Source organism: Myiozetetes cayanensis, unplaced genomic scaffold, assembly GCF_022539395.1.
Source record: "Myiozetetes cayanensis isolate MyiCay16 unplaced genomic scaffold, myiCay2020 scf50, whole genome shotgun sequence".
Classification (NCBI taxonomy): domain Eukaryota; kingdom Metazoa; phylum Chordata; class Aves; order Passeriformes; family Tyrannidae; genus Myiozetetes; species Myiozetetes cayanensis.
The window spans coordinates 8,868-150,316 of record NW_026087743.1 but is presented as its reverse complement, the minus strand read 5'-3'; the positions used below and the strand labels follow the sequence as shown (position 1 = coordinate 150,316).

At 50.3% G+C, this 141,449-nt stretch overlaps 2 protein-coding genes across 2 annotated transcripts in view; one reads left to right on the top strand and one right to left on the bottom strand.

Annotated features, from left to right (window-relative positions):
* Nucleotides 1–53,285: 53,285 nt before the first annotated feature.
* On the top strand, nt 53,286–129,906 carry RUNX1 (RUNX family transcription factor 1). Its single transcript, XM_050334209.1, has 6 exons — nt 53,286–53,885; nt 58,866–59,022; nt 76,716–76,820; nt 97,018–97,209; nt 125,864–126,025; nt 128,550–129,906. The coding sequence occupies exons 1-6, from the start codon at nt 53,616–53,618 to the stop codon at nt 129,041–129,043; spliced, it is 1,380 nt and encodes a 459-aa protein (XP_050190166.1). The 5' UTR covers nt 53,286–53,615; the 3' UTR covers nt 129,044–129,906.
* An 11,172-nt stretch (nt 129,907–141,078) lies between these two features.
* LOC126649853 (sporozoite surface protein 2-like) overlaps nt 141,079–141,449 on the bottom strand; it is a 4,268-nt gene continuing 3,897 nt past the window's right edge. Inside the window, exon 4 of the mRNA XM_050334208.1 lies at nt 141,079–141,449. This exon is cut by the window's right edge and continues 867 nt beyond it. The gene's annotated coding sequence lies outside the window, so the exon portion shown is untranslated.

Genomic DNA, 141,449 nt, shown 5'->3' with positions numbered 1-141,449 from the left:
GGGTTGGAAATGACTGGAGATCAACCACAACTGCTCTGCTGTCACCAAACTCTCCCAGCTGAGGCTGAAAATCCCATCTCCTGTAGGGCCCAGGGTATGGAGGGTGGCCTTGGGGCATCGTGTGGTTGTCCCTCCTTCAGCCCAGGGGCTTTCTGGCACCTTTCACTGTGGGTTTTTGGGGGACAGCAAGGAAAAGAATCAGCTCTCAGGGCGCCCCATGGCTGCTGCTGCACAGGAGGACTGAGCCAACGACCTGGCTCACCCCTGGCAGCCTCACTAAGCCTGGTTTTCACGAGCAGGAGGAAACAGTGCCAGGGGTGCGGGTGAATTCACGCAGGGTTGACCACTCGTGCCCTGGGGCCGAGCGTGGTCACCTCCTGCCCTCTGGTGAGCAGCAAGAGGGTTGGCCAGGGTCATCCCCAGGGCTTGGAGGGGCTCTCCAAGCCACCAGGCGCTGTGGGATGCCCCGTGGGATGTCCCATCCCCGCAGTGGGTCAGCAGCTCCTGCCAGCAGCCGGGCACAGTGGGTGGATGGCAGGGAGCTGTGCCCAGGGACAGGACCTGCAGGGGAGCCCCAGTCCAGAAAACCCCAGAGCAGGGAGTGGCAGCAGGAGCAGCTGGACTTTGCTCAGAGGGGGACTTGCCCACAGAGGCTGTGGATCCCTGGAAGTGTCCAAAACCAGGTTGGCTGGAGCTCTGGACAACCTGGGCTGGTGGAAATTGTCCCTGCCCATGGCAGGAGGTGGAACTACCTGAGATTCAAGGTCCCTCCCAACCCAAACCTCACTGAGATTCTCTGATTCTGACTTGCTGGGGTTCAGGAAACTGTCACAAAGCCTTTTATTTTGGAATTCCAGCTTTAATTATGACCCTGTCCCTAAAGGATTGTTAAAGTGAGTGCAGCCACTTGGGGTATTTCAAGATGAATTTTCAGTTCCTGTGTTCCAGAGTAGGACATCTCTCCTGGCTTGGCTGTTCCTCCCTGAAACTCTGCCCATGCTTTCAGGAGGAAAGTGGGATTTTTCCTCTGCAATGGCTTTTCCAAGGCACTCAGATTATTTAGGGCAGGAACGTTGTCCAAAGCAAAGCCAGGGAGGATTTCCTGAGCGCTTCAGGACATTCTTTCCACACATGTCAAATCAAAAATAATAATAATAATAAAAAAAAAGAGTTTTGATTTCTTCTCAGGTATATTAACATACCAAATTAGGGCCTGTGTTATTTCCATGTCTATCTATGTCCCATAAATAGGATATTCCTGGAGTTCAGCATCCACCAGTTCCACTTCCAAGCTGGCTAATGGCAGATCCGTGTCCCTGGAACTGAAGAGGCCACATTTTCGTGTCTCTCCCTGCCCTGGGTGATGTCAGGCAGCAGAACTCTTCCACGGGGTGGGTTTTTCAGTTGGTTTTTTTTTTTTGGGGGTTTTTTCCTTTCATTTTTCAAGAAAAAAAAAAAAAAAAGAAAGGGATGAGTCATGTCTTACAGGCAGCCCTTTCCCTTCTCGTTCACTCATCATCAAAGTGCAAAATCACGGCTCAGCTATGTGCAACTGTAAATTGGTCTGGCATCGTTGTGTCTGCGTCCACCGAGCTTCCCACTCGTGGGAGTCTCCCGTTACCCCCTCTCCTCTCTGACTCACTTCCATGTGTCCCAGTGATTTCACTCCCAGCTGTCTCCCCCCACCCCTCTCCAGGAGGGATAAAAGGGGCCATATGGATATATATTCCCTGAATTAGATGTTTATCTCACTGGGCACAACCCAGGATCCACCTCTGCCCACTGACACCTCACCCTTCCCCGTGTCAAAAAGCAGCAGCTGCTTTTGCAGGCAGGGGGAAAATAATCAGGACAGGCTTTTCCAAAGGAGTTTGTGAAGCACCAGCCCCGCGGTTCCCCTCGGGGGAAGGGTCAGATCTAAAGCCCTAAGCGATTGCTTTGGAAGTTTTAGGGGAAGAGGTGATGTTTGTTGGTTCTCCTGGGGGCTGTAATCACCGCAAATGAAGCCTCAGGAAAAAGAAGGTCAGAAAAACAAATGTCTGCAGGTCGCTGCAATAGTGCTCGGGAGGTCAGGGTTTAGAGCTGCTGACAAAGGAACTGCAGGTATGACAGATAATAAGCGTTCAAATTTACGGCAGTCCTGCTCCTCTGGAAGTTTGCTCTGGATCTAACTGCCAGGAGACTTGAAATCCACCCCACCCCCTCAAAAAACAAAATGCACAGGGAGTAGGTGATGGCTGCTCTGGGAGACCTGTAAAGCAACAAGATGTGTGGGATGAGGTTCATCTCCACCAAACTCAGATCTCTTCCCTGGTTAATGGGGGCAGAGAGGAGCAGAGAGGCACCTCCATATAGGGTTTGTTCCCATCCCAGGATAAGTCTCTAAGATAAGTAGGTTGAATCACCCCCTGGCACTGCCTTTCTAACCTCCAGTGACTATAAAGGGAGCATAGTTTAGACTGGCTTAGACAAGACAAAGCTAAAATTAGTTGAGACTTATCCCACCCACCCTGAGCTCTGCACCCAGACAAACTGTTGTGGGCAATCTGAGGCTTAGCTTAGTTTGGTTTCCACGCTCACTCATCCCTGGGCTACCAACTTGCTCTCCTGGAGAGAGGCTCCAACCCCACAGGGGTCACAGAAGACTTCCCTAGGTTTGAATCAAGCCTGTGGTGCTCCTTGAGAAGTTCCACATTGTTCTTCCAGCTGGGAGAGCTAAGAAATGCAGGAAAACAGGGGGTTGAGCAGGATGATCATAAGGATTTCTACCAGCACCTTCCCCTGGCTTTTAAAAGAGGGAAAGTTTGGCAAGGCCACACACCCCTTGTAGATCAGTCCACCTTGGTGCTGTCTAATCTCATCCACCCCTCCTGCAGGCGAAATGCACGGGATTCCAGAGGCTGACAGCTCCTCCTTCCTTCTAGGAAAGCACTCAATTATCTCAATCACTTCATAATTGACTCACTTCCACTACTCCAAGCAGATAGAGCGAAGCCCTGAGTGCAGCTGGGCAGCGAGAACTTGTCAGTGAGTGTTCTTCCAGGAATCCTATCTCTGTCATGCTGCTTGGTTCCCTGAATTTTGTCCCCTCATCCCTTTGGATTTTTTTTTTGCCCCCCCTCTTCCCCCTTTTGGATTGGTGCCCTTTGGAATTGCAGGCCTGCTCTCAGCCTCCAGCCTCACTCAGTTTGGCCAGTTTTGTTCACAAACTAAAAGGTGACACTGGAAATATATCCTTGTTTTAACCTTTGACTGGTGGCAGTTCTTGGAACTTTGACACAGTAAAAGGAAGAGACACATAAACTGTAATTTCTTCTTTTGTGGAATGATTGGGGTAGATATTTGAGGAATCTTTAGTTTGCTATAAAATTCAGTTTGAAACTACCAAATTTTCTCCAGTATTGGAGGTTTGAGCGATGCTGACCTGGAAACTGCTTAGTTTTGGGTTCTTGCTCTTATCCTGTAGCACCTTTAACCTCTTTCCTCCCATCCCAGATCCTCCTTTATAGGATCCCAGAAAGGTTTGGGTCGAGAGGGACCTTAAAGATCATCCAGTTCCAGTAGCCCAGGTTGCTCCAAGCCCCGTCCAACCTGACCTTGGACACTTCCAGGGATCCAGGGGCAGCCACAGCTTCTCTGGGCAACCTGTGCCAGGGCCTGCCCACCCTCCCAGGGAAGGATTTCCTCCTAAAAAAGTCATTTAAGGAATGAATTTACACCACATTGTGACTAAGGGATGAGTTTAGAGCACAGTTTGAAAGTGATACAAACCCCCTCGCCCCGATGGTCACCCTGAGTATCCACAAGGATAAATTAATCCCAAAATCACTTGTGTGCTGTCACTGCAGGTTCTTGATTATAGTTCTTACACAAAACCTGAGACATGTTTAAAGCAAGACACCTGCAGGGGTTTGTAAAGAAAATTAGAGAGTTATCAATGACTTTTTGGGGGCTTTCCAGTTCACCCTTTCCCTCTGTGATATGATCCCCTAAACCAGGCCCAAACTGCATTTCCCAGCTCATTAGCAGGGTGGTCACAGTGGATATATTAATAGCCCACTGGCTACCAGGGGGACTGACCAACCAACTGTGCCTGTCCACAGAAAACAAGATTATTTGTGTGCCCAGACACTTCTTTTGAAGGCAAGGAAGAGATCTGAGCCATCTGGATTTCCCCCAGCCCCTCTCAGTGAGTAGCACAGGGCAAATCTTACAAAGCTTCTGGATTTCATACCCAAAGCAGTCTGTGTTGGAAAATTATTCGAGACCCCAGCTGATTTCAATTTTCCTTCTGTTTATTTATGCATTTGTGTTCTTTTCAGAAAATCACAAAGGCCCCCCCAGTGCTTAATGAGAGGAGATAAAGTTTTCTTAGTGCTTTTTGGGAACGAGCAAAAGGCTCTGGGATGCACCATCCTCTGCTGTAGGAAATCAATGGAATTTACTCAGCTTTTACCCAGATACAGCAGAACAAGGTTTTGGCTGAAGTTCCAGTCTCCTTCCAGGTCAAGATGAAGGGTTTTGCTGTGTATTTATGAGTTAAATCCCCCTCCCTTCGCTGCTACCTCTGTCCTTACATGATACCCAAGCTGCTGGAGAGAGGTGAAATGCTCAGACTGGCTGCTTCCTGAATTAAACACTGGCAGGAGAAGGTTTGCAGGGAAGGATTCCTGGCCCTGGCAGCTGCTGGACATGCTGATTTATTAGCCAGCCTTCCCACTTGGCCAGTCCTACCGGGAGGGTGTGTTGGGACAGTGGCACTCGTGGGATGGAGGGATTGAGTTTCTTGGTCGCCCTCCTGGACATCTCAGGGTTTTAGTGCCTGTTTATGGATTGGGAGAAGACTCTGAGGGAGGTTCTGGTGGTGGATAAGTGGGGAATGGCATGTAGGCAGCTCTTTTGGGAAGGGATTTGTCCTCATGGTGCTTCACCCACTGAGGGTCACTCGTGGTGGTGCAAAGATGGGACACCCTCCCTCCTTTGGGATCCATGTGGGAAGGACAGCAGGCACAGCCTGGAGGGGGGTTCTGCTGGGAGCAGGGGCTGCTCTTGGAGCCAGGTGTTTGTTGGCTGTGATCCTGGTTGGTTACAAACCCTTTGCACAGCTTTGTTTCCCTGAGCACGGCAAGAATCCAGCTGTGCTGGTTCGTTGGGTGGTGACTCCAAACCTCGCTCAGCCCAAAGCTCCTGTGGGTTTTTCCTTTGCTACCACTCCATCTCCCACATCCCCCCCCCCTCTTCTGGCTTTGGGATCCTCTTATTTCAGCCTCTTATCGACTTCCATCCTCCCTTTCATCCTGAACCAAAGGTTATTCCCAAGCCTTTCTGGGAACAAAGCTCTGGAAGGAAACTTTGCTTGTGGATTCCTCATCCCTGGAGGGGTTCAAGGCCTCACATGTCACCTGGGGGGATGGGGCTCTGAGCAACCTGGGCTAGTGGAAGGTGTCCCTGCCCATGGTAGGATGGGACTGGGTGGTCTTTAAGGACCTTTCCAACCCAAACCATTCCATGATTCCCTGATTGTTGACTGCTGAGTTGCAGTGCCCTGCACAGCCCCACAGTGGCTTCTCCCTGCTCCCTCCTGGATGAAATCAGCTCTGGCCAGGGGAGCCACATGGATTGACCTGGGGTTAAATGTCATTCCAAAGGGCTGGGAATGCACCTCAAACCCTTCCAGGCTGGAGCAGGTTCATGTCCAGGCTGCCCTGAGCCCAGGGCGAGGGTCAGGAGCTGTCTGAACACAGGTTACATGGAAGTTCTCCTCACTTATGCCAAAAAGCGAGTGCTTTTACAAACAACTGAAGAGGATTTCTGGAGCAGCAGCACCTCTTTTGTTCTCCCTAAACACGGAGTGATTTGCTGGCAGTTCCCTCAGGCCGGAAGAGCTGGAGACGGCAGGGTTGGATTTGCATTTTTGTTCGAGTGCCTGCACATGGACTGCACACTCTGTTCCCTGTGAGGCACTCACTCCTTGTCCAAAAAAGCTTTGCTTTCCACATCCAAGCACTAAAGCAGGAACCTCACAGGCTGACCTGGGTTGGGAGAACAAAAAAAAAAAAAAAAAATGAATGAGAGACACACGTTTGTTATTATTAAATTATGTTATGCAAACAAACCCTAAACCTTTCATGAACTGGTTGGGTTTTCCCTCTTTTTTTATTGCTTTCTCTTGAGATTCCCGCCAATCAGATGGAAATTTGGTCTTGGTTCAGCACCAGAAAGCTGTCCCAGTGATCCATTATTCTCCCACTCATCCATCTGAAAGTGGATGTCCCACTCAGCATAGAATCCCAGAATAGAATCCCAGAATGGTTTGGGTTGGAAGGGACCTCAAAAATCATCTTGTTCCAACCCCCTGCCATGGCAGGGACACTTTCCACTGCACCAGGTGGCTCTGAAGTGCAGTTTGTACCAAGCAGCATTTACTGGTGGCAGCAAGAAATGACCAGAAAAAAGACCTTCAGCTGGAGCTCCTGCAAGAGGCTCTTCCATGGGATCTGCTCTGATTTCAGACCAGCAAAACCCTACCAAGCTGGAAAGTGAAAATACAAAGCGTGGGGGGGAAGATTCCAGGTTTACAAGAGAGATGGAGAGGGAATTCTCTCAAGGCATGGAGTGACAGGACAAAGGGGAATGGCAGGGTTAGATGGGATATTGGGAAGGAATTGCTGGCTGGGAGGGTGGGCAGGCCCTGGCACAGGTTGCCCAAAGAAGCTGTGGCTGCCCCTGGATCCCTGGAAGTGTCCAAGGCCAGGTTGGAGCCACCTGTGCTGGTGGAAGGTGTCCCTGCCCATGGCAGGGGGTGACACTGGATGAGTTTTAAGATCCCTTCAACCCAAACCATTCCATGATTCTTTGATTAAATAAGAAAAAAATTCTAGCAAGAAGTCATGGGCAACCAGCAGCAGTGGCTGCAGAAGGTGCTGGAGTGGAGCACTCCTTTTTTGGGTTGGTTTGGAGTGATTTTGAGGGGAGCATCCAGCAGAAAGTTCCAGCTGACTGCCAGAGCAGCACAGTCTCACACAAACCAAGTCCCCAACCCCTTTTTAGATTCACTTCCTTCTAAGAAAGGCAGTGGGGATTCCCTCCTCCAGTGTGGGAGTTTCCAAAGGCAATCCCCCACCCCTCAGTCCCCATCCCCTGCTGATGCACCCTCCAGGCTGCAGGTCAGGACTCGGTGGTTTTTTTGGCTCCCAACCTGAGCTCCCACATCCGAAAATAAACCTTCATATCGATCTGTACCCAGAGCACATTCCTGCAACATCAAATCAGCACCTTCCAGCCCCACAGCCTGACAAAGCCCAGCATTTACAGCTCCCCAGCGGAGCTGGGAGAGGGATTGGGACTCAGGGGTGCTGGGTGTGCTCATTTTCCTGGAGGACGACCTCAAAACTCACCAGCTCAACCACAGCAACTCCAACCTGCAGCTTTTCCCCCTCCCCTCTCTCTATTCCCAGGAGAAGTCTCAGATGAGGGTTGGTTTTAGTGCTGCTGGTTTGGGTGGCTGTGGGGGTTTTTTTACTTTCCTTTGGGGTGATATCACAGCAGGACAACCTCGGGGACAGCAAAGGGGGCCCCCCACGGCCTTTTCTACCCGAAATGTGAGGTTCAGTGCTCTCTGCCAGCTGGGTGCTGACACTGTTTTGACACACACACTGCTGGTTATAAAACAACTGCTGTAGAAGTACCCATTTCCTTCCCTGCCAATCCAAGGAGTTTAATTCTGTGCATTTATCTTAACCTCCACCGGGAATACACAAAATTTAAGGCGCTTTTAAATTTAAACCCCCTGTTTAAACGTGCTGCTCCACAACATCCAGATGAGTAATAACCAAACTGCATCCTGAATCCTCCCTGCCCTGGGCTGCATCCCATGTGAGCCTTGTTAGGAGCGTTTAAGTCAGTCAGTCAGTCAGTCAGGAGAGAAAATAAAACGGAATCAGTGGCAACAACCACACTTGGGACAATTATTCACATTAATAATGGTGTCAGCGCCTGCTGATGAGCAGAAGTGTTGTCTGTGCTCAATTAGAGCATAAGCCCAGGCCAGCCAGGGGTCCTGGGTGGTGCTGTTGGCTCCAGAGCACAGATCACTGAACAGTTTGGGTGAAAAGGGACCTTAAAGATCATCTCAGTTTCACCCCCTGCCATGGGCAGGGACACCTTCCACCAGCCCAGGGTGCTCCAAGCCCCGTCCAACCTGGCCTTGGACCCTTCCAGGGATTCAGGGGCAGCCACAACATGTGAATGTGCTGTCCTGGGATCTGCTCCCTCTCCCAGACCATCTCCAGGCTGGGACAAGGAGGGGCAGCAAACAGTGGGAGGGGGATATTTTAGTGTGGGTGTTGGGGTCAGCGGTTTGGGAGATCCCAGAACCCCCCCTTTGGTATCCTCTGTGATTCCAGCTCTGCTCAGGAGAGGGGATTGCACCTGGCTGGGGCTTCACAGGGCACGTGGCCACATTCCAAAAGTGTCACCTCTGGACAAGGGTGCCAGGCCCAGGAGGCTCCAGGCTGTGCAGCCACAAGTCCAGGAGCACCGACTGTGCCAGCCCTGCTCCTCACCCAGCTCCCCACAGCGTGTCCAGAGGGCAGACGGTGTCTGGTCTGAATAAATCCTCTGGAAAGGCTGAGTTTCCTGCCTCCTTCTCCCCCTTCCCAGCACATCTGTGCCGGAAGAGCCTTAATTTAAGCCCCGTGTCTCTGGCACAAACAAACGGGAGCTCCGAGCCCTCGGAGAGAGAGAGAGCGGAGCTTTCCTCAGTGCCTTCAGAATTCCTGCTCCTCCTCGTGGTCTCGGGTCTGCCTTGAAACTGTTTTGGTTTTTATGGCCTCTGAGGTGAACTGCTGCCTGTGTGCAGCTTCTTTGCCCTGGCATTTTGGGGTTTGTTTATGGACTCAGCAGCAGAAAGGATCCCTCCACGAGCTCTGCAGGGCTTGGGAGGGGGTTTATCTCGATGTGCAGGACGTGGAGCGCAGCACTGGCGCCTCAGGAAGGGCTCAGTCCTGCAAAAGCACATGTTCTAGCACGTGTTTAACTTTCAGCACGTTGTTATGCCTCCCAGAAGTCGATGGGACAGCTCACTTTGAGAAAGTCAGGCTCGTTCTCAGGCTGGAGTCAAAGCTCAGCCCCTAATTATTTTCTTCCCTTGCCTGCCTAAGTCACACCCCTGAAAACACCCTCGAAAGGATCGAGTTCTGCTACTGTTGAATAGCACATATTCACAGATAGTCTGGTTTTAATCAATCAGTGGGTAACTGTGAGCAGATAAGATCCCCCTTCCTCTAATTTCCCGCGTGTGAAGGGGAGATAATGACACTTGCCCTGCTTGCAGAACACTGAGGATTCACAGCACGAGAGAGAAGTCGTGGCTGTGGCTCTGAATAAATCACCATGAACACATTCTCACACCAGGGAATGCAGAAAAAGGGGCTGGGAAGGTATTTTTTGGGGTTTTATGCAGTTGCCAACTCTCAGCTTTGGGCGTGAGAAGTCTGGAGAAAGAGAGAGAGAGAGAGAGAGAGAGAGAGCCCAAAATTTCACAGTGGATCTTTTAGGACAAGAGCTGCAGGCTCAGGGGAACAGGTTCTCATTCCCCTACACACATTCAGGTGTATAAATAAACATTTAGGCTTGGTGTAAAAGAGCCACAGAATCATGGAATGGTTTGGGTTGGGAGGGACCTTAAAGATCCTCCGGTTCGAATCGTGGGCAAGGACATCTTGCACCAAAATTAGGAAGGTGGGCCATGGAAATATCCCGACAAAATTCACCTTTACCCGTTTCTAATGACACCCACATTGTATTTTTTAGCCTTCAGGCTCTGTTTAATCCTGAATTTTCTGATGGGCTCACTTTTCACCGCTTATTTTTGTGACTTCACTCATCAGCATGTGGATAATCCTGGATTTCCAGCCCTAATGTTGCCTCTTAAACCTCCAAGTCCAGGTTTTCTGCATTTTCCACATCTTCGTGTTTTCTCCTCAGCAGAGATTTTGTCTGCCATGTAAAACAAGGAGATTATTCCATCCAAATCTTTGGAAAAATCCTGTTCTTTGGCACAACCATGTGTTGTCTGATACTCTATTTTATTTTATTTTATTTTTTAAGTTTTAAATTTCTGGAAGGGAAACCCTTCCTTATGAGGAGACTTAAGTTTCCATCAATCACGAGACAAACTGTTCCCTCTGGAATATCAAGGGTAAGCTTGGAAGACAACACAAACCAGGAATAAAACTCCAGATTGCTTCATTTCACATCTCAGCCCTGCTTCTTTGGAGGGGTGATTGCTTCCAGAAAACACCTTGTTTTTTCGACTTTCTTGGCCTTTTTTGAGTTCAGTGTGTGCAGAGTTTAGTGGCCAAGACTTTTGGATGTGCAGCAGATGAGAGAAGGAGCATCTGTGGGAGGATAAATGTGCAGGTGTGTGTTCCAGGGCACAGGAAAGTTTGTGTTGCAGGGCTGGGAAGGCAAAGCCCCCTGGAAATGCTGCAAGGTTGGTTTTTCCTCTCAGCTGGTTGGGTTTGGCCAAGAGAGGCTCTTTGGGATTCTCCCAGAAAGTTGTTTTGCAGCTCTGGGGGATGGATTTGGGAAGTTTCCTGTCGGTTCTCCTGGTTTGGGTGGTTTGGGGCAGCACCAAGCTGGGGGTGCAGTGACACTCCTGAAGGTCAGGGCCATCCACAGGGGCCTGGACAAGCTCCAGGATTGTCCCTTGGGAATCTCCTGAGGTTTAACAGGGCCGAGTGCTGGTGCTGCACCTGGATTGGGGCATCCCTATTCCCAATCCAGGCTGGGCATGAGCAGATGGAGCAGCCCTGGGAGAAGGCCCTGGGGGTGCTGGTGGGGCAGAGGCTGGACATGACCCAGCCCAGAACCCCCCGTGCCCTGGGCTGATCCCCCAGCGTGGGCAGCAGGGCAGGGGGGATTGTGCCCCTCTGAGACCCCCCTGCAGAGCTGCTCCAGCCCTGGGAACAGCACAGGGAGCACAGGGAGCTGCTGGAGAGAGCCCAGAGGAGGCACCAAGAGGATCCCAGGGCTGGAGCAGCTCTGCTGGGAGGAAAGGCTGGCACAGCTGGGATTGTTCAGCTGGACAAGAGAAGCTTTGGGGGGACCTGAGTGTGGCCTTGCAGGGCCTGAAGGGGCTCCAGGAAAGATGGAGAGAGACTATTTCCAAGGGCTAGAGGGACAGGACAAGGGGAATGGCCTCAAAGTGACAAAAAGCAGGGTTAGATGGGATATTGGGAAGGAATTGCTGGCTGGGAGGGTGGGCAGGCCCTGGCACAGGGTGCCCAGAGAAGCTGTGGCTGCCTCTGGATTACTGGGAGTGTCCAAGGCCAGGTTGGACAGGGCTTGGAGCAACCTAGACAAGTGGAAAGTGTCCCTGCCCGTGGCAGGGGTGGCACTGGATGGGCTTTCAGTTCCCTTTGCTCCCAACCCACTCTGTGACCCCCTGACAGAACAATCTCTGTGGTAAATCACCCCAGAACGGGCATTGTGGCATAGGAGAATTCCAGCTGTCCTTACTTTTTCCTTTATCATGGGACATTTCACTCTGGCTCAGAAAACACCTTTGCTTCTGTGCAGCTCTTGGGATCACTCCAAACCCTCAGACATGGGGAGGGTCTCATTTCCTTTGGGCCACCAATCCCTAAACCTTTGCTTTGTAAGAAAACAGCCTCTCCTTGTTCAGCAGAAATGAAATCTCAATTTACCTCCCCTTGGATCAATCTGAAGGCAACCACGTGGCCCTTGTGGATCTGCCTTTGCCTGCTCCCCCTTGGAGAGCAGGGAATTGCTGTCAGGAGAGCCAGGAATGGATTTTGGTAGCCCAGCCTGGCAGGGTTGGGGTGTGGAGCAGAGAGGGGTTCGAGCCACGAGAGAGCTCTCCTTGCTCTCAGAAGACCTGGCACAAGGCCCTGTCTGCTCTTTAATTACATTGCAACAGCTGGTTTTTATATATTTGTGTTTCCTTATTCAAACGTGGCTTAGGGAAAAAAAAGAAAAAAAAAAAGGGGAGAAAAAAAAAGAAAGAGGAAAAAAAAGGGGGGAAAAAAAAAAAGGGCGAAGGATGAGCTCGGTTTTAACCAAGAAACACAAAGCTCTGCAACACAAGAAGCTGTGGTGGATGAGCCAAGATCTTTCCAAGAAAAATTATTTGCTTCCCAGACCCACATCGGTGTCGATGCCACTGTGGGTGAGGTGGAAAGAAAACAGAGCACGTTGGGATGGGATTCAGAGCCAAGGTTCTCATCCGTATTGGCTTGCAGAGAATGGAACATTGTGAGTTGTCCATCACTCCTCCTGACAGGGAGGTGACAGCCCCAGCTGATGGTCCCCACAGGGAGCAGCTTTCCAGGTTGTTCCAGGGAACTTTCTGGAAGCAGCAGCTCCCAGGCCTTGGCTGTGCTGGGTGTCAGGGGTTGATTTGCAGTTGCCTCCCCACACATGCACACACCTTCCCCCATGGCTCTCCAGGCACCTCCTGTTCCCACCTCAGCCTTAAAAACCCTTCCCCAGCATCTGCTTCCAGCTCGGGAAAGGGGAGAGATGGTTGGGAACATCCTCTCTGCTCACAGGGACTCTCCCAGCCACCAGAGGGGCATTTCCCCTCCAGGCTGATGCCAACCCAGCCACCAAGAGGTGTGAAGACCCCTCCAGGAGGCTCCTTCAGGATCAGTGCTTAGGAGAGGAAACTTCTCCCAGTTACTCTGAGCTGAGGGGAAACTTCCCCAGCAGTGACCTGATGTCACTTCGTGCCAGCAAGGCTCAAACTTACAGAGCTCCTGCACAATCCAAGGAGCAGAGGCACAATTCCTGACTCCTGAAAAGGAAAACCGAGGTTTTCCCTCCCTGGGCAAGCTCAGAGTCGAAGCTGAGGAGCAGGATTGCTCTTTACACCTTCTCTGGTGCACGAGAAGTAGTTTTGTTGTGTGCATCACATCTGTTTTGTCCCTTCTTTGCTACCCAAAGTCATAAAATAGTTTTGTGGAGTTGACACCAAAGGATCCTCTCTTCTCCTGCAGTGGTCAGTAGGGTATGGGCTTAGCACAGGGATTTTCAGGGCTGGAAATTTGCTTATAAACTGCAGTGCTCAGTAGAGAGCAACAGCTCTTCACTTGCACGGCTTCATCAATCATGTTCTTTGTGAACACGTCTAAACTTCTTTGAATTAACATCTAATTTGGCCTCTACAGCCTCCTGTGACGCAAGTTCCATGATTTAATTAAAAAAAAAGTGTGAGAAAGACCTTCCTTAGCTTGTTATAAAAAAAAAAAACACCTCAGCTGATCCTGTTTTGCTCTTGTGCAGGTAGGAACAGTGAATAATTGCCACCTTCCCTTTCTTGGGTGTATTTCTGATTTTATAGACCTCTTTCCTGCTTTTACCACAGACACAAACACGTGCAGAGTCACCCAGGGGAGGGGGGAAAATGGAATGCAGAACCATCTGGATGGTTCTGGATGCCTTCTGGTTGAAGCAGGAGGGGTTGGCCCCGACTATCCGTGTGCATGTGTGGGTGGGTGTGTAAAGGGAAACTGTAAAAGCAAGAAGGGTCTGTTGTCTTTGCTGCTTGATGAAGACAGAGCAAGGAAACAATATATTTCAGCTGCAGGGAGGCCAAACAGGAGGACAAAAAGCCCTGGCCTCTGTTCCCAAAAAAACGAGTTTAGGACCAAGACAGCCAAGTCTGGACTAGGTGTTTCCTACTGAGGAATGTGGTGGATATAAGAGTAAAGCCCATTAGAAGTGGCTTCCAGCCCAAAAAGGGGCTCATAAATGCGAGATTGCAGTTGTCTCCTGAAAACAGAGCTGGAACCACGCTCAGAGACGCAGGTGGGAACGAAAAGCATCAGAACTGAGGATGCTTTAGGAGAAAACGTGCCAAAGGGTCCTGCTCAGCTGGGGGAAAACGAGTTCAGGCATTAAAACCAGGCTCATCTCCTGCTGGAGGTGGGTGAGGAGCCTCCTGTCGGGAAGAGAGGAGTATCCAACCCCTCAGGAACGTTTGCCTCTGGTTTTGTTTAAGGGGATGTGCTTAAGCACCGTTAACTTCCAGTTGCTTTGCTTTTGTTTGCACAAGTGAAAGCAACACATGTTTGTTTTATGAACCGCCAGAGAAACGAGCTCTCCACCCACAGGGCAGGGTGGAAAGGCTTCCAGTGCTCCAGTGGGATCAAAAATCCTGCTGACAGAAAGATGGACAACCTCTGAGGGCATCTTGTGCCTCTCTGAGTGCACAAATCCCACCCCAGCCTTCCGAGCCCGGAATGCTGCGGGGTCTCAGCGAGAGGAGGGTGAACCTTGGGGTTTATATGGCAGAGCTGGGGCTGCTCTGCTTCATTTGGGTGTTTCCATATTAATTCCTGTAACAGATCATCCATCCCTGCAAAAAATATCCAGCTACCCCCAGCAGATTTGGATCTGCTGCTCATCCAGACCCGCTCTAATGGATGGCTTTTGCTAACTTAGCACGACACCCAACCTTTGGACTTTCTTGCAGTTCTCGTTCCTTTTGAGCTTATTTGTGGAAACTTATAATTAGATTTTCCTCTTCCTCCTTCTTTCCCTCATCCCCCCCACCTCTCCCCCCAGCTGATAAAGTGCCATAAATCCTGGCCCTCATCCAGGAGTGGAGTCATTTATGAATTTGGCTGGGTTTTTTTTGCACGTTGCACCATATGTAAGACAAACTAACCGAGAGGCACCGTTTCTTATTCCTGGCATGCAGGAGAGTCCCTGAGAGATATCATATGGTCTCCTGGCAGAAGTACAAAGTGGCCCTTTGTTGTTTGATCTGCTGTCTTAAACTTAAATGCAAAATCTGATAATTGGGTCAGGCAGGAGAAGAACCTCGCTAATAAAGCTCTTTTCATTTCCTTTTCCTATATTTCCTCGTTTCATCTTTGCTTTCTCTCTCCCTCGGCTGGGCCGAGGAGGTGGGATCAGCTGTTAGCAGGGGCTGATGGAATTCCATCTTCTCCCCGAAATCCCTGCCGTGTCTGTCATCCCGCATCCTCTCAGCTTCCCTGCCGATGGATTCTCTCGCCCTCCCTCCCCCACCCCGGGGCTCGCCACGAATCTTTGCTCGGCAAAGTCTGGCCTTTTACAAAACCCGGAGCGTTTGTGTGGTAAACATTCCCCGCAGCCACCGCCTCTTCCAAAGCACAAATCAGCCAGGAATCTCTTTTTTTTTCTCATCTAGGAATGTCTTTCATGCTATTTTTAACAGCGCCAGAGGTTTGGGCTCCCCGGGATGCACGAACTACACGGACACTGCAGTTTCCTTGCATCCCAAATATCTCTCATCTGAGACCTGAGCACTCCCTCATCTATTTTTTTTCTTTTTTTTTTTTTTTTTTAAAGCAAAAATCCAACCCTTTTAGTTTTCTGGTAGGAACAGCACAGCAGGAACATTCATTCCATGCTCAGCCTAATGAATGGAATTCCATACTTGATGGCTGAGGGTGCCATTCCAGTGGCTCTTCTTTCCCTCCATGACTTTGCCTAAATTTCAACTAAATACATGAGTTTGGAACAATCAGCACTTTAAAAAAACCTTCCAGACCCATGAAAGTGATCAGATTTACTACGAAAATCCCACTCTTGACTTTCCTCCACGTGTCCCCTCTGGAAGCACAGGCAGTTCTTTAGGGCAGAGAACAGGTTTGATGTTTGGTGAAGAACAAAAGTAGGTGTTCTCCCCTCAGATGTCCTCAAACACAGCTCCTCAGTTATAAACAGGGGGAAAAAAAGCTGTTTTTCCTATATTTCTGTGTCTTTCTTAGGTACAGAGCAGGAGAGATTTTGTGGGTGTACCTGTGCTGGTGTATTTATGGGAGCAGTTGCCCAACTGGAGTCCTTACAAACCAAATGGGCTTTCTGGTTAAGAATTCCTAAATAATCCCTTGCTCAGGACAGAAAATCAGCTGATATAAAAAAGTAAAATAGCCCAGAAATCACAGCAAAACCCTTTAAAAAACACGTACTAAATAAAAGGTATTGGAAGAGGATATTTGTAGCAAAGGTTACATTTTCACTGTGTGTTCCAAGTTCAGCTTTAAATACTTCAATCCTGCATTTTGGGGGGCTGTGGAAGGGACACTCAGGTCATTTCAGCTGGGTAATTCCATGCAATTAAAAACTGCAGCCAGCAAGTGTGGCCTTCACGAGGAGAAAAATCAAATTAAAGAGCTGTGAAACACCCTCAAAATACACAAAGTGGAACTTGGGAAGAAGACTGAGTTTTGCAGGTGTTAAATAACAGGGAGGGCTGATAATCCAAAGGGCTCAGAGTGAGTTTTACTCGTTAACAAAACGCTGTTTGCCCGTGTTTCTTGTTTGGAGGAGATGAAACCTGGGTCATTGTCATGGCTGGCAGAGCTGAGAGGGTTCAGCTCCTGGGCCTTTTGTGGGGTGCCTTAAAACCTTCTGCAGGTTTGAATGTTTGAGCTTGGGGCCAGCTTGGATCCCTGGAAGTGTCCCAGGCCAGGCTGGATGACTTGGAGCACCCTGTGCTGGTGGAAGGTGTCCCTGCCCGTGGCAGGGAGTGGCACTGGATGATCCTTAAAGTCCCTTCCCACCCAAACCACTGTGACTCCAAAGCAATGCATGGCCGAGGGTAGAGATCTTGCAGTGCCCCTGTCATCCTTTTTCAGCCTGAACATTTCCAAATGCTTTATTTAGGGTGAGAAATGAATGACTTCCTGAGGGTAGCAGAGGGGCTGGTGCTGCTTTGCAAACTCCCTCATCCTTATCTTTGACAGTGATGCTGTCTTTTGTCACTGGGGGTTATTTTCCTGCCATCAGCCTCTCCTCAGTCTGGAGGGAACTGCTCGTTTGTAGTGAAGGAAAATCACTGGCCAGCTCTGGCCAGACCCAGCAGACAAACCTGGTGATCCTCAAGCACCAAGGTCAATGCTGCAAACCAGAACAACCCTTTTGGGTCCCTTTTGGGGGCTGCTTTTCCCCAGGGTGACAGTTCAGGAGGGCAATTGTGGCTCCTTCCACCCATCCACAGGTCGGCTGGGCTGCACACACTGCCCCACTGGACACAGGGAGGGGAGGAAAGACAGACAATAACATTTCCTACTGCACAAAGTCTCCCAGGAATTGCATGGCTCCAGTTAGAACCTTCATGTGCTGTTGGGTTTGGGTTTGTATCATCTGTTGTTGTTGTTATTATTATTATTATTATTCCACAGTCACTGGTTCACTATTTAATCCTACCCAGAACTTCCTCTGCCTGGTTCCCTCTTTCAGGCTGGCTGAAGATTTCCCAGGCTTTCCACTTGCCTGCACTTTACCAGATGACTTCAAAACAAAAGTTTTGCTCCAAAGGGCAGGGGCAGCAGCAGTGCTGCTTCAGTTCAAAACCCAAAAGTGAACAAAACTACTCCTGACAGTTAACAAATAGCAAACCCACTCGACTTCGAGGCTATTAAACAAGAGCAGCAAAAACGTTCCCAGCAGTTGCTTAATGCAATTTCCTTGATTAGAGAGAGGCATTTCATTTCCCAACCGCTACAAGGAGAAGCAATATAGCTGTCAATAATCTTGCAGGGAGGGCTGAGGGGCTGCTGGTCAGCTCAGCCCACAGCTTTGCATGGCCATTAACACTTATCCATCACTGCACCCGGCAAAGCCCCGCAGATCCTTCGGGGATTTCAGTGACCTTTTCCTTCCTCACTTCCCGGGATGTTTTTCATTCCTGAATATGCAGCACATCATCACGTTTTCCATCAAGCCTCCAATTTAAGTCATCTCCTGTTATTCTGAGGCTCGGCCACCTTCGGTGTTGAGGAGCTGATTTGTCAGCGGGGTGGGGCCCCCTCAGAAAGCACCAGCAAGACCTACCAGTGCTTGCCCAAAATGCACATTCTGAGCAGGAATAAAGGGATTTGCCTTTTTCCTGACTCGTGCTGCAGGCAGGGACAGGTGGTGGCTGAGCAGGGGATGTTTCCTCAGCTCCTGGAGCAACCTGGATCCAGTTCCAGCTCACTGAAACGATCCTGAGGGCAGAACTGACCCCACCCCAAAAGGGCAGCTTTTATCCCCTACAGTGTTTGCTGGTGGGCAAGGGGGGACCTTCCCTGGCATTTGGTTGTGAACAGGGTGGAAGTTCTGAAGGGCATCTCCCAGTCACCCCCAGCACGCTGGGGTGAGGGGTGTAGAAGACACGTCCTGTCAGGAGTGGCTGGGGGGGTTTATCTGGAGAAGAGGAAGCTCAGGGGGGACCTCATTGCTCTCTGCAACTCCCTGACAGGAGACTGGAGTAAGGTTGGGCTCTCCTGCCACGTCTCAGGTGAAAGGATGAGAGGAAACAGCCTCAAGTTGCACCAGGGCAGGTTCAGAGCAGAGTTAGAAAATAATTTTCCCCTGAAAGAAGGTCAGGCTGGAGCCAGGCCCTGGGATCACCTGGCTGAGGGACATCTCTGCCCTGAAGAGCCAGAGTCCACGAGCCCACAAAACCTGGCACATGTGGAATTGGTCACATTTAAACAAAGCAATGTTTGAAACAAGGATTCAGAGGCAGCTGAAGGTGGCAGGGCTGGGCAGTCTGTGGTCAAAGGTGGCTTCTGGTGTTTCCCTGCTCCCTATGGCCCGAGAATCATGGAATCATGGAAAGGTTTAGGTTGGGAAGGACCTCAAAAGTCATCCTATTCCACCCCTTCCACGGGCAGGGACACCTTCCACCAGCCCAGGGTGCTCCAAGCCCAGTCCAACCTGGCCTTGGACACTTCCAGGGATCCAGAGGCAGCCACAGCTTCTCTGGGAATTCCATCCCAACCCCTTCCCACCCTCCCAGGGAAGGAATTCCTTCCCAATATCCCATCTAACCCTGCCATCTGTCAGTTTGAAGCCCTTCCCCCTTTTCCCATCACTGCAGAAAGGCAGGAGGATTTTAGTTTCCAGAGAAGATGAAATAGTTTGCAAAGTATTTTTCCTTGACCTAAATATGGGTGGTTCACTCTGGGCTCGGTTTAGCATTGGTTTTGTAACTTTTTTATTTCAATTTTTTTATTTAATTAATTAATTAATTAATTAATAGCAGATTAGTGTTAAAACAAAACAACCCCCAAAAAAACCCAAACAAAAAACCAAAAAGCAAAAACCTAAAAACGAACCAAAAAAAAAATACAGAAAGAGTAAAAATATTAATTGAAAAAATAACCTAGTGAAACTTAATTTTCAAAATGCCATTTGGAAAAGGTCAAAGAAATTCAGGGCTTCCAAACAACTTCCCTGTTTTTCTGGACCGAATCTACATGAAAATATTATTCAAGTTGGTGAACTGTAGTTCATCCCACTGAAAGATCAGCTTTCAGTGGAAAAAAAAAAATCCTCAGCTTCACTCAGGATTCTGAAGAAGAAAATCCTGGAATGGTTTGGGTTGGAAGGGACCTTAAAGTTCACCCAGTTCCAACCCCTGCCATGGGCAGGGACACCTCCCACCAGCCCAGGGTGCTCCAGCCTGGCCTTGGACACTGCCAGGGAGTTGATCACAGAGCAGGTGCTGATGAGAGCAACCCTTGGAGATGGAAAAGCAAAATCCCTTAGAGATGAGAAAGTAAATTCCCAGTGCTGGAATGGAAGGAAAATCCCTGCTGTTGTAGCAGCTCAGCCTCCCGTGTGGGCCGGCACATGCAGCCCTTACCTTGCCACACAGGAGCTGCTTTCTAATTTTACTTCAAAAGGAATTGGAGCATCTGTATTTCTACAGTGGGGGAAGAACAGAATCCAGAAGTGCTTCCCTTGATGTGTGTTATTTATTCTCTTACTTAGTGTATCAAGGGCAAAAATTCCCTCTCCTTTCTGATCCTGAGTGTAGATCAAAAGGGAAATTAAAAAAAAAAAAAAAAAAAGAAAAAAAAGAAAAGATCCTCTATTTGTTGTTTGCATTTTCAGCATCCAACCTTTCCACACGTGTTTGCAGCAGCTCAGGAAACTTCTCTGTGTGTGCAAGAGTTTGCAAACAATTCACCAGAGCTCTCACTTCTCTGTGAAATCCATGTTTGTAGTTGCAGGTCTGGCTACAAAATGTTCCTGCAGAGGGACCTGTGGAGATTGGATAGGTTTGGATTAGAGATTAGGAAGGAATTATTCCCTGGGAGAGTGGGGAGAGGCTGGGATGGAATTCCCAGAGAAGCTGTGGCTGCCCCTGGATCCCTGGAAGTGTCCAAGGCCAGGCTGGACGGGGCTTGGAGCACCCTGGGCTGGTGGAAGGTGTCCCTGCCCCTGGCAGGGGTGGCACTGGATGAGCTTTAAGCTCCCTTTCAGCCCAAACCATTCCATGATTCAAGGATAGTTTTTATCCATCCAGTTCCTGGACCTGCAGGTAATTTCCTTGCATGAATAACTCCTCTGAGTGTGTTCTCATATGTAGATTTTCATGATATCAAACCCTATCTTTAATTCATCATCGGTACCACGTTTCATAGGAAACTGCTCAGGGGGTTGGGCTTGTGAAATATTTTCTTTCCTCTTAATCATTTTAAAAGTTCTACAGCTGCAGGGGCTCTTTTTTCTGTTTTTCTTGGTGCCTTGGTATATTCATCTATATAATCATGGAATCATAGAATGGTTTGGGTTGGGAGGGACCTTAAAGATCATCTTGTTCTACCCCTGCCATGGGCAGGGACACCTCCCACTGTTCCAAGTTGCTCCAGCCTGGTCTTGGATCAGGGATCCAGGGGCAGCCACAGCTTCTCTGGGCAACCTGTGCCAGGGCCTGCCCACCCTCCCAACCAGGAATTTCTTCCCAATATCCCACTTAAACCCATTTCCTGGTAGTTTAAGGCCATTTCCCCCTTGTTTTGTCTCTCCAGGCCCTTTGGAAAAGTCTTTCTCCTGCCTTCTTGGAAGCCCCCGTTAGGAACTGGAAGGGGATCTTTGTGTGTGTGTCTATAAATATGAATATATTGAGAAAATATATAAACACATAAACATATAAACCTAAATACACATGTGCAATGAGTGTTTGGTGCAAGTTTGTGCCCACAAACCCAGCTGTGGGCAATGTAATCCATTTTCCATCCGAAACGACCAAACCCAACTTCCACACAGAGTCTTCTGTCACACGAGAGCAATGCTTCCCCAGGAGCCTGAATTCCACATTCCTTGTATTTTCCACACCCTTTCAACCACTGAAAGTGAAAATATGAAATGTTTCAGGCCAGGAGATGTGAGGAGAGATCCTCCCTTCCCGAATCCCAGGGCTGGATGTTCCACACTGCCAGGGCACAGCGACAGTGCATTGGAATTATTGGAATATAAAGCTGGTTGTAAGGGGGAAAACCATTATTTTGGGGGGTAAAAATAGGCATTTTGGGGCTTCTCCAAACACAGGGTATGTGCTTTATTCAGCTCCCTGCCCTTTCACCCCCAAGAAACCTGGATGAGGGAGGAACTATATATATATATATATATATAGTTTAGTTATACATATACACTTTAGTTATATATAATTTTTATATATTTATATTTATACTTATATTTATATTGCTTTGTATATTTTTATTTATGCTTATATATTTTCAATATATTTTTATATATTTAAATATATTTATATATAAAAATAAATATATTATATATATTATATAATATATATAATATATATATAATATAAATGACAGTGAGACTGTCATTTTAGGAAGAGAAAAGAGAAAATTCAAACCCTTTAGAGCAGCACTGTTAAGTGGAACAAGGAAGGAGGAGGGGAAAAGGGAGGGAAATCCTCCTGGAAAGCTCACATGAGTCAATGCCTTTGGATGTCAGAGCAAGGGCTTTGATGTTGGTGGAGGAGATTAAATGTCCACATAAAGGGCTGGACTCGGGTGGTCTGTGCTGTTTCCTCTCACGTGGGACAATTGCTTTTCAAACATTAGGAAGTTCCACCAGAACCTAAAAAAAAAAAAAGAAAAAAGAAAAAAGAAAAGGGGTAAAAACAACATTAGGCAGGGTGGGTTCCTGGGCAGGGGCTGAGCATGGCCCTGGTTTGTGTGTCCCACACAGTCCTGGGGCTTCCCAGGGACGAATTTTCACATTTAAGCACTTTGCTAATTGTCACCAAGAGCCTCCTCCACTGTCTCTGTGAGTCTTGAGATGTGAACCACAACATCATGAACCTTATGAATTTATTATTATTATTATTATTCCTGGGTGCAGGTAGTGAGGACAATCCACCTTTGACCCAGAGTAAATCAAAAGCCTTTCTCCTGCTTAAGTTTCAACAAAATATACAGAAATGCAGGGAATGTTTCGTGCTTGGTGTCATTCCTGGCAGTGGCAGATTAAAACACCTCGTGCTCCCACACACTGAACACGGCCCAAAGACACCCAGGGAAGTAAACAGGAAAATTTTGATTGATAATGGATAATCAAGTCTAAAAATAGGACAGAATGTACCACAAGTGACAAATATCCAACTCTCCCAACTCAAGGTCTGGAGAGGCTTCTGCCAACCAAGTGGAAGTTGGAACTTGCAGCAATTTGGTTAATGTGGGTTTGTGCATTTTCTGCTGCCATCAGCATTTTTGTTCTGCTCTGATTACAGGAGCATTTGCACTTTTTAAAGGCTTGGTTGGGTTTGGTTTTTTTTTTAATTGAATAGTTACAGAATAGTATTTATTTTTATTGCCTCCAATGTTTTTTACTTTGGTTATTTGTTCTGTTTTTACTTCTGCATGAAGTTTCTGCCACGTGCAGCTCTCTGGGAAGATCAGGAATGTTAACATGGGCATGTATTTGGATACAACCAAAAAGAGGAAGTGTTTCCTCTCAGACAGGCCAGGTAACAAAGATCTGGCTGATTTTTGGTGCCAGGACTAAAAAAAAAAATCTTAGTGAAGGTGAAAATGCTTCATTTATGGAGAAGTGACTGCAGTGTGCTCACTGTGGGAATTAATCCTCATTGAGTCACCTCTAAAAGGAAAGTTCTCAAACCTTCCCAAGAGTAACCAGGGAGCCCAGGTCTGGTTGTACTTGCAGGGGGAATATTGGGTATGTTTGATGTATGAACTCCAAAAAGCTTTTCTCTCTCCCTTTTCCAGAATGGATAAGATAATTGTACTCTGTGTGCTTCAAAACACTGACCATAAATCAAAGGATTTAGCCCAGTTTTGTAGGACACAGAGCCAGTCTTAGCTTGCTAAGCTTGAGTTACAACACGTGTTTTTCATTAAAGAATCCAACCCCTGATCTTCAGGAAAAGACAAAAAGAACAACAAACCACACCAAAAATCGTTGTCTATGAGAAAACATCAAACAATAAAATTATCATTAGCTTTCTGGGCCATTACTAAAGGAGAATCCCCACATTAATCTTCCTGTTCTTTGGGGTTAGTAAAGTGACCTTCAAAAAGAGTTGGGGTGAATAAAGCAGCGAGGCATTTGCAGCCTGACATTTAAGAGAATTCTCCACTTTTACTGTAATCAACAGAACATCACACATGCAATGATTTTAAAAGTAAGCCTGGGAGATAAAAAAGCTCTGTTGATCAGGAGGAAAGACCTTGAAAACGTTTAAGAAAATATCCAGACCGTAGCAGGGAACATTAAGGATCATCTTAAGGCAGGGAAGGCACTGAATAAAGGCATATTGGTAAAATATACATTATAAAATCGTATTATGAAGGGAGTCAGGGGCCAGGCTTGGGTGGCAGGAAGGTGGAAGGTTTGGAAAAGCCACCTGGCACTGCCCAAGGGTGGGAATGAATCCCACAGAGCCCAAGGAGGGGGACAGACAGAGCTGGTGCCCCCAGAAGGTCCCAGGGCCCACCAGCACCTCTGAACTCACTGCAAACAACTTCCACTGGGCTGCCCTTCCCACTTAATCCTTTGGTGCTTCTGATTATTTTGAGTCACTAATGGGCACATACAATAAAACACAGTGACTTGTGGTGTTTGAGATATCCCTAATCCAGACCACATTTCCCAAGGACATTCAAGGACAGGGGAATTCTTTGCACATGGCAGACCACATGTCCTTTTTTTTTTTTTTTTAATTTGTCCTTTCATCTGAAGGACTTGGAGCCCAAGCAAGAGTGGATCCTGCTATTATTAATTCTAACTTGGATCACTAAGGCCCCTTCAGCACCCCTGATTCGTTGGCATCCTCAGTTTCTGGGCAGATTTGGTGTTGCCAGGAGGAGTTTGCCTGGATACAACCATAAAATGATTAAGGTTGGAAAAGATCTCCAAGACCATCCAGTCCCATCCCCACGTTGTCCCCAGCCCAGAGCACTGAGTGCCACGGCCAGGCCTGCCTTGGACACCTCCAGGGCTGGGCACTCCAAACCTCCCTGGGCAGCCCCTGCCAAGGCCTGACCACCCTTGCCAGCAACAAATTCCTCCTCCTGGCCAACCTGAGCCTCCCCTGGCACAGCTGGAGGCCGTTCCCTCTCCTCCTGTCACCTGGGAGAAGAGGCCAAACCCAAGAGTGGGGAATTCACCCTAAATTTGTGATGGGACATCCCACATCTGACTTCTTCTCCCTGCAGCCCACCAGGTCATTTCTTCTCCCCAGGGGTTAAAAAGCTCCCTCATTCTACCTCAGATGTGGTTGTGCCCATTCTGGTGCTTCCAAATCCTCCGTGATCAGAAACACTCCACAGAATCCTTTGGGGTGAAAAGAACTGCGTCAAGGAAAAATAATATTGTGTACCCTGCTAAAATAGGGGTCAAAGGATCTTTGTATTTGCAGAGGTATTGAAAATCCCACTGATTTTGGCCTAAGCTTTTTCCCTGGATTGCATGTTTGTAGGGCATAAAGCAACAACAAACTTGCATTCCAGGGGAAAATTTGCATATGGGAAGAAGCAAAGTTGAGCAAAATATGCAAGAATTTACAGCAGGGTTTTGGAGCCAATGTTATTCTAAGCTGAAGTTCCAGAGAAGCACAGTTCAGCACTGTCAGCTTTTTTTAATTTATTCATTAATTTAGGAAAGGAGATGGACATGCACAAATTCGTTCCAGGCTGAGGAAATGAGAGCTCAGACTATGAAAGAATCACTTTTTTTTTTTTCCCCTCAACCTCCATTCAACAAAAATCTGTTGGATCCAAAGTGGAATATGAGTGAAAACCAGATTATTGGCTCATGGAATGTCCTGAGCTGGGAGGGATCCACGGGGATCTCCAGTTCAGCTGCTGGCCCTGCACAGGACACCCCAACAACCCCACCCTGTGCCTGAGAGAATTGTCCTAATTAAGCCAATTAAGCAGGACTTTCCCTGATGAACCTGTGCTGTTTGTGACCAGTGACTGAGCTGATTTTTGGGTGTTTTTTCAATATGTCCCAGAATAATCTCCATAATTTTGCCATTGACTGAAATAAGGCTGACTGAAGGGCTGACTGGCTCAGTCCTTTTCTTCCCCTCCTCCAGCTAAATAAGAATAATTTTCCAAAAACAGAAATTTAACCTTAAATTATTTAATAATAAAACCTAATGCCTTAGTTATTAGACAGAACATGAACTGAATTCAGCCTCAAGATGTACAAACTTGCCTTTATTAATTCTCCCTCCTTGCTGAAAGGGCTGGGTTTGGCTGCACTTTTTTTTTCCCCCATCACAATATTAAAAGCTGGTGTTGAGTGAAGCTGAAAACCTGCATTAAGTGAGAAGCAAATTCCCAATTTTTGCCTCATTCTTCTCCAGGCTTAAAAAAAGGGGCTGGGAATGGTGCTGCTCATAAGCTTTCCAAAACACATCTCCCAGCCTGAAAGCAGCACTAAGAGAGCTCCAGTTCTGCAGAAACAAATCCCACCAGAGAAGCATTTCCTTCCAAAAACCCCTCCGTTTTTTGCTTAGTTCCTACACTTTAGTATTTTAGAATATGATCAGATGCTGAATGCCTGCTGGAAAATGGGCAATATTTGTTTTCCACAAAGGTTTCAGGGATTTCTGGGGTCACTGGCATCCCTTTGCTCTTCAGGTCTCCAGGCAAACATATAAAAAAATATTAGTGTGTGTGATAACACCCAGGAAAGCACCCTGGTCATGTGAATAATTCAATTAATCCTCTACATAAATTGCATTCAAGAATAGTGGGTTGGACTTTAAGGGTTGGGGAATCCAGAAACCCTCTGGGCAACCTCAGCCAGAGCTTCCCCACCCTCTGAGCAAAGAATTTCTTCCTAACATCTCCTCTCTGTCAGTTTAAAACCATTGCCCCCTCTCCTGTCACTCTGTCCATATAAAAAGTCCCCCTCCCTCCTTTTTCTAAGCCCCCCTAAGGCAGGTTCTTGGTCTTCCTTCCAAACTTCACCCCTGCTTTATGGCTTCCCCATCTTCCCTGGGTGTCCACTGCAGAGGCAATCCTGAAATTCAGTTCCTGGAGTTGGAACACGGAGAGGGGAGGCAGGAGGAGAGAGGAAACCTCCTGTCAGGGAGGCAGGACCAAAGTGAGCGTGGTCTCTGTTGGGACTCCTGGAAAATTTGGGTGAGCTGTGGGCCTGGTGGGACATCTGCTCAGCTTTTGGGGAGCGTGTCCATGGCCCTGTGTGTGGCAGGGAATGATGTGAGTCTTTGTATGAAGCTGCCCAGTGTCAGGTGGGGATGTAAAACAGGGACAAACCCTTGGGAAGTCCACGCAGGGACCGCTGGAGGGGTCTCGTGGCTCTTGGTTCTGGGGGGTTTAAATCAGGGGGCAAAAGGTCTTTTTTGTGGTCAGTAGTAGGAGAGCTCTGCACTGGGGGTGGCTTGAGAACCAAGTGTGGAATTTCTTTGACTCCCAGAGTCATTAAGTTGGGAAAAAAGCTCCAAGTTCATCCAGTCCCCCCCTGTGCCCCATCCCCACCCTGTCCCCCAGCCCAGAGCACTGAGTGCCACGGCCAGGCCTGCCTTGGACACCTCCAGGGCTGGGCACTCCAAACCTCCCTGGGCAGCCCCTGCCAAGGCCTGAACACCCTTTCCGTGGGAAAATTCCTCCTCCTGGCCAACCTGAGCCTCCCCTGGCACAGCTGGAGGCCGTTCCCTCTCCTCCTGTTGACAGGTCCATAAACTTCTTTATGGTGAATCCACATTAACACCTTCATCCAGGCTCTGAACCAGCATTCCTACAGGAATCAGAGGATGGTGCTCCAGTCGATGTTCCTTCCTATCCCAATGTCCTGCTTACCCCAACACACACAATAGGCCTGACTGGCAGAGGCTCTGCTGTCTTAAACTCCCTCCTTGAGTCCCCCCTGGGAATCACTCATTTTCTCTTCTCCTCACGAGAAATGAGACAACCACCCAAGGGGCCTGATTTTTTTGTGTTTTCTCCTTTCTCCTCCTTAACAACCCCAATATCAGTTTATAAAATAACAGGGAGGGGGGGCCAACAAACCTATTTAAGCAGAATTTATAGAAAGCTGTGAGCTGAAAACAGACCTTGATACTTCCAGGGTGACCAAGTGCCTGCAAAGCAGCTTTTCCACCACTGCTGGCAATAATTAGCCATTCAGACTGCACTAAAAGCTGCCTGAAGGCGGAGAGACATCACCAGTTTGGGGAGTTGTTTTTAAAAAAAAAATTTAAAAAAAAAAAATCAGTCAATAATTTTTTGCCGCTGTTTGGCTTTAATTCCCTTCCGTTTTCTGTGTACAACCCGGGAAGCTGTGGTGCCCAGAAAGCAGCGCTGCGTGTTTGTCAGCTTCTCAGGCAGTAAAGCCTTTGACAGAAGTGTAGTTTCTATTTTTGTGTCAAATCCCGAACATCTGTTCCCCAGGAGAGGGTTTTTTGCTACCAAGCACTACTGTTAGATTTCTCGCCAACAACTTTCGTGGCTTCATGTGGTTTGTGTTTCGTTCTTTAAACAGTTAATTACGTTGCAGCCTTTCTTCCATAAAAGCTAAATTTAGCCGAGACCTTCTCTAATCTGAAACGTTTTTATGGAAACGACAGGGTTGTTAAAAAAAAAAAAAAAATTAAAATAAAATAAAATTTTAAAAAAGCGTTCCGGGTAGAGATCACAAACGTCTAAAAGGAGCGAGCACGGCGTCCTTTCCGTCGCGCCTCTGTTCAGCACTCGGGGTTTGGCGAGGGGGAGCTGTAAATGGAGATGGAGGAGCTGCTGCAGAGACACGTGGAGCAGGATTCCCACCCCGATGGACACACACAGCGTGCTCCCGGCAGCCAGCCCTGCTCAGGGAGGGTGAGCACAGCCCGGCTGGTGGGATTGAGAGGGAAGGTTTGTGACACCTCGGGAGAGACCTCAAGAGGTCACTCTGTCCACTCCCTGTCCCTCAGAGCAATCCTGAACATACTCAGGATCACCTGAGGGAGAGTTTTCCCTTGAAATCCAACGTCAGGATTTCACCATTTCACCACAGGGGCACGAAACGAAGGGGCAAACAGGAAATATCGGTTCTCACTTACCTGCCCTTCGAATTTTATCGGACCAGGAGATAAAAGTCTGTTTGCAGGAAATCGCTGAGAAATCGGGCAGCAGGGAGGGTGTTTAAAACATCACTTTTCCAAATATCCATTGAAACATAAAACCAGAGAAGCCCAGGATGGTTTGGGATGGAAGGCACCTTAAAGATTCTCTCGTTCCAACGCCCCTGCCACGGGCAGGGACACATTTCACTAGAGCAGGTTGCTCCAAGCCCCAGTCAGCACCTGCATCTTAAACTGATTCCTCATGTTTTATGTGTTTTCATTTCTCCTCTTTATGCAGGGATGCAATTCAATGTCCCCATCATCTCTAGGATGATGAAATTCATTGCAAGAAGTGTCCCAGGGAGGTGGTGGAGTCTCTGTGTCTGGAAGTGTTCCAGAGGTGTCTGGATGTGGCCCTTGGGGACATGGATTAGGGGTGATTCTGCTGGCACTGGGTGATCCTGAGGCTCTCTCCCAACCCTGATGATTCTGTGACAACTGTGGGAAGCTCCTGACTGTATAACCTGCAAATCCAGCCTGGATCCTCCTCCTGCCACCCCGTGTGGAAGGGTCAGGAGGCTCTACCTGGCCACCTGCTTTGGTAGCCACACATTTCTGGCCTCCTCCACCTCTCACTGAGCCCTGGCTGCTTCCCCTTGGGGGAAACCAAACAACCCCCCTTTTAGATTTGGGTGGCAGCACAGCCACCGTTCCCTCCTGCTGCTGCTCCTTAGGATGCTCCAGCACCTCCTAGCAAGGAAGGAGCTGGGAAAATTTGCCTGGGATTTGCATGGGCTGGCACAGGGAGGCACAAAAAACCCGTGAACATCTCCTGTTTGCTGGGGAAAGCTGAATCAGCACGGTGGCCACAGGCACAGCAGGGTTGTGGTGGAAAGTGAGAAAAATGAAAATAGAATAAAAGAGGGTTAAATCTGTTGAAAAGCCAGGGGAAAGCTCAAAGAAATGGAGCAGAGAAGGCTGGAGAAGAGAAGGCTTGTAAAAAGGAGGGAAAGGGCAGAGTGTGACAGGACAAGGGGGAAAAAAGGGCTTTAAACTGACAGGGGGCACGTTTGGATTAGAGATTAGGAGGAAATTCCTCCCTGTGAGGGTGGGGAGGCCCTGGCACAGGTTGCCCAGAGAAGCTGTGGCTGCCCCATCCCTGGACAGTTTTGAGAGGCCATAGCCCAGGAGATGCATTTCTGAGATCTGAGTCCACTCTGGGTCCTCTCTTGGTGGTCTTTTCTTTTTTAATACCATTACTATTGTTGTTTTGACAAGAAAGAATCCTGTACTCTGTGCACTTGCAGCATGAGCACTTTTTTCTTTTATTTCTGTTTCACTGGTTCTTCAGGGATTCAGCAGCTTTAACCACCTGCCCTCAGCTCTTAAACTGTGCTTAAACTGCGCTCTCTGGGCAACCTGTGCCAGGGCCTGCCCACCCTCCCAGCCACCAATTCCTTCCCAATATCCCATCTATCCCTGCCCTCTGGCAGTTTGAAGCCATTCCCCTTGTCCTGTCCCCCCATCCCTTGGAAATAGTCTCTCTCCATCTTTCCTGGAGCTCCTTCAGGCCCTGCAAGGCCACACTCAGGTCCCCCCAAAGCTTCTCTTGTCCAGCTGAACAATCCCAGCTGTGCCAGCCTTTCCTCCCAGCAGAGCTGCTCCAGCCCTGGGATCCTCTTGGTACCTCCTCTGGAATTGCTCCAACAGGTCCTTCCTGTATCCCAGCTTTTGGACCAGGTCAGCACTGCCTGTCTCCAGTGCAGGTCACATAAAAACGGGCAGAAATTCCATGGAAAAATCCACCTCAGCACCCTCAGTGCCTTCCCCAGAGCTACAAAATTCCCTGTGCTCCTCCTTTCAGTACTTTACAGGCATTTGAAATCTCCCAAGCCTCTCCATCCCTGAGAAATGTGGGACACATCCTCCTGACTTTTCTGTTCAGCGCTGCCAAGCCGTAGCCTCAGAAATACCTGTCCCTTCCTGGATCTAATTTAGCCTGGGCTATAAAAAAATAGACCACCCAATTGGAGAAGGAAATATTGCTATCTCCACGCTAATTGCTAAATGATTTTTTTTTGCAATGCTCAGGCTCCCCTGGAAAGGAGCCAGATGTGTGGTGGGACACAAACCACTGTGGACTGAACAAAGACCACCAAACCCACTGCTCCCTCCACAGGCAACTGCCCAGCAACACCCAAAAACACAGAGCAGGCTGCCTTTCCCACCACCTGAAAGTGGGGCTGGAATTCAGCCACCCAGTCTGACCGATTTTGCACCGGGTTCCTCATCTTCGGCTCAGTGCCGAGGAACCCGTCCCTGCCTTGCTCTCATCCAGCAGATTTCCTTGTAAAATTGGCATTCATGGATCTTCCCACCGTATTTAAGGTTTTCTGAGCCATTTTTTCGTGTCACCTTTTCCTGCCAGAGTGAGCCTTGCTTTTATCTGCCATCAGAGCCGTTGGCTCTCTGCTTGCAGATAAGCTCAGCATTGTTTTACACCCAGAGCCTGGCTGGGCAAATCTCTTCTGACACAGAGCTCAGTGCTTGGGCTGGGCTGAAAAGAGGCTTCCCAGGGGCATTTCTCCTGCATGGAAAGGGGTCTTGGCTGCAGGAGATGGTGTTTCACCTTCCCATCTCCATCCACAGGGTGCTGTCACCTCACAGCCTGGTTTGCTTCTCACCAGGGCTGTCCAGAGCTGGGGAAGGGTGTGGAGAACATGTCCTGTGAGGAGCAGCTGAGGGAGCTGGGGGGGTTTATCTGGAGCAGAGGAGGCTCAGGGGGGACCTCATTGCTCTCTGCAACTCCCTGACAGGAGGGGGCAGGGAGGGGGGGTCGGGCTCTGCTGCCACATCCCAAGGGAAAGGAGGAGAGGAAATGGCCCCAAAGCGCCCCAGGGCAGGTTCAGGTTGGAGATTAGAAACAATTTTTCCCTGAAAAAGTGGTCAGGCCTTGGAATAAGTGTCCCAGGGAGGTGGTGGAGTCCCTGTGTGTGGGAGTGTCCCAGAGGTGTCTGCATGTGGCCCTTGGGGACGTGGATTAGGGGTGATCCTGGTGGCGCTGGGTGAGGTGGCACTGGATGATCCTGCAGGTCTCTCCCAGCCTTGGTGATTCTGGGATTCTGTGAGTGTGCAATTTTCTGCTTCACGCTCTTGGGATGGAAGGAAAGCAGCAATCAAGGGCAATGGCAGCATAACCAAAGGGATTCTGTTCCTTGCTGCTCCCATCTGATCTCATTCAGGACAAATCACAACAGTGGTTTAAATCACCTACTGCCAGGAATGATTTAAGCTTGACTTTTAAGTCAGTCAGGATGTGCAGGGAGCAGCTGGATGAAAAAAATCTTCCTCCCCACACTGGAACAAAATTCATGAAACAAAATTAAATGAAACAGGAAGTGGTTGCCCAGAGAAGCTGTGGCTGCCTCTGAATCCCTGGAAGTGTCCAAGGCTGGATGGAGCTCTGAACACCCTGGGCTAGTGGAAGGTGTCCCTGCCCATTGCAGGGGCTGGAATGAGATGAATTTTAAGGTCCCTCCCGACCCAAACCATTCTGGGATTCTATTCTATGATTCTAAGTTTAAAAATTAAGCACAAATTCACAAAATGTCATTTTTTTTGCCTAAATCTGCGTTACTTCAGTGAGGGGGGGGGGGAAAAGGCATTGTGGCCATAACCTTTTATCCAGCTCTGTAAAGCAGGATCTTTCTGAAATCTGTATTTTCTTGTGCTCAGCCAGCCTAGAATTTGTCGCCTGCTTTTCCCACTCTCCCTTCCACGTGAGAGAGGATGAATCCCGTTTCCTGCTGGATTGTCCCCCCCCTCAACTCTGCCATGCTGAGTGGCTGCTCCCACATCTTCCCCACGGCTGTGTCAGAAAATCAATCCGTGACTCCGGCAAAATCTTGGCGCCCTCTCCCATCTGCGGGAGGGGACGTTAATAATTCACGACCCCTCGGCCTCTCTCCTTGCTCCAAACTCCGCTCCTTCCCCGGCCCAGCACCCCCACGAAACGCTGCTCTGCCAGAGTTAAAACAAAATCTTCGGTGTTTTCAGTGACAAAAACCTCGAGGGTTGGCGACAAGTGACTCGGAGGGTGGAGGTTGTTCCGTGGTGTGGCACTCAGCTCTTGTGCTGTGAAGGCAGCCGAGACAATCATTTCGTAAACAGGATGGTCTCGCTGAAATTAATTTCCTGCGGCAGCTTCTCGGTCTCGTCACGAGGCTGAGCGTGGATAAGAAATGTTCTTATGTTCTTGATACACGAAAAGATAAAAAAAAAATGGCAGAATTTCTTGAGGTGAGCGTGGATAAAAATAGGTTTGTGCAGCAGAAAGCTGCCTTGTTTTCCCCCTTTTTTTTTTTTTTATAGCTGAGACAACAAAAGCACCTGTTTCTCCCCACAAACACTTTCACGTAAAATATCTATTAAAAGAACACTTTGAGAGGGGAGTTGCTCTTGCTCCTCAACTCGTGGTGTTCCACAGAAAGGGAAGGAAGGAGATTAAAAAAAAAAAAATAAAAAAGGCTCTTTGAGAACAGAAGCCAAACAGTGTTCAACATGTGAAGCGTTCTGGAACACATAAAAGTTGGGGATCTGACCTTCTAAGTTATCCATGATGGGATTCCCTGTATCAAAGCACAGATCACAAGCAAGGCAGCTCATATCCTCTACAAAGAAGGGAAATATTTCCAGTAGTGCCCCCCACCCATGCAGGTCAGAGTATTCAAGCTTAGTTAATTAAACAACAGATTTCTGAATCTGTGATTGGGAAATGGAATAAATGCCCAACATTTTCTCGGATGACGTCATTAAATACAGGGGAAAAAACAAACAGGTATTTACTTGGTTATCTAACAAAACGTGGCTGGTTTGACAATTTTTGACCACTTTTAACCTGCTGTTGCCACCCAGCCCTGGATTTTATTAGAACTGGCGACCAACTGGAAAGATCAAAAGCTGTAAAAAAACCCCCCACCAGAAACGGGTTCTTTTTATCTTCCCGCTCCAGATTCATCCACAGACACTTCTGCAGCCATCCTGGGTTTCAAACCAGGTGGAGAACTTAGTATGGGCAACCTGTCCCAGCTCCTGCTCCCACATGAAGCCCCTTCTGCAGCCCCTCAGCAGCTCCACACGTGCCGCCGCCTCCAGCTGACGGGAATCGCGTTTTCCCACCTACCGGATGTTCCAAATTCAAATACTCGGGGGCTCCTGTAAATAAGGGTGAAAATACCTCACCCCTGACAGCGTTGCAGGCAGCATATGGATTCGAGTTTTAAGGCAACACTGCATGTAAAATGCCTTTCCTTTTATAGCAGAGTGTATTTAGAGTCTTTCAAGCTCGGCTGCCGAGGCGAGTCTGATGCGTCGAGTCAGCCGGCCCGACCGACGGCAGAGTCACAACTTCATGTCAGTGCAATACATTGTTAACTGATATGTCAGAAAATCAATTAATTACTTTTAAGTAGCAGTTAAGAGTATCCACACAATACTGCCCTGTGAATTATTAAAGAAAGCAAGGTTGAGTTTTCTCCGCAATGGAAACCCTGGCTTGGAAGAAAAGTGCAAAATGCTGCTTCTGCCCTGCAGCCTAATCAACGTTATTGGGCAGGGAACAGGAGCCCAAAGAGTGGGGCAGGGAGCAAAACAGGGAGGATTCTGCCTCCCAGAGCAAAGGAAGCAGAGATCTGTCACGGCTACACAAACAGGGGTGATAAATCCTCCCTTCTCCGGGGGTACAACCACCTCCTGATAGGAACGAGTGGCACAGGTGGCTCTGAGAACCCGGTGAGAAGAGCAGAAAGGACCTTCCCTGCCCTTCTGTGGCCTCACCAAGGGACCTGCTCAGGCTTTGGGCACCCCCTGTTACAGATGTCCACCTGGGACTGTCCCCTGGTGTGCTGAAGGGAGGCATGGCCTGAGTGGGACATCAGTGTCGTGGAGCTTTCTGTGCTTCATGGTCTGGGCTGCTGGAGGTGCTACCTGGGTCAATAAATCAGTGGAGAAGGGGTTGAGAGTTGGGATTAGGCTTGGGCTTCAAATTTTCTCCCTTCTTGTGTTGGGAAAACTTCGCTGAGCAGGGTGTGGAGAGCTCTGCAGGTCTGGTTTGAGGGAGAGCACCTGGGAGGTTCTCCCATCAGTGCCACACCCTAAAGAGTGGTGAAGGGAACAACACAGGGAGGATTCTGCTTCCCAAAGGCACTGGAGATCTGTGGTGGCACAAACCTGGGCAACAAATCCTCCCTTCTCCAGAGGTACAACAACCTCCAGTTGGGAATAATGGCACAGGTGGCTCTGAGAACCCAGCAAGCAGGGCAGGGTGAGAAGGGCAGGAAGGATCTTCCCTGACTTTCTGTGGCCTCACCAAGGGACCTACTCAGGCTTTGTGCACCCCCTGTTACACATTTTTGCTTGTGTTGTGCTGAAGGGAGGCATGGCCTGAGTGGGACATCAGTGTTCTGGAGCTTTCTGTTCTTCGTGGCCTGGGCTGCTGGTGCTGAATTCACCATTCACCTGGGTGAATGAATCACTGTGGGTGGGATTTGGCTTGGGCTTCTGGTTTTCTCCCTTCTTATGGTGGGAAAACTTCATTGAGGGAGGTCTGGAGAGGTCTTGTTTGAGTGAGAGCACCTGGGAGGTTCTCCCATCAGTGCCAGACCACTGGGAAGGCTTCAAGGTTTGAAGTGTTGAAACACAGGAGGAAAACTTCCTGAAGGATCACAGTGAGGCAGGACAGGAGCTCCACGTGGATGCTCCATCAGATCTCTTGGCAAACCCCAAGAAACCAAGAGGTGCAAGGTCTTCATGATGGTGCCAGAGGTGTTGGTGGCCTGTTGGAATCTGTGTGGGAACAGCTCTGCCAGGTTTTCAGGTGTGGTTTCATGTGGCATTTTAGCATTTTGGCTGTGCTGTGGCACAGAACCCTCCAGAACTTAAAGGGAGCTGATAAAAAGGAAGGAGAAGAACATTTTTTGTGGGCAGATAGTGACAGGACAAGGGGAACAGGTTCAAACTGACAGAGAGCTGGGTTACACCAGAGATTAGGGAGAAATTCTGTGCTCAGAAGGTGGTGAGGCACTGGAACAGGTTGTCCAGAGAGCTTGTGAATCCCTGCAAGTGTCCCAGGCCAGGTTGGATGGGGCTTGGAGCAACCTGGGCTGGTGGAAGGTGTCCCTGCCCATGGCAGGAGGTTGGAACTGGATGATCTTTCAGGTCCCTTCCAAGCCAAACCATTCCATGGAGCTGAGCTGACCAAAACTGTGTCAGCTCTGCAGTGGCTCTAACAGGGTCTGGCTGAGAAATTCCCACGTGATGAACCCAAATTCCATCCAAAGCAAGCCAGCAAATGTATTCCCAGGTTGCAAGGCTCCCTCATTTTCCTAAAAGGAACCATTTCACCACTCCTTACCTTTATCTAGAGGGGGATAAACCAGCCTTTGATTGCTTCCAAATTTCCAGCAGGCAGCTCCAAAACAAACGAAATTGTAGCTGTTTTGCTCTCACCACCACAAGAGCTCAGGTTCACTGCAGAGCCTGCCCAGCTGCAGCACAAAGAGCTCAGAAAAACCCCTCCACCCAAAAAAAAAAGCCCTACCATTTGAATTTCCCCAGCAGCCAGGTGCGTTTTCCAGCCCCATCCAGGGCTTTGGCATTCCCCAAATGCTTCCAGGAGAACAACCTGCTGCACGAGGGGGTTGCTGAAGGGCTCTGCAGAGAGGATGTTGAGCTTCAAAGCTGGTTCAAGACGCTGTTGCCATCAAAAACAGGACGTGTGCTCCATCCTGTTTCATTCTTACTCTCTCTCCTCTGGGGTTGTTGGTTGGTTTTTTTTTGGGGGGGAGGGGGATGTCTGAGTTATGATTTTTTAAGAATATGTCACTGGTTTAGCTCAGTTCAGAGAACCCTAAAAATACTCGTGCTCAGAAAGCGAAACTCTCGGGGCTTTGGTTGGGCAATGTCTCTGCACAGGCTTGAAAATGAGGTGGATGTGCAAATGGGAGGAGAACATTGGATGTTCTTTCACTTGTGTGGGGGGTTTTTTTGGATATCACAGGCCACAAAAGCCCATCATGTCTGCAGGGAGCCCAAATTCCTGTGTTTGAGAATTTAAAATTTAAGGAATATAAGTTTATCAAAGCCTTTAGAGGTACATAGAGGGATGGTGGGGGAGGGAATCCCATCACTTCACAGCACTCCTGCCTTGCATATTCGGGTGATGGAAAGGTTTTATTAACATGGACCAGTTTGGACAATTGCCCTGCAGTCCATGTGGGATGATCAGAGCAATATGTAAGAAAACAAAAATAAAATCCTGCTTTTCATACTTTGGAAAGCCGTGTGGCTGTAAAGCTTTGAGTGTCCCTTCAGTCTGAAAAGAGAAGCCATGAACCCCTTTCACTTTTACTGTGACCTGCTAATGGGGCACCACCTCATGGCTCAGGATTCCCAGCTACTCCCATTTTATTTCAGGTCCATTTTCCTGTTGCTCCCCAAAACGTTTTATGAAGCTTCCTAAGGACTGAACTTCAAATGTGTGCAATGCTCCAGATTGGAATCACAGATCAGAAACCACCTGGACACCAACAGCTTCACTGAAAGTCCAGGAGAGCTGCAGCACCCCCACAAAAAGAGAATTCCACTTGTTTTTTTAAGGATAATGCCTTGCTAAAATATGTCTTCCTTAAGTAAATATTGGCTCACAGCTTGCTGCTGGATCAGCACTTGGAATATGTATTTAAAAATCAAGAATGGTTCCATTTTTGGCTCTCATCCCCTTCTCTCTGCCCCTTCCACCTCCAGGCTGGCTCTGTAAGTCACGGGGCAGCAAACCTGGGCTGGGCTTTCACTGGGAATGGTCACTTGGCCACCTTTGCACTGGTGAACACACACACCCAGAGTCAATAAAAACCATTCCCCTGAAAGGATTTTTCCTAGAATCCCACACTGAAGTGGCAGGGAATCTCCTCAGTTCTCCTTTACAATCCCCTCACTTCTCTGTCGACTCAGGGATTACATTAGGGGAGGAAAAGTGTGAAACTCCAACCCATCCTGGCCCTGTGGCTGAGTTTTTCCCTGCAGATCCATCCTCTCTGGTGGCAACACAGCCCTTGCACAGCCCCATCCCCCCTTATCTTTATGCAAATACCCCTAAGGTGCTCCCAGGCTGATAGAAGGGCCACAGCAAGAGGAAAAGGGAGGTGAAAACTGATAATAAAAACAACAACAACAACAAAAAAACAAGCCAGGAGAGAGAGAGAGAGAGGAGGGCTGCAGGTTCAAAAGCTCAGGCTGGGAGGGCTGGGAAGGAGGAACCTTGGGTGCAGAGGGAGCAGCTGCAGATAGCAGCTCCTGGAGGGGGGTGGGTTATCTGCCCTGGAACAGAGGGGCTGTTGCAGCTCTGCTGAACCGCTGTCAGCTCTGCCCAGGAAACACCTTGCTGTGCAGCTGAGGAAATCTTTGCCTGAGGTCCCTCACGCTCCTCCTGTGGCAGTTGAATAATGTCATAACCCAGCGTTGGGTAAGACTTGCCAGAGGGGAAGGGATGGTGCTGTTTCATGTCACATCCCTGAGTTTTCTGTTGGGTTTTCCCTTCCCCCCCGCCTCTCTTTCCATCCCTTCCCCCGTTTTTCTTGTGCAGGTCTCTCCTTTATTCAGGAGTTGTTCAGGTAAACTTCAAAAGGAAGGAAAACAAGGTACCCCCTTCTTGTTTTCCTGTCTGAACTGCCCCAAACCCTTCCTGGAGGAGCCTTTCCCAGAACTGGGTTTTATTTTGTTGTCCTGTGATCCAAGGAAACTTGAACCTGCCCTCACAGACCTGCAGCTCTGGCTGCTCCTGGCAGAGTTTAAACCAGCAGAGTTTTCCTCACTGCTCATGTGGAAGTGTTTGTAAGGAATACAATTTGGTGCTGACCAGTGAGATTTTAGCATTTTTATAAAGAAAAATAATGGTTGAAACTCCTGTCAGTGTACTGGAAACTTCCCAACCTGGAATCTGGAAAACACAAACCAAAAAAAAAAACCTCAAACAACCCCCTCCTGTATCAACTATGGTTTTGGCAGCATTTCTTTTTGATTCCCCAGATAAAAGTGCTCCTACTCGATTCTGTGTTTTCTGTGACCCTCTCTCCAGTCTCTGGGAGGGGAAATGGATTAGGAAGGATGAGGTGAAGGACAGGGAATATCTTTGGCTCCTCTCCTTAAATTAAGGAGTGTGGTCAGTGCACAGGGGTTTACACTGCTGTGGTCCAAGAGATGCTCTGGAAATTTTCATTTAGCCTGGATTCTGGTTGTTCTCCAGCTGCTTTCTGTGCTCTTCCAGTGCCTGCAGCTTTTTGGGATGCTGAAAAAAAACCTCCAGAGCCTGTTTTAACATCTTGGGAGATCTCCACACCTGCCTATCCATCCTTTCTTTGCTCCACTCATCCACGTATCCATTAATCCGTTCTAAACCCGAATCCCTGTGAAACTGCTGGATTCCACACTTGGTGACAGGTGTGACACGGTCACCTCTCACTTGTGGCCATCTGGGAAGGAATATTTCCCTTCCAGCCCGAGATTTGAGGGGTGTAATCACTTCAGCTACTGAAAAAAATGTCAAGCTTTGCAGCCACTGGCTCCTATTTAGGGGTTTGTCAGCACAGAGCTGGTGTTTCCCTCACCCAGAATTCCCATCCTGGCGCTGGCACTGGAATTATTCCCAGGTACAGGTGGAATGAGGGTGGTTTATACTAGGAAAAAAAAAGATATCCTTGTATTCAGAGGCATTCTCATGATCCCACTGCCTGGTGTGACTGGGAGCAGGGGAGGTCTGCAGGAAGAATCATCATCTGGGCCCTTATTCCATTTACTGGCAGTAGTTCCTTGAAACAGCCAAAAAACAGGAGCAACCCCAAGCTGCTTGCTCACAGCACAAGTGAACTTAAATCTTCACCCTCTTCCGCTCCAACAGGGCAGAGAAAAATCATCAGAGGGAGCTAAAATGAGAATTACCAGCCTATAAATGCCTGAGGCAAAAGAAAAAAAAAAAAAAACCAAAACACAGAGAGAGAGAGGAGGGAGAGGAGAGAGAGAAAGATGGGAAGTCTCCTGTGAGTTTGGTTAGTGGAAAGGGGGAAAAAAAAAGCAAAACACCTCCTAAGTATGGTTGCATGTCATTTTTCAATTTGCTCCTGTTAAATAATGATCTCTAGGGCAGGGGGAGAGCAGAGTGAAAAGGGAGAGCTCTGCCCTTGTCTCCTTTAGTTTGTGCCGGGCTCTTGTCGTGGCTGGACAGCAGGAACCCCCCTCATGAACCAGGGGCACTTTGCCATGGCTTCTCCCCTCTCCTGGACCATGTACCTGCTGAGGAAAAACAGAGCAGCCCCTGCCTTGTTTGGTAAAGCTTCTTTATTTCCTTTCTTTTCTTTATTTTTCCCCTAAGTTTGCCTTTGCGTCGTCGTGCAATGGAAACACGGGCTGGAAAGAGTGGGGAGAACTTGGAGGGGGGAAAAGCTCTTTAAAGTCGTGGCAGTCCTGTTGGAGGGAAATAAGGAAATCTCACTTAGTTTTCTCAGGTTTTATCTTTTTTTGAGGGGGCAACTGTGTGTGTGGGCATGGATTTCCACAGCTGGCAGTGTAGGGGGGCTTTCACTGCTCTGTCACAAACCTTTCCATCTGAACCGGTTTCTTCAGGGGAAATGCTTCAAAATGGCTTTGGTTGCAAATATTTGGTATGGGGGTGGCCCCAAAACCAGGTTTCTTCAGAGGAAATGCTTCAAAATGGCTTTGGTTTCAAGTATTTGGGGTGGGGGTGGCACCAAAACCAGGTTTCTTCAGAGGAAATGCTTCAAAATGGCTTTGGTTTTGAATATTTGGGATGGGGGTGGCAACAAAATCAGTTTCTTCAGGGGAAATGCTTCAAAATGGCTTTGATTTCGAATATTTGGGTTGAGAGTGGCACTAAAACTGGCTTCTTCAGGGGAAACCCTTCAAAATGGCTTTAATTTTGAATATTTGGGATGAGAGTGGCACTAAAACCAGTTTCTTCAGAGGAAATACTTCAAAATAGCTTGATTTCAAGTATTTGGGTTGAGAGTGGCACTAAAGTTTCTTCAGGGGAAATCCTTCAAAATGGCTTTGATTTCGAATATTTGGGTTGAGAGTGGCACCAAAACCAATTTCTTCAGGGAAAATCCTTCAAAATGGCTTTGATTTTGAATATTTGGGGTGAAAGTGGCCTCAAAACCAGTGTTTTTTGGAGGAAAACCAGGGTTTTTCCAAGGAAATCCTTCAAAATGGCTTTAGTTTTGAATATTTGGGATGGGGGTGGCACCAAAACCAGTTTCTTCAGGGGAAATCCTTCCAAATCCTTTGATTTAATATTTGGATTGAGAGTGGCACCAAAACCAATTTTTTCCAGAGGAAAGCCTTCAAAGTGGTTTTAATTTCAAATATTTAGGGTAGGGGTGGCACCAAAAGCAGAGGGAATTGGGGTGCTGAGCGTGGGTGGGAGGAGGTGAGGCCCTTCCAAGGGCACTCCGTGTTGGATGGTTGGCAATTTGGGAAGAGCAAAGTGATCAGGGAGGGCCAGGGAGAGCAATTGTTGCCCAATTGGTGTTGATTGATTTGAATCCCGGGGTTCTGGTCCCAAAAGATGCACTTCTGACTCCCAGGGTTGTGGTCACTGGGGATGCTCTTTGATCCAAACTAAAGGCCCAGCCTCTTGGCTTGGTGAGTTTTTAATCCCTCACAAATCCAGTGCAAACTCTGCCATCAGAGCAGCAAAGAGAATTTTTCATCCTAAGGGAATTTAGAGAAAATAATAGAAATTTTATCAAAACCTTCACAAGTGTGCCACAGAGAAAGACATCATACCCTTATTTTAATCCCTGGCACTCTGCAAAATGTATTTATTTTCCATATCCCCCTGGCTTTGTTTTTAAGGACTCTTTTCCCACTAAATATTCACTGAATTAAACCAAGCGATGTCCGTGTGAAAAAGGGCTTTAAAGCCAGGTTTTAAATACTGCTGTGGGTTTGATTGTAAATGATCCAATTAAAAGAATGAAAGCTGGGACTGGAGAAAGGAATCACTATTAGTTTTTTTATTCCTTCTCTTTTCCCCTCCCACACCGTGTTTTAACAAATCTTTTTGGCCCCTTCCTCAGGGGTGAGCTCTGTAAGGTGCAGGTTGTCTTAGTTTTTATCTTTCTTTTTTTTTTTTTTGTGGCAACTGAGAAAAAGAGTGTCTTAATTTTTTTGCTTGCTTAAGAGCACGGGGTAAGAAGCAATTTCCAGGGATGATCCTGGAATCACGGTTGAAGATGCAGTAGATAAATATAATATTAAGTGGCTGCCATGAGAGGGGGTGTGTGTAGGGCACAAACCAAATAATCAACTGCCTCTGCTCAATATTGTCATGCTTAGATTTGATTTAGAGGCGATAATCCCCGCCTAAAAACCAGGCAGAGGATGCTTTGTGCTGGCTGAGAAAGCCTTCAATGCGTTGCCACACCCGCCTCTTGCCCAACAAAGCTAAAACCGAGGCAGTTACAGGCCCCCTAATTTCATAATGTGATGCAAATGAACTGGGGGGGAAAAGCAGATTAAAACATCCTGCCACCCTCCAAACGAACCTGCCAGCCGATGGTCGGCACATTGTGCCACTGGGCATCACGTGTGGCATCTGCAAGGGGGGAGCAGGAGAGGAACGCGATCTTGAGCTGATCTTGCTGAGCTTTGTTCACCCCACAGCAAATTCCCTTTTAACAGGCAGGTGGTGCTCAGGGAGCCGTTTATTAAGGCTTGCTGGGAACAAACTATCCCGTGCTCTGGAGTATTCCGTGTTTCGGGGCGGGTTTGTAGGGAGGCTGGAGGTCAAGGTCTGGAATTGCAGCTTTTCCCCTCTCCTGGCGGTCAGAAGGCGGGGAGCAGAGAGCCAAGGCTCGTGGAGGGTCCTGTGGCTCAGGGGAGAGGGGAGGCAGCAGGTTTTGGGAAGTCCTGGGAGATCTTCATCCCTCTGCCCTAAGGTGGCCCAAGCCCAGCATCACTGTCTGGGGAGAGGAGGGCACTGGAGAGGAAGAGAAAAGGGACAGCAGGTGCCTCAGCACCCCCAGTTTGGGCACACAGAGGGGAGCTGGCTCACCTGGGCTGCTCCCTCCCTGTCCCTGGACCACAGGCTGCTCCTCCCTGGCACACAGATCTCACTCTGATCCCTCCTGGCACACAGATCTCACTCTGATCCCTCCTGGCACACAGATCTCACTCTGATCCCTTCCTGGCACACAGATCTCACCCTATTCCCCTCCCTGGCACACAGATCTCACTCTGATCCCCTCCCTGGCACACAGATCTCACCCTGGCACACAGATCTCGCTCTGATCCCTCCTGGCACACAGATCTCACTCTGATCCCTCCCTGGTCCACACTGCTTCTCCCTGGCACTCTGATCTCACTCTGATCCCTCCTGGCACACAGATCCCACTCTGATCCCCTCCCTGGCACACAGATCTCACTCTGATCCCTCCTGGCACACAGATCTCACCCTGGCACACAGATCCCACTCTGATCCCCTCCCTGGCACACAGATCCCACTCTGATCCCCTCCCTGGCACACAGATCTCACTCTGATCCCCTCCCTGGCACACAGATCTCTCTCTGATCCCTTCCCTGGCACACAGATCTCATTCTGCTCCCTCCCTGGTCCACACTGCTTCTCCCTGGCACTCAGATCTCACTCTGATCCCTCCCTGGCACACAAATCTCTCTCTGCTCCCTTCCCTGACACACAGATCTCACCCTGGCACACAGATCTCACTCTGATCCCCTCCCTGGTCCACACTGCTTCTCCCTGGCACTCTGATCTCACTCTGATCCCCTCCTGGCACACAGATCTCATCCTGGCACACAGATCTCATCCTGGCACACAGATCTCACCCTGATCCCCTCCCTGGCACACAAATCTCACTCTGATCCCTTCCCTGGCACTCTGATCTCCCCCTGTTCCCCTCCCTGGCACTCTGATCTCCCCCTGTTCCCCTCCCTGGCACACAGATCTCATCCTGGCACACAGATCTCACCCTGCTCCTCTTCCTGGCACACAAATCTCACCTGCAACAAAGGGGAACGGAGGCTTTGATATGAATTTACACCTTGTTAGGGCCTGGGGGAGGCGTGTGATGGAGATCAAAGGCAGGAGGTGACATACCTGGCAAACTAAAAGCACTCAGGAGAGAAACCACCCAAGAGGAGAAGCCCTGATTCCCATTAAAACAAAGTAACGCTTTCAGGGCAATTATTTACACGTGTTTTAAGGCCAATTACGGGTGGGGAGGGATGCCAAGGGGATCTGGGAACCCTGCAGCAGCCGTGCAGATCAGCCCAGCCACATCCCAGGAACTCGAGGGGAGGGAGCCCCGGGATTCCTCCAGGAATCTCTCCCCACACCCCCCCTACAATTTAAGCACACACTTTGCTGCATCCCCCAAGTGCTGTGGGAACCTCCCATGTCCCCCAGTTTTCCCAGCATTGACTGGCACAGGACATGGACCGGGGTTTGCAGGTAATTCTTCAGTCACACTGAGAGTGATGCTGAGACTGCAGAATGAGCTCTCTTTCCTAAAAATTCCAAATGAGCCCATCTCTTGCTGTGGTGGGGTATCCAGACCTATTTTGAGTTATCCTTGGGGCTCTCAGGATGGCTCTGGTGCCTCCAGAAGATCCTCAGATCGGCCTGTGAAAGGATAAAGTATAAGAACTGTGAGCAGCTTGTTGTGGCCATGAGTGTCTGGGGAAGTCCTTGTGTGACTGATTGACACAGGGAGATCCTGCAAACATTTCCATCAGCTTAGGAGCCCCCTAAAATAATCGAGTTGGGGGATTTCCCTGCAATAATCAAGGTGAAAAAGAGGTTTATGTGGGAAACTGTTGTCGTAGTACCAAAAGAAAGCTGTGCTGAAAAAAAAACATACAAAAAGAAGTAAAACAACTGGGGGGGCTCAGCCTGGAGAAAAGGAGGCTCAGGGGGGACCTTCTGGCTCTGCAATCCCTGCCAGGAGGGGGGAGCCGGGGGGGGTCGGGCTCTGCTCCCAGGGAACAGGGACAGGAGGAGAGGGAACGGCCTCCAGCTGTGCCAGGGGAGGCTCAGGTTGGCCAGGAGGAGGAATTTGTTGCTGGCAAGGGTGGTCAGGCCTTGGCAGGGGCTGCCCAGGGAGGTTTGGAGTGCCCAGCCCTGGAGGTGTCCAAGGCAGGCCTGGCCGTGGCACTCAGTGCTCTGGGCTGGGGGACAGGGTGGGGATGGGGCACAGGGGGATCCATGGGCTGGGAGGGCTTTTCCAGCCTCAGGGATCCCGGGATTCTGTGACTTCCACAGCAACATCCTCTGATCAAAGCAGGGCTGGAGGAAGAAAACCACGCTCTGCACCACGAATGCATCCCCATAGCCACAGCCAAAGCCACAGCTTAAACCTCCTAAATTGCTTCTCCTGCACTTCCCATCCCACCTGAGCCTGGGGGTGCCACTGTCAGCCCCTTGCCAGCCACCCTGTGCCCACAGGGAACAGTCTCCCTGGACAGGCTGGCTCAGCCACTCTGGGATGTGTGGGATGGGAATTAAAAAAACTTCAGGAAGACACAGAATCCCAGAATCCCAGAATGGTTTGGGTTGGAAGGGACCTTAAAAATCACCCATTTCCAAGCCCTGCCATGGGCAGTGACACCTTCCACCAGCTTGCTCAGAACTCCATCCAACATGTTGTCAAACTCTCTGGATAAAGACCTTAACAACAGCAATAAGAGGAGAAGAATATTTGTATGGTTTTGATCCTGGTGAATAATAAAATCCCCAGCTAAAAAGCCACTTATTTCTAAGGCAGAATGAGCACTTGCCACAGAGACACATAAAATCCTCTGCTGAGCTTCACCCATTAAGCAACATTTGCAGTTTTAGGCTAAACATGTCTTTATGGGACAAGTCTAGGCCTGTGCTAGGACTAGTCTTATCTCTGCTCGAGGTTATAATGTCTCTTTTCCCTTGTTAATAAGAATTTACTCCAGATTTCTAGTACAGGTGTGTGTGTGACATGCAGAGATCCAGGGCTGCACAAGCTCCCTGTGCTGGTGATGCTCCAGCACCAGCTGCTGAATCAGAGAATCACACAATGCTTTAGATGGGAAAAGACTTGAAAAAGGAATCCCATATTCCTTTTTAAAAGGGATAAAGGAAGGGATAAAAGGAATCCCATATTCCTTTTAGAGGGTAAAGGGAGGACATTCTGGGATTTAACAACCTTTCTGTTTGAACATTTCAAAGTCAGGAGTGATTTAGGCTTCTCTACAAAGTTTTGGTGCCTCTTGTGTGTTTGTTGGAAAACAGGGATTATGCATAAAATCACCGATAATTAAGGAGGGGTTTAATTGGCAGAGTGAGAGTCACAGTGGGAATGTTACAGTTACATTTCCCCCATCGGCAGCACGGCTAAAATGAGTTATTTTTCCTGCACTGATCACATTCAGTACCCTGAATTTCCACCTGGCCACTCACCACCACTACACTGCAGGACTTTTTCCTTTCAGTTTTATTTTCATTCCCCCGTTTGCTGGTACGAGGCATCTGCAGTGATCCCACCCGGAGCAGCGAGATCAAAAGCCCCAAATGTTACAATTAGTGCTGGAGGTTGTTCTGATGTGAACCTGAGGACATAAAATGCCACAGAAACACTGGGTGTGGGTGATATTATCTGCATTAATCAGGGCATGTAATGAGCAGAGCATAATGGCACACGGTGTGTATTTTTTAAGCCTCCAAACCAGCGAGTTCTTACAGCAGATGGCAGCTTTTCAACAATTTCCATTCCCTTCTCCACCCCATACTCCCAAGTATTTCAGGTAATTGCCTCCTCCTCTAGGGATTAGCCACAGTAGAATCATATTAAATGACTAATTTTGCCTCCTTAGTCTTTCACACACACATTTTTAATTTTGACCCGTGAGGAGAAAGAAATCCAGAAGCTCTGAGTGTTTGCATGGTCCTGCTTTCCTCCAGGATGGCCTTGGAATCATCTGGCCTTCTAGGCCCTACATCCCAGCATTTTTTGGCTTCACTTCTGCTCTTTCTTAATCCTTCCCCTCCAAGGTGCTTGTCAAGCTCTGACTTGAAAAGTTCGAGTGCTGTTGGATCTGCGGCTGCCCTGGGAGAGGATTCCCCTCCCTGTTTGATCTCGGGATCAGCAGTGGCCCTGCTCTTACAACTGAACTTGTTTTACTGCAGTTGGCATCTCTGTCTTGTTGTCTGATCGTTTTTAGCTAATGAAAGTGGTTCCTCCCCTTCCTCTTCGTGTACCTTGAAACCACAGTCATGTTGTCCCCCTGGCCCCCCTTGTGCCCCAAATTACGTGGATCTATTTAATTCCTTTAGTCTCTCCTTATAGGCAGTTCCTTGCAGACCTTTAATCTCTGTAGTTGCCCTTCCCTGTAATCTCCCTTGTTCCCTGATTGTAACACCCTGGCCAGGACTAAACTTCTTGCACAGGCATGGAATGACAGAGGGCAGGGTTAGATGGAATATTGGGAAGGAATTGCTGGCTGGGAGGGTGGGCAGGCCCTGGCACAGGTTGCCCAGAGAAGCTGTGGCTGCCCCTGGATCCCTGGAAGTGTTCAAGGCCAGGCTGGACACTTGGAGCACCCTGGGCTGGTGGAAGGTGTCCCTGCCATGGCAGGAGGTGGCACTGGATGATTTATCCAGTCCCTTCCAACCCAAACCATTCCATGGTTCTGTGATAAGAACCCAAACTCCACTTTGAGGAAGGCAAAATTCATCCCATCTGTGGAGTGATGCCTTCCAGTGTCTGCTCCACGGGTGAGAGGAGCAAAGCCCACGCAGGACAAACCCCCCAAAAAAGGTATTTTTGGAGTGGAAATTTAGCCCAGTCTCCACTCCTGCCCAGCAGTTCATCAAACCTCCCAGCAAGGCTGAGCACAGGCAGGATAAGGGGAACAGGGATATCGCCCTTCCCTGGCTGTACCTGCCCACTGCTGCCAGGAATCGAGAGTTTTAGTCTAGAGAGAGGTGAAATGGTAGAAGGGAGCTCCTTCACGGGCAGGTCCGTGGTGGTGCCACCCAGAGCTCTGATATTCAGGCAGATCACTCCCCACATCCTCCCAGCAGGAGCCACATCTACCTTCTAAAATATCAGGAGTGGCAAGAGTGTGGATTGTCCCATCTGGAAGGAAAGAGCCCCTCAGCTTCTTCTTGCCCGGGAAGAGCAAGGTGGGGTTTTACCAACCATTATCACCCAGGGATGGAGATGGATGAAGGGGATTAAGGGGTTAGGGAGTCTTGGGGAACTTTTTCAGGGTCACAGGTAATTGGATGCCCAGGTTAAGGAATAAACCCGTGTCGTTCCACCTCTCCTCACCACCCTGTGCTTTGCATAAAACGAGCTGCAGCCAATTCCCCTCACCCGGAGCGAACAACCCTCTATCAGTTCTCAGGGATCAAAGCCAGGAACCCCGGAGGGCTTTAGGAACTTCCTTCTGCCTGGAAGCGAGGGAAGGCAGACCCTGTTCACCTGTGCAGCCCCGGCCACCTCACGTCCCACCCTTGGTGGTGTTTTGGTGCACGAGGTTAAAAAAAAAAAAAAAAAAAAAAAAAAAGGACATTTCACTGTGTGGGAGAGATCACTGCGGGAAATAAGGAGAAAATGGTCTTTTTCTTTCCCCACTGCAGCGTTTCATTACTACAGTAGCCCCAAAATTATTTGATATGGCACCAGGATGGCTTTACTCAGGTCAGGCAGTGGAATCGTGGCAGCGATTGCCATGCAATAAATATTCTCAGGGGTAATTCAGAATGATAAAAGTAAGTTTATAGGGGCGTTTTTAGGGTGCCTTGCTCCTGCTGATGATGTGAATGAAATCTGAAGGATCAGGGATTTTTTTTTTTTTGGAGGCTTTTAATACATCTATAAAGTGAATTCAGGTGCAAGAGGCAGGAGAGACCCCCTGAATAACCCCATTGACGCTCCAAACATTTAAGTGCTCAAGTAATTGCATTCCCTGCCGAGATTTCCGCGCCATTCCACCGCTCAGACGGAGGTTGGGCACGTTTTTAAGCGTTAGCCTGTCGCCAGTTCTCTGGGTTTCTCCGGGTTCTCCATCAAGCTCTGCGTTTTTCCCCCGTTCCCTCGAACAAAAACTGTTCGTTGCCTTCCTGGTGCAAGTTTCCCCCTGTCCCTCACAAATCCAAACCCCCTCCAGAAAAAAAAATAAATAAATAAATGCCCAGAGCTGCTTTCTTGGCCAGGGAATATTTCCCCTGCTGAACGTCGGGGAATCTTTGCAGTTTAGGTCGCCTAAAACCCATCCCGAAATTGTTGCGCTCTCTCTCCGAGGCTTTTTCCTTGAGCGCGTTACGTCAAAAAACTCGGCGTTTTGTGGCCGAGGAATCCCGTCCGACGGAGGGAAATAGAGAGGCTGGCTTGTGGTTTGTTCGGGGCTGCGATGAGCTGATGCCCAAACGCAGATGTCAGCGGCGCTGGATGCGAATCGCTGAAGTTTCAACACCCCGTCGCGATTCCTGCTTCGAAAGGATTCAAAAAGGCTGTCGGAGCGCAAGTCTGGACCTTTAGGGGTGCTAAAAAAGTGTTCTCGTGTGAGAAGGGACATCAGCGCTGCGTCGTTTCCTTGCTGTGCCTCGTTACTGATCCCCCCGCAAGTTGCTTAACTCCTTAATTCCTATTTTTCCGGAGTACCTGCGCCAGAGGACGGTAAATACCTGTGAGAGTGGCAAAAATAAAATTATAAGGAAGATGATTCATTGAATTGGCTAAAGGAACAAACTAACTAACTAAATAAATAAAAAGAACGCAAATAAACCCCCCATAAAACTCCAAAAGCAACCCAGTAACCCACGTGTAGTTAGTGCTAAAGGGCGCGTAAAATAAATAGCTCGATCTGCATCGAAATAACCTCGCCACGCTATTTTCTCTCTTATTTGACTCCTCAACTTCCCTCGAAAAAGCTTCTGTGTAGCTAAAGAGAAAATCGCCGCGTTTATCTCCATAAACGCCCTGCATCTCAGCGTTGATAACGCCGGGAAGTTATAGGAAATTGTATTTTCTATAGAAAACTGTATTGTCTTTTAAGTCGTGTCGCTTTGTCCCTTTCCGTGTCTCTCCACGTGCGTCGGTCGCGTTTATTTTGTGTTTACAACAAGGAGCTCAAATGAAGGCGGGATGCAAAGTAGGGACTGAAATTCAGCTCAGCGTATTCATTAATTTAAATATAAAATCCTCCCTGCCCGTCGACTGAAGAAACAACCGAGCAAACACTGTATATTTTCACATTTTAGGAGATGCGTGCGCGTCAGTAAAATAACTCTTCTTATCTCTGCCACGCCCGTAAAAAGTTATCAGACACTAAGACACCTCAAATGGCTTTGAAGCTGTGGTTTATAACAGCCATTTGTTCTGATATTTATATATATATTTATATATATATATGTAATTCCCTTAAAACAGAAACGTAATTTAAATTTCGGGATAATTTCAAACAAGACAGAGGTAGCCGTGAACAAAAAAAAAAAAAATTAATTAAAAAAAAAGAAAGAAAGAAAGAAAGAAAGCAAAGTAAGAAAACTACACACAACTTGGTGTCAAGGGGCTTTAGAGCCAAACTCGGCTGCTTCTTTAAACAGGGGACCGGCCGCTAGTGCGGAGAGGGGAATGACAGGACCCGAAAACCGTCCCCTCGTCCTTTGGCAAAGGACAAGAAGGAGGGAGAGGAGGGGAAGGAGGGGAGGATGAAGCTGCAAACCCCCGGTGTGGAGTGGGGGTAGAGGGGAGGGCGCTCCCGACTCGCTCCGGAGGGATGCGAGGAAACCCACGCACACTCGGTGCATCCCTGTCCCGACAGCAGATTTCTCTCCGGGGCACTTTCAGTGTAGTTGTTTAGTGTTTGTTTCTTTCCAATTTATTTGCGTTTAACCAGGCGGCAGCGATGGCAGTGACCCGCTGTCCGCTCCTTCCCCCACCGCTCCTACCGACAGTCGGTTCCCCAACTCCGGAGCGTTTGGGGAAACCAAGGATCCCCCCGTGTCCTGCCATCGCCCCGGGCTGGGTGGGGGGTGTCAGGGGCTCCCGGAGTGGGGGTCTCCCGGGGGATGCGGTGGGTCGCAGCCCCCATCGGGGATGGTCCGTGGCAGGGGCAGCTCCCGAGGGGGCGGCACCCGCCCTTCCCGGGGGTGTCCCGGGGGTCTCCTGGAAGTGTCCCGGCGGTCTCCCGGGTATCTCGGGGGTCTCTCAGGGGTATCCCGGGGGTCTCCCCGCTGTGCCCCCTCCCGCGGGGCGCTGGCGTGCTGCGCGCTCCCTCCAGCGGCCGCGCCGGGAACTGCACCGAGCGCCCCCCCCGCGGGGTCCCGGCCCCGACCCCGCTCCGGGCGCGGCTCCCCCCGATTGGGGGCGGTCCCGGGGTCCCCCGCCGCCACTCCCACCCTCCCACCCACCGCAGCTGCTGCCGCTGCCCTTCAAAGCCCGCCCGGCCGCCGCCGCCGCCGCGGCTGCCGCTGAGCTGGCGGGGCCGGCGGAGGGGGAGGCGACGCGCGGGTGGCCGTGGGGAGGGGCGGGGAGATGCGGTGGGAAGGGGGTTTTGTGAGACTTGACGGAGGAAACCCCAAACCCGCGCCCGGAGCGCGGCGGGGACGGGCGGCGGCTCTCCCGAAGCGGCGGCGCCGGGTCGGGATGGCCACGATCCCAGTCTGGGTTATCCCCCCGTTCCCAGCCCGGGTGATCGCCGCGATCCCAGTCTGGATTACGCGACGTTCGCGACCAGCACCGGAAAAAAAAAAAAAAAAAAAAAAAAAAAAAAGAAAGCCACCAAACCCCAAAATCCCCGACCCGGCCCGAAAGCACAGCCACGCCTCCACGCGGCATCCTCGCCACCGGCTCCGCGGGGTCCAGACCGGCCGGCGGGGCAGCGCCGGCGGCCCGATGATGCCCGTGCGGCTGTTCCCGGCTATTCCCGGCCGCGCTGCCCCCGCGGCCGGGCTGTGGCGGAGGAAGGGTGGGAGGGATGCCCCCCAGCCGGGATCCCGGTCCCCGGCACACCGGCTGCGTGTCCGGGGGCGGGAGGCGGCGGGGACGCCCACCCGGCGGTGGCTGTCGCGGGGGTCCCCGGAGCAAACCCCTGGGGGCTGGCGGGTGAGGTGCGTGGCTGGCGGTGGACACGCGTCTGTGGCTCTGCGGGCACCTTGCGGGTGGGAGCGGGTGTGGGGTGAGCGATGGGCAGAGCCGGGGGTCGCGCCTGAGCATCCCCATCCCGCGGGTGTCCGCAGTGTCCCGGGGTGGCCGTGGCGGTGTCCCGGGGTGGCCGTGGCGGTGTCCCGCACACCCCGCGCCGGTTCCCGGAGCCCCCGTGCCGCGGCCGCGCCCCGTGCGGGCGTGATTGGCCGGTGCCCTCCCCCGTATGCAAAGCAGGCGGGGGAATGACATTCCCCGCACTCCTCCCGCCCGCACCGACTCGCTCCCGGCCACCTCCATCCATCCCGGCCGCGGCGGGCGCCGGGCGGGACGCGGCACGCGGGATACGGGACCACGGCCCGGCGTACCCCGCGGGAACCCCGCGCTCCCCACGCGTGAAAGACCCGCGATCTCTCTGCGCCGCGGGAATGCGCTTTCTCCGAGCACTCCTGCCCAACCCCGGCCGGCAACTTTTGGGCTCATCTTCCCCCGCCGGCAACTTTTGGGTTGCTCTTCGCCCGCTGCTTCCCGTCTGCCTCTCCTCGTCGGGCTCCGCGGCTCCCGCGCCGCCTCCCTTTGCGGAAGGAAAGCGTTCACTCCGTCAACTGCACTGATTTTGCTGGGTGGTTGAGGGTTGCTTTTTTTTTCTTTTCTTTTCTTTTTTTTTTAATTGTGGCTGGTGGCTTTTGGTTTTCTCTGTGTGTGTGTGTGTGTTTGTGGGTGTGGGAGGGGGCTCTCAGCGCAGGTTGGCCGTGTCCATCCCGCCGGACGAGAGAAAAGCCATGCTTCCGAGATCAGGCTTCCACCTGCTGCGGTTCAAATGCTGTTAAGCAGCCGGTTCCTGTGGCCGAATTAGAGGAAGACTGTCTCAGATACTAAAAAAAAAAAGAGAGAGAGAGAATTGGCAATGAGTGCCGAAGTTGTTGCAGACTGTTGAGGTTTGACTGAGTTGGTTTGACTGCTGAGGAGGACGTGAGTGGGAGAGAGAGAGCGCTGTTGCACACACAAAACCACAGAGAGAACCCACAATTTAACCCACATCCCCAAACCCAAGTTTTCAGCTGTGGACCTTTTAGCCTCAGAGCTTGCGATCAGCTGCGACCTTTCTTCAAACTCACCAAAGGCGTTGCACCAAAGATAGAGATTCGAAGCTTGAATGCAATGCACTGAGCTTTTCTTTTTCGCTTTTCTTTTTTTTTTTTTCCTTTTTTTTTTTGCGCAAGAATAATTGAGAGGTCATGACACGACTACTCTTAGAGCGGCGCGAACCAAACTACTGAAGCTCATTTTCAAGGCTGCTTAAAAAAAAAAAAAAAAAAAAAAAAAAAAAAAACTCGCAGAGAACATTAATGGATTCCTTTTGTGTTTAAATTCTCTACAGATTATACTGTAAATATTTTATGAAGTCCGGTATATGTGTGTGTGGTGCGTGTGTGGACGTGAATATATATGCACAGTTGTAGCCAGCTGACCTTTGATCACAAAGTCTCGCTCTCGTACCGCCTTCTCTGAAGACAACCCCGAATTTGCCTCTCCAAAAGAGCCATTTTTGCCCGCGGAAGACGCCGGTGTGGTTTATTTTCTCTTGGGACTGTAGAGAAATCACCTGGAAGAAACTGATAGGCGGCTGACGGGGAAGCCCGGGCTTTGCGCGTGTTTCTTGTTACTTGGTCGCCTCCCTTTTTTTTTTTTTTTTTTTTTTAACTTGGGAGTTTGGAATGAGCTTTCTCCCCGAGAACTTTTCGTGGCGCTGCCGCGGACTCGATGCGCGGTAAAGCCGCGCACGGACGCCCCTTGGGTTTATCGGATTAACGCGTTTGTTCCGCCGCGCCAGGAAGCCAAGAGTTAAAGCCCGGGCGCGCTCTCTATCATCTCAGCAAAAAATTAACTTTGGGGACTGGCGTAGAAACAAGTTTCCCGCGGGGTCCTCAGCCCGTATCCGTTTATGTTGGTCCCCAGAGAGCGGCTCGCTGAAGAGTTACGCTCGCCTCGCTGTTCTGTAAAAACTCCGTGGAGGTCCCTCACTCAAAAGGCTTGTTGTGATGCGTATCCCCGTAGATACCAGCACCAGCCGCCGCTTCACGCCGCCCTCCACCACGCTGAGCCCGGGGAAGATGAGCGAGCCGCTGGCGCTGCCCGGCGCCGAGCACGGCGGGGCTTTGCCGGGGAAGCTGCGCAGCGCCGACCGCAGCATGGTGGAGGTCCTGGCCGACCACCCCGGGGAGCTGGTGCGCACCGACAGCCCCAACTTCCTCTGCTCCGTGCTGCCCACCCACTGGCGCTGCAACAAGACGCTGCCCATCGCCTTCAAGGTATGTCCGAGAAACGCGCAGGGGTGGGCAGGGGAGGGATGGAGGGATGGGGGGCAGCGTGTGCGCCCCGAGGATGGGGGGCACGGGGCGCTCGGAGCCGCGCCCGGGCAGGGACGGCTCGCCCCGGTGGTCCCGCTGCGCCTCCTTCTCGCTTCCTTCCAGCTTTCCTTCCACCCACCCATCCATCCACCCATCCGTCCTTCCACCCTTCTCTCCATCCTCCCTCTCTCGCCCGCGCTGCGGGCAGGAGCGAGCGCTGGCAGCCGAGGAATGCGACGGGCTGGGAAGGTTTCGCTCCGGCCGCTGCCTCCCTGCTCTCCCCATTCATAACTCCGGTAGCGAGAGGCGGCTCTGCTCAAGGGAGGGGGAAAAAAAAGAAAAAGAAAAAAAAAAAGCCAGAGCCGAGGAGTTTGGCTGCCCTGGGGACCAGATGCCGCAGCCCGCTGCAGACGGATGCAGGCGGCTCGGAGCTGAAGGAGCCCCCGGAGCTGAAGGAGCCCCGGGCTCGCCCAGAAGTCGCCCACGGCGGTGGCGGGTCCCTCTGCCACCCACGGGGGACACCCGCCCTCCTCCGCGGGCCGCGTATACCCTGCCAGGGGCTCTTCGGGGGGCGGAAAAAACCCCATCAAAACAACCCACCAGCAGTCCAAAACGCATATTTAATTTTCTTTTTTTTTTTTTTTCCCTTTTTATTGGCTGTTTTTAATAACAGCAAAAATCGAGGCCTAACCTGGGCAGATCCTACGGCCGCTCGGAGTTCTCCAGTTTCCAGAGTTCCTTGCTAAATCCGAGGAAAAAAAGATGGGGAGGAGGGAAGGGGAGAGGGTATCCCGGCTCCCTCCTGTCACGGGCCGCCGGGAATCTGCCGAGCGGTGCCCCCCGGGTGCTTGTTGCTCTTTCCAGCCTTCCCGTTACCGGGCTCCGAGTAAAATTATCCTCCCCCCGGAGTAAAATTATCCTCCCCTCGGTCACGCTCTTTTTTTGACTCGGGTCTGTCTCGCTGACTTCTTGAACGCGCTGCTTTTCTTGCCCCTGATGCAGAAACGCTTCCGAGCTAGGAAAGGAAAAGGTAATTATTCTCGTTATCCTTTTATCCGAGACGGGAGCCGCACAGACATGCAAGCTCCCGAGGAGCCCCGGGGTTAGATTTAGGATCGGGATTTGTCATGTTCGTGCTTTCTTTTGCGGTCACTCCTAAACCCCGACCGCCTCGGCACAACTTTGTTTTGAAGGCCACCAGGCTCGAGTCTTTTCCGACGGCTTTTTGGGAGAGGAGAGGCGAGGGAGAAGGGGATCAGCTCAGCTCCCGGAGCTCCGGGAAATCGCGCTGAGGAGGCGGCTTCAGGGCAAAGTTTTATTATGTCTAGTCTTCTTGTTTTACGCAGATAGGAGTCTGGGGAAATGGGAGGAACTAATCGGCAGGGTCACTTCCTAAATTCCCACATTTAGATTAATTATTACACTGTTACCCACGCACTCGGCAGCTCCTGCTAATTACTCGGGAAGTTCAGGTCCTGGAAGGCAGTGAAAAGCCGCTCCGCCCCGCCAGGAAGGGAGATAAGCGGAGGCCCCGGTGTTCCTTTTTTTTCCTGGGGGATCCCTGTGGCCAGAGGCCGCCGTGGCAGGTCCCCGCGGGGCCGCGCGTGTCCCTGTCCCACCCCCGGGCATCTCCCGGCGGGGGAAAGGGATGGAGAAAGGACAGGAGAGCTGGATCTTCCCGCTCCTGACCGGCCGTCCCGATGCCGAGCCGGCAGCGACTTTGGGATTCTCCTCTGGAATAGGAGCTTTGGCGGCAGGGACGGTCCTGGTTCTGTGGAAATTGCGGGAAGCGAAGCCAGGGGGGTTCGAGAGATGCCCAACGCAGCTCCCCACGCCCGCAGCAGCCGCAGCCCCCCCGTGACCACCGGCAGCTTCTCCAGGAGTTTGTTTGAGAATTCAACCTAGAAACACCCAAGAGAGAAACAATTAATCAGAACACTCCCCCAAAAAAAACTCGGGAAAAGGTTTCATTATGAGCCCCTGGAATGGTGGGCTGGGAGGCACCTGCTTGCCAGGGCGCTCGGTGCTCCTCATCTTCACCCCCCTCCCAAATTCTCTCTCCGCGGATTGCTGAGAAATGAATCCTGGAAGAATTTGCCACGCGTAAAAACAAGCTTGTAGGGTTCACACTAAATACTGAATATTCGCAAAGGCCGTTTTAAAAGTCATGGAGGGTTTTTTCAGATGATTTGGGCCAGGAACTAGAAAATTCGGGTCAGATCGTTCCTTTGCGTCTGACAAAAAAAAAAGCCCCGAGTTTTACCTAGTGTTTGTTAACAACCATTGCATGAACAAAAAGAGAGAGATGGAGAGTTTTCTCTTCGTGTTTCCTCAGAAAAATTCATTTGTGGTGTTTGATCAGGAGATTGTTTCCAACCTAAATTAAAATATCCAGGCTTCTTTTTTTCTAAATTCAAGAACGATCCCGAGAAACTTAAAAATTACTATATAATTACTAAGAAGGTGCTATAGAAATTCACTGTCCAAGTGCTGTTAAGAAAGAATCTAAATCTTATTTTAAAAGGCCAATTTGGTTTGACTGATGCGGGAGAAGTAGGTAATTTAGATACCCGACAGACCTGCAACGCTGATACTCTCCTTGCTTCTCTGGAAATGCATATTTTTAAGAGGTAAAGAGTGCAACAAAGTCCTTGATAACTCCAGTCAGCAAGTCCCAGCTTATCTGTTTAGTCTGTTTTCTAATGTAAATGTTTGTATTTCTGTTTCTATTGTCTGTGACTTTTAACTCCACTTTCTTTTCGGGGCTGTGTCAGCTTTATACCCGTTCCTGATTTTTTTTTTTAACCGAGCTTGCCTTTCGGTGCCATTTGGAAACTGGGCTTTAAAATATCTGCTGGGCTTTAAAAGAGCCGACTGCCCCTGGATTCGCCAAAAATCTTTTGTGAAGCCTTTAAAATCCCGGAATACATTTCCATAAATGAACGTGCAAACCTTTGCATCGCAGGGTGATGCCCCGATTTTCCCCTTTGCCTTTCTGGTGCCTGGAATACAAGTGCTTGTATTATGGTTTTATGGTGGTTTTTTTTTAAGATCTGGGTGCCTTGGGCTGGAAGTTGATTTTGTGGCTGTGGAAGGAGAAGACTCTGAGCTTAAGCATTTCGAGCAGGGACTAATTGATGCCGAGATGAGGGGGAAATTTGGAAAGCCCAACACCCAGCAGGCCCCAGGAACACGTTCTGGAACCCAGAGGAGGGCAAAAAAAACCACAACAGGCTGGGCAGGGGAGGAACGGGGAGGAGGAAGTTGAAACAGAGACAGTAAAGAGGGAATTCTGACCCAGTGATTTGAGGTTTGCATGTGGAAGTGAAAATAAGGGTGGCTGGTGACAAAAGGGAGAGCACAGAAGTGAGGAGCTCAGCCCCCTGTGGAAGGAAAGGCTGGGAAATACCTGAGACTGGAGGCATCTCCCAAATCCTGGGAGGTGGCTGTGGCTGGACAATAAAAAATCAGGGATCGATCGAGTAAAGGAGCTGCTGATCCCGTTTGGAAAGGACAAGAGTGAGTAGAAACCGAGAGGAACAAAACCAGGCCGTGACAAACTTTAACTGCCTGGATAGGAGCTAGAAAATTCTAAGAGGAAGGAAAAATATCGAGCTGCAACTCCGAGGGCACGATGAAGGGCTGCTTCCTCTTAGAATGTGCAAAAGAGGAATTAAAAACTAGCTGGATTTTTTTATAATCTCCTTTTTTTTTTTTTTTTGGTGGTAAGAGTCATGTAGACTTAACTGGGGGAACAGCAATGGGATGTAAAAACAATATATAGGGGACTGAATCCAAGCTCTTATTTTTGCCAGACTAAATGGAGTGACCCCCCAAATATCCATTTGCTTGCAGTGGGGTAAAACTGTCCAGAGAATTCCATCCTGCTCAAGAAATTGCAGTAAAAATTAAGTTTTCCATTGTTTGATCGGTGTGAAAAGTGCAGACAAGAGTCAGAACATTTCAGATTAGAAATTTTTAGGTCTCTCAGGTTGTTGCATCAAAAATGCAGTGAATCTTCTGCTCCTAAATGTTTGTTTGATGCTGGCACCAGGGAGCTCCAGCACAAGCATTTGGGGCCAGGTGAAAGCCTTTGGCTGAACCAGGGCAGATTTCATTAGTTCAGATCCACGATTTCCATCCCTCAGGTGGGGCCTGAAGTCAATTATTTGCTTTTTAAAGGAAATAAAGAGAAGTTGTTCACTAATTTGGGATTAAACATTTGATTGAGGCCTGATTTTCCACGGATTTACCCTGAATTTATGCTGGGACAGCTCTGTTAGGAGCTACTGCTGTGAATGAGACCAGCAGTGGATTCTGTTCATTGAATTTACGTACTGACAATTACAGATGTGTATTTTGGAAAGCTGATTTCACTTATTTTTCATCTCAGAGCACACGAGGCGCTGGGTATTTCAGAGGCACATCAGTGCAAAACTTTCCAGGCCAATTGTTGAGAAAAGCAAGGTTTGAAATGGTGGGAAATCCACACTGAGGAGTAAAAAAGATGCACCTTAAATAACATTTGTTGTGGTAATGTCACAGGTGCAATGATATATATTTTAAAAATAACTCTCTTAGGTCCTTCAGGAAATGTGGGGAAGAACAGTGGAAAGGAATTGGGAAGCATTTTAGTGCAGTAACATGTCAGCCACCAGCACTGCTGACACCACTCAGCAGTGAGTCTACACGTAACTTGTCTGCTCAGAGTTAAAATTCTATAATCAAAATTGCACAAAAAACATTTGGCCTGATTAAGGAATAACAAAGGGGACAAGGTTTTGTGGGGAGAAGAAGATTCCCATCGCAGCAAAATAGGAATGGAAGCATCTCCTTTCTACCAAAAACAGCTTCTTAGACCGACATCTCAGACCTTCCACGTGGATTTGACCCCCAATTCCACGGGAGCTGAGGGCTCTCTGCTCCTTGATTTTTCCGCAGGTGGTGGCCCTGGGGGACGTTCCTGACGGGACGCTGGTGACGGTGATGGCCGGGAACGACGAGAACTACTCTGCCGAGCTGCGGAACGCCACGGCCGCCATGAAGAACCAGGTGGCGCGGTTCAACGACCTGCGCTTCGTGGGCCGCAGCGGCAGAGGTACCTGCTTGTCCTCCCCTTGGCACCCTCTGCTCACCCAGCCCTGCCGAATTCTGGGGGGGTGGGCAGGGAATTCCGAGGGTTCCCCGCTCCCGGAGGCGTGGGATGAGCCCGGGGGGTTCGTCCTTGTGTCGTCGTAGCCCGTCCTCGGCGCTGCTTCGGGTTCTGAACAGGCAGATCTCAGGTGGAAAATGAAAAAGCAAGCGATGTTTTGGCTGTGGGAGCCGCACCTGCTGGTTTAGGGCAGCGTGATGTTGCCGGTGGTTAAGTCAAAGTGGCGTATTTTGAGGTTAAAATGGGAGTTTTTCAGCTTGTGCAGGGACTCGTGATGGGGCTCCCCTTCTGGTTTCTTCAACAGAGTGAGTCTCTCTTAATATTTCCTGCTTGGTACGAATATTTCCTGCATAGATCTGAAGATTCTGCAGGTTCATGCTGACCTGCTGAAGGCACAGGGCACGTTTTCTGGCCTTTCTTTCCCTCAGGATGCACCAGACCTGTTAGTTAGTGTCTGCTGCAAAGGGGATGGCAGAGAGCAGACAGAACAGAGGGGTTTGGTACCTGACTCGCTGTACCTCTGCCACAACCAGTAATGACTGGTATGTAAATAAAAAGGCCTTTGGAGCATAAATAGCAAACAGGATTTGGAGCTGACTTAGGCTGGGACTACATGAAAACGTAGTTTGGAAGCTGCAAACAGAACCCGACGCGTGCGGCTCACGCCGCCCGTGGGTGGGCAGGTGCACAAAGCTCCATCCAAAAAAAAAAACCCCAACATAAAGACCTTTTGCAACTTCACTCTTTGGCCCCAAGCTGTAATCTCAAATCCCATAACTTCCCAGCAACCATATTTACCATCCTACTAGTTTATTTTAAGTGCTTCCCCTGCGTTAGTGCCTGCCTGGGGAGTTTGGGGAGGTTCAGTCAGACCCACGGAAGGGAATCTGGTGAGCTGTTGCTCAGAAGGAGCTCAGAAGAAAGATCAGCCTCTCTCTCTTAAGGTCAAGGATGAAAAACCATCACATCTCCCGTGTGACTTCATGTGATATTTGCTTATGTTTGTCTCTCAGTAAAACCGCCAGGCCTTTGTGGTGTTCCGAACACCGCAGTGTCATTCCTGGGTGATTCCAGGTGCTGTCAATGCTCACAAATCCAAGTGGCAGCAGCTACTGCTCTTCCATAGCTTTCCTTCTCAGAACCAGGTGGAATGCTCAGGGACTGCTGACCCCTCCTTGGCGTTTTCCCTTCCCTCTCTCCCTGTGTGAGCGTCCGATACCGCACCCGACGGGCGGTTTTGCCCGCGCGGCCCTTCAGGGGAGTTCCGAAGGTGACCCACTTCTGCTTGCTCCCTCCCCACGTGTTTTGTTCCCAATGGGAGACGGGTCAGGCTTCAGACTGAGGAAGTGATCCTGATTATACACCCCAGCCCTTCTTTCCCTTTGAAGTGAGATGCATCTGGAGATGCCCTTCCAATGTAAACACCGTCACGACGGTGGCAGAGCGTGGCCCCGCCGAAACATCGTGCGAGCAGTAAATACTTCATAAGAATAAAACACCAGTCCAGCTCCTCTGTCTCCTGCAGCATTTTCAGCTGAGGATCCAGAGGCAGATGTCTTTCAAATTGTGTTGTTTGGGCCGTCTTCAAGTGCACTCGGTGGAAAACACCCGCAGCTGAGAACGTAGCTTCATAATGCTAGCAAAGAATAATAATAGGGTAATGCAGAGAAAATTATATCCATTTACTGAAAACATGAGGGATGCTGTAATGTCTGAAAGTATCAGTCATTAAACATGTTCATTTGTTATATTAAAGGTACCACCTTTTCAGTAAATGGAATTTGCATTATGATTCAGAGATGACTGTTTAGAAGATTCAAATGAATAGCTGGCAGAGTGGCGGAGAAGCTAATAAAAACAAACCTGTAGTTCAGTTCCTGGCCATGGTAATGAAGCTAGAAATCATAACAGTGAACTGTGTGAGTCTCAAGGTCAAAATGCAGCAGCTGGGAGAAAACAGTCCCTATTCATGCAGCAGAGCTTGGCAGGGAGCGTCGTGGAGCCCCTCACCCTGCTGGAAGTGGTTTGCCAGTAGCTGGTCCCTCGCCCCCAGACACAAACCTTGCCTGTGGCGTGATATCCAGGGGCTCGGGATCCTTTAAGCAGTGGAGTGAGCTGGGAATGCTGCGTGCTATTAGTCAGGCTTGGAGGTTAAATCTCATCACCTGCACTGGCCGCCCATCTCCGCAGCAGCGGTGACTAATGTATGCTTTTGTTTACTCCTGAACAGGGGATTGTTTTCCAAAGGTGGGGATTGTTTGCACTCGTACGGGATTTCTGAGGTGCTGTTCTGTTGAATTTGTATAAGGCCTAAAGCAGAAGGTGGCTGCTTCAAAGGGCATTGCTTCCTTTGATACCTCGCTGGAGGAAAATTAACCCAAACTTTGTTTGCCGTGTAATATTTGAGCTCGAACAAGTTCAGCTGCCACTGGTGATAATGCGAGGCCAGGAGCGTTGTGTGGGCAGTGGCTGAGAGTTCACGGTGCTTGTGGGCAGAGTGGAGGCTCCCCCTGTCCACCAGGTGATTTGAAACCCCTGGTGGAGAATAAGGAATGGTTTGGAGTGGTGACACTTCCCTCTTCACCGATATCACCCCCCCCAGCCCCATTAAAATCCCGTCAGAGCCACCGGCAAACTGACACTCTCTCCCCCTCCTGAGCAGGAAATTCTCATTCTTGACACTTCATAAATACTTTAAATTTCCTTCCAGCACCTGAAATGAAACCCTGCAAGACAGTCTGTGTCAGACATTAGGACATCATCCATGTTGTCCTCCTGGCTGTGGGAGGGTCACAGCGAGTCCCCCAGAGCAGGGGGATTCATTTCTCCCCACCAATATTTCCAGCCAAAACTTAAAAGCCCTCAGCTGAGTTTCAGCATCGTTTCACGTGCTTGCCATGTGTTGCTCAGCCTGTGTTGTTGTTTAGAATTTAAAAAAAACCCCACAGAGCCCTTGATTTTTCTTGACCCTCAGAGCGGGAGCTGAGATTGTCACAGGTCGCCCGAAACCTGGAGATGTTGTATAAAAGCAATTTGGCTCCTTTTCCTGAACAAAACAGATTTACACTGGGCTTGGCTGGGCTCCAGAGTGACTATTCCTCACCCTGGGTTGAGAATGCTACTGGGCAAACCTGCCTGTCTGGCTTGGAAAGTCATTTCTGAAAGAAAAATGTAGTTTTTAAAGCTTCACCCAATCTCAGTCTGCCCCCCCCCCCTTTTCCTGATTACCTGGTTAAACCCAAATTAATCTCTATTTTTCGCCTTCCATTCATAAACACTTCAAGCTTCGAAACGCTGCTGCTGCTGCAACGTATCCTGTTTTCTTAGTGTACAGTGAACCAGTTTAGGTGGCTGTGATGAAACACATCTGATGCAAAAAAAAAAGCCTGACACCATAGAAGTTCAGCGGGCAAAATTAAAAATAAATAGTTATTTTGGAGAGGGAAAGCTCCGTGGCTTGGTGAGCACGACATATTTTCCTCATGGAATCACTAATCCCGGGGTTGCTATCTATTCTTCGTGGCACGTAACATTCCCAAAAAACCCCAACAAATAAACATGGTTTTTTTTTTTCCAGATGAAAATGATTATTAATAGGTTATCATAACAGTAGCTAATGGAGAGGTGCCTTGGCTCGCTGCAGGAGATCTCAATCTCGAGCCGAGAGCTGCAGCTTTGTTTTTCAGCAAGGTTTTTTAAAAACTGAATCTGGGAAAGGGTTGGGAATTAAGCCTACCTATATATTTCCTGCTATCTCTCAGGATTGGAGCAGTGAGTCAGATTTGTGGCAGTTTTCACTTTCCACAGAAGGTGTAGCTGGAAGGAGAACACGAGGGAGAGAAACTACCGAGCACAATCCGAAGTTTCTGCTCGTCAGGACTCTTCCTTCTGGATATAATTTTCAGGGGGAGAAAAAAAAAAAAAAAAAAAAGATTAGTTTAGCTGGAATCACAAAAATACATAGAGCCCAGAAACTACTGGCCTGGAATCCGAATCCAATTATTTTTATTGGTCTTCTGAAGTCAGGATTTCGCTCCTTCCGTGCAGCTTCTCTTCGTGGCTGCCCTGTTGGAGCATTCGGGTGAAATTCGGGCGGTTTTTGTTTTTCTTTTCTTCTCGCTTGAACACATTCAAAATTGTAAAAGTATGTGCAAAACAGAGGAGGATGCTATTCAACAGGGTCATAAAATCAGTATTAAGCAGGCGTCCGGGTTCTGGTCCAAGCCTTTGGAATGTTTCAGGGGCCGTGGTATCGGATCCCGGAGCAACGACGAGCGGCGCTCGCCAGGCGGGATGGAAATGGGAGAAATCCAGGGGCAGCCAACTGAGGGAAAAGAGTCAGTTGGTGGAGTTTCAAAACAACCATTAATTTTTATGCTGGATTGATAAGGATGTGGCATCAGCAGGAGGCTATGGACAGCAGGAGGGTGGTTTGGCCACAGGGAGATGAGCAGTTCCTTTGGGGATTGGGAAGTGAATTGCTGGCTGGGAGGGTGGGCAGGCCCTGGCACAGGTTGCCCAGAGAAGCTGTGGCTGCCCCTGGATCCCTGGAAGTGTCCAAGGCCAAGTTGGAGCAACCTGGGCTGGTGGAAGGTGTCCCTGCCCATGGCAGGGGTGGGGCTGGATGATCTTTAAGGTCCTTTCCAACCCAAACCATTCTGGGATTTTATGAAAGGAAAGGGCTGTGCCACTGACCCACACTGTTAGAGGGTCAGTATTAATGACAGGGACTCTTCCCCCTCCAATCTGCTCTGAATGGTGAATTTTTCTCTAAAAGACAGAACCCAGAAGCAATAATTTTATTTTGAAGTGACTTAGGGTTGCTGAGTTGCACCGTTAATTTGAATCAAAATTTCTGTTTAATCCAAGTGGCTGTGGGAGAATTCAGTGCTCAGGTTCTGGAGCAGGGGAAGAATTGAGGGAGCAGATTCTGATAATGGGGAAGAATTCAATGAGCAGATTCTGATAAAGGAGAAGAATTGAGGGAGCAGATTCTGATAACAAGGAAGGATTCAATCAGAAGATTCTGGTAGAGGGGAATAATTCAGGGAGCAAACTCTGGTACAGAGGAAGAATTCAGTGTTCAGGTTCTGGTAGAGGGAAGAATTCAATGAGCAGATTCTGACAAAGGAGAAGAATTCATTGAGCAGGTTCTGATAATAGGGAAGGATTCAGAGTAGATTCTGGTAAGGAGGAAGAATTAAGGGAGCAGATTCTGCTATGGAGGACTTGATGTCTGTCTCAAGCTCAATGCCCTGGGTCAGCTTTAGGCTGGTCACCAAACCCATCCCTCTCAAGGTGATGGCTCCCTCAGGTCTGGCCTTTGGGATGTAGTGGCAAGAGGAGAGGAGAGGAGAGGAGAAAGTTTTCTCACTGCCCAAGTCCCCAGCACAGCCAGGTCCATGTGAATCGCTGATTGTGTAAGAAAACACACGTGTGGTGCTGCCCCACCAGGGGTTGGACTCCCCAAAACACATCATGTGGCCCCCGAGGCTGAGCATGACCGCGGCTGCCTCTGCCAGCTCCCAAACGCTCTCTGCTGGGTTACTTAAAATTTCGTCTGGGCGAAAAAAACTCCCGCTCCCAAAAGCGTCAACAGGAGAAAAATAATGGCAGAGCGACTTGGAGAACTTCCTGTCTCCGGGAGCATTACTGCTGTAAACAGGGGCCATGCCAAGTGCTGAACCACTGCCCTCAGTCCAATAACAATAAATCTATTTTTTGGTGCTGCACGGCTCTGCTTGTACGTTTTGGAAGCGGCGAGGATGAGGCAGACGCCGTCCTCGGAGAGTTTTCTCCTCTTTTTTGTTTTTTTGTTTTGTTTGTTTTTTTTTTTTTTGGCCATGATAAAAGGAGTTGGGCTTCCCAGAAGTTACGCAGTTTCGAGGGATCTGTTTTGCCCTTCGGCTTTGTTTTTGTTTGTTGGGGTTTTATAAATTTGTTTTTATTTTGCTGTTTGTTTTCGTGTGCCACCCTTCAGAACCCCTCGAGTTCTGGTGAAAACGTGTTTATTTTCGTGTGTAGCTCTACGTGTGTGTACCCCATGTTACAGCTCCAAGAGCAGCTGCTATTCTGTCATCAAAAGAAAATCATTCTGGGGGGATAAATTAGGACCCTGGCTCTGGGGGCTGGCTGGAGAACTTGAGCAGAAGTGAGGATGCTGCAAATCAGTGGCTTACAATTGCTGTCAAGAGCCTTTTCCAGCACAGTCATGTGCAGAAACCCTCATCAGTCTGAATCAGCCTCTGTTCCCTTCTAAAAACCTTTTAGCTGCAGTAAAAAAAAAAAAAAAAACCAAAACTTTATTTTTCTATTACCTTAATGCTGTGTGACTCCTCCACCCTTTTTGCTCCCATCCTGCTTCCCCACCAGATTATTTCCACACAGTTTCCTCAGCCTCTCCAAGTTATTCCCTTTGTCCCCTTCCCTCCTTCCTCCGTGTGATGGCATTCCTGCCTCACAGAGCTGCAGGTTGGGATTCCTGTGTGAGCCTTTAGCACCAGAGCAGGTTTTGACCTCCGAAAAAAGGATGCAAGGAAGTATCCTAAATCCCTTTTGCCCTTTCCTAACGCTCCCTGTGAGGATGAGGAGCTACCTGCTGTGCCAGGAGCGAGAGAGGGAGGAGGTTCTGGAGGCCGAGGAGAGGAGGAGGAGGAGGAGGAGGAGGAAGCAGCTGCTTGGAAGGCTGGATGCCATAAGAGCTCTTGAGTGGGGCGGTGCTTGGAGCACATCAGCTCCCTGAAGTTTAGGCAGGAACTGAAGGAAAGGCTTTGGCAAGGCCTGGGAGTTTCCACAGGCTGGACTTTGTGCGGCGGAGCTCGAACAAAGCCACGTCCGTGTCTGAGGCCACGGAGGTTGCTCCGGGTTTGAAGGCTGTCTCTGGTGGAAGCTGGCAGGTTCCAGGTTGGTAATGGCAGTGTTATCTCCCGTGGAGCTCCATCGGGTGACCCCGGAGCTCTCCCCAGCTCGGAAATCAATGCGCATTCCATTAGCGTAATGACAGCACGGAGGAGTCCTTCCTCCAGGAAAATGAGCTCGGAGTAAACACTCCCAGGGCACACTCCCATGCTCTCAGAGCTACTGGAGAACTCAATTGTCTGGTTGTCCTCTGGCATTCTTCTGCTTCAGGGCCGCTGTAGGTACAAGATCACAGAAGCAGCTCCTTGCCTTTCGCAGTCAGAGCAGGGCGTTGCTCTTGCAGTGAAGCCACCCCTTCCTTGCTCCCTGTGCCTGGAGCCTCTGCCAGAGCCCTGCTGGGGGGTCACCACCTTCATCATTCCACAGGGAGAGGAGCATGTTTGAGCCCAGCTTCCCAGCTGCTGCACTGAGGTGGAGAATCACGGAATGGTTTGGGAAGGAAGGGACCTTAAAGTTCCACCCCTGCCATGGGCAGGGACATCTTCCACCAGCCCAGGGTGCTCCAACTCCATCCAGCCTGGCCTTGGACACTTCCAGGGATCCAGGGGCACCCACAGCTTCTCTGGGAATTCTATCCCAGCCCCTCCCCACCCTCGCAGGGAAAAATTTTTTTTCCTAATATCCCATCTATCCCTTCCCTCTGGCAGCTGAAGCCATTCCCCCTTGTCCTGCCTTGGAAATATTCTCTGTCCAGTCCATGGAGGAAACAGTGGGACAAAATTGTCCCCCCATCCCAAACCCTGCAACCTGGACTGGGAGGAGTGAGGGGTGTAATTTGGGGCTTAATCCCACTTCAGACAGCTAAACCCTCTCGTGAATAATCTGGGCCTTAACCTTTTCCATGTCTCTGTCATCCCTATAAAATCTGGGTGATAATTTCTACCTCAAAAAAGCTTGTGAATGGTCTGAAATTATAGCCAGACCCAAGACTATTATTAGGCTTAAGGATCCCCAGGCATTTTCTGTGAGAAGGTGGGAGCTCTGCATTGAAGTCATCTCTTTCTGAACTGTCCTTTCCCTCTGGTGTTCCTGCTGCTGCTGTTTTTCCCTTTCCCTGAACTCTTCAGCAGTGAGTGACACAGCACTTTGCTGAAGGATGGTTTCTTCATTCCACTCACAGAGCTTTGTGGAGGCCAAGTCATTTCTGAGCACTTCATTTAAAACAAAAATCATTCTGCACTGAGAAAGAAAAAAAAAGAATCAAAATTCCTGAGTAAGTAGTAGGTCACAGCTTGGAAGCAGAAATTCAGGTTTTGGTGTAGCCCACTCATAGAACTGTCAGAGATTTCCACCAGAGTCACCTTTGGGGAAAAAATAATTCCACCCTCTCCAAATCTGTGTTCAAACTTTAGTGACACATATTGAATATATATATATATATATATATTTCAAGTCTTAAAAATGTCTGAACAAGGGGCATTGCTTCTAAAGGCTCCAAATGAGATCCTCTTGTGCTGCCACTCTGTGCAGGGCCAGGCACCCCACAGCATTTCATTCTTCCTGTGCTGTAATTATTGTCTCCACCCAAGTTCATAAGAATTTTATAGTGGTTACTGCAGCAGCTCCACTTAGAGTTAGAGGCTGCTTGGCTTTTTCCATTAAAAGGTCTTCCTTCCCCCCACACCTGTGTTTTAATGCTTTCATCCAGCTGGGAAGCTTGATCTGCAGGCTTTCAGTTCTGAGAAGGCATCCCACCCCAAAAATTCGGTTCAGACAGGTCACTGGGGTTGTCTTCCAGAACAGAAAGGAAAGCCATTCAAGGAATACTGTTGTGACTCTTATACATAAACCACCTCCACCACAAAGCCTGAAAGCTGGTATTTACACAGGCCTTCGGATGCTGAAGTGCAAATAATGTTCCTGGCAGCCAAATTCCTACCACAGCTCGAAATAGTCTCCCTTCTGACATAGGACAACATCCCAAAATAGGGGGATTCCCGGTGGTTTTGTGGCTTTGTGGGTTGTTGGTGTTGGCAGGCAAAGGGACTCAGGTCCGTGTCAGCTGCTGGGTGTCACCCCTAAGCTGACAATTCTGCCCCTCTGCCCCCTCAGGTGAGACCCCCCTGCAGAGCTGCTCCAGCCCTGGGAACAGCACAGGGAGCACAGGGAGCTGCTGGAGAGAGCCCAGAGGAGGCACCAAGAGGATCCCAGGGCTGGAGCAGCTCTGCTGGGAGGAAAGGCTGGCACAGCTGGGATTGTTCAGCTGGACAAGAGAAGCTTTGGGGGGACCTGAGTGTGGCCTTGCAGGGCCTGAAGGAGCTCCAGGAAAGATGGAGAGAGACTATTTCCAAGGGCTGGAGGGACAGGACAAGGGGGAATGGCTCAAAGGCAGGGATAGATGGGATATTGGGAAGGAATTGCTGGCTGGGAGGGTGGGCAGGCCCTGGCACAGGTTGCCCAGAGAAGCTGTGGCTGCTCCTGGATCCCTGGAAGTGTCCAAGGCCAGGCTGGACGGGGCTTGGAGCAACCTGGGCTGGTGGAAGGTGTCCCTGCCCATGGCAGGGGGTTGGAATGAGCTGTTCTTTAAGGTCCCTTCCATCCCAAACCATTCCATGATTCTGTGATTCCATTGTAGGACATCCTGTCTTCAGGCACCTCCTTCTAATCACCTGGGTCCTGAATCTCTTCAGCCTTTGTTTCTCCTCCTCAGTTAGTTAAATTCACGTCCTCTCCCAGATAATCAGGGTTATTCTCCTCCTTCTTCTGCTGCAGCTCCTTCCTTCTGAACGGTCACACCATTTCCTACCCACACTCTCTCTCTCCTGCTACTCATCTGCCACAGGTTTTTTTCCTCCAGCTGGAATAAACTGTGCTTTTGTGACATCTTTACCAAAGCACATCCACAGGAGAAATTCCATGGAGCAGCAGAAGCAGCAGCCTGAGGGAGGGAACACGGAGGGGTCCAGTTGGTCCTAACATTATGGACAGGAACATTTCCGAGGAATGCACTCCAAATCCAAGTTCCTTGAGGAGAGGAGGGCCATCAGGTGCCCTGCAGCAGCGGCTGCACTTTGACACACTTTGTCAGGCTGTCAGGGATCAGCACAGAGGCCCCTGTGAGGTCAGGATTGTCCTGACACGGGACGGGGAAGTGAAACCGCTCCTCGGCGCAGAACTGAAACTGGCTGCACACAGACCCCTGTCAGATGAACGTGTCAACATCTGGGCCTCCCAAAAAAACCACAGGGAGGGAAACTGGGGCTGTTTGAGCGAGCTGAGTCCCACCCTTGCAACGCTTGAGGCTGTGAGCAATCCCTGTCCTGCAAGGGACTGTCCCTCCTCCGAGGGCTTCAGGTGAAACACTGAAGGTGTTGGTTGATCAGTAATGGATAAAAAGCAACATTCAAGCAAAAAAATGTGGGGTTGTGGCACGTTGGCAGTGGCACAGTGGCAGTGGCATGTTTTGGGCATGCTGGGTGCTGGCATTTTTTGTTTATCCCATCAGGAAGATTTTCTCCTGTTTTCCTGAGGGAAGGGATTTGAATGTTGGTAGCACTGCAGCACAGCAGAAGTGGGGAAAAAGTGACATTAGGACCTCCCTCACAGCTCCTCGTGGGAGCTGAGATCCCAGGGAGCACTCTCAGACTACTCCAGGGGAGCTTCCCAAGATGGTTTGTTGTTCTTTTGGTAGCAGCTCCGTATTCCTGGAGCCTCTTGAGATCCCTCTGAGGATCTCCCAGAGTGTTTTCATCCCTCGATTTAGGCACTTGATATCCTGGACAGCAGCTCCAGACTCCTGCAGGAAGCTGCCTGTGATGATTTTCCTCCTCTTGTGGAACCTGCATCTTCCAGGATCTGCCTGAGACTCCCCCCAGGCATTTCCTGGAGTCTTTCCACGTCTCCTCTGAGGAGCTGAGACCCCAGGTCGCTGTCCCAGACAACTCCAGGGAAGCCATGCCCGGGAATTCTCCAGTGCCAAGGGAAGCACGTGGTGGCAGGGGCAGATTTGGAGCATCCCTGGTGCACCTGGTGATGAGGGCCCTGCACAGAACCCGCCGTGCATCACCCGCACGTGGCTGCCTGAGCAGCTGCTCGGGGCCTGAGTCAGCTTTATTTTAACAGCTGTGAGGGGACACCGAGTGGAAAAGCAGCTTCTGCATCTGCTGCTGGAAATCTTTCATGGCTGCAGCCTCCAGGCTCGGGGTTATGCTCTGTGCTGCTGAAATAAGCAGCTTGTCAGGGGGAAATGGCAATCAGGGACTATCCTTACCACCCAGGTAAAGGTAAATCCTAATTTTTAGTGCCTGCTTAGGTTTGATGGTGTCTCTATTAACGCTACTTGATTTCAGTGCTGTGACTTTGGCTGCTTAATACAGTTCCTGTGTGGCCTCAGGTTAAATGTACCCAAATATTTGGGACATTTTGGCTGGGCACCATTATTCTGGCTTCACCAAAATAATACTTTGAAATAATTCCATCCTAAGCTACATTCTTCTGGACTTTTAGCTCTGGGAATCTCATATCTGGGCAGTCAGGCAGCTCTGCTGCTCTCCACCACAGCTTTTGAGTTGTTAGCCAGAAAAAAAAAAGCTTGGAGAATGTAGAGGGAGCAGAAGAGTGTGAAGTGCATGTCTTGGATAAGCACTGAGTGGTGCTGCAGGGAGCTGGAAAAGGAAGGGAAGGGGCAAAGCCAGCCCCAGCCATGCCCCTGCAAAATCAAACTGGTTTTCTACTCTTATTGCAAAAGGAAAAAAAAAAAAATCAGTATTTCATAGCTGGGTCCAAGTTTGCAGCAGGGCCACTTTTGGCCCCATAAAAATCCAGAACAAAACCCCCATTGATTCAGCACGGGGGAGATTTCATTCTGGGTAAGTAGATGCTGTGTAAACACAGATATAAGAACTTCCTGGAGTGAGACACTCGACAGAAATGTTCAGAGTGCACCTTTCTGCCGAGCCAGGCTGCTTTGGCAGCAGCAAAGTGGATGTATTTCCCAAATCTCCAGCTTGACACCTGCAAAACATCCCTAAAAAATACACAAACAGCTCCACAGCCCCTGCAGATGATTCCCATGGGCAGCTCTTGGAATTACACACCGGTTTGGGTTGGAAGGGATATTAAAGATCATCCAGTGCCACTCCCTGCCATGGGCAGGGACACCTTCCACCAGCACAGGGTGCTCCAAGCCCCGTCCAACCTGGCCTGGGACACTTCCAGGGATCCAGGGGCAGCCACAGCTTCTCTGGGCAACCTGTGCCAGGGCCTGCCCACCCTCCCAGCCAGCAATTCCTTCCCAATATCCCATCTAACCATTCTCTCTTTCAGCTTCAGGCCATTTCCCCTCGTCCTGTCCCTCCATCCCTTGTCCAAAGTCCCTCTCCAGCCCTCTTGGAAGGGGCTCCAAAGCCTCCCTTGTATTTTTCTGGGCAAAACCCCCAATTTTCTCCATCTCCCCATATTCACATTTCTCTGCTTGGACCGTTGGCCTGTGGGGATCAGAATTTATAAACCATTGCCAGCGTGGTGGCAGATGAGGTGAATAACAGCTTTATTTCATATTTAAATTCAGTGGTGTCTGTGGTGCTGATGGTAAACAAATCATGTTATATTTTTTTTGATGCTGCTTTCTCCAGCTGCAGCTTCTATTTTGTTTTTTCTGATGAAGCAGCCACTGGACCAAACACAACAGGCAGAGTTTTATTTTGACTGCTCAAAACCGTCAGCAGGGACAGGACAAAAAAAAAAAAGGCCCCCATCTGAGCACAGAATCTGGAGTCAATCAGGCTTTTTGCAGCTTGAACACCTGCAAAAATCTTTCTCTCATCTGAGGAGCAGCAGTTAACTAATGAGGGGTGGGATTATGTTGGCCTTTCCATCTTATTGATTAGATTTGGAGAGCTCAGGGGTTTCAGAGGTAGGAAGAGCAGAAGTTGGCCCCAGTGTTCAGCAGCTGATGGCTGGGAATGGAGGTGGAAGTGTTGCATCCTGCCCAGGGATGCAGACAGGCATGTTATTAAAATGCACTGGGTATCTTGGCCCTGGCAGATGCCCAGGGAGATGTTGTGAGAACCTGCAAGGATGGATCAAATTGATCACTTAGCGTGGTTTAACACAAGAGCACCAAAAAGTAGAAGCTGGATGAAAAAAAACCCCAAATCCTAATCTTTTTTACCAGAGCCTGGAATTCTCTCCCTAATGTAATAGAAATGTCTGTAATGTCATTTGTGTTGCATTTGTGCAATACATTTCATAGTTTTCCACCTATACCTTTTGTCCTTGTCAGCACAGACGCTTCTTGGCTCCTTTCCTTTTCTTTCCTCTTCTTTTCATCCAATAATTTACCGTAACAATTTTTTTTTTTATAATATAAAAAGCAGCAAAAGCAAAAACCACTAAACAAATCTAATGGCCCATCTGTGATCAGCAGAACAAATCCCAAAAGCAAAAGGCAGTGATTGCATCAACCTCATCTCTTGGCCCAAGCTCCCTTTCCCTCCTCCAAGGCCAAACTTCTAAAGCTTTAACTCTGTTGTGTTTTTTTCCTCTCCTCTGTTTGGATGAACCTTCACGGGTGGAATCAATCAGTGGCTCTTTTTGCCTGAGAAAAGAGTGGGTTAAAATGAAATGACAGGTCCAAGTTGTGGCCTCCCTTCCCTGCACTGTGCCTGTTCTCATTCCCTTCTGCATCTGCCCGTGCAGCCACTCGACATTTTCAATGTTCCCTTCCCACCCCCGGCCCCAGCTGACCATGACACTGCTCAGGGATGACTAAAGCAACGCACAGCGGCTTCATGTGACCGTGCTGTCACTTGGGAGTCATTCTTTCCCCCCTTGGCTCCTCTCAGACCTTCCCAGGGGCCTCAGCTCACGAGCCTATTGCTCCCTCTAGAGCCCTGCCGAGCTGCTCTGGAGGGACCACTGGAACCCTGTGAGCTGGGAACTCCCCACTCCTTTCTGCTCCCAGCCTCTGGCAGCTGGGATGCAGGTGGGCTGCAGGTGGGCTGCAGGTGGAATTCAGGCTCCAAGTTCCTGTATTTCGCTGCAGAGCAGCAGCAGCAGATGCTTTGTTCTCGTCTGCTTTGTTCTGATCATGGAATGATGGAATGGTTTGGGTTGGAAGGGACCTTAATGCTCATCTCATTCCACCCCCTGCCACAGGCAGGGACACTTTCCACTAGCCCAGGTTGCTCATTTGCTGGCTCAGGTTGATCCTCACCTTCTGGTGGTCCAGGAATAGTATTGCTGAGCAGGTCCTGGCAGATGGTATCACACAGTCCCAGAATCATCTTGGGTTGGAAAAGCCCTCCCAGCCCATGGATCCCCCTGTGCCCCATCCCCACCCTGTCCCCCAGCCCAGAGCACTGAGTGCCACGGCCAGGCCTGCCTTGGACACCTCCAGGGCTGGGCACTCCAAACCTCCCTGGGCAGCCCCTGCCAAGGCCTGACCACCCTTGCCAGCAACAAATTCCTCCTCCTGGCCAACCTGAGCCTCCCCTGGTGCAATTTTAGGCACTGTCCTCTCCTCCTGTCCCTTGTTCCCTGGAAGAGGCCAAACTCCCCTGGTTCCCCCTCCTGTCAGGCAGAAGGACATTGTGCTTTTGCTTCCTCTTAAACCCTTGCAGCTTTGCAGTGTCAGGGGATCTCATGGGCAGTCCTGTAAAGTCGTGTGGGGACAACTGGTTTAATCCATCCGAGGTGGTGGTTTGGAGTGCCCAGCCCTGGAGGTGTCCAAGGCAGGCCTGGCCGTGGCACTCAGTGCTCTGGGCTGGGGGACAAGGTGGGGATGGGGCACAGGGGGATCCATGGGCTGGGAGGGCTTTTCCAGCCTCAAGGATTCTGGGATTCTGTGCCTTCAGCTGTCAAATCAGCAGTGACTCCTGAGGGCACTTTTGATAGCTCATTCTCCACCAAACCCACCAACAGTGCCCGGACAACATTTCAAAAGTCCCCATTGTATCCCGGCCAGGAATGCTACTGTTTCCATTACTTTTTTTTCTGGGGAAGGGTTCTGACCTTAAAGCTCTTGCAAAAATAAACATTACCAAGCAGTTTTTCCTACCCTGCTTGCGAGGGGAGAGCAGATGGAAGCAGTGAGTCTTGGGCTCTGCCCTGAACACGTACGAGGTCTCGCTGTCTGTGGGAAGGGTTCCCAAAGGCAGAACCCGGTCCCACCTCTGGACAACTTAATTCTTGTGCTCCTGAGGTGCCACGTGGCTGATATTAGGAACTGGCAGGGATAGTTGTTGGCTGTCACTGTCAGGACATTATCAAATTGTCATCGTGATTATTGGGGGCAGTCAAGCAAGGCCAGAGTTTCAGAATGAGTTTTTGGGGGTGTTTGGTCCCTCTTTATATTCCCCAGAGAGGTCAGTCCCTCACCTGGGCTGCCTGGCTCAGCTTTGGGCAGTCTGTAGGTGCACACACACAGGTGTAAGTGCATTATGCAAGGGTATTTGAAAATAAAAATCTGTTTTATGGTTGTACCACAATACATAAAAACAAGGAGGAGAGTTTTACGGTGCTGCTGTCACCCCAAAACAGGTATCTCCACAAAACACAGATTTCCCTGACAATACCTCCAATCTAAATGTGCCTTTGTCAACCAGACCCATAAATGATGAATAATGCAGAAGTGATAAAACCACTTAATAAAGGCGAATGTAAATGGAACACAACAAACCCGAGAAAAAAAAAAACACACGCAGCCAGAATTATTGGTGAGAGCAGTGAGTGACATGTAGGTTTATGGTTATATAGGCCTGTGGTTAACCAGTATGTGGTTAATGAATAGTCCTCTGTCAACAAGAAATAAGTTAAGTGTCTTCCTGCTCTTGCCAGCTCGTGTCCCAACCTCACACGGGCTCAGAGATCGCCTGCTCTGCAGAAAATCCTGAGAAAGTTACTTCACCTCCCTCTTCTTCTTGATTCTGGTCTTGGAGACTGGCAGTGTGGCCACGTTTTACCACATTTCACTATTGTAGTTTGAGTTTTTTTCCTGCCTTTATTTTTTGTAAAGAAGCATCTCAAGAGCCTGCTAAAGAAATAAATTTACTACATGTTCTTGCAGGGCAGCAGTTGTTAAAAAAAAAAAAAACACAAAACAAACCCAAAGTGGAAGCAAGATGGAAATACTGCAGATTAGTAAAGAGAATAAAGTATATTTTTCAAGATTCTTTCAGTCTTAGTGATCTAAGTGTTGTATATAAGGATACAGAGAAACTGGATTTTGGAAAGAAGGCAAATCTAAGGTGGCTCCTTTGATGTTTGTTAAGTCTGACGTGAAGGGTGATAAAGTTTTTTGGGGAGAAGTTTATCAAACCTTATTGCTGATGCCTCACAGAAAGATTCTGCTGTGCTGACAGGGAAAGATTAACAAAGCTGTAAAGCTGTAATTGGTATTTAAAGGAGGTCAAGAGCACGGCCATCCTTGCTCTGGGGAGATGTAGGACCCAAGATTTGATGGGATTCAGGGATCTGGGATCATCTGGGCTTCTGCAGCAATGATTTTCACCCCCGGGACTGCTTTCCAGTGAGGGTGGGGAGGTGGGAGCTGCCTTAGGAGAGGGATTGAATTGCCAGTGAATGCACAGGGGGAATCGGGGATAATGTTGCTGTTGGAGGCGGGCATTTGTATGCACATTTATATTTACACTTAGATTTAAATTTCTCCTCATTTATAGGGCTCAGTGGAGCAAAAAATATAAAAAAAAAATAAAATAAAAAAAATAGGAAGGTTTGGAAGGGAACAAACTGGGCACTCAGGAGGGCTGGAGCCAAGTGGTGGAATGAAGGAGGCAGAACTCCACGTGCCCAGAGGAGGAGAACCTCAGTTTTCTTACAGCAGTTCCTGGTTATCTAAGTTGGGGTGATGTCCCCTGATGTCTCTGGCTGATAACAACGATTTCTGGCAGCGTCTGAGTCCTCTGTGCTGCTGGGAGGGCTGTGCTGAAGCTGCTGACAGGGCAGTGTTTTCCCCGCTGCCCACGCCAGGGCTGTCGGGAGCGCACAGGCGAGGTCTGTGCATCAAAGATGCAGGATGTTACTTTTGTCATCTCAAAAAGGCCAGCAGCAAATCCAGGGGCAGCAGCAGCCCTTTCCTCAGCTCTGAGCTGTGCCATGGAAGAGGCCTTCACGGATTTCTTGCTGACTAACAGAGAAATCGAGCATTATGGCTCTGCTGTGTCCTCGTAAGATGTTTTCATTCTCTGTGGACGAGCTGCAGGGATTTTTATTTTTTATTTTTATTTTTTTTCCATTCCCTTGTTTCTTGGCATTGCAGTGGCAGATGACTTTTAAAGGGTTCTGGGTCACAATGTGGAACTGATCTCCTGGTGGCCTCAGCCACAAAGCGTGGGATTTTACGATCTGAGCACCCAGTTCTCTTTAATTTTAACGAGTGCTGCTGATCAGATTCCCGTGGCAGTTCTGGGAGAGTCAGCCACGGTTTCTGAGCCTCTCTGAACTACCAGCCTCTAGAAAGCACAGATAAAGTCCCAGCTGCACATCAGATAAACTCCAACTGTTAGGGGTAACCTCCTCTTTTATATATATATCTATAAACAGAGCGTAGATCATTTAAATATAAATTAATTCTTTTCCCTGAAAGCTTTGAGCTGTTGCCATGGAGGGAACGAATCCAGCACTGGGATTACACGCCCCACTCTCTGGGCACGGCTTTATCTTCAGCTGCAATGTTTCAGTGCCATTCAGGGTGTTTGAGTGCTACCAGAAACGGGTTCTCTTCGCTCACTAACACCTTTTCTTTCTTCCTCCTGTTGCAGGGAAAAGCTTCACGTTGACAATCACGGTGTTCACAAACCCCCCCCAAGTAGCCACCTACCACAGAGCCATCAAGATAACAGTGGATGGACCTCGGGAACCCAGAAGTAAGTGAGCTCAGGGCGGCATTTGCAGCGGGATAGGACGGTGGATCAGAGTAGGGGTTGGTGAAATCCAGCCTTATCCAGTGCATGTGGAGCAGGGGGAATGTTTTAAGCCATGGCTGTCCCACGAATGGCTTTAATCATCCCTTCCCAAAGGCTTATTTTTCACTGGTGTCCAGCTGGCCCAGGACATGACTTGCATTTCTGCAAGTCCCTCCCCAGGGCTGCCTTGGCTCCTACCCAAGCGCTGACAGAAGGGATGCTGGGAAAAGGTGGGCAGCAAATACCTGACACATCATTTCTAGCCAGTCTTGCCTTTCAGATGTTAAGAGGATCTTAAAGCATTGGAAACCAATATGTCATTGATCCAAGCCCTCAGGCTCAGCCACCCTGCAAGCATAAATAAGTGCCTGAGGCAGGACACACGGTTGCTGCCCCATGGAGTTCCTTGTGCTGTGGCAGAACTTGGGAGAACCTGTTTGCTCAGCCAGCCACCCTTCCCTCTTCTCCTTCTTCTCTTTTTTTTTTTTTTTTTTTTTAAAGAATGAAGCACAAGGAGGAGATGAAGGGTTTGATATCCCCGGGGAATACCCAAACCCCTCACACAGGTGGTTGTTTTGTTCAGGTGGTGAGGGCAGGGTGTGCTGTCTGTGGGGTGAAGGGAGGGTGGAGCAGATGTGCAGGGAGAGATCATTGAATCACAGGTTGGTTTGGGTTGGAAGGGATCTGAAAGATGATCCCATCCCACCCTGTGCAATGGGCAGGGACACCTTCCACCAGCACAGGGTGCTCCAAGCCCCGTCCAACCTGGCCTGGGACACTTCCAGGGATCCAGGGGCAGCCACAGCTTCTATGGGAATTCTATCTCTCCCAGCCCCTCACAACCCTCACAGCCAGCAAGTCCTTCCCAATATCCCATCTAACCCTGCCCTCTGGCAGTTTGAAGCCATTCCCCCTTGTCCTGTCCCTCCAGCCCTTGGAAATAGTCTCTCTCCATCTTTCCTGGAGCTCCTTCAGGCCCTGCAAGGCCACACTCAGGTCCCCCCAAAGCTTCTCTTGTCCAGCTGAACAATCCCAGCTGTGCCAGCCTTTCCTCCCAGCAGAGCTGCTCCAGCCCTGGGATCCTCTTGGTGCCTCCTCTGGGCTCTCTCCAGCAGCTCCCTGTGCTCCCTGTGCTGGGATCCCAGGGCTGGTGCCTGTTACCAGAGGCATTTGTTGGCCTCAGTCACAAACCCAAATGGGGCATTTTCATACTTTTATCAAAATGTAAATTGTGGTTTGTGTGTGGTTAGCGTCTTGCACTCCTCCTGCACCCTTGGCAGAAGTTCTGGCTGTTGCTTAAGTGGAATTGTCCCGGGAGGGCAGAACAGCAGGACTCAAACACCCACTGGAGAACGAGACCCACAGCTCGGGGCTGCTTCCCTAGAAAAGAAATGTTTGAAGCTGCAACTAAAATAGCTTAGAAAACTCATGTTTTCTGCTCAAGCCTTCATTTGCCTGAGTTGCACCACGATGCTGCATGTGTAGAGTGGAAAAGTCTGACCCATACTTTTTGTACTTGAAGACAGACTTTTAAACAAATAATGCTGGCAGGGTGAGGCTTCTTATTTAGTTTGGTTTGTTGTTTTGTTTTGTTCTTTTTTTGTTTTGTTTTAAACTGTGGTTGAATTGTCCCTGAAGAATCTCCTCAGTGAACCAGGCAGCTGTGCACATGAAAAAGATATTTGTATATGCAAGTGGCAGATTTGTATATGCAATTACCTGGGCATGCTCACGGCTTGCAGACAACAAACAAACAAACTGCAGCTCTTTGAATATACATCTGCTCAGGAGGGTAAGGAACAAACTCATCCTGCAGGCACGGCTTCTTCTGTTCTAAATCAATCCTTCAGTTGGTGTAATAGTTAATATTTAATAAGGCTCTGCATTTTGAAAAGGAAGTGGAGATGTGATACAGGCAGGAGGGACATGCGTGTGTGCCCGACCCAAAGGGATGCAAAAGCTTCCTTGTCATTCACTGAGGCTGCTGCAAGCAAATCAGCTGCAGAGGGGAGGAGGCTTCCTGGGTGACATCAGGAAAGGTCAGGGTGGGAACCCACCCTGTAGGGAGGCAGAGCTCTGAGTCATTCGTGACGCAGCAGAGAAAGGGTGATGGGATCATGGAATCATGGAATGGTTTGGGTGGGAAGGGACCTTAAAGCCCATCCAGTGCCACCCCTGCCATGGGCAGGGACACCTTCCACCAGCCCAGGTTGCTCTAAGCCCCATCCAACCTGGCCTGGGACACTTCCAGGGATCCAGGGGCAGCCACAGCTTCTCTGGGCAACCTGTGCCAGGGCCTGCCCACTCTCCCAGCCAGCAATTCCTTCACAATATCCCATCTAACCCTGCTTTTCATCAGTTTGAAGCCATTCCCCTTGCCCTGTCCCTCCATCCCTTGGAAATAGTCTCTCTCCATCTTTCCTGCAGCTCCTTCAGGCCCTGCAAGGCCACACTCAGGTCCCCCCAGAGCTTCTCTTGTCCAGCTGAACAATCCCAGCTGTGCCAGCCTTTCCAAAGGCACTGACTGCGATGGGTCTGTGAGGACATTCCCTGACCCCACCTGGATTTAGTCAATGGAGTAGCACCCCCAGCATCAAAAATGGCATTTTCGTGGCATCTGCTTCTGGACCTTCTTGCAGGGCAGTGGATGCCACTGTCCCTCCTTTCCCCCCAAACCCAACCTATTCCTGCAGCTTGGGTTTGTCTCAGGAAACCATCTGCCTTGTGAATCTTTGTGCCAGGGTCTCACCACCCTCTGAGCAAAGAATTGCTTCCTAATCTCTCATCTAACCCTGCCTCCTATCAGTTAAAAACCATTCCCCCTTGTCCTGTCACTCTCTGCCTGCATAAAAAGTCCCTCTCCCTCCTTTTTCTAAGCCCCTCCAGGCCCTGGAAGGGGCTCTGAGGTCTCCCCAGAGCCTTCTCTCCTCCAGGCTGAGCAATCCCATCTCCATCAGCCTGGCAAATTGTTCTATTACATTATTATTGTTATATTATATTCATTTTCAAGTGGGCTTCGAAGTCTTTGGGTTTGACTTCTCACCAAGGGTTTCCAAATCCCAGCTGTGACCACTCCAGTGTCTCTTCTCTCCCTGTTTTTGATGGAGACCTGGATTGGCCTGACTCACACCTGGCACCTTATGTGGTGAGGTTTGTCAAACCATGCTGGCTGCTGAAGGCATCAAAAATGATATGGGTCTGCCTGTATGGAGACCAGAATCAAAACAAAACTGCTGGATTAGAGTGTTTCCAGTTTCAGTGATGGATATTTGGGAATGCTCACAGAGCCACGAGTCACTCACTGGAGCGGCAGGAATTACAGAAGGACCAGGAGGCATTTTCTAAGATGTCCTGACTCACAAGAGACCTGGGGAAGTTGTGGGAACAAAATGAGATACTGGTGTCTTCCAGAGATCTAGAAAAAGTCGTGCTGAAGTCCAAAACTAACTCTAGAAAATGTTTTATTTATTTACTTTCTGTGAGGGTTCCAGTGAGTGCCTGAGCTCTCTGTGGAAAATGCTGGAAGGTAACAGGCCAGGGCAGGTGCAGAGCAGAGATCAGAAACAATTTCTCCCTGCAGGAGTGGTCAGGCCTTGCAAGAAGTGTCCCAGGGAGGTGGTGGAGTCCCTGTGTGTGGGAGTGTCCCAGAGGTGTCTGGATGTGGCCCTTGGGGACGTGGATTAGGGGTGATCCTGGTGGTGCTGGGTGAGGGTGGCACTGGATGATCCTGGAGGTCTCTCCCAACCCTGGTGATTCTGTGACTTCTGGGCTCTCTGGGACGTGTGGAGATGACACAGCAGGTGACAATAACACCATCACACCTTCACTCTGCTCCCAGGTCTGCAGACACACCAAGTCCTTCCCCATCCTGTCACACACGGGGTCGTGGTCTCTGATGGCTCTGGTGCTCTTTGCCCAGCAGCATCTTTGCACCTGTAAATTTCCCTTTACAGTTGTGACAAACTCTCAAGCCTGGGGCTCCCACCACTGCCCTCTTTTTGCCCTACAATTCCTGTGCCTGTGCCTGCCCAGATGATGCTTCCCCTCAAATCATCACAGCTCATCCAGAGAGCCAAGGCACTTCAGGATCTGCCTCTTCCAAACGAGCTTTTTAAAAAAAATCTCTTTTGAACTCAGCGTTTCTATTCCCCACGTCTGAATAAATGCTTATTTTCAAAAATGGGCATTTTTTTTTTCTTTTTTGTGGAAAGGAATCAGACTGCACTGTCAGGGAGAAGGGCGAGATGACCTAAGCCATCGTTTTCTCCTCCAGCTTCTGTGATTCTATGATTCATAAAGCAATTTATGTTTTTTATGAGCTCGGTCCGTGGGGAAAATCATTAGCAGTAACCAGATCAAGAGTAGTGCTCCTGATGAAAATACTTTTGGTTAGGAAACTTGGTAGAAACCGTATGACTCTTAAATTAAATATTTCCCTTAGGCCGTTTGACCTCCCGTGTACATCTGCTGAAAAATCAGGTTTTTTTCCTTCTTTTGACTGCTTCTCTCTGTTTTCCTCATTGAATTGTTTTAACCTACATAGCTCTGAAAAATTCACTAATGGACCAGGTGCCTGAGAGTGAGGCAAAAGGAAAAGGTTACATGGATTTAGCCCCGGTCTGAGGTTAAGCTGGGCATTAAATGTGATTATCCCCTGCTGGATGTGTAGTTTTCCCAAATAGGTTTTTGACATCTTTATATCAAAAGGTAGGAGCAGACAGAGAGGAATATATTGCTTAAAGAAGGAGCTTAAAAAGCTGGTCCAAGAAGAGCCTTTTTTAGGAATGAAAATTTCCTTTTGCCTCCTGGCAAAGCTGGGGAGGGACAGAGGGGCAGGTCAAGCAGAGTTCAGGACAACCCCAGACCTTGATCTGGGGTGATCCTGACTCACCTGGGAGGTTCCAGGAAAGCCTGTGGATGTTGTGAAGGAAATCTCCAAATGCCCCCTTGCCCAGCCTGAGGTCGTTTTTAGGGAGTCCCCCAGGGCTGGGGGTGTTCAGTGCACCAGATCTGCTGAGCCTTCCCCCTGTCCTGTCCAAGCTTTGCCCACAGATTTCCACTCCCAGAGCAGCTACTGGGAGGAGTCAGCAGAGCCCATGACAGGCTGGAATCCCCTCATCCCATGGCAGAAATGGGGAAGACTCTTCCTGCACCTGTCAGGCTTCCTCTGAGGTTTCACCACTTCCACCTTCAGCCTTTTGTGCAAGGAAAATGAGGGAATCACAGAATATCCTGACCTGGGAGGGACCCCCAGGATCATCCAAGGGTGCCCAGGACATCCCAACACTCCTCCCTGTCCCTCAGAGCGTTGCCCAAACGCTCCTGGAGCTCTGGCAGCCTTGGGGCCGTGCCCACTGCCCTGGGGAGCCTGGGCAGTGCCAACCACCCTCTGGGGGAAGAACCTTGTCCTAATATAATAATTATAAAAACCAAACTGTTCTCAAAAGGCCCTGACAGCTGAAATAAAACTAAATGCCTTCATTTCTTGCTTGCTTTCTGCTGCAAGTGGCTCCATGTGTTGGACACTGAGGCTGACATGTTACCAACCACCAGCTTAGAAACAGGGACAGAGTGAAGCACTGTGCTATTGGAAGGGTCCCACCATAAAAGCTTATATTAGATTTTAGGATGAAATCCTTCCCTGGGAGGGTGGGCAGGCCCTGGCACAGGTTGCGCCAGAGAAGCTGTGGCTGCCCCTGGATCCCTGGAAGTGTCCAAGGCCAGGTTGGACGGGGCTTGGAGCAATTTGGGATAGTGGGAGGTGTCTCTGCCCATGGCAGGGAGTGGAACTGGATGATCTTTAAGCTCCCTTTCAACCCAAACCATTCCATGATTCTATGACTCTATGAAAACATGTAAAGGGAAAAAAAAAAGGTGGTGCTTACAGTTGAGAAAAGCAACTGAGGCTTTTTCTTCCTTTCCCAGTGTTTCCTCCCTCTCAGTCTCCCAATCCAACTTTGGTAATTGCTTTAACAAAACCTTGACTGAGGCAGTTGCCTCCAAGAGCTTCCAACCTAAACAGACCCTGTCCAGACAGAAACAAAGGGATGGGCTGCAAGGAGAGCTTGATGGTTGTGGCACTGCTGGGTCTGTGGCTCTGTGTTTGTGACACTGAAGTGGGGGACTTGTCCTTAAGTGATGGGGGCACTCTGGGGACATTCACAGTTGGCTTGTGGAAGAGTTCTGGCTGGGGGGATTCACAAAACCTCGTGTGTTTTACAAAGTATTTTGTGTCCAGGGAAGGGAACGGAGCTGGGGAAGTGTCTGGAGAACATGTCCTGTGAGGAGCAGCTGAGGGAGCTGGGGGGGTTTATCTGGAGCAGAGGAGGCTCAGGGGGGACCTCATTGCTCTCTGCAACTCCCTGACAGGAGGGGGCAGGGAGGGGGGTCGGGCTCTGCTGCCACATCCCAAGGGAAAGGAGGAGAGGAAATGGCCTCAAAGTGCCCCAGGGCAGGGTCAGAGCAGAGATCAGAAACAATTTCTCCCTGCAGGAGTGGTCAGGCCTTGCAAGAAGTGTCCCAGGGAGGTGGTGGAGTCCCTGTGTGTGGGAGTGTCCCAGAGGTGTCTGGATGTGGCCCTTGGGGACGTGGATTAGGGGGATCCTGGTGATGCTGGGGGATGGTGGGACTGGGTGATCCTGGAGGTCTCCTCCAACCCTGATGATTCTGGGGTTCTGTGATCACCACCCCAAATCCACACGATGTGAATTGAAGTGTTGCTGGCTCCAAACGGGCACAGACAGGTGGAGATTGCTCTTGGTTTCCTTTCTGTGTTTGTGTGTCCATCCAAGGGACATCTCTCCCTGTGAGAGCTGTGCCTGCCCCCAGCCCCTTGTCACGAGGGAAGCACACCAAGAGTGAGGGCAGAGAGCACTTTGTGCCTCTGTGACTTGTGTTTTCTGAGGAGAAGTGAAGAGTGAGGGGGAAATCGGCTCCTTTTCCACCAGGCACGAACTCAAGGCCGGAATTACTCCGGGGATTACTTCAGTCACCCACAGAAGTTGTGGATTCCCCATCCCTGGAAGTGTCCAAGGCCAGGCTGGGTGGTGCAGAAAGACTTCCAGGATTGGGGAGTCCAGAACCTCTCTGGGCAACCTGTGCCAATCTCTCATAGCGAAGAATTCCTTCCCAATATCCCATCCAACCCTGCCCTCCTTCATCTTAGGGCCATTTCCCCTTGTCCTGTCACTCCCTGTCCTTGTGAAAGTCCCTCTCCAGCTCTCTTGGAGCCCCTTTAGGTGCTGGAAGGACTTCATGGACTTCAACTGGCTGGCAGTGCAAAGGATGATAAAATTTATATGAGTGCCTGGCACTCCCTGGCAGAGCAGGGATGCTGGGAATCCTTTTTATCCCCTTCAACCTCAGTGGGTTTTCAATCCTCCCCTCCTTGGGGTTCCATGGTGCAGACACCGCTTTTCCATACGGAAAAGATGGCAAGGGATTATTTTCCCTGGCATTTATCAGCCCCTCTGCTGAGTCAGTCGATGCCGGGTGATGTGAGCAGGGGATTTGTCATTTATTTTAGTTCAATAAAATCATCAGATATGTGGAACAGGAAATCCTGTGACAACGCTGCTGTTCTGGCAGGAGGGTAGCTCAGATGTGTTTGCTTGCTGAGTTCTTTGGCTGTTATTTTAAAGATACACAGAAGTGATGACAGGACAAGCTCCTTCCTCACAGAAAGCAGGGACACAGAAAACCAGGGCTGCTGCTGTGTGGGTTGGGAATGATGTGAAGACTGGCCTAGTCCTATAGAAATTATTTCAACTCCTCTTTTGAGCCACTTCATCTCACACAGCTCTTTTTTCACTCCTCTTGAATTGGTGTGATTTGAGACCACGCAGGTAGTTATTTCAAATCCTCCTTTTGGTTTTTTTCCCTTTTCTTTTACATTTAATAGTCATTATTTTCTTGCCTGGTGGTTGAATAGTTATAAAGGTTGTGGTGAATATTTGTGAGTGTTTACCTAAATTTGCATGATGGGATTTTCAAGGCAAAATGGAATTATTGAAGCCTCATGGAATCATTGAATCACAGAATGGTTTGGGTGGGAAGGGACCTTAAAATAACCCAGTGCCACCCTCTGCCATGGGCAGGGACACCTTCCACTTGTCCAGGTTGCTCCAAGCCCCGTCCAACCTGGCCTTGGACACTTCCAGGGATCCAGAGGCAGCCACAGCTTCTCTGCCCAACCTGTGCCAGGGCCTGCCCACCCTCCCAGCCAGGAATTCCCTCCCAATATCCCATCTAACCCTGCTTTTTGTCACTTTGAGGCTATTCCCCCTTGTCCTGTCCCTCCAGCCCTTGGAAATAGTCTCTCTCCATCTTTCCTGGAGCTCCTTCAGGCCCTGCAAGGCCACACTCAGGTCCCCCCAAAGCTTCTCTTGTCCAGCTGAACAATCCCAGCTGTGCCAGCCTTTCCTCCCAGCAGAGCTGCTCCAGCCCTGGGATCCTCTTGGTGATCCTCCTCCATCTCTCTCTGCTGAAATCAGTGGGTGAATGTTCTGGAACTGTGACAAAAGCAGAATGAGGTGAATGGACATTATTTCTGATGGTCTTTCCTAGGCAGTCCTCAGGTCTGACTTTCTGCTGCACTTTCAGCTGCGCTTCCCCACACAGGATTTGTAGCTGTTGAGATCAGTGAACAAGAATAAGATCTTTTTGGAGGGAGCATTTTCCACAGAAATAGGAAACTGTGAGTGAACAAAAGGCTTGAAGCAGCTGCTGAGGCTTTGCTTCAGCTGGGGAATGACAGGTTTGGAGTTGGAACCCTGGAGTGGTTTTAAGGGTGTCATGTTGCCTTTATCCTTCCTAGAAGGAGGTTTCCTAGCAAAGCTGGGCTGTTGGAGCACCAATCCCACTTTCCCTCCGGGCAGATGACAAATTTTCCTTCAGGGATGTGCTGGAGGGCAGCAGGACCTGACTGCACCCAAGCTCTGTGACCTGATTCCTTCACCCTGCTCTCCACAGGAGATGGGACAGAGGGTCTTCTCTTCCTTAGGTTCTCCTCTTCCTCAGGTTCTCCTCTTCCTCAGGCTGTTCAGAGGGCTGGGAGAAGAGAGAGAGGGAAGTTTTCAGCCCACATGGAGTGGTCAGATGGTCTCTAAACAAGGTTTTGGCAGTGCCAGGACATTTTCTGAAGCCTCTGGTTTCGAGGAGTTGCCTCACTTAGGGGTTTCCCAAAACACCCCCTGTCCAAGGGAAAGGCTGGGTGAAGCTGTGCAGCACTTTCAGGGAACAGCCCTACTTTGGAATACAACTGGAAGGGGTAAAAATCCACCTGCACTGCAGTCCCTCCCAGCTTTCCCTGGCCTGGATCATCAGGAGGTGCAGCATTCCCTCCTCCCAGGCCCACACAAAACCTGCAGGCTCTTCCTTCCTCCTCTGCCCTCCGTGGTGAACAATGCAAAAAGGGCTTTATTTTTGTTCTGCATCTCCCTTTGTGCTCTTGCTCTTGGCTGCAAGTGGTAACTTACTCCTTACAAGGAGTAAATGCGTTTTCTATTGGTGTTAATGACAAATCTTGGTCGGGCAGTTGCTGTGTCAGTGCAGAGCAGCTCCAGGAAAAGTGTGAGGGAGAGCAATGCCTGGGAGAGGATTATGTCCTTCCAGTGCCTGAAAGGGCTCCAAGAAGGGTGGGGAGGGACTTTTCCCAAGGATGTGGAGGGACAGGACAATGGGGAATGGCCTTAAGCTGAAGGAGAACGAGGTTAGATGGGATATTGGGAAGGAATTGCTGGCTGGGAGGGTGGGCAGGCCCTGGCACAGGTTGGGCAGAGAAGCTGTGGCTGCCCCTGGATCCCTGGAAGTGTCCAAGGCCAGGTTGGACAGGAATTGGAGCACCCTGGGCTGGTGGAAGGTGTCCCTGCCCATGGCAGGAGTGGCACTGGATGGTCTTTAAGGTCCCTTCCCACCCAAACCATTCCATGATTCAGTGAAAGACCATTTTGTCTCTGCATCTGAATCATAAGAGCAGGACTTATCTGTCGTTCGAGGACACGATGTGCTGGTAAATAACTTAAACACATCCCGGAGAGATGGAAGGATGGAAACATCTTCCTTGCCTCCTGTAATCATGGAACAGATAAGGAACAGCCCGTAAAAATGGGAGGAGGCAGGAGAAAGAATTCAACCAGCCACAAACAAACAGCTGATGGATTTTCTTTTTTTGCTTTAATAGTGCCTGACCTTTATTCTCCCTTTGAGGTCTGTAGCTCCAGCCCATTAAGCACCAGGCCATCTCCTCCAGGCTGACCAGGCCAGAAAAGCCAGGCTGTGTCATAACAAAGCTACAGGAAAAAAAAAAAAAAAAAAGAGAAAGAATTTATGCCACTGTGTTGATTTCATTATTAAGGATTCTGTTTGTCTGGCTGGGTCTGCCTCTCCCACCTACACCCTGTTCCTCATTACCTGCCCCACGTATCTTCGCCATCTCGCCGCAAACAGTTTTGGTTGACCACACCACTTCCCTCTCGAAAGTTAATGCTGTTTGACTCACTCTGCGCTGCTGAAAAGGCCAAGCCAAAGAAAACAAGCCAAAGAATAACCTGCTTGTGTGCACTTTGGAAACTTCTCAGAGGCCCTGCTTTCAGAATGCTCCACAGTAGCTTTACTATATCTGTCCGCAGCTGCAGAGAAAATCAGGCAAGCAAAAAAAAGAAATAATAAAATAAAATAAAATAAAATGGCTCAGGAACCTAAAATAAAGCCTGGGCAGAACCACATGAAATTTATGAGCTCTCAGTGAACTGCAGGCCTGTGTAAGCACAATGGAGCGTTAGTCCAGAGGAGGGACTGCTTAGGAACTTACAGATTTAAATACCCAAACTCATTTCTTTGGAAAAACAGGTATTTTTAAACTACTGTGTGGCAACAGCAGTCTCTGGTTTTGGTCAAAGCAAAGGTCTTTAGTTCAAGGGAAGTGTGCGTAGCCCCAGCTGTACAATCTATTTGGACAGGAGCAAAGCTTACAAGTCATCAAAGTCTGAATGGTCTCTATCCACGGGGAGTGAAGTTATTTTTGTGTTGCCAAATTCCCCTGGTTTACACAAACACTGAGCCACAGGACCTGACCTTTAAGTTGCTGGTCCCTTGTTCAACCCTGTCTGAGGCTGAGTGATGGAGACCTTTCAGAGCCTGGAGATATCCATGATGAAATGTTTCTGTCTGAGCTGTTTCTTTGACCTCCAATGCCGTGATGTTTGTGCAACTCACTTTCCTGTTCCTTCATCCCCTCAGAGGCACTGCCAAGGTGACAAATCCTCTCATCCCTCACTTTTCCCACTCAGGCTGAGGGAGCACCAACCTCTGCTCACTGGGAGCAGGGACAGCACCCAGGGAAGGGCTGGAGCTGTGCCAGGGCAGGCTCAGCTTGGAGCTCAGCACAAGGTTCTTCCCCCAGAGGGTGGTTGGCACTGCCCAGGCTCCCCAGGGCAGTGGGCACGGCCCCAAGGCTGCCAGAGCTCCAGGAGCCTTTAGACAACACCCTCAGAGACAGGGGGGGAGTGTTGAGGTGTCTGGAGTTGGGCTGGATGATCCTTGTGTGTCCTTCCCCACTCGGGATATTCCACAGCTCCACAATGGTGTTTCTGCAGTTTACCTTGCACAGAGGTGCCTTTCTCGTGCCTGTATTTTTCTTGGTTGCTCCCTGAGCTGTTGGATGGCTGGTTGGGCCTCATCCTGCACCTCCTCTTTCATGCATACCTCCAGCTGTGACGTCTCAGCCCGGGGCTGGAGGGGATTCCTACGGCCGTTGGTTCATGTGGGAAGATGCAAACCATAAAGAAACAAAAGAGGCTTTTGGCAACGTGATGCTTAAGTTGGGAGTCATTCAAACCTTGTCAAGGGCTCAGGATTTTCAAAGTGTATACACTGAGATGGGGGAAAGGGAAAGGAAGGCAAAGGGTGTCATTTTGCAGACTAATTTAACTTCCACAAATAACTTCTTCCCTCCCAACTCCTAACCCTCGGTTCCGTGACTTTTCCTTCGCTGCCATGACCTAATTCCTGGGGTGAACCCAGGGAATAATTGCACTTCCACAGCAGAAATAGAGGGCACACATCTGTCAGATTCAGCAGAAGTTCTGGTGGACATACAGCAAGCAAAATAATGGTGGGTTTGAGTGGAGATGCACTCGTGCACCTCTGATTGTTTGTGCCTCCCGGCGGGGCTGGGCAGGGGGAGGAAGCACATTTCCTGCCTCCCAAAAACTGTCAGGATTGCTTTTTCTGGCTGTAGGACCTCGGGGTGGACGTGAGGCTTTTCATATGTTCATCAGGAGGCAGGGAAAAAGCTGGAGAGCCCCAGCCTGGAAGAGCCTGGGGCCTCGCAGTCAGTTGGGGCAAGGGAGAGCAGAGCCTCTCCATGGCCTTTTTCCTGAGGACATTCCCCACTGGAGCTCTCCCAGCACAAATAAGGAGTGTATCAGGGACTGAAAGGGCTCTCAGCCTGCAATTAGGGCAGAAAATAAGAACCTGGCTGCCCAGGGAGATCGTGGAGTCTCCCTCTGTGCAGATGTTCCAAACCCACCTGGACACGTTCCTGTGTCTGGGTCACCCTGCCTTGGACTGGATGATCTCCAGAGGTCCCTCCAACCCAAACTGTCCTGTGAGTCCGTCAGCTGAAGTTCATTTTCTAGTGCATATCAGGCAAAAGGGTCTTGATCCAGCCTCTCCCACCTGCCCTGGTTTGTTCTGGGGCAGGATTCCCCCTTTTTGCAATTTTTGCTCCACCTCCAGCGTCCGTGTGGGTTCATTTTGTCCAAAGAAGCAGTAAGCTAAAAAAAACCCCATCAAAATGTTGTTTAACTACTGTTAAAACACAGGGGAAAAAAAGCACCAGCTGCTCAGGGTGCAAGAACACCCAAGAAAGGTGCAAAAAGCTGCTGCCTGGGGATTCCCTCAGGCAAAGCAGGGAGTCCCTGGAGAGCAGGGAACCTGCTGCGTCAATCTTTGGTCGCTGTCACTTGTTCAACACCCGCTGAAACTGGAGCCACCAGTGGAAAAACCAAATGCTCAGCAAAGAACTGTGCCTTCAAACATGTGTTTTGTCTGCAGTTACTCAGAGCAAGGAGCAGATTTTTCCAGACAGGCCCAGGGTTGCCAGGGAAGGGGTAGGAGGAGCACATCTGGAAGGGCTTCCCGGTGTCCCGGGGTGGCTGGACGTGAGCCCGGCATCGACTCACGGCATAGCCAGCCTCATTCACACACTTCCAGCACCTCGTGCCTGCAGTCAGGTCAGGTCTGATGACCAACACTGATCCTGCTGGTAATTACAGGCACGGCATGAAAATGCTGAGGATAATATCCTGTCTGCCACGGTGTTCCTTCTGTCTGGAAATGAGGCTTGTGCTGTCCAGTGAGCGAGAAAAACGGCCAAAAAATATAGAACTGCTGATGAATCTACTTGAAACTCTGACTACCTTATTTGTCCTCAGCACAGCTTTAATGTTTCTCACTGAGGAAATAGGAAATATCCTACAATGTGTGTAATTCCTTTTTTTAGGGGCTTTTTTGCATTATATTTTTCACACTGGACAGGAGGTTGGTGAGCCCTGACACTGTCCCAAGCTGGTCCTTCTGATGTGCAGATAGGAAATCAAGGAAAAAGAGAGGGTGAAGTGTTTTCTATCTGGGATATGTGCACACAGGGGGGAAAAAAAATGCTGATTTATGCACTTAAGGCTCCGTTTCTGTTGTTAGCAAAATAAATATGCTTTTATTGTGAGCAGCATAGTTGATTTTCAAGCACTTCTCAGCTTGGTAGTAATATAGGAGAATTATACTTTAATTTATAGAATCATGGAATGGTTTGGGTTGGAAGGGACCTTACAGATCATCCAATTCTATCCCCTGCCACGGGCAGGGACACCTTGCACTATCCCAGGTTGCTCCAAATTCCACCTAGCCTGGCCTTGGACACTTCCAGGGATGGTGCATTTATTTTTTTTTTTTTTTTACAAGAATATATCATGTTTTGCACTAAACACACTGTGCTCACTTCCTAGAGTAACATGAAAGGGTATATTTTCTTCTCATCCCTCACTAAGTACAAAATAATTGCATTAATTTGAGCTCCACGGCACAAAACAATGTTTAGCACTTTATTACCCAGACACAATGAGACACGGTTATTTTCTACCCCACTAGAGCTGGAGCCAAACCAAGGGCCTGAACATGAACATGAACAGCCCTGAAAAGAGGAGATGCTTGGATCGAGGTCCAAGTAGTTTTCCTTAAATTAAACCCTCGGATCTCATCACTCACCCCCTACTTCGGCAAAGTCCGGCCAGGCGCTGCATTTTCCTGTGTGGAATCCACTTTTTTGGGGGTGAAAAGTTTCCATTTCCACACGGGAAAAAGAGGAGGGGGTGGGAGGAGGCAGAGGAGAGAGAGGGGGGAGGAATTCAGGGAGAAAGGGCTCAGCTTAATTAAACTGCCCGTGTTGAGGTTTAACCCCAGGCAGGGTTTAAACCAGGCAGCCGCTCGCTCGACCCCCGTGGGGTGGGGAGGAAAAGTGGAAAAGAAAAGAGATAAGAGGAGTTTAATGACTGAAATGATGGAAGAAAAATAATCAATAAAAAGGAGAGAAAGTTACAGAAATTCTGGAGAGCAGAAAAATAAACGTAAGGAGAGGAATAAAACAATTGCTCACCACACGCTGACCCATCCCTGTCCCCGAGCAGCTGCAACCAGGCCAAGGAACATTCCCTTTGTTGTCTTCATACAAGTACAACCTGAGGGTTTGGGAGGCAGAAAAGATCTCCAACCTGAGATCCAACCTGAGCCTGCCCTGGTACAGCTCCAGCCCCTTCCCTCAGGTCATGGTGGTCGGATTTGTGAGTGGATGAGAGCGGGTGACAGGAGATTGGAGTCATCCTGGGATGATTAACAGAGAAAAAAGAAAATAAATCACAGAATCACAGAATGGGTTGGGTTGGAAGGGACCTTAAAGATCATTTAGTTCCAACCCCCTGCCATGGGCAGGGATGTCCATTAATCCATCCCAGCAGTGCATGGTTATAAAATGGTCCTGGTTTCCCACAAGAATTTTGGTGGCTTCAGGTGGCAGACTGAGAGCAGTGAGGCCTTTCCTTCCCCTCTGTATCACCCACTTGTCCCCCTCTGAACCCGAAAGGCATCTAATGACACTTTGAAAGACCAGGTTAAAATAGAAGAGGTGTTTCTGTTTGTGCACCTGGAGGCATCCTGGAGCACTGTGGGGCTGACCATGGTGTGAATCCCAGACAGAGCCACCATTCCCAGCGAGCTCCCGATGGGCACAACCCCAGGGGCTTCCAAGGCACTTTGTTCCCATCTTTTTCCGCTTCCAGAGCCCCAAGCAGCTGGCTGTGGGCCAGGCCAAGTGCTCCACGGTCTCTTGGAGTCTATAAAGCTGCATTTCCCTCCCATTAAAGAGGGAAAGCACTTTCATGTTGCGTTGCTGTAAAAGTATCTGAAAAGCCAATGTTTTCTCAGCCTTCCTCGTGTAATATTCCATGTAAAAAAAAAAGAAACAAACCCTCCTGACCTCACTGAGGCAGCACTGGAAAGGGATAAGGTCTAAAAAAGAAGCCCCAAAGCCCCCAAACCCTGTGGTTTAGCCAAGCTGGCTGCACGTCCTGCTTATTCCAGTGTCTCAAACCTCCACCCTGCAAGTCAAGGGGGGGGTGTGTGGGGGGGGAATTTTGTTTTTCTTTTCTCTGTTAATCCCCCCCAGACTGATCCTTGTCAAAAAAAAAAAGCTTTGGGGACACAAGGAGTGTAAGAGCTCTCGTGCAAACTGCTTGCCAAGGGTTTTGTTCCACAGCTGGAGGATGGACTGACATCCACCAAATCCTGTCAGCTCTGTGGCCAAACTGCCGGCTCAGCAGAGCCAAACCGGCTTCCAAAGCACATTCCTGCTGCTCCTTTTCACCCTGCTCTCCTGGAAAAGGGAAGCCTGGCCTTGTGGTCACCACCTTGGGCCGGGAGACGAGCGTGGGCCACAGGGTCACTGCCTCCTAATTCCTCTGTCACCGGGTTTGCCACCCACAAAAGGGGGATAATGACAGTCCTGGCCTTCCCAGGGGTGAGCTGAGGACAACCTGCCTGCTCTTCAAGCCAGGTGTTTAGAGGGGAACTTCAAAGCGGAGCTAATGAACACCAAAACACAAGTCACCCTCACCGAGCTGTGCCTGAGCATGCAGAGCGGCTCGGGAAAACCATTTCTGCTCGGGACACTTTTCTGACACAGTCCTGCAGTTTTTTCCTTCTGCAGAGCCTCGTGCCAAGCAGGTCCTGTGGTGCTTCCTGCAGCTCTCAGGATGGGAGGAAAGCTGAAACAGCTTGGGGACGGTGGGGTGGGAAAAGCCACTTTTGGGGCTGCACCTTGAGGTGGCGATTGCCTGGCGTCGATTCTAAGTATTTCCCACCCAAAATTACACCCAAAACAACAGCGGAGTTCCCCTGGGAAGGAACCTGTTGGTGCTGGTCTTTCTTCCCTGAGTGCAGTGACTCGAGTGGGATTTCCACAAGCCCGAGGGATGAGACAGAGCTTGGCTCTGCTGATGCACCACTGGGACCCCCAGGCTGTGGAGGAGGCTCCATATGCAGGAGGGTGAAGGCTGAAACGTCCCCTTCAGTGCTCAAAATTCAGCTGGATGCTCTGGGGCAGGTGGGGGCAGGGATTTCACTTGGCTGATGCAGAGTTCAGAGACATCTTGGACATCAGGAGGAATTTGTTGCTGGCAAGGGTGGTCAGGCCTTGGCAGGGGCTGCCCAGGGAGGTTTGGAGTGCCCAGCCCTGGAGGTGTCCAAGGCAGGCCTGGCCGTGGCACTCAGTGCTCTGGGCTGGGGGACAAGGTGGGGATGGGGCACAGAGTGGATCATCTGGGAGGGCTTTTCCAACCTCAGGGACCGTGTGAGACAGGCACAGATTCTCCCACCAGCTTGGAGGATGCCCTGTAGTGACCTGGGGAGGATGCTCAGCCTGGTTTAATCTGCCCTGCTCACCATTTGCTCACTCAGAGCAGGCTGGGCTTTGTCTGCCCTGCCAGCCTGACACAAATTTAGTCCCTGAGCGAGACTCAGAGCAGGGAGTTAATTCCTGCCTCCTCAGCCTTCCTCCTGCTGGCTTCACAGGAGCTGCTCAGCTCCACGTGGGGCTGTTGGCACAGGAGCTGGCACTGCTGGCACGTGGGAGGGAAGGGAAGGTGGCAGGGGGGTCACGCCGGGCCCTCACTCAGAAGCAGGAGATGTCTGAGGAGCGTTTGGAAATCAGGAATAAATGACATCAAGGGGAAGGATTTGGAAGGGTCTGGCTCTTGGCTCTGCAAGGCCTGGGCTGAGCCTGCTGAGGCTTAAAATAATCCAAATGTATGAGGTATTTTACACATCTTGTATGACTCTGCATGTTGGCTTCCCAGTGCCGGGTCAGGAGCCCAAGGCTGGAGGCAGCTTCCAGCTCTGCACTGCTGACAAATGAAGCCTTTGCTCTTGACCAACCAGAATGGCAGATAAAAGTCCTTTTCATCTGTCTTTGCTTCTCCCTCTTTTTTTTTTTTTTTTTTTTTTTCTTTTTTTTTTTTTTTTTTTTTTTTAAGCCCTAATGGGTCTCTTTAATGATGAAACCACTACTATATAATATGTCTTTTTATATTTTAATTCCTTCCCCCCCCACACACCCCCCTCCCCTTGGGATAATTTACAGCACAGTGTGGAATCTGAGACAGCTCAAGCTGTGCCAAAGGGCCTGGCAGCAGGAAGAAATGCCGAGCCACTGCCATTTGGAACCATAAGACAAGTTATAAAATTTAATTTTAGAAATGCAGCTACTGGGAACTGCTTTTAAATGCACATTTTCCTTTTAGTGCATGAAATGGGCCTGTGTCTCGATGGGGCTGTTGGGGTGGCTTGAAAGAGGGCTCTGTGGAGGAAGGGGCCTACTGGGCTCTTCAGAGAGCTGCTCATTCCCTGAATCCATTGGAAAGCTGGATTTGTGGGAATGTTGATGGGTTCAGCGCCGTGGGGGTGTGTGGAATGGGGCATGGTGGGTTATTTTTAGGAGTTTTGTGCCAGTCTTTCATTGCTGGAGCTGTGGGTTGGAGGGAGGAACAGCACCGGCCACCTCCCTGCAGGGAGGTTGGAGATGCAAAGGAAGCTGCAGAGGGCAATTCTTCCATGAATGAAAGGAAAATCAGGAGCAGGCAGACATCAAATCATGGTGTTCCACAGGAAACAGGGAAAGGGACACCTTCTCGTGGAATCATGGAATGGGTTGGGTTGGGAGGGACCTTAAGGATCATCTCATTCCAACTCCCTGCCATGGGTAGGGACACCTTCCACCAGCCCAGGGTGCTCCAAGCCCCGTCCAACCTGGCCTTGGACACTTCCAGGGATCCAGGGGCAGCCACAGCTTCTCTGGGCAACCTGTGCCAGGGCCTGCCCACCCTCCCAGCCAGCAATTCCTTCCTAACATCTAATCTTACCTGCCCTCTTTTAGTTTAAGGCCATTCTCCCTTGCCCTGTCACAAGTTCCCCCATCTCTTCAAGGGAACAAGTAGAAAAAAGAGATGTTTGACCTCTGGGCTGGGGATTTATCACTGACATTGCATTCCTGGCAGGGGTGACAGTGCCCAGTGGGAAGAAGGGAAGGGATGAGCCATGAATATTCACGAGGCAGATGATTTCCTGAGACAAACCCAAGCTGCAGGAATAGATTGGGTTTGGGGGGAAAGGAGGGACAGTGGCATCCACTGATCTTCAAGAAGGTCCACAAGCAGAAGGTGTGAAAATGCCATTTTTGGAGCTGGGGGTGCTACTCCATTGACTGAGTCCAGGTGGGGTCAGGGAATGTCCTCACAGACCCATTGCAGTGAGTACCTTTGGAAAGGCTGGCACAGCTGGGATTGTTCAGCTGGACAAGAGAAGCTTTGGGGGGACCTGAGTGTGGCCTTGCAGGGCCTGAAGGGGCTCCAGGAAAGATGGAGAGAGACTATTTCCAAGGGCTGGAGGGACAGGACAAGGGGAATGGCTTCAAACTGATGAAAAGCAGGGTTAAATGGGATATTGGGAAGGAATTGCTGGCTGGGAGGGTGGGCAGGCCCTGGCACAGGGTGCCCAGAGAAGCTGTGGCTGCCCCTGGATCCCTGGAAGTGTCCAAGGCCAGGTTGGACGGGGCTTGGAGCAGCCTGGGCTGGTGGAAGGTGTCCCTGCCCATGGCAGGGGGTGAAAATAGATGATCTTTGATGTCCCATCCAACCCAAACCACTCCATGATTCCATGATGATTCTGTCTACCCTGCCTCACCTTCTGCATTTGGTGAGAGCACCTTTTAGAACACAGGATATCCCAGTGCAGAATATCCAGCTACAGAGAACAGATAGAAATGTGTGCCCTGAGTCATTCCAGCTGAATTTGGATCTGCCCACAGCTGTCCTGGAGCTTGGGCTCTCCAGCACCTTCCCTGTCCCCTCCCAGCCCCGGAGCCTCATGGGGACTGTGCTCCAAGGGCTGCTCCAGGAGGGCACTGCACCCTCTAATTCCCATGTGGCTGTGACCAAGACCCCTCTGCACTGGCTGATGCTGTAAATGCAACATTTACTCTCTTGGAACTGGTTGTCTGGTGGCACCTCACGTTTCTGAAGCTCCTGATGCAGGTTCACGATTCCAGCTTCAACTCTTCCAGCTTCTGGGCTTTATTTCTTATTCCTGTCCATGAAGCCACTGCAAAAGAATCCAAAAACAGGACTTGCTTGGGTTTGTTATTTCGTAGCCCCAGAGCACTTCTCTAATTATGGTGCCCTGTGACAACCTGGGGTTGGATTTTTGAGGAGTTATTCCCGTGCAGGTTTAGCACAGGGGGGGTCACTTGACATTTCCTCCTTTTAGAAACCCCTTCTCTCCTCGTGGGAGGTGTAAAAAAAGGCACTGAAATTTTTGCAGTGGGTCTGGTTCTTCGGGCCAGGCCACAGCACAGCTGCAGTGCATGATTGTGCCTCCTGTTGCTGCAGGGAAGGGGCTGCAGATTAATTTCAGGCAGTCCCACCGGCGGATCAGGGCTTTAAAAAAACAGAGGGGGGGAAAAAAAGAAAAAACTACAAAAAAACGAACCAAATCAACAGACCTCGTGTACCAGTGAGATTTTTCTGATCTTTTCCACCCCCCCCTCCCACAATAGGACATCGCCAGAAAATAGATGAGCAGACAAAGCCCGGGAGCTTGTCCTTTTCCGAGCGCCTGAGCGAGCTGGAGCAGTTGCGTCGCACGGCCATGAGGGTCAGCCCACACCACCCAGCCCCCACGCCCAACCCACGGGCCTCCTTGAACCACTCCACTGCTTTTAACCCTCAGCCTCAGAGTCAGATCCAGGGTAAGTACCCGAAATCCTCCCCTTTGCTCGCCCACCCCCCTCCTCCCCGAGCCTGCCGATCGCTGACCCCCCATCCCTCCGTCTCTTCTGGGCCCTCCTTGGCTGCCTTTCACAAGGGAGAGCCTTTCATGAGTGCAAAGAGGGGTTTTCCATGTTTTCCAAAGCCTGGCAGGTTTTAGGGGGGTCCACACTGTCTCTCTTGCCAGCTCAGTGCAGCCCATGGTGTTTGCTGTCCTCGCCTGTGCCGCAGCCGTAACACCTTTAAAAGCCGTCATTTTCCTGCAAAGTCAGGCCTTTTTTCCACGTGTAGGTGTGTTTCCCAGTGGATATTTGTCAATTAGCGTGCTTGGGTGAGAGGGAAATACCGTCAACACCTGGCTTTGACCTTTCCCAGGGAGGCAGCAGCAAAGGGAGCTTTGCAAAGCGCTTCATCCCCCAGGAACGACCTCTTAGTGCCGAGGCATCCTTAGGACTGGCTGCTCTGCATGTGTTTGTGGGGCTGGTGGTTTTCCAGTGGGTTCTGTTCGGATGAAAACGTGCAAAGTGGTGACTCAGGAGTCTGATTTGCTCAGTGATGCCAGTGAAACCGAGTCATGCAGCTTGGAATCACCCCTGCCATCCCCAGAGATGAGTCTGTCCCTGCTAAAGCCAGCTGTGTCCCTGGGATGAGCTGAAACTTGGGGAGCAGGGAGTCAGGTCACTCACCATCAGCTGCCCCCATCAAAATGCAGGTTCATGGGGCAGATGCACCCAAAAAAAGAGTGTGTGGACAGTGTTAATTTTAGCAGATCCTGTTCCTAGTGGAGTTTTCCTCTGTTCTTCCATCCAGAATGAAATGGTGTCAGTCAGGGTTCTGTGCTGGGGTTTTGGAAAGGAATGGTTTCTGTGAATCAAAATAAGTTCTTTTGGCATTAATTTGTAAGACCAGGGTGTTCTTTCTTGCAAGCAAAAAAGGTTATCACTTACCTGAGGCAAGACTTGTCACATCCTTTTATTCCTAAGGTTTGGAAGGTCTTTGGTTTGGTGAAATCTATTGCAAATCTGCTGGTTTTCAGGTATTTTTGGGAAGCATGGGGAATCAATCATCATAGAATCATGGTTTGGGTTGGGAGGGACCTTAAAGATCATCCAGTTCCACCCCCTGCTTGCCTGCTTTGCAGAGTGAACCTCGTTGGGTGCCTCCTGTGCTCCTATAAAAGCAAACAGAGCTATCATTTGGATGTGCAAACAGCATTTTAATGGGTTTTCCCTGGGGATGAAGCCCAGGAAGAGGCAGTGGTGGAACCACTAAGGTTTCCTCATGGATCCCCTCCTGTTCTCCTGGTTTCCCTTCCCCTCTGCCTCCAAAATGTGTGTTGTTCACTGAGCAACTTGAGGGTTGTGGTCACTACCCATAAAACAAACCCCAAACTGAAGCTCCCTCGTTTGGGGCCATCTCTGCTGTAGATGCCTTTGAACTTCCAGGGCTCATCTTTTCAGGGTCACCTCTCACAGTGGGGAAGAGGGAAAGGGGGGGAAAGGGAATAGGGTGGGAAAGAGCTCCAGCACCATCATTTTTTTCACAGCATCACAGAATATCCAAGAGTTGGAAGGGACCCACAAGGATCGTGGAGTCCAACTCCTGGCCCTGTACAGGTTTTCCTCAGTGTTCAAAGTATAATTGGGTTTAGGGCTGATCCCCTGTGTGGCCTCTTGGGAGTTGGGATATTTGACTTTTTACTATTATTATTTTTGTTTATTAAATTTCAGAGCAGAGGGCTACAAACAAACTTAGCCAGGAGGTCAAGGAAAGGCAGAGGGAGGGGAGAGTTGGGATTGTTCAGCCTGGAGAAGAGAAGGCTTTGGGGTGACCTGAGTGTGGCCCTGCAGGGCCTGAAGGGAAGTTACAGGAAAGATGGAGAAATACTATTTCCAAGGGCCTGGAGTGACAGGACAAGGAAGAATGGCCTCAAAGTGACAAAAAGCAGGGTTAGATGGGATATTGGGAAGGAATTCCTGGCTAGGAGGGTGGGGAGGGGCTGGGACAGAATTCCTAGAGGAGCTGTGGCTGGCCCTGGATCCCTGGAAGTGTCCAAGGCCAGGGTGGAAGGGGCTTGGAGCACCCTGTGCTGGTGGAAGGTGTCCCTGCCCATGGCAGGGGTGGCACTGGGTGGACTTTAAGGTCCCTTCCAACCCAAACCATTCTGTGATTCCAGAAGAACTTCTGAACATCTCACTGCTGTAACTTTCTGCCCATTCTTTGCATCCTGAAACACTTCTAGAAACTGGAAACAACTGGGAAGTTTCTAATGGAACTTTCTCACTGAACAGAGCACGGAGTGGTTTTTACACTGCTAAATTCCAAGCAGCAGCCCTGAACTCTGCTCTAACTCACACCAGCAGGAATCACAAGTTGCTCTTCTATCCCTCCAAGCCCAATTATCTTTCCTTAAAAAAAAACCAAAACTGACTCAAAAATAGACATCTCGGGGTAGCTCTTGGATTTAAAGGGGGCAGGTTGCCACGCCACTAAACCGCTGTTTATTTGTTTAGGTTTTCCTCTCTAAAAGGCTTGAGGTTAATTTTAACTTCCTATTTGACCAAGCCTTGAGCCTGAGCTCGGAGCCTCTCGTGTCACGGGTACGGAGCCCCAGCAAGCCGAGAGGCCGTGAATCGCCTTAATCGAGTTTTCTGCTTCTTTCATATCACAGGGGAGGCAGAAAGCCCACCTGTTCTCTCCAGAGGTTTAATGCACAGGGGGCAGAGGGGAGCAGGAGGGGAGGAGGAGCTTCAGCCACACCACACATGGTTTGAGTTGGACGCTCGTTTGGTGTCACGTCCAAGGGTTTGAGAAGGAGGAGATTCGGGGACAGCCCCGGCCTCAGCTCAGCCCTTCCCCTGTGCAGAGGGGACAACAAAACAGGCAGGGCCACGTGAGCCCTGCTGAGGTGCTTTTTAAACCCTCCATACCCATCTCAGTCTCATATATAACAAATATAAATATATCTATTTATTATGGTTGAGCTTCTCCTAAAACCAACCTGAATTTTTGGTACTACACCCAAAATGACTGATTTTCATGCTTACCAGAGCAGGTCAATCTGTAGTTCAAGGTATGAATGTAAGGTTCCTTTACAGCACAGTTTTTTTCAGGGCCAACAGAGATATTTTAAATATCACCAAGGCCGAGGATATTCCTTTAGAGTCATTGAAATTGAGTTAACAAATTGCATAAATTAATGTCTAACTAGAGGGGTTAGGAATATCACCTCAAAAAAACACGTGCTTACGATCACTTAATAGCAGTATAACAATAATATGAGTGATAAATAATATAAATTTAACCTATAAATAGATTATAAATAATAAAAAATTAAGGATAACGGTAACTAATTTTTTTTTTCTTTTCAAATGAGCCCGAACAATGTTCATGGAATCATGGAATGGTTTGGGTTGGGAGGGACCTTAAAGACCATCCAATCCAATCCACACCTTCCACCAGCCCAGGTTGCTCCAAGCCCCATCCAACCTGGCCTTGAATGTTTTCAGCTCTTTGCCAACTGCTTGGATGTTTTTAACTGGTGATTTATTAATTACCCATAGATTAAAAAAAAATAAAATAAAATAAAAATAAAGCTATTCCTCCATCCAGGCAAAAGAAATAACCACTGCCATCACCTTAAGCTCCACGCTTCTGGTTCTTTTTTACTCTTTTATAGCCTTAAAACACCCGAGTTCGTCTTTATTTTCTCGACTTTTGTAACCTTATACATTAAGTTTCAGCTGGGACCACGCTTTTATGGCCAGATCTAAAAATCCCTGGAAACAAGAGGCTGCAGTAAAACTGCTGACAGGTCTTGAAGCGAAGCGGCAGCTCCAGCCCCCGCTAGCAAAGCGAGGCAGATCATTTCAAGCTCAGCCCTTTGAATCAGCCCGAAACACGAGGGCTGGGGGATTATTTTGTTACAAGCCGGGCCTTTTGTCTCCCTCCAGGTGCAACGGGCTTTGTTTGAGAGACGTTTCAAGGTCCTTGCTACCCCTAATCTTGTTCCACCAAAAACCAGCCCCAAGTTTATCAGGGCTCCCGGGAGCGGGAGGGGAGTCAAGGGCAGAGTTTAGACCCAGGGAATTCCAATGGCTTTGTTCCTTCCCTGGCTGTGTCCTGCTCCGGTTTTGGCTGTTTCCACTTTCAAATCCGTGGATTTGGGAAGCAGACCTTCCTGCAGCGTCCCCGAGGGGCTTTGACGGGGTTGTGCTTCTGCCCCAAAGTTCTGCTGCTGCAAAATGAGGTTTGGGGGGCACTTTGAAGAGTCTGGATTGAGGTGCTCGCAGCTCCCTGCCAGGGAACATCAACAGTCCCTCATGAGCAGGGCTTTGCCAGCTCTTCCCCCTGTGTAACACGTTAAATGCTGATATATTTACGTTCCCTTCGGACACGGCTCTATCTCCTCATCTCCAGCCCGGAGCGCTGGTGGAGTGAGGGCACTGGGGATGTTCAGCTGGAGAGGAGGAGGCTGAGGGGAGACCTCACTGCAGGTAAAACTCCCTCATGAGAAGCAGAGGAGGGGTAGGACTGAGCTCTGCTCACTGGGAGCAGGGACAGCACCCAGGGAATGGCTGGAGCTGTGCCAGGGCAGGCTCAGCTTGGAGCTCAGCACAAGGTTCTTCCCCCAGAGGGTGGTTGGCACTGCCCAGGCTCCCCAGGGCAGTGGGCACGGCCCCAAGGCTGCCAGAGCTCCAGGAGGGTTTGGATGATCTTCTGGGGCACAGGGGGTGACTCTTGGGGATGGGCCTGTGCAGGGCCAGGAGCTGGACTGGGTGGTCCTCATGGGTCCCTTCCAACTCTGGATATTCTGTGACTTCGTGATTTTGTGGTTCTGTGATCATCCCCTTTCCACCTGATTAACCACCTGACCAAAATACACGTGGAGCAGGAGCTGCCTGAGCTTGGCACCTTCCCTGCCAGCCCTGCTCCTGCTCCCGGGGCACTGCAGTAGCGGTGGAGGTGACACCAGAGCGTCATCTCCAGTCAGCACGGACAGGGCTGCCAAACTCCCTGGATCCAGCCCTTCTGGATGTGCAGGAGCCCTTCTCTCCACCCCCAGATTTTCCCCACCACGAGCCACATCACGTCCATTTTGCTACTGGTCAGGGAAGATCCCCTTTAGTGGAGCCACCCTCAAGTGCCACGGCCACCAGGAGACCACAGAAAGTTTATGGAAATTGTGATGCTTTCCCCAAAATATAATTTACAAAACCCAATCTGTGGAGGTGGCAGGGATCCAGCTGGCTCTATATATATAAAAAAAAAAAAAAATAGAATTTTTACAGAGAGAAATATCTCTTTGCTGAGATGGTAGGATGTTTCTTTGATTCTCAGTTATTGCTCAGTAGACAATAATTTTATGTCACACCATGATAGAACTAAATAACTTTATTATACAGTTATTATATATGACTTATCTTGCCCATTCTTTCTCGGCCCTGACCCTCCACATGGTTATCCACCCAGTCATTTCCTCCTGAGTGGAAAGAGGCTCCTCACAGCCTGTCTTCATTTGATTTGTAAAGCCTGTAAAGCCAATTTGGGTCCTCTCCAAAGACTCCTTTTGACAGGGGTGAAATTCTGTCCCTGAGACACATCAGCTCTGCCCAGACCTGGCTGCTGCTGGGGTGGGGATACCCAGGAGCAGCCCAGGAACTGGAGCAGCCTTAGGAATTCCTTCTACCTGGCATTAGAAATCTCTGTTCCCTGGGAGATTTCCCCTGGAGGAAGTGGGGGAAGGCACCACCAGTTGGGCCCATCTGAGATACCATATTTGGGATGTTGCAGGCAGAGGAATTGAGACTTTGCTTTAAAGGAGGGGTCAGCAGAGCCAGATTTACTCAGTTTGCCAAAACAGAGGCAGAGAGGGAGGATAATTCCAGTCAGTGGGCACAGCAGAGCTTCAGCATCAGGGAGGGAGCAGAACCATTTGTGCTGAAGGAAGGTGTTGGCTCAACAACAAGTTGTTCTCCTGTGAACTGGACCATCGATGAGTTCAGGCTGGAAATCAGCAGATGGTTCCCAAGCATCAGAGCGGCCCTGGCTGCCTCCCAGGAGCCTCTCAGAGACAGAAAGATGTAATTTAAGATGGGTCTCGCTCCATAAATGCAAAACACAAGGTGTGGCTGGGCTGCAGGGCCCAGGAGATGCTCTCTGGGCTCGTGTTCTCTTCCATTCAATCAATTCTCTGCACAACTGGCATCATCAAGGGACATTTCATCCTCCAGGACAAGCAGGAGAACGTTTGGGATCTTCTCCCTGGAGTCCAGAGGAGAGCTGTAAAGCTGATCTGAGGGCTGGAGCACCTCTGCCATGGAGAGGGGCTGAGGGAGTTGGGGCTGGTCAGCCTGGAGAAGAGAAGGCTCCAGGGAGACCTGAGAGCCCCTTCCAGTGCCTAAAGGGGCTCCAGGAGAGCTGGAGAGGGACTGGGGACAAGGGATGGAGGGACAGGACACAGGGAATGGCTTCAAACTGAAAAATAGTAGATTTAGATGAGATATGTGGGAAGAAATTCTTGGCTGGGAGGGTGGGCAGGCCCTGGCACAGGTTGGCCAGAGAAGCTGTGGCTGCCCCTGGATCCCTGGAAGTGTCCAAGGCCAGGTTGGACAGGGCTTGGAGCACCCTGGGCTGGTGGAAGGTGTCCCTGCCCGTGGCAGGGGGTTGAGAGTGTATCATTTTACGGCTCCTTCCAACCCAAACCATTCTGGGATTCTCAACTCTGTGCTCTGTTATATCCCTGGTAAGAAGTTAAACCTTTGCCTGCAAACTCCCAGTGCCCTCCCAACTCCCACATGGAGCAGTTCCCTGGATCAATCCCAGCCTCTCCAGGACTGGAATCCATCCTGCAGTCCCCTCCATGCCCCTGGAGGATCCATTCCCTTCAGCCACACGTTTGTGCTCCCGAGGTGAGGAAAGCAATTCCTCAACGCCTGCCCACAAAATCCAGGGAGCACTCCCAGCTCCAGGGCCTCAGCCTTGCTCAAGAGCCTCCCCTGGCTCCTCACATTCAGGGAGAGAAAAAAAAAAATATTAAAAAAAAAAATAGAGGGCTTGAAATTGTTTAGCTTTTTTCATCAGCTCAAGGCACTAATGGAAAGAGTTATGTAATGGTGGTTAATCCACGAGATTTCCAAGTGCCGATATATTTAAAAGATACCAATCTTCGTATTCCAATTCCCTGGCACTTCCTGAGATTAAAAAAGCAGTAGATAAGGCAACAAACACGTTCTCAGTCCCCAAGCAACATCTTGACTTGCACAAATTTTTCTTCTGCTTTTCCATCTCCCCCTCCACCTTTTTTTCCCCTCCCCCTCCTCATGGATGGAGGATTGAGGACGGATCCATCCGTCCTCAAGGATGATTTTAAATAAAGAAAAGGAAATCTTGGTTTTCAAGCAGAAATTAAGATATTCAGAGGTCTGTATTTTGTTCCAAGTTTTTGTCAGGACCATTCAGTGATTCTTCTGGGGAAGCAATTGAGGGTTTGATTTTTTTTCCCAGAGCATTTAGGAAAACTCAGCACAGCAGAAAGGTGTCTGAGCATGATTTTTGATAGTTCCCAAGCACCCAAGCCACGGAGGAATCGGTGAAAAGTGTAGAGATGCCTTTGGAAATCGCTTCAGCTGCCTCACTGAAATGTTTAGGCAGCCATAAAATTTGGCAGCTCATGCCCAGGCACAGTTTTATTTTTCATTAATCAGTCCATTTAGCACAGGAGCTGATGGATACTGCTGAGAGAAATGGAGCTGGCAGGCAGGGACAAGTATCCCCTGCTCAGATTTTAACTTGCAGAGGGATCCTCTCTGGGTTGTTTTGTTGGATCATCTCCCACCCCGTGTGCCAAAGTCCCTTCTCCACCATGTCACTGAAAAAGTGGAGCTGCTCCCCGACCCAGTGCAGGAATTTTGTCCTGCCAGGATGCTCCAGCCCTGGCAGGAGGCATCCAAAGCCAATATCCCTGCTCCAGAGGCAGGTGCTTCCATGCCAGAGAAGCTGTGGCTGCCCCTGGATGCCTGGAAGTGTCCAAGGCCAGGCTGGACGGGGCTTGGAGCAGCCTTGGATGGGGGAAGGTGTCCCTGACCATGGTGAGGGATTGGAATAAAACGATCCTTAAGATCCCTTCCAACCCAACCCACTCCATGATTTTATGATCCTGAACTTTGGCTGGCAACACGTGGTCAGCAGTTTGACAGCATTTCAGTGCTTGAGGCAGCTACTCCTTAGTTTTTTTAGTTATTCCCCCCTGGCCCTCAAAGCATGTTCTCAACCTTTGAATGTCCCAATTGTGAGGAAGATTAAAAGCACTGATTGCAAAACTCCAGTAAATGAAATCTCTCTGAGTTCTTTCCTGACAAACCCAGTTTCTTTCCATAGCGTTCTCCTCTTTAATCCCCTCTTGGCAGAACATGACATGTTTTGATACCAGAGCTCAAATTACCTTCCGTGGTAAATAAAACAAACAAAAAATAAATAAGGCCTCCTTACCCTAAAAACAAACACCCACTGAAACCCAGCTTATTATTCACCTGGTGCTGCCCAGGTGCCAGAAGATGCCACTCGGATTTTGTAATTGGATGTGCTCTTTTCCCTCCAATACTGAGTTGAGCATCTCCAGACTTGAAATGTCGAGGGGTTGGAGCAGTGACACCACAGACACACGAGCTGTTTGCCCTCTAGAAAACAAAGGAGCAGGAAACAAGGAGACCAAGAACCTGAGTTTATTCCAGTGCTTGCTGGTGAGGTGAAAAACCTCAGCTGGGTGTACAGAGCCCACATGGGCTGGGGTGGTGCAGACAGGTTTGGTTGAGATGGAATCAACCCCTCTGGATCTGCTGGAGGCTGCCTGTGCTCGTGGTAGCCAAGGAGGAAAGGCACAGTCTCTGATTCCTTCCCTGGGGGGATTTCTTGGAGAAAAGGAGGCTCAGGGGGGACCTTCTGGCTCTGTCCAGCTCCTTGAGAGGAGGGTGGAACCAGAGCAGGGTCTGTCAGAACAAGGGACAGGAGGAGAGGGAACGGCCTCCAGCTGTGCCAGGGGAGGCTCAGGTTGTCCAGGAGGAGGAATTTGTTGCTGGCAAGGGTGGTCAGGCCTTGGCAGGGGCTGCCCAGGGAGGTTTGGAGTGCCCAGCCCTGGAGGTGTCCAAGGCAGGCCTGGCCGTGGCACTCAGTGCTCTGGGCTGGGGGACAAGGTGGGTGTCAGACACAAGGGGGACTCCATGACCTTTTGGAGCTCTTTTCCAACCTCAGAGATTCTGGGATTTATCCACGGGGTGGGGGGCTCCTTTCAAAGCCCCAGGTGCCAGCCATGCCCCCCTCTCTTCCCCTCTGTCCCCCTCTCTCCCACTGCCGTGCCCTTAACACGACGTTGCGTCAAAGCAGATCTTCCCCGACGATCCCACGTGGTTGGAGGGTTCACAGGGCTCCTTTTATCCCTCTGAGTACACACTACACCCTGAGCAAACTTATTTATAAGTTTTCCCTGTGTATTCAGTATATTATGACCCCAGCAAACGGAGGTTGTTCACAGGCAGAGAACAATGGGCCGGGATGTGCTGGGTGAGGTAATCCATTACATGGGCAAGTGCACATTAGGAGTCGACCAGACCATCCCCTCCATCCCTCCCACCATTTTCAGCCTATTTATACAACCCTTCTCTCGAAAGCATTGGAAAACAGCAGCATATTAAGCAGGTCCATTAAAAAATGGTGGGTTTGCTTTCAGCTGGGTCTGTCTCGAAGGTTTCCTTCCTTGGTCTGATTCTCAGCTCAAGCTCAGTGACTCTGAGGGTTTCCAGGACTTGGTGCTCAACTTCAGGCCCTCTGAGGGAGCCTGGATATCTGCAAAAAAGAGATTTTTGAATGTCTTTGACTGGGTACCCAAAAACGGGACTGGATCACTAGACAGGCTTTAGAATATAAACCACTGGAATTTGAATCCTCTGCATGGAATCATGGAATGGTTTGGGTTGAAAGGGAGCTTAAAGATCATCCAGTGCCACCCCCTGCCGTGGGCAGGGACACCTTCCACCAGCCCAGGCTGCTCCAAGCCCCATCCAACCTGGCCTGGGACACTTCCAGGGATCCAGGGGCAGCCACAGCTTCTCTGGGCAACCTGTGCCAGGGCCTGCCCACCCTCCCAGCCAGCAATTCCTTCCACAGATCTCATCTAAACCTACTGTTTTTCTGTTTGAAGCCATCCCTCCTTGTCCTGTCCCTCCAGCCCTTGGAAATAGTCTCTCTCCATCTTTCCTGGAGCTCCTTCAGGCCCTGCAAGGCCACAATTGGGTCACCCCAAAGCCTTCTCTTCACCAGGCTGAACAATCCCAATTTTTCTAAGCCTTTTGCACGTTTGACTACGATTATCAGAGCTTTTAGATACGATGTGGTGAGTTTAGGCTCCCTCATCTTCTTGCAGATCAGATTCAAGTGGTCAATCTCAACAAAAAACAATGAAACCAAAATTCCTTTACAGGGCAAGTTGCTGTAAATTGCTCCATCCTTTGGCCTGTAAGAAAGACAACATTTGTTTTAAAAAAGCAACTCTTCATCTTATTAATGCAGTGCTGATTTACAGCTTAACATCTGTGCTGGTTTCAGTTCTCATTGCATAAGGTATATTTAATTTTCAAAGTTCCCAAGTCCAAACAATGATCCTCATTCTGCAACAAAGCCTGAGAATAACTGCTCCAAAAGAACAGGCCCTTTGATATCCCTGGGACCTACATAAACATGAGCAATTTTCCATGCAAAAACCATTTGCAAATTCGAACTCTGTATTAATTAGTTCAAGGGGGAAGGAATCCACCAGCAAACAAGCACTGCTCTGCCACACATTACAAAGGTGAGCACTTGTGCCAACTTGAACGGGAACGCTGGGAAAGTGGCTGGGAGGGAAAGGCCCTGGGAGTGCTGGACAACAGCTCCTGGACACGAGCCCAGCTGTGCCCAGGGGGGCAAGGGGGTCAATGGCACCTGGTTTGGATCAGGAATAGCGTGGGCACAGCCCAGGGCAGGGATTGTCCCCTGTGCTGGCACTGCTGAGGGACCCCCAGGGCTGTGTCCAGTTCTGGAACCTCCTGGAAGAGACACTGAGGGGCTGGAGCGTGTGCAGGGAAGGGAAGGGAGCTGGGAAGGGGCTGGAGCAGCAGGAGGGGCTGAGGGAGCTGGGGGGGCTCAGCCTGGAGAAAAGGAGGCTCAGGGGGGACCTTCTGGCTCTGCAATCCCTGCCAGGAGGGGGGAGCCGGGGGGGGTCGGGCTCTGCTCCCAGGGAACAGGGACAGGAGGAGAGGGAACGGCCTCCAGCTGTGCCAGGGGAGGCTCAGGTTGGCCAGGAGGAGGAATTTGTTGCTGGCAAGGGTGGTCAGGCCTTGGCAGGGGCTGCCCAGGGAGGTTTGGAGTGCCCAGCCCTGGAGGTGTCCAAGGCAGGCCTGGCCGTGGCACTCAGTGCTCTGGGCTGGGGGACAAGGTGGGGATGGGGCACGGGGGGACTCCACGGTCTTGGAGCCCTTTTCCAATCTAAAGGGGAGGGAAACATTTCAAGTGAGTGTAACCCAAGCTGTGCCAACCAACACCCACCCAGATACAAATGGGTCTCGCCATTTTTACCCCTCCTCCTCTAATACTCTTCGGAAAAGCTCTCCCTCAGCTCCTGCAGCTTTTAAGCCACATCTGGGTGTCTGATCCAGGCTCTCGTGTCCAGGGTGGTCTCCAGCATCCACCTGCCAAGCCCTCTCCCCCTGCCTGGGCCAGCAGGGAGGAGCTGCAGGTGGAACTGCCCTCTCTTGCCCTCGCTGGGGTGATTAACCAGGTCAGACCTGGAGCAGGGACTAAGCTGAAGCAGGTGAGAGAAGTAAAGGCAGAGAGGAGAGAGTGTGAAAACAGGTTTTCCTGGAAAAGTGAAGGGAAAACATCCATGGAAAAACAAACAAACAAACAAACAAAAACAAACAAGGGAGAGAGAAAAAGGAAAGGAGAGAAAGAGAAAAAGAGAAAGAGAGAAAGAAAGAAAGGAAGAGAAAACAGAGGAAGAGAGAAATTATAGAGAGAAAGAGAGAGAAAGAAAAGAAAGAAAGAAAAAGAAAAGGAAGGCCAGCTGTGCTAATCCTGTGCTTGTTTGATCATGTTCAGAGCCTCCCAGGCTCCCATGGCAGGGAACAGTTTTGTTTCGGGAGGGTGGTGCAAGCTGAGTGCCCGTCCATGTGATTTGTGTATTTGTACATTAAACATTTCCCCAAGATGTAATTCCTTCCCTCCTGCACTTGGAATAAAGTGACTTTACAAGACGGGCTGCCCTCCAAGCAGCCAGCAAGAGGAGGGCTGTTGGGGCAAGATAGGGCAGCAGCATAATGTGCCTGAGCCGGCTGCTCCACCCAGCCTCTCATCTTTATGTGAACAAAAAAAATAACAATAAATGTTTCCAATAACCGAGAGGGGCCAGGTCTGATGAGCACAGACGGTCTGCAGGCATCTGCCCAAGGAGCTGACGGTTGGCTGGTACATCCCCAGCTGATTTATGGTGTGTGTGTGTGTGTGTCTTAAGCCTTAAATTGGTGAGTCTCTGGCTGGCTGCAGTGGTACTGCTGGATGGCTGGTGTCTGTTTTCGGCTCACAGAGCTGGCTCTGATACCGGGGCTGCTGGCGCTGAATCAATTCCAATCTCACACCTGTCGGAGACAATGAGGGCCTTGTTGCTCCCATCCCCACCAAAGGCTGTCACACCACTTATTTTTTTCACATTCGAAGGAGGGAAAGAAAATAAAGGGAGGACTGAGGGAAGGCTGGCTCCTCACAGGACACGTTCCCTGCGCTGGGATGCAGTGTGTCCCTCTTTCCTCTGGGGGAAAATATGTTTACAAACCCGAAGGGAGCCTACAAGAAAGATGGAGGGATATTTGTGAGGGCCTGGTGTGACAGGACAAGGGGGAATGGCTTCAAACTGAGAGAAGGTTTAGATTAAATATTAGATATTTGCCTTGGTTGCTCGTCTTTGCCCTCGTGCTCTCCCCTCATCCACTCTCTTCCTCCTCCGGTTCTGCAGCACAGATGTCTTAGATGTGCATCCTCTGGAAACTGGAATGATTAATAACCTATTCCTGCCCTTTCTGGTGTGTCATTCTCCCTGCTGAGAGAGGGTGGCAGAGAGGGGCAGGGGCTGCAGGTCCGTCCTGTGCAGGTGTCTGTGCATTGAAGAATCTACATAGTCATGGGGAAGCTGGGGAAGGGTTTGGAGAATCAGTCCTGTGAGGAGGGGCTGAGGGAGCTGGGGGGGCTCAGCCTGGAGAAAAGGAGGCTCACGGGGGACCTTCTGGCTCTGCAATCCCTGCCAGGAGGGGGGAGCCAGGGGGAGTCGGGCTCTGCTCCCAGGGAACAGGGACAAGAGGAGAGGGAACGGCCTCCAGCTGTGCCAGGGGAGGCTCAGGTTGGCCAGGAGGAGGAATTTGTTGCTGGCAAGGGTGGTCAGGCCTTGGCAGGGGCTGCCCAGGGAGGTTTGGAGTGCCCAGCCCTGGAGGTGTCCAAGGAATGATTGGATGTGGCACTCAGTGCTCTGGCCTGGGGACAAGGTGGGGATGGGGCACAGGGGGATCCATGGGCTGGGAGGGCTTTTCCAGCCTCTGGGATCCAGGGATTCCGTGACTTTTACTGCAACCTCCGCTCTTCGCTCCAAACATCATTTTGAGCAGGAAAGTGGGAAGGGGCAGAAGGAGAACAGGAGGTTTTGCTGCCCTGCCCGTGTCCAGTGAGTTTGGAAAGGTTCAGACTTAGACTAAAACACACCTTTTTGGCCAATCTTTTCTTGCCCTGCTAACCAGGCCAGCTGAGGATCTGCCCTTACACCTTGCTGGGGTGGTCTTGAGCACAGAAATAAATGATTAACAGAGTAATGAGCAAACACAAAGGCAGATGGGAAAGGATCCTTCTGTTGGTACTTGCACACCTTTGTTTAAGAATCCAGAGAAAGGCCCTGGGGTGATGAAATGCAGACGGGAGCACGATGTTATCTCCACTTAGGAACCTTCTCCCAGTCCAGCGGTGGCCACTCTCCAGCACTGCTGAGTTCAGACACACTGGGTAGAGAGCAGAAACGGGGCTTTCAGTCTTCAGTAAACAGCATTTTCGCCTCGGGGCCCAAATCCTTCAAACATTTGCCTGGGTAATTGTCTGGGTTTGCCTCCTGGTGCCTCATCATCAGCTTATCTGTAAGTTCAGACTAAATGAGGGCGTGAGGATGGGGGAAGAGCTGCTGGAGGACAGGGGAATAAACCCTTTCATATTTAATTCACTGGCAGGAGGGACTGATGTGAGTGCAGCTCAACGACCATTTTCGGATCACGGATCACGAGGGAAAAAATGAGTAATGCAGCATCTTGATTTAAACAGATTAAAGAGCTGCACAAATATATGAAGGGGGTTTTCTGTTTGGTTCCTCTGGCGGCCTCAAAATATCAACAATTGCAAAACAACAACAGCAAATATGCAATTTCTGGTCGAATTCAAGTGAGTTGTTTCCAAATGTTGCCGATTTTTTAAACTGTGGAAATGCAGGCGTGAGAAATATTTCAATTATGGCAATTTCTGAAGTGTTTCCCCCCCTCCCCTGGCCAAACCAACAGCCCATAATCTACAGTAACCTTGTTTTCTTTGCTATGGCATTGGATTTTTACATTACATGCATGAATGTTTGGTCTTGGTCTTATTTAAATAATTATTTGATATTTGCTTACGGATCAAGATTATGTTTAGCTTGGAGGTTAGTTTCTTAAATGGGGAAAAAGTTCCTTTTACTCATAAGGATGCCTTGTGACTCTCTGGGCCACAGCTGCTGAGAAGTGCTCAGCTCAGCACATTCAGGGCAGCTCAGTTTCTAAAAGCTGAGTTTCTACAAAGTTTTTGATGTTTCAGAGGTTCAGAACTGCTAACGGGGAACAAGCATTTGACACGATATTTCGGGGCAGCCGGGCTGGAAAACTCGGAAAGAGTTCGTGGCAAGCTGGACTTCTCAAGCCCCCTCAGAAGCCTTTTGTGCCCAGAGCTCGATTTTTAGGTTGTTTAATAGAGAAAGTGAAACAAAACTGCTATTTGTGTAAAAAACACCACCCGTTTCCCAGTGCAAAAAGGGAATCTTCCTCGGCCTGGCAACACAACAGCACTTTGTTGGTTAATACAGGGAATTATTTTATTCCTTCCACACCGGGACATTTTGCAACATTTGACATGTGTTGACACTTCTTTTCTATAGAGGATTACAGCTCTCCTTCAACGCTGTTATTCCTCACTCCACCCATCGTGGTCACACCTACCTGCACATAAACCAGAAAGGAGGGTCAGGACTCAGCACACAAAATTTGGGGCAGCAGGGCAGGTTTCCAAGTCTCTTTGAGCAGGGCAGGGATTGTCCCCTGTGCTGGCACTGCTGAGGGACCTCCAGGGCTGTGTCCAGTTCTGGAACCTCCTGGAAGAGACACTGAGGGGCTGGAGCGTGTGCAGGGAAGGGAAGGGAGCTGGGAAGGGGCTGGAGCAGCAGGAGGGGCTGAGGGAGCTGGGGGGGCTCAGCCTGGAGAAAAGGAGGCTCAGGGGGACCTTCTGGCTCTGCAATCCCTGCCAGGAGGGGGAGCCGGGGGTCGGGCTCTGCTCCCAGGGAACAGGGACAGGAGGAGAGGGAACGGCCTCCAGCTGTGCCAGGGGAGGCTCAGGTTGGCCAGGAGGAGGAATTTGTTGCTGGCAAGGGTGGTCAGGCCTTGGCAGGGGCTGCCCAGGCAGGTTTGGAGTGCCCAGCCCTGGAGGTGTCCAAGGCAGGCCTGGCCGTGGCACTCAGTGCTCTGGGCTGGGGGACAGGGTGGGGATGGGGCACAGGGGGATCCATGGGCTGGGAGGGCTTTTCCAACCTCAGGGATCCTGGATTCTGTCTGGTTGCCAAGAGAAGGTGCAGGGACATGTCCAGGAGTTGGGCCATCCCCGGGCTCCCCCTGCTCTCCTCCTGGCATCGCTGCCCTGGCAGGTAGTACAGGTGCATCCCCCTGTTCAGGGCAGCCCCTCCCTGACCACCCTGATCCAGAGTGTGTGTCCAGGGTGTATCCAGGCTGATCCCTGCCTGTTCCAAAACTTGCATCTGCTTCTTCAGGGCTCTCACTTCTGGCACCTTGCTTTGGAAGGACCACCAAAGGGGTTCTGTGTGGGTTGATTTGCTGAGCTGCTGCTTGGCATATTCAGTCACACCAGAGAGATGCACTTTGACCTTCAGAGCTCCTGCTGCCTGCACCTTCTGCCCTTCAGATTTAGAACCAGGAGGTTCTGACCAGGGGTAGCACCCAGGGAAGGGCTGGAGCTGTGCCAGGGCAGGCTCAGCTTGGAGCTCAGCACAAGGTTCTTCCCCCAGAGGGTGGTTGGCACTGCCCAGGCTCCCCAGGGCAGTGGGCACGGCCCCAAGGCTGCCAGAGCTCCAGGAGCGTTTGGGCAACGCTCTGAGGGACAGGGGGGATTTTGGGGTGTCCTGGGCAGGGCCAGGGCTGGGACTGGATGATCCTTGGGGTTCCCTCCCATCTCAGGATATCCCAGGATTCCATGAAATGAAGCAGCAGGAGGTCTCACTGTGGGCAGCAGAGCCAAGGTGCAGGTGGAGCTGGGCCCAGTGTGTGTGTTGAGCCTTTCCCACGACTGAGGTTCAAAGGGAGGTGAATCTTTACCTGCCTTTTAATCCCTGCTCCTCTGGCTGTGCTCCTGCAGCCCCTCTGGCTCAGAGGGAGCAGGAGAGGTGTCCTTCTGACACCCTGAGGGCCACAGAGCAGCAGGTCCTGCATTCCTGAGCCCCACAGCAGTGCCAAGGGATGTCAGACAGGAAGCAGAGCACTTCTTAAACGGCATTTTAAACGCATTTCTGGCCTGAACGCCCCTGACAAGCCACTGAGTCGGGGCTTTCAGCACATACTTCTGGGCTTGACTCACTTTCCATTTCAGAACCAGCCTGAGGGTTCAGGGGAGCAGATCATTTAACAGAGTGTTCAACAGGTCTGGGTCGGTTCAGTTGCCATAACGAGCAACAGTTTTCTCAGCTGCCTCCTTTTTTTAAAAACAAAACCCTCTGTGCACCGTTCTAAGTCAAACTGACTTTACAGATACATGTTCCCATGAAGAAGAAGACCTTACTTCCCCTTGTAAATCAAAGCTGCACTCTGGAGAGAGGTTTCATACCACTGGGCTCGGTATCGTTTTGCTCAAGGTGACCTCAGCTGTTCGAGTATGAAGGTTGCATTTGATATGTCGCTGACTTCCTCTAAGTCAATAAAATGAACCGGGGTGTCTTTAGATCATCAAGAGATCCGCTCATTACCAAAAGTTGTTTTAATCCTGATTCGTGATATGGAATTTAAAAGAATCCGAGCAGATTTCGTTTTGCCCTCCTCTGGATGAGGGTTTGGAGGGTGGCACCGTGTGCAGAGAGTGCCCCTGGATGAATTCTACTTTATTAGTTTATAGGCTTTCTTCTGAGCACTTGGGATGAGATCATGAAAGTGTAAATGGCTGTTATCTTCAAAGGCCCCTTTTATACTGACAAAACTCCACCTTACCCACTCGCACTAATAATCTGTTGCAATCCTAATTAGTTCACATCAAGGTCAGTGTTTTGTGGGGGATAAAATGGCTGTAAGCTCCAGAGAGCGAGTTTTTTCCTCCACGACTTTCATGTGGAAAAAGAGGGAGGGAGCAGTGAAAGTGTAATAGAAGAGACTGATGAGGACTTTCTGTTTATCTGCAAGGCTAAAGAACTTGGATGTGGAGTAATTAGTCCACATCATCAGGAGCAACCTGTCAGATACCTGAGGCCACGTTGTAGTCATCCCTTTATCACCCTGGCTCCCAGTGGATGGCAGAGACTTCCTCATTCAACTCTGCTTTTCTTCTTTTTTTTTGTAAGGCATTGGTTTTCCAGTGGGAATAACCCATCCAAGGAACTTTCAGCCTCAGACTCAAGTGTCTTGAAACGTAGGCACAAAGCAAGGAGATGTTGCACTGTGACACGAACTCAGGACTGCCCAGAGAAGCTGTGGCTGCTCCTGGATCCCTGGAAGTGTCCAAGGCCAGGTTGGACGGGGCTTGGAGCGACCTGGGCTGGTGGAAGGTGTCCCTGCCCATGGCAGGGGTGGGACTGGATGAGCTTTCAGGTCTGGGGCTGAGCACCAGGGGATGAGCAACCCCCTGCCAGGACCAGCAGGGTCAGGTCCAGCCCATGGGACTGCAGGTTTTGCCCTAGGAAGGTGCAGCTGATGCTGCACCTCTGTGCAGCTCTGGGCTCCACAATAGAAGGATACAAAGCTCTTAGAGAGCTTCCAAAAAGGGCCACGAGGATGGGGAAGGGCCTGGAAGGGCCATGAGGAGCAGCTGAGGGCACTGGGCTGATCCAGCCTGGAGGGGACTGAGGGGAGATTCATCAGGGGCTGCAGCTCCTCCCGAGGGGCAGCTCCCACCTCTGCTGGCTGGGAGCAGGGACAGCACCCAGGGAAGGGCTGGAGCTGTGCCAGGGCAGGCTCAGCTTGGAGCTCAGCACAAGGTTCTTCCCCCAGAGGGTGGTTGGCACTGCCCAGGCTCCCCAGGGCAGTGGGCACGGCCCCAAGGCTGCCAGAGCTCCAGGAGCGTTTGGGCAACGCTCTGAGGGACAGGGGGAGTGTTGGGGTGTCCTGGGCAGGGCCAGGGGTGTCACTGGATCATCCTGGGCGTCCCTTCCATCTCAGGATATTCCAGGATTCAATCCTATGTCTGCAAAGAGTGACTCAGTGTGACTTCCAGGTCCTGGCCCAGGAAACATCTCTGCAGTTCCTTCAGTCTTGCTTCACCCCATGAAAGGGAATCTTTTGAGGAGTAACCAGGCTGGGATCCATTTCACCTCACTTTAGGCATCTGTAGGCTGTGTGTGTCTCTGTCTGACACAGTCATCTGGTATCTCTGCAATCGAGGAGGGAAAACAGCTGTTCCTGGGCTGTGATTCACCCTCCTGGCTTGGCTGGGTTGTCTCCCTTAGGGTGAAACGACTTGCACCCCACAAGTGTCTGCTTCACCCTGCTGGCAATAAAGTCTGCAGTCTAGACAGGTAGCTCAGAGGGAGATACCTCCACTGTGGATCTCTCTGGGGTGGGATGAATCCTCCCCCGAGAGCTGGGACAGCAGGAGACAGCACTTTGTGGGCAATTAAGAGCCCAGCTGAGTGTCTGTGTTCGCAGGGCATGATTTCCCTGCCCAGGGCAGTCTGAAAGCAGCTGCAGGGTAACAAGATGGGCCAATTCACTGCTCCCCCATGAGCATCGTGCCCCACCTGGGCCCAGCACTTCAGGTAGGCTGCTTTCAGGGCGTGAGCAAACCAGCACAGAGGAGACACGTCTCCCCCAAGCTGTTTTTTCCAGGTGAACTTTCCCTGCTGGGGTGACACCAGGTAATCCTCACGTGCTCTGACTCAGCCCTGAGTGAACCCAAAGCCTCCTGCAGCTCTCCCAGCTGACATGGGGATGGCAGGAACACCCTTCCTCAGGGGGGCACACTGGGATCATCAAGGAGTTAATTAGATGGGAGGCATTTGCATACCTGGAGCGGGTCGGGGAAGGGGAGAGCGGGATGTGCGACCTGGAGCAGCAGGAGGCTGGGGAGGGGACAGGAGCGGAGGTGCAGGATTTGTCATGCAGTGTGTGTGTGGCAGCAGGTCAGGGGAAGCCCCCGCAGTCCTCAGGTGATTCCCCCTGCGGACTCAGGGGTATTTGACGTCTAGGTGTGGATTTTACTCCCCCAGTAGGTCCCCGTGGGTCATACACCCTCCCGGGGCAGCACAGCCTGCTCCCTGCCTCGCAGAGGGAATCCGCCGTGCTGGGCAGCAGGGAGAGGAGTGTCTGTGTGCCTACAGGTGTGCAGGCGCATGCACACACCTGTACCTGCTTGTCCCGACAGCCTCGTGTCGGCCCCGGGCTGGGCGCAGGGGACACGGGGTGACGGGTGCTGCCTGTCCCTGACGTCCCCCTGGTTTGCCGCCGTTCCCGTCTGTGTTTAGCACACACTCAGAGATAGGGCAGTGGCACCAGTCTGGCCTGTCTCCTGCAGGGCAGCCAAAGCACTGGAAGGTCAAGGCTGAGCTCTTCGCCTTCGTTCCGAGCGGGAGGGAAGGGGAGGGCGGCGGGTGGGATGGAGTCTCCCTCTCCAGCAGATACCTGCAGCAGCTCCCCGGGGTGACTCACACACCTCCACAGACAAAGAACAATGCGCCCTTAATTTGCAAGGCTCAGCCTCCCAGCCCGTGCTGTCGCTGGCACCCGGAGACTCCGCAGCTTGCCCACAGTGCCAGCGTGTTCTTCAAAGCCGCGGTGACGCCAGCCCGGGAGGAGGGCGCTTACTCAGGAGGACTCGTGGGTTATGTTTCATGTGAGCAGCTTCTGTACCAACCTGCTGGGGCAGCACACGCGGGGATTGTGAAATCCGAGCGCCGCCAGCTCGGGCTTTGGAGCTGCCAGCGCTTCCTGCTGCCGGCACCAGCTCGGCAAGGAGACCCGCCGGGCTTTTCAGGGCACCCCACAGCCCCTTGCCAGCATTAAAATGCTCTTTGTTTCCAGGCAGCGTTAGGCTTTGAGGGACACACGTTCTCCTCCTTCTATCCCCAAAATAGCCACAGCTGGAACAGCTGCCTTTGGTGCCGTCTCCAGGTATCTTGCTGTCACGGGAGCACTGACTTCCTTGGCATGGATGTGATGAGAGTGAAGGAATTCAAACGATCCACTGGGATGCACTTGTTTGGTTTTCTCCCTCCCCTGCCATCTCTTTTTGAAAAGAAGCTGGCAAAAAACCCTCCTATAAACACCACCACAGGTAGAACAAACAGCCTCGGCAACCTTTTTTTTTTTTTTTTTTTTGGAAGGTTTCTGCTTGAGGCTGATATTTTCCTTCTTTATTCTCAGGAGTGTGATGCCTTAGTGTGGAGAAACTCTCTCACTCTCCTATCCCACAGGTTTTTTTTAGAGGCTCAAACGCCTCTAGAAGTTCTCCAGCCTTTGCAACGCCCCACAAAACCACAGGAATATTGAAATGAAATGAAATGAAAGCCAACATTGAGGTAGGAGGTCACTGCCAGAGATCCCTCTCCCAGAGAATAGCTGGGGATTTGGGGGGCTCTTCCACCCCACTCCCCCCACCCTAAAACTTCCAGACACACAAGGGATCCGTTGTTCTGCACCAGAATAACCCCTGTCACCTGTCAGCAACCTAAAAGGGGCTTCCCGAGGCCACGGGGAGAGGAAGGAACGCTCATCCCCTACAAATTTCCCGTGGAAATTAGAAGGCTTTGAAAAAAACTCGCCCTGGGGGCAAATCAGAGCCCGCACCCACCTCGGGTGGCCCTCCCAGCTGCTGCTCTGGGAGGTGGCTCTGCGGGGTGACACCGGTTTGCAGAGCCTGGCACACGGAGGGAAACCACCCTGCAGGGCAAGAGGAGCCGCCGGTGGAATTTTACAGTTTGCTCTGTAATTTTCCAGCGCCGAGAGGTCCGAGAATGCCAGCCTTGTGTGGTGCTGCCACTGCCGGTGGCGAGCCTGTCCTTTGGAAAGTCCCCCTTATTTAAGCTCCTGACTAATTCCTTCAGCTGCTGGGGGGATGATGACACACCTTTCCGCGGTGCTGCATTAAGGCCGAGGATTTGCTGGGTCCCGAGGGAGGGAGATTGAGTCATTTTGGATGCCTTGCTCCTCGGGGAGAGTAGGTCAGACTCCCCTATCAGAGCTTCCCCAATCCCTCGTGCTTCCCATTCCTTCACCTGGAGCCGCTGGGGCTCGGGAGGCCAAGCGGGAAGAGAGGCAGAGACAGGCGCGTTGGCAAAGAGGGGAAGGAGGAAACACCAGACCGAAGTTTTAAGGCATCTTTATCCCCGAGCTCAGAAGCGCACGGAGCGTTCCTGTGCTCGCAGTGCATTTCCTCTGTTAGGCAAGACCCCTCCGGGAGCGAACAAGTCCGGTCAAGACCATTCCTGCCTTGCGCTCCGAGGAAGGGAAAGTCACACCGTAAAAAAAATAAAAAAACAAAACTGCTTCCCCTTGGAAAGATTAGCAAATCAGACCAGGGGGAGAGGTGGACAAATCCCAGACTCAGAAAAGCCTTTCAAAGCAATTAAGGATCCGACTCTCCCCTTGTCTGCCCGCGAGTTCGACACCGCTCAGCTAATCCCGGCTTTCATTCCGCCCGTGTCTCCTGCCAGCTGCTGCCTCTCAGGCGCTTGCCAGGACGGCGCAGGAATTGCAAAGCCCTGAGGCTTTCGGGGTCTGCCGGGTTACGACTGACAGAAATTTGTGCAACTCGGGAAAAAAAAAGCCTGGCAGCGGCAGCAGCGGTGTCGCAATGCTCGCCCTGCCGAGCATGGGGGGATGTTCATTGGCGTAAATAGTTGTTAATTGGCTGCTCGGCACTCGGGGCTGGCTCCTTCCTCGTCCCCGAGCCCCGCTTGGGAAAAATCCCTCGTTGAAGGTAGTTTGTCCAGGTAGTTATAGCTGGAAGCAGGCAGGTGTCGTTTTTGGGGCGGAGGGGTGAGTGAGGAGAGAGGATTTGCAGGCGGCCCGTGTGGCAGTGCAGGAATGAGGGAAGGTGGGCAGGATGGCTGATCCAGGGTGTACCTGCTCCAGTGGGAATGGAGCAGCCAGACTGATCCAAGGTGTACCTGCTGCAGTGGGAATGGGGCAGGCTGGCTGATCCGAGGTGTACCTGCTGCAGTGGGAATGGGGCAGGCTGGCTGATCCAAGGTGTACCTGCTGCAGTGGGAATGGAGCAGCCAGACTGATCCAAGGTGTACCTGCTCCAGTGGGAATGGAGCAGCCAGACCGATCCAAGGTGTACCTGCTCCTCCCGCTTCACTGCCGGCTCCGCCGCCATCCCGCGCCACGGCCACTGACTCACATCCTGCTGCTCCTTCCCGAGGCTTCCAGGAACATGCTGTATCATACTGGGATTTGGCCACGCAGCCTCTTGGCTGGGAGCAGGCGGCAGTGTCTGACCCGCAGTGACACAGGGAGAACCGGCTCCCTCTGTGCTCCACGGGCATCCCACACATCGCTTTCCCTGGCAGCTCTCAGGGACTGCGGGACCCGCGCTCTGCTTTCAGTCCTGCGCTTTTAATGCAGCGTTTTCTGAGCAGCGTTACGGAAATCTTGTGGGGTTTTTCTTTCAGCCGGCGTGGTGAGGATTGTTCTGTCTGTTGTACGGAAACTGGGAGGTGATTTTTGCTCGGTGACCTCAAGCAACGGGCTGAGCTGGTGCTGTGAATCACCCACCGAAACTTGCTGAATTACAGCTTCCGAGTGCCTGACAGCACGACAGCGATTTCTTTTGGAGGGGGCAGGGCTTTTTAACCCAGAGAGGTTGTGGACTCCCCATCCCTGCAAGTGTCCAAGACCAGATTGGAAGGGGCTCGGAGCAACCTGAGCTAGGGGAAGCTGTTCCTGCCCACGGCAGGGGGTGGAATGAGATGATTTTTAAGTTCCTTTCCAACCCAGACCGTTCTGGCATTCTAGGATTTTAAGAACTCCCATCACACTCAGAGCACAAGATGATGGGTCAAGACCTTGGTCAAAACCACAGCACCAGCTCCTGAGCTCTCACAGAACGTCCTTTTGTCTGTAAAACTGATCCTGAGCACTGGCACATAATGAAGTCCTGGAATGCTATTCCTATGTGTTTTTTCCTTTTTTTGGAGGAGGAGGCACATACTTTAAAGCATGAAACAACACACCTGTCCTGCTCACAGAATCCCAGAATGGGTTGGGTTGGAAAGGACCTTAAAGATCATCCATCTCCTCCCCCGCCACGGGCAGGGATGCCATTCACTAGATCAGGTTGCTCTTCTTTCTGTCCTCGGCTGTCAATAACAACTCTGGGAGCCAAAATGTGCCCTGTGTCCCACTGACACAGCTCCTGTGCCTGGCAGGTGTTTGTTTGCCCTCCTTAAGTGTGCTGGTCCTGCTGAGCAAGGGTGTCTTCAGGCCTGGGCGGATCCACCGGGCTGTGTAGGAGGGCTACGGGGCTGGGGAAGGGCCTGGAGGGGCCATGAGGAGCAGCTGAGGGCACTGGGCTGGTGCAGCTGGAGCAGAGGAGGGCAGAGCTCAGCGGGGGCTGCAGCTCCTCCCGAGGGGCAGCTCCCACCTCTGCTGGCTGGGACAGGGACAGCACCCAGGGAAGGGCTGGAGCTGTGCCAGGGCAGGCTCAGCTTGGAGCTCAGCACAAGGTTCTTCCCCCAGAGGGTGGTTGGCACTGCCCAGGCTCCCCAGGGCAGTGGGCACGGCCCCAAGGCTGCCAGAGCTCCAGGAGCGTTTGGGCAACGCTCTGAGGGACAGGGGGGAGTGTTGGGGTGTCCTGGGCAGGGCCAGGGGTGGCACTGGATGATCCTGGGGGGTCCCTTCCATCTCAGGATATCACCAGGATTCCATGATCCCTCCTGGGCATCCCTGCTCTTGGTTACCCACAGCTGCCTCCTCCGACGCACTGTTGACTCAGAGCTGTTCTCATAGCGCCGTGGTTGCTCCGGGATCGCTCATTTTCAGGGCGATTTCGGGGTTTTGGGGGGTCCCGAGGCCGGGGGAGGTTCGGGGGATGGGGGACGCGGCGCCGTCGCTTTGCCGGAGCGGCATCGCCACCCCGCGGCAGCGCCGCGCAACTGCAGCCGGGACCGCCCCCGGCCATCCCTGCGGGAATCACCGCTGGAAAAACAGCTGGAAAACGGCGACACACAGGGGGCACCCGGGACCGCCACCGCGAGTCGTCCCAGTGGGAATCACCGCTGGAAAACAGCCAAACACGGGGGGCACACCGGGACCGCCACCCCCCGGGGACCATCCCTGCGGGAATCGCCTCTGGATAAACAGCTGGAGAAGAACCAAACACAGGGGGCACCCGGGATCGCCACGGCGGGTCATCCGTGCGGAAAAACAGCTGGAAAACAGTCAAACACAGGGGCAACCCAGCAAGGCTCCTGTTATTTTCCCTGACCGGTCTCCCCTCCCCCCAAAACGCGTTTCGTTAAACCATTAATTACGCAACGTTCGTGCGCCTTAATTAGAGCCGCTCAGCGCGAGGAGAACGCGAGTTTTTTCGGGGCGATAAAACATGACGGGGCACGAGAAGGAGGTTCAGCCCTTTGTGCTTAATGGGTTGTTGAGGAGGGAGGCGAGAGAGGCCGGGAGAGCCCGCGACTGCACGGAGAGGTGTGAATTATTGCACCATAACTCTCGCCCCGGAGGGGCCTGGAGCGATTAATGACTGTTTTCATGGGGTTTTAAAAGACGTTTTCTCACACCGTAAAAAAAAGCAGAGACGGGAAGCAGCCGCTAATGGGAGAAGCGCCGGGAGCATCGGGCACCAAGCGGAGCAGCTCCCTCGGTTTCGCGCCGGTTTGATCCTCTCGTCGGTGATTTTGGGGGGATCCTGTTTGGCTTTAGAACGGTGTGGACCCAAAGCCCTGTTCCTTCCCTTTGTTGAAGTAGCTCTCCCGGCAAATCAGGGACATTCCGAGCTGGGAAGCAGCTCCCGTTTATTTGCACCTCGTTTCCACCAAACGATCCTCCAGCCACGTGGAAGGACACGCGCGTTTTCCCAGGCCAAGCCCCCGGCTCCTGAGCTTTGCTCCTCCCTACCGGGAAAGCAGGAAAGAGCTCGTTGATTTTTTTTTTTTGTGCAGCCTCCTCCTGTGTCCAATTCAAACCCATTCCCGTTTAATTTTGGGTATCCTGAAAGCTGAAGGAAAGCAGATATCCCAGGAATAAAACACTGCTTGAGGCTCCCCCTGCCCCCCAAGTCCAGATCTGAGCTGAGTGTGCCTCATGATACTGAAATCACTCCATAAAAATGCTATTCCAGGGATACTTTTTCCCTCCACTTATTATTAAAAAACTGCGAGGGTGATGCCTGGGGTTGGTCAGCACAACCTGCTCCCATGTGTGCATACAATAGAATGCACTGTATTAACATCCCTGCATGGATTGCAACTCGTTAACCAGCCTGATGCCAAGAGGTGAATCCTTGAGAGCAGACACAGGGATGGGGAATACACAGGTACCGAGATGGAAAATTGATTGGTACTTTGAACCTTCACTTAAGAAAGACTTAATGGGATGAGGAGATTAATAAAGGGGGTCTCTGTGGCGGGCTGTCACTGCTTCAAGTAGCCCAGAGGTCAATAATCACAGCAAATGGAGGAGGCTGGTTGGGTATCTCAGTTAGAGGCTCTTCCTGGATGTTCCTGGGCATGTTCAGGGTCTGTTACCTGGTTTTTACACCAGGCTCTGCTCCGGGGGGCCCAGCAATGGCACAAGAGGAAGGGGCAGGAACTGATGCCCAGCGAGTTCCACCTGCACAGGAGGAAGAACTTCTTGGCTGGGCAGTGACCCAGCCCTGAGCAGATTGTCCAGAGGGGGTGGAATCTCCTCCCTGGGGATATCCCAGCCCCATCCTGAGCCCTGTGCTCTGGGCTGGCCCTGCTGGAGCAGATGACCCTCTGTGGGCCCTTCCAACCTCACTCATCCTGGGATTCTGTGATGCTAAAAGAAAGAAACCAGATTTCAGTGGAGTCTTTTCAGTGTCTGGTAAATGTGTGACAAGGTCTTGCTTCCTCTGTGGCAGTTACTGTGTCTTTTTCTGCACCTTCTTACAGTTGTTTGTGCATTTATTGCCCTTGGAGCTGGTTTATGGACCAGGATCCCATGAGGGCTGGGCAAGGCACAGGACAAATCCACGTCTCTTGTGCTGTCACACCATTACAAGGCTCACTCTGTGGATGCTTTGTGGTATTTACCCTAATGCCACCTCTGGAGAGTGAATTCCCTCTTCTCTCTGCCTGTGATCTTTAATAAACCCTGACCATACATTAACAATCAGGTGATGCTGCAGCTCAGAACATCCCAGGCTTTGTGCTGGGCCTTTTTGTTCCTACTGGAGTCCATTCCATGCAGTTGGATGTTGCTTTTAAACCAGCACGAGCCAACTGATTTTATTTTTAAGGAAGCCTGTCTGAAAAAGAAATAATTAAATATAAATAATTTCTGAATTTGAATATGCTACTCAGCAAAAAAAAAAAATATCTTGACTGGGGTTCAATCTGCAACTTCCCTGGTTATTTTTTAAAACCTTGGAGTTTTGCATAAATCTTCCCCTTGTAAACAGACAAAGCAAACAAAATGTAAAACTCCTCTCCATCAAGAACAACAAAATAATTTTTTCCAGATGGGCTCTCTGATGGGAGATCAAAGTCCTCATCTCAGACTTGGGAAGTTTCCCTTCCACGCTGATATCAGTTTTATCTGAGCACAGTTTCATCCAACGTTTGCTTTTTTCAAGAAAGGCAATTATCTGGATGGAGCTGCAGCTCTTAAAGCTGAAGAAAACAGAAAAGAATTTACTAAAAATAGGTTAAAAAAAAAAATCTGGGTAGGTAAAGGAGGGGGAGGGAGGAATCTCTCTGATTCCTTTGATTTATACAAAAATTAAACATTTCCATGCACTGAAAACCACCAGGAATTGCAAAGAGGAAATAAGCAGGAAAGAGTTGGGTTTGCATCGATGCAACTGGTTTGGGCAAAGTCCCTGTGGTGAATCTCTGAGTTCAAACCTCAACCAAGCTACAAAATAAAGGATTGGTGGTTTTTCACATCAGGAATTGCAGTGATAGGATAAGAGGGAATGGCTTCAGATTGATGGAGAACAGGGTTAGATGGGATATTGGGAAGGAATTGCTGGCTGGGAGGGTGGGCAGGCCCTGGCACAGGATGGGCAGAGAAGCTGTGGCTGCCCCTGGATCCCTGGAAGTGTCCAAGGCCAGGCTGGACGGGGCTTGGAGCAACCTGTGCTGGTGGAAGGTGTCCCAGCCCATGGCAGGGGGTGAAAATAGATGATCTTTAATGTCCCATCCCACCCAAACCATTCCATGATTCCACGATTTTCAGCTCAGCAGTGCCACAGATTTTGTGTAAGGCTTTGTGTGTCTAAAATGTGTGTTCCTGCATCTGTACCCACCACTCTGAATTTATTTCTGTACTTCAGGGTGTGCAAAGCAGATGTGCAAAATACCTGTTCCTTTCCTAAAGCCCAGGATTTTCCACAGGCTGAGGAATTCCTATCCCTCACTCCTGTTCACCCACTCGATCTGCCTTCTTGCAGGACACCGGCGTTGCTCCCCACCTCTTTCTCTCACACACAGACAGAATTTCATCAAGTTTTTCTCTCTCTATTTACACCCTGGCAGAGGAACACCCCCAGTTCAGCAGTTCTGTCTCCTTGCTGCGCTGCAGGACACCTTTTTTTGGCTGAAAGGGCTGCGAGCCCGCAGCCCCAAATCCTCACGAGGAGCAGCTTTTCCCCTTGGAAATCCTAACCTGTTTTCCCCCTGAGCTGTTTCCTTTCCCGCCATTAACGTGAAACAGCGAACAAAACAAAACAAAAATAGAAAGAAAAAAAAAATTCCAATGATCAAAATTCAGAGATAATATTTTAGAAAGCCCTTCACTCTCAGGTCTCCTGGCAGAGGGTGGGGGTGACCTCACCGTGTCGCGATCACCGGGGGCGTTCTCTGGGCTCTGAGAGCTTTGCTTGCCAACTTTTGCCGTTCCCAACAACGGCCTATAGGTCTGTTTTTGGTTGCAGACACGAGGCAGGTGCAGCCGTCCCCGCCGTGGTCCTACGACCAGTCCTACCAGTACCTGGGCTCCATCGCCGCGCCCTCGGTGCACCCGGCCACGCCGATCTCCCCGGGCAGGGCGGGCGGCATGTCCTCGCTCACCGCCGAGCTCTCCAGCCGCCTCTCCAGTGAGTACCCCCGGCCCCGCTTCCCCCACGCCACGGGGAGGGTCCCCACAGCCCCCCCAGGGAGGGGGCTCTGCCAGTGCTGTCCCCGGTGACACCACAGCCCGCCCGAGGTGCCCGCGGGGGGCTCCTGGCAGCGAAACCACCCCAGGGTCTGAGGGGGGGTGTGAAAAGGGTAAAGAAAGGGAGAATTTTAGTAAATGAGTCACCTTTGGGGTAAATGAATTGCGTTTTGATGAATTAATCACCCCCTCAATCAGTCAACTGCAGAATTATTGGGGTTGGAAAAGCCCTCCCAGCCCATGGATCCCCCTGTGCCCCATCCCCACCTTGTCCCCCAGCCCAGAGCACTGAGTGCCACGGCCAGGCCTGCCTTGGACACCTCCAGGGCTGGGCACTCCAAACCTCCCTGGGCAGCCCCTGGACCACCCTTTCCAGCAACAAATTCCTCCTCATGGCCAACCTGAATCACAGACTGGCTTGGCTCTTTGACCTTAAAGATCATCCAGTTCCAACCCCCTGCCACGGGCAGGGACACCTTCCACTAGCCCAGGTTGCTCCTGGGTTTGGGGCTCAACATATCACTGTCAAAAAGGAAGAGAAAAGAGGAGAAAGCAGCACTTTGAAGATGGATGGAGCTATAAAAAAAAAAAAAAGGTTTGGATTGCTGAAGAACTCTCCTTTCTGCCAAGAAATGAATGCCACAGATATTCCAGTTCTGTTTCCCTCCCTCCTTTTAAATTTAGGCCGGAGCACAGCAGGTTATGGGTGGACACACTGACTGCAGGATGGGGGGGTTGACATTTTAAGTGTTGCATGTTGGATTGTCAGGTTACATCTCCATCAAATTGTGCTGCAGAGCTTTACAAGCCGGCAGAGAAAACCTGGAAGGGAAAGCCATCCCCTGGTTCCAGCATCCCAACTGCCCATGTGCTGCCTCAAACCCTCACATATTGACCCAATCTGTGCGTGTGCAACAGCAGGAGTTTTCTTAGAACCAGTGAGAGCCATAAAATTCCAATTTGCATACAGCTTTTGCAGAAATCCCTCCTTTGGCTGCACATCTTGCTCTGGTTTGAATTCTCAGGGCTTCTTCTGAGATCAGAGAGAGCCACTTGAACGTGCTCCAGCCTGTTTTGTTGTTGTATGGAGCCTGCTTTGAAAGACTCATGGGGAGGATGCACACCAAAAGTAAATTGTTTGTTGGGTCTGGGTGTTAATTGCATCCTAGAAACAGCTGAAAATACAGCAGGGCCATCCCAGAGCTCATGGCACAGGAGGCCCCCTACAAAGCTCATCTTTACACATCCTTTGGGTGTTTCTCACAGCGCTTCCAAAATGCTGCTTCTGCATTAAATGCCCTCCAGTGTTCCTAGAAAAGTCTGCCACAAGATTTTCCCTGTTCTTGACTGTCACACGCACCTGGTATCTGTCTAAGCAGCTTCTCCTTGTCAGAACAAAGAGCAAATTGGAGGAGTTTTTTGGGCCCTCCCATCCCAAAGACCTCCAAAGAGAAAGACCCAACCTGGGATGTATTTGAAATATCTTGGCATTCAGTCTCATTATTCTGCTTTTTGCCAGGGCAGAACAAACCCTCATCTGCAAAGTGGTGTGTCCAGGTAGGAAGTTTGATTTCTTTCTCAGGAATGAGGTGTGGAAGAGTCATTTAAAGCCTGGCAGGTCTCCAGATGCCACCTTTAGCCTTGGCTGCTCCGAAGCTCCTGCTGTTCCAACGCCATGTGCCGGCGTCCAGGGAAAGGAAATGTTTTCCCATTAATCTTTCGTTAAAAAACGGAGGGCAAACTCAAAAAGGAAGCAGAAGAGCTTTCCTAAGGAATTTACAGAAACTCATCAGCGGGTTGACGTGTCGCTGATGAGCTTTCAGAGCTCGGAGTGGTGAGAGCCAAGAGCTTGGTTTTCCCTCTGCTTCTCCTCACGAGCGTTGCCTTCAGCACATGGCTCCTCCTCTGCACGCTCCACGCCTTGTCTGACAGAAGAACTCGTCTTCTGGAAAGATTTTCTCACAATTATTGTTATTATTATTGTTATTGCTGTTATTTTAATCGTGCAGAGCTGCCAGCTCTAGGGACTGACACCTTCCATTGAGCTGAGTCACGATGGAGATCCTTCCCAAAGGGGTCATTATCTGCTCTGCTTGTTTAATCTGTGCACACCAGGGGGAAACTTGAAGGGACTGGACGTGATTCCAAGCGTGTCAGACAAAGTGGAGCAGGATTTGACTGTCCTGTGAATGAGAGGACATAGTCTCATGATGTGACAGGGGAGGTTCAGGTTGGCCAGGAGGAGGAATTTGTTGCTGGCAAGGGTGGTCAGGCCTTGGCAGGGGCTGCCCAGGGAGGTTTGGAGGTGTCCAAAGAAGGCCTGGCCGTGCTCTGGGATGGGGAACAGGGTGGGGATGGGGCACGGGGTGGATTAGACGATCCTGCCGGGCTTTTCCAACCTCAGGGATCCCGGGATTCTGGGACCCTTTACCAACTCACCTGTCTGGCTCTCCCTCCCCGCCCAGGTGCTTCGGACCTGACCGCCTTCAGCGACCCCCGGGTGGGCATCGACCGCTCCTTCCCGGCGCTGCCGTCCATCTCGGACCCACGGATGCACTACCCGGGGGCCTTCACCTACACGCCCACCCCGGTCAGCTCGGGCATCGGCATCGGCATGTCGGCCATGTCCACGGCCACCAGATACCACACGTACCTCCCGCCGCCCTACCCCGGCTCCTCGCAGGCGCAGGGCGGCCCCTTCCAGGCCGGCTCCCCCTCCTACCACCTGTACTACGGCACCTCCGCCGGCTCTTACCAGTTCTCCATGATCTCCGGCGGCGAGCGCTCCCCGCCGCGCATCCACCCGCCCTGCACCAACGCCTCCACGGGCTCCACGCTGCTCAACCCCAACCTGCCCAACCAGAGCGACGTGGTGGAGGCCGAGGGCAGCCACAGCAACTCCCCCACCAACATGGCCAGCACGGCGCGGCTGGAGGAGGCCGTCTGGAGGCCCTACTGATGGCGAGGAGCTCCCCCATCCCCGGGCAGGACTGCCGCGCATCCCCAGTGCCGCCCGCCAGCAGTTTGAGGAGCAAAACCCTCCAGGAGCTGTGGCACAGCCCAGCCAGGCCCTGGAGGAGCACCAGAACATCCTCCCCTCACGGAGGGCTGAGATTCTGGGAAGGAGGACGCCCGAGCTGGTGGTCCAGAGGTAGCGAGGGCGGGTTAGGAAGGTTTGTCTCCAGGCCTTGTGGCTTCCTTGGGCTTATGAAGGTCTCCAGAGCCTCTTAAAAAAAGAGAGAGTTTTTCGGTTCACTTCTATTTTTAAGACTTAAAAAAAACCTTAAAAGGAAAAAAAAACAAAAAACCAATAAAACAAAACAAAACAAAAAAATAACACCCAACCAAAAAAAAAAAAAAAAAAAACCAAAAACAAACCCATAGTTGAGTTTACTGCATCTTATGGACGTTTTAGCTGTAAGGAAGTATAGGAAGATTCCCAGAGGGAAACTGTGAACGCTCCTGTTTTAGCAATGCTGTGAATGAGAGGTTTTTATATGTTGGATTCATTCTCTCTTTGCTTTGTTTTGTTGGTTTTTTTTTTTTTAAACCACGTTGTATATTCCGAAGAATACGGAATTTTTTTATGGCTGGGGTTTTGCTTTTTTGGGGTTTTGTTTTGGTTTTGTTTGAGGTTTGTTTTCTTTTTGGTTTTGTTTTTTTGGTTTTTTTTTTTTTTTAGGATGCAGCTCATCCTGCTTTGCATCTAATTTCTCTTGGCACCTTATAAATTGCAAAAAACAAAAGATTTTGCTCTTTTTTTTTTGTTTTGTTTTGTTTTAACCACGCTCACTTCTTTCTTGCTTTGTCAGCTGAAAGAATCAGCCCCTTTTTCAATGAGTTAATTTAACTTTTTATCTCTTGGATTTCTTTTTTTTTTTGGTTTTTTTTGTTTTTTTTTTTAACACAATGGCTACAGCCTTGGGTCATTTTCAACTACTGTACTTCTTTGATGAGTTCATTGATATTTATGCTTGATATTTAGACTTTTCTTATTTGTTGATACTATTATTATTTAAATATGCCTATATTAAAAAAAAATATCAGCAATTGCCTTTTTTTGGTAGCAGCCAAAGTCAAATTTATCACGATGAAAAAGGCTGGATAACGATGGGTAAAAGTGACCTCTTAATTACCTAGAAATGTTGTTTACAATTATCTCACTCTCACCTTCCTCAGCTCGCTGGGCTCAGGTTCCCAAAGGCACTGAGGTGCCCAATTCCCGCTGGCAGGCACCAAAATCCCTGGGAATGTCAGTGGAGTCATCTCTCCTTATCGCTCCCACGCTTTTCCTTCGTCGCCAGCGGTGACCCTCAGGATCAGGATGTAGATATTCCATAAGGCAGATTTAATATTCCCTAATTAAATACCCGCCCATACGGCCCCAGTCTGCTCTCGGGCTTGCCTGGCCTTCCTGACAGTGCCAGTGGTGGCCTCCTGGCCCTTCAGAAGTGAAGCCAACATGGAAATTTGAGGGTGGGGAGGCCCTGGCACAGGTTGCCCAGAGAATTTGTGGCTGCCCCATCTTTGGGAGCGTCCAAGGCCGAGCTGGATGGAGCTCTGAGCAGCCTGTGCGTCCCAAACGAGCTGATTATTATTTAACGTACCTCTTAAGCGAGTGAAACAATTGCAGGTCAACTCAGAGAGTATTTGAAAGCAGGACTTTGCAGATCAGTGTTTGATGTTGTAAAAAAATAAAAAAAATAGTAATAATAATAATAAAAAAAAAGTTAAAAGGATTCAAATTAAAAAGATCCTTGGCTGCAGGCAGCAAAACAGCTGGATTTATTTAAAACCATTTGTTTTTCAAGTTTTCTCTTTTTTTCTTTTTTTTTCTTTTTTATATATGTATATGATTTTGCTTCTTTGTTTGAATCAGATGCAGTAGCACTTTGGTGTTGAAAAGTTACAAATCGAAGACTTTACCTTGTCAATAAGGTCATTTTTCTCTTTTTTTGTGCAGAAAAGAGGGAGTGTTTCAAGAGGTCCCAGCAAATGTCCAAATTGTTTCTGATCAAATACACCCATGGCCTTGGGATATTCTTTATACTTTCCCAGAGTTTGCTCTGAACCAAAAAAAAAAAAAGTCAGGAAACATCAAAATTATATCAGAACACTGCTCCAGTACAGCAGCTCTTGGTGGAGAATCCATCTCACATGTTCTCTGTGGCTGTGCAATTAAAATCTTCATTTATTACAGCTCCCACATCTGCCTTGTGACTGGACCACCCAAGTGCTGGGAGGAGAACCCAGAGGGGAGGGAGAGGAGCTCGGAGGAGCCAGAGGCCTCAGCATGGAGGGAAGGGCTGCCATGGCCAGGAGACCTGGAGAGGGACTTCCCACGAGGGCAAGGAGTGACAGGATGAGGGGAATGGCCTTAAGCTGGAGGAGAACAGGGTTAGATGGGATATTAGGAAGGAATTCCTGGCTGGGAGGGTGGGCAGGCCCTGGCACAGGTTGCCCAGAGAAGCTGTGGGTGCCCCTGGATCCCTGGAAGTGTCCAAGGCCAGGCTGGACGGGGCTTGGAGCAACCTGGGCTGGTGGAAGGTGTCCCTGCCCATGGCAGGGGTGGCACTGGATCATCTTTAAAAGCCCTCCCAAACCAACCCATTCCAGGATTCTTTGAGTTCATCTCAGTGGCAGAAGGGAGGTTGTTTTGGTCACCCAAGTGAGGTGGTTGTGGTCACCCAAGGGAGGTTGTTGTGGTCACCCAAGGAGGTTGTTGTGGTCACCAAAGGGAGGTTAATGGTCACCACACTCCCAGGCCTGTGGGTCACCACAACCTCCTTTCTGCTGAAGCCCTTTGGCCCTTTTAGCCACCAGTTATTTCAAACCACCCACTTTTGAAACTCAAAGATCAGGGATTCCCAAGAACCCAAGAGCTGGGCATCTCACAGCCTGGAGATCAGACCTTACGCTGAACAATTCTTACGTCTCCCCATCCACTTGTCCTGAAGTTGAAGCTCAGTTTTGCTCTCCCTGGTGTGCAGGGGGTGAGGAACTCCAGAGCTGCTCACCACACTTTATCCCATGTCTTGCTGACACTTTCCTGGGATTTCCCACCCTCTCCCCTGTGGTAATTTCAAGCAACTGAATTTTGGAGTCCAACCTCTCTGTCCACGTCAAGCACAGCACGAAGCATCACCCCCTTGAGGGAGGAAGCACCAAGCTCGTTATCCCTGGCAATTAATCTGGTCAATCACTGTGTGTTTCAGTGTTTGTGTAAACCACAGTTTACCCCAATCTTTATTTTTGTAGCCACCCCACGACCCACCAAGGACAGCAAAGATCTTCAAGGCTGTGAAAACGCCCTCACATTGTTCCTCTTGTATCTTAAGAGCACTTAGCAGGCAGAGGAAGGACATTTGGAGAGAGCATTTCCCCCATTCACATTTCCAAACCAGAGTATATAAGTATATATTTATATATATATATAAAATATATATATATTTATATTTTTATCACCCTGGTAGCTGGATGGGATTAAAAAAACAGGTGCTGTGCTCCTGCTGTTGCAGTCAGTGAGTGCTTTAGGTGCCTTCCCCTCCCAGAACAGAGCTCAGGGCAGTCCTGGCTGTCAGCTTGGGTGCTCCTTTCACAAGACACAGCTCCCTGTGCGGATGCAGCCATGCCAAACAGCTTCAAACCAAACACAAGGCCCGGCTCTCACCGGCTCTGAGGCCAAATATTTCCCTCTCCAACAGCATTTATGCTCATTTAGGAGTTCCTGCCCACTTCCAGGAGCTTTAGTCCGAGGATGGGTGGACGCAAAGTGCATCCTCACCATGAAGTGTTGAATTTGTAGGATTAGACCAGTTCTCCCCCAAAACCCCCCACAGCCTCTACCAAAGCGTTCCCGACCACCTGCACTCTTGAAACCTTCCTTTCTCTGCTGTCTGGGTGACCTTTCCCAGTGGTGTGTTTTGAAGATTCAGGGAGAAGTGGACCCTTTGCTCTCGCTTGTTTTCCTGCCTCGTGACGTTTGGGGTATCTTTATTTTTGTTAACCTTGGCTTGGTCAGTCCCAACCACTCGGCATTTTTCCCCCTTGTCCTAAAAGGGTTGCATCGACAGAGTTACTTGTATTTATGTCTGTAAATAGATTTCCAAAGCTTCATAGCAAAAATATTTAGTGCTTGTAATTGCTCTGCCTTGTTTTTTTTTTTTGTTGTTTTTTTTCCCCATTTTTCTCTGTTTTTAATGAACTTACCTTTGTGTTTGCTTAAACACTGTAGTGAGACTTACTTCTTTCCCAATGAGTTCATTTTTTTTTGGCTTCAGGACGAACTACATTTTGTTCACTTTTGTAAGCAGTTACAGCATGGTCTCTATCCCCCATCCTTCACTTTTTTTGTGGGAGGGAAGAAAAGAACGTGCTGAAAATATGGGGGTTATCTGTGGCATTTCAGTTCCGTCTCCCCTTAAAACAAAAGCTGAACTTGCAGGGTGAGGTGGTGAGGACACAGCACAGGCCCCAAAGGGGATTTATCCAGCATTTTCTGGCTCTGTTTACAAAACAGATGCTGCCCTGTTCCCCAACATCCCCCTTTTCCCTCCAAACTGAACATTTCCAGGAGGGGAAACCACCAGCTCGTGGAAGTTGGCTTTTTTCTTTTTTTTGGGAGGGGGAAAGTTGATCACGGGGGATTTTTCCTCCTGGGGAGGGAGAGAGGGAAGGAGTGGCTGCTGGTTTTTTTGGGGGAAGCAGATAGGAAAAGAGAATAGAGTGGATGCCAGTTGAGACTCTTGCTGTCCATAGGGATGGCTGTGTCCAGCACCACAGCAGAATTCCTTACAACTACACCCAGGGCAGCTGGACTGCTGCGTTAGTCCTAATGAAGACCTTCTTCCTTTTTTTTCCCTTCTTTCTTTCTTTCTTTCTTTCTTTGTACCACAGTTTCCTCTGTAAATTCAGTATCATAATTAGTGTGAATGACAAATAAAATGTTTGACAAGTATGCACATGGGCCCGGTGCATTCTTTCCTTGGGGAGAAAAACAACCTTCTCCAAAACAGGAGGGAAAATCTGGATGGGGCTTGGAGCAACCTGGGCTGGTGGGAGGTGTCCCTGCCCATGGCAGGGGGTGGCACTGGATGATCCTTGAGGTCCCTTCCAACCCAAACCATCCTGGGATTCTGGGATTTTATGAAATGAGAGGTACAGAAGTCCAGTAATTGCATTATCTCCCTGACTTTCCATATTCCAAGGTCATCTACAGCTCTTATTTTCCTTCATCTTTTGTTTCGTGGATCGGATCCTTTTTGACACTGATGGTTTGAACCCTCCTTCAGCACCACCAAAACAGGTAGTTTGAGGTCATAATACTTACAAGATTATTTGTTTCCTCTTTAAATAAATGAAGCAGTTGTGTAATGAAACATTAATGGATGTGCAGTGCTTTTAAAATGAGGGGAAAAAATGGAGTAAATATTGAAACTTCATTTGGAATATATGTATTTATATAAAATATCTTCTAAAACTGGCCTTTACACAACATATTTCATTATATTAAAGAAGGTTTCAGTAGTATCCTTCTACACAATAATCACAGAATCACAGAATGGTTTGGGTTGGAAGAGACCTTCAAGATCATCTGTTCTAACCCCCTACCATGGGCAGGGACACCTTCCACTAGCCCAGGTTGCAATATATTATATATATCATATATGACAATGTATGACAATCTATATATATAAAAAATATATAAATATATATTATATATATTAAATATTTTTTAATATATATTTCATTTGTTTCTCTCAGAAAAAACAGCTACAAAGCAAACTATTTAAGGCATATTTTATTTCTGACAACTGGCAGGGAAACCCTCCATGTCTCAAATGAAAATTCCCATTATCTTTTTAAAATTAGGGCCAAGGCACTGAGGGAAAAGCTACCGAATTCCAGGCACCTCTTCAGAGGTAGAAACACTGACACTCCCCCTGCCTCTGATGTGGTTCCTGCTTACCCTGCTCAGGGTGGCCACCTGACATTTTTTTCCAGCACAACCCCACGTTATCCCAAAATACTGCCCTTACAGAAGCCCCAAATAGCCCCAGTCAAAACAAACCCCCAAAAATACAATGCCCAAGGGCATCTCAACAGAAATATCCGCTGCTGGATTTGTTGTGGGGAGGACAGAGCAGCAGAGGAAGGGAAGGCAGCAGACTGGATGGATCCCACTGCCTGTCCTTGTGGGCAAGGCCATGTCCTCTGGGCTGGGGGAGTCCCTCAGACCCCCAGAGCCAGCAGTTCCCACAGGGGTGGTGCCGTCCCAGGTCGGTGTGGGATGAAGAACCATGGGCAGCTCCTTCTCCTGCCCCTCCGCCTCCCTCCCTGCCCAGGGCAGCTGGAGAACAGGGAGCAGAGAGCCCAGGGGTGCACGGAGCAGCTTTCTGGGAACCCCAGCACTCGAGGTGACCCCACCAGGCCAGTCTGGGTTCAAACTGGGAGGAAGAGGGAAGGGCAGCCAAGGTGATGAAGGCGAAGGCTGGAGGAAGCTGTTGGTGAGAGCAGGGGCTGGCAGGGTGAATGCAACAGGTCCTTGACTTCTTGTGGCACCTCACACGCGGCTCTTAATGACCTTTAATGACAGAGGCCATTGTCCTGTGTGCTCCCACACGGCTTGGTTTGCCTTGGGCAATGAGGCAGAGCCGAGCCCAGAGCAAGAGCAGCTCCTTCAACACCGTCCCCTGCAACACAGCTGGCCTGGAAAAGGAACGCAGGCAGGTTGCCTTTTTCCCTCCTCTGGGTGGCAAGACAAGCTTGTGTTCGTGGTGCAGTGTCCAGGAGCGATATCCCTTTTTTCTGAGGGGCAGTGCTGGTTACTGACTCACAGCACAGACAGTAAACCCCATTATCTGCCCTGAGACAGACCAGAGCTCAGAAGTCTGTCCCCACTGCGACTGTCAGACTGCAAGGCCTTGTAATGGCCCTGTGGTTTCCAGACATGACTAAAACATGACTCAGCCCAGCGCTGTAAATGGGCCAAAAATACAGCTTTTCCGTGGCCCCGTGTCTTTTTTTGTTTTCATCACTGGGCTTTCTTACAGTGATTTGGGGATGTCTCCACGATTATTTCAGGCACCCCTTCCCCTCCCTGTTTGCCTTCACTGAGGGCCCACAGTAACTTTGCCACTGGGCTGCCCCCTGGAGCAGAACTTCTAAGTGTAGGCAGGGAAGGAATGCCCGAATTACAGCTCATCTCAACTCCTGCCTGCTGGGGGAGGGAGGCACCGTGGAGATAAAAGCGTGTTTAACCCTGAGGAGAAGGAAAATAAAAGCTCAGAACCTGCAGGTCTCCATTGGAATGTCTAGCTACTGAATTAGGAAGCTTGTTTTCTGGTTTTAGGTTACAGGGACACCTAGAAGTCTCCCAGACTGGATTAGTCAGCACGAGTCACTGTCTGGGAATTGTTTGGGTTTTCGAGAGGAGGATAAAACAATTTAGAAAGAAAATCTAATACACAGATTTAAAACACGGGCTGCTTTGAGAGCAGGGAAGGGGGGGCAGGTCTGCTCTGTGGGCTTCAGAAAATGCTGCTTCCTCAGGGAAGGAAGGCTGTCAAAAGAGAGAGGACCTGTTCCCTGCTGATAGAGAATTTCCTGGAGCATGTAAAAAGTGCCTCTGGCTGTTTTACTTTCAAATACCTCAAACACAGGAACATCTGTAGTTTTTCTGGGGAAGCTTAGATGGCAATCTTACAATCACCTTACACTTGACACATCCCCAGAGCAGAGAAGAGAGCCCTGTCCAGGGCAGCCTGCAGGTCCAACTGCTCAGGAGCTCCCTGACATCTGAGTGTGCCCCACAACACTGCCAGGTTTATTCCTGCAGGATGCTCAGTCCCATCTCCACTCAGGAGCAAGACCTCCAAGTCTGTGGAATCATGGAATGGTTTGGGGTTGGAAGGGACCCCAAAGATCAGCTCATTCCACCCCCTGCCATGGGCAGGGACACCTAAATTCTTAGAGGGGGAAGCAAGTCTTGCCTCTCTTCTGTTCTATTCCCTGCCCTAACACACACACGTGTCCCTGACACTTCTCCAGCTCCCTGCAGAGCAGGAGCACGGCGATGCCAGCCCAGCACATGTCACTCTGTGGGATGTATGATCCCAGCCAGTGTGTCCATCCCATGGGCATTACACTTTTGGGGCTGGAGGAGAGGAAGAACAGTTGTCCTGTTTTGGGAACTTTCTGCACGTGGCAAACATCTGTGTGCTCCTGAAATGATGTGCACTGGTGTCCTTTGGAAAATGCTGACACCAAAAGGATCTTGGCTGCCAGAGGCTGGAGCCTGCCAGCTAAGCTGGGAATCCTGGGCCTTCCAGGATCCTCACTTGGTGGGAAGCAGCGGTGACACGGTTGGGGTGAGTCAGCTTGTGGAACCACAGCTGATCAGAAGCATTTCCAAGCAGCCCCAGCTCTTGGAAAAATCAAGCTCTTCCTACACAGGGATTTTGGCTACTTTTCCGTGCTGTCCAGACTGTGGCTGGGATCCCACAGGCAGCCCTAAGGCATTAGAAGTGCAGATATTTCACCCTGTAGTTCTGCCTTTTCAAGTGTGACCCCCCCATTAGTTTGACCTGGTCAGTGGGATCCCTTTGTTCTGCCTAAGCTCCCTGGCTCTTTAGCCCCATCACTTGCTGTAAAATATTCGTGTCCTTTCTGCTTTCTGAAGTCCTCCACTCACCTTGATTCTCCTGCAGACACCATCAGGCATGTCCAGGAACTTTCCAAGAGTCCATTCACGACTGCAGAGTACTCAGAAAAAAGGGGGTGGAAGAGACAGAGACCTCTCCAGTCACTTCTGTGAGGAAGATTTTTGTGCCTCCTCGCAGCAAGATCTACGAGGATATTGAGATTTGCCTCCCACAAGAAGCTTCGTGGTTTCAGTGACACAGCTACCCACGAGGGAAGAGCCAGCTGGGGGAGAAGAGGGGCTTTAAATAAGTAAAATTAGGTTTCCCATCTGTCATCCTTCCCTGCAATAAGGTGGTTATTGCAACTAGGAAACAGAAAAACTTCTAGGAGAGGAAAAAAAACCAGCTCTGTTAAGAGAATGAGGTTTTTCATTGTCTGTTAAAGAGGTGCAAGAAGAGTCCCCAAATTGTGGTTTCTCCTCCCAGCACAGGAATTTGTAAATAAGTGGGGAAAACAAAGCAAAGCAAAACAAAACAAAATGTCCTGAATGTTTGGGGTTTTTTCTATCCCTGCTAAAACAAACTTTTTAGAGGGTTAAACCATCCCAGAAATTGGGCTCTCCTCTGTGATACTAAAGGAGGCAAATGCTGCCAGGAGTGGAATAACCTCATTTTCTCAGGGGCACTGCTCAAATCTCTCAGAATCCAACTCCTCAAGTGTCTCTTTTCTCATTCATGCCAGTGCTCACACACAGCGGGGATGGAGCTTTATGGCTTTTGTTTGCTGAGTGAGGCATCTCAGCACAGAATGTACCTGGCTAAGGATTCACCCCGGCAGCAGAACCCCCTCCTTCCTGTGCCTGGGTGTCCCCACCTGCACGCAGGTTGATCTTTGAGAAGCCCTTTGAGCTCCGAGCTGATGAAAAGGTTCACGGAGAGGAGGTTGTTGTCATTGTTGTCTGCAGTTTAAAAACATGCCCATAAATCAGCTTTCAGGGGATGGGGAAGCAGGTTCCATTGGCTCCGGAGCTGGGTGAGTGAACAGAGAAGAATTTCCTTCTTTGGCATTTTCCCCTAGTTTTAATAACTTTGAACCCTTGCTTTAGATCTTGTTTACATTAAGGCTGGTTTAGTAACTGTGTGTCTCCCTCCAGCAATTGTCTCCTTCTTCCCCACCTTCCTCAGGTATTTGGTTTAGGTACCAAACATCTGACTCAGGTCTTCCTGGAGAATGGCTGAGCAGGGGTGGATGGAAGAAGAAATTATTTTACCCTGTTGGAAAGCACAGGGACTTAATGGGGGAAAGAGGTGGAGGCCGTGACTGCCATGGACACGGGCCCTGGGAACATAAAAATCTAGGCTGTTACCACACCCGCTTGAAATGTTAAACACAAACTGTACAGATGGGCTGTGCTAAGTGTTGGGGGCAGAGGATGGCAATGGGTCCCTCTAGGGCGTACAAGCTCAGAGGGTGCAAAGCTCAGCCCTGCTCTCTGCTGGGGTGGCCTCACCTCGAGTCCTGGGGGAGTTTTGGGCACCACAATATAAGAAGGATGTCAAGCTGTTGGAGAGTGTCCAAAGGAGGGACATGAAGATGGAGGAAGGGCCTGGAGGGGCCATATGAGGAGTGGCTGAGGGCACTTGGCTGGTCCAGCCTGGAGGGGACTGAGGGGAGATTCATCAGGGGCTGCAGCTCCTCCCGAGGGGCAGCTCCCACCTCTGCTGGCTGGGACAGGGACAGCACCCAGGGAAGGGCTGGAGCTGTGCCAGGGCAGGCTCAGCTTGGAGCTCAGCACAAGGTTCTTCCCCCAGAGGGTGGTTGGCACTGCCCAGGCTCCCCAGGGCAGTGGGCACGGCCCCAAGGCTGCCAGAGCTCCAGGAGCGTTTGGGCAACGCTCTGAGGGACAGGGGGGAGTGTTGGGGTGTCCTGGGCAGGGCCAGGGGTGGCACTGGGTGATCCTTGGGGGTCCCTTCCAACTCGGGGTATTCTCTGATTCTATGATTTAATCTGCAAAGAGTGACTCAGCGTGATTTCCAGGTCCTGGCCCGGGAAATACCTCTCCATTCCCGCGGGGCAGGCGGGGGGAGCATCCCCTCATGCCGAGCGGGGAGCACATCCCCTCTCGGCCGGGCAGGGGCCGCGGGGGGACACCGAGCGCGGTGACAGCAGCGCCCGCAGCAGCAGCAGCAGGACGGCCGGGAAGGGCTCCCCGGGGCACGGCGGCTCCTGGCTCGCCGGATTGCCCGGCAGATGGAGCTCGGCTCCCGGCGATGACGCCTCAGACCGCCCTCGATGATCCGCCACCGACCGGCGACGCTTAACCCAGCGTCTGACCACTCTTGCAGGGAAGAACTGTTCTCATCTCCAATCCGAACCTCGGCTGGGGCGATTTCAGGGCGTTTCCTCTCCTCCTTTCCCTTGGGATGTGGCAGCAGAGCCCGACCCCTCCTCCCTGCCCCCTCCTGTCAGGGAGTTGCAGAGAGCAATGAGGTCCCCCCTGAGCCTCCTCTGCTCCAGATAAACCCCCCAGCTGGTGGGATTCCCCCAGACCTGGCAGCCGCTCCCCTCCCTGACACTGCCCTCTCTCTCTGCACATTCTGGGTGGTCAGTGGGGCTGGAAGGCACCAGGGGTCGGGGTTTGGGATTCATTATCAGGCTGCCCTTTCAAAGGGTTAACACCCCCCAGGCAGCCTCACGGCCCATCAGAGCTACAAGAAACCGGTATTAAATACAAGTAATTATCATAATAATCACCGAAGGTTGCGGGTTGGGAGGGACTTCAAAGATCATTTAGTCCAAACTTGCCCTGCCCTGGACACAGACACCTTCCACTAGCCCAGCACGGAGTAGGGGCAGTGAAATCCAAGGCAGGAAAGGCTCAGGGACTGAGCTGAGAGGAGGGGGATTGTTTTAAAGCTTCTGACAGTGGCAGATCTCTAAACCCGAGGGAAGAAAATATTCTTGCCTTTGTTTTCCTGTAAGAGGCTTTTCCAATTAACTGAGCCCTCACCCTGCAGGAAGGTGTTGTGTGTCTGGGCTTGGGCCCATTCCCAGAGAATCCTGACCTTTCCAGGCCTACAGGCCAGCTGCAAACACACCAGTCAATCAGGCAAGAAGGCAAACCCAAAAATCCTTATGGGGAATAAATTTCAACAAGTCTGGATCAAAACTGTCAGGAGCCATCTAGATGAGAAATAACTCAGAGCTACTTCCCCTTGCCACAGCAGAGACCTGGAAGCTTGGAAAATGTTGGAAGTTGACTGTGAATTGCCAACCCTGGGATTTGGGCCTTTTTTTTCAATCAGTAGAATCCAAGCCTACCCAAAAAATCGTAAGAAGGTACCAGATGTGTTTGTTCTATTTACACTTTATTTACATTTTATTTGTATTTTATTTACAATTATTTACATTGTATTTGCACGTTGCTTACAATTATTTACATTTGATCTGCACGTCACATTTATTTACATTTGATCTGCACGTCACATTTATTTACATTTGATTTGCACGTCACATTTATTTACATTTGATCTGCACGTCACATTTATTTACATTTGATCTGCACGTCACATTTATTTACATTTGATTTGCACATTATTTACATGTCATTTACATATTTATATTTTATTTACATTTTATCCTCTGCGTTTTTGCTTCCACTGAAAGACTAAATGAGTTGCCACTGCACTGGGAAGGAGGAAAAGCTGTTCCAGCAGGGAGGT

Bases quoted from the DNA above. Each gene is read 5' to 3' on its own strand.
- RUNX1 (XM_050334209.1), top strand. From the start codon at position 53,616: ATGCGTATCCCCGTAGATACCAGCACCAGCCGCCGCTTCACGCCGCCC. The intron at 59,023-76,715 runs GTACCTGCTTGT...CTCCTGTTGCAG, and splicing joins CGTGGGCCGCAGCGGCAGAG to GGAAAAGCTTCACGTTGACA. The intron at 97,210-125,863 runs GTAAGTACCCGA...TTTTGGTTGCAG, and splicing joins GCCTCAGAGTCAGATCCAGG to ACACGAGGCAGGTGCAGCCG.